The sequence below is a fragment of the Medicago sativa genome, chromosome 2 (genome assembly GCF_051527215.1).
Source record: "Medicago sativa cultivar Bolivia chromosome 2, Bolivia_mono, whole genome shotgun sequence".
Classification (NCBI taxonomy): domain Eukaryota; kingdom Viridiplantae; phylum Streptophyta; class Magnoliopsida; order Fabales; family Fabaceae; genus Medicago; species Medicago sativa.
Window position 1 is genome coordinate 70,926,670 of NC_140750.1, and position 144,179 is coordinate 71,070,848.

The 144,179-nt window shown below is 32.0% G+C and overlaps 11 protein-coding genes, 3 long non-coding RNA genes, 1 other non-coding gene and 1 pseudogene across 27 annotated transcripts in view; 11 read left to right on the top strand and 5 right to left on the bottom strand.

Moving 5' to 3' along the window:
* Nucleotides 1–12,240: 12,240 nt before the first annotated feature.
* Nucleotides 12,241–13,624, top strand: LOC146950295 (protein FAF-like, chloroplastic; annotated as a pseudogene). The gene is made up of 2 exons (XR_015025471.1): nt 12,241–12,356; nt 12,594–13,624. The product of XR_015025471.1 is annotated as a protein FAF-like, chloroplastic (transcript).
* Nucleotides 13,625–20,041: 6,417 nt separating this feature from the next.
* LOC146950296 (uncharacterized) lies at nt 20,042–21,110 on the top strand. Its single transcript, XR_015027483.1, has 3 exons — nt 20,042–20,152; nt 20,524–20,544; nt 20,779–21,110. It is a non-coding gene; the product is annotated as an uncharacterized LOC146950296 (long non-coding RNA).
* Nucleotides 21,111–24,523: 3,413 nt separating this feature from the next.
* LOC146950297 (uncharacterized) lies at nt 24,524–39,455 on the top strand. 11 transcript variants are annotated; one of them, XR_015027485.1, is made up of 12 exons: nt 24,524–25,189; nt 26,056–26,477; nt 27,323–27,466; nt 28,360–28,431; nt 30,131–30,208; nt 30,533–30,594; nt 31,213–31,367; nt 36,296–36,357; nt 37,093–37,223; nt 37,824–37,878; nt 38,265–38,347; nt 39,166–39,455. It is a non-coding gene; the product is annotated as an uncharacterized LOC146950297 (long non-coding RNA). The 11 variants fall into 11 exon arrangements; XR_015027489.1 differs by having other exon boundaries at nt 24,525–25,189; nt 26,056–26,411; nt 30,504–30,594; XR_015027486.1 differs by having other exon boundaries at nt 24,527–25,189; nt 26,056–26,411; nt 36,281–36,357.
* LOC146950298 (uncharacterized) lies at nt 35,858–37,094 on the bottom strand. Its single transcript, XR_015027495.1, has 2 exons — nt 36,496–37,094; nt 35,858–36,289 (listed from the first exon to the last, which is right to left on the bottom strand). It is a non-coding gene; the product is annotated as an uncharacterized LOC146950298 (long non-coding RNA).
* Nucleotides 39,456–56,049: 16,594 nt separating the features above from the next.
* On the bottom strand, nt 56,050–56,122 carry TRNAA-AGC (transfer RNA alanine (anticodon AGC)). The gene has a single exon. It is a non-coding gene; the product is annotated as a tRNA-Ala (tRNA).
* A 1,299-nt stretch (nt 56,123–57,421) lies between these two features.
* Nucleotides 57,422–58,996, top strand: LOC146950300 (uncharacterized). Its single transcript, XM_085746234.1, has 2 exons — nt 57,422–57,540; nt 57,842–58,996. Exon 2 carries the CDS (start codon nt 57,870–57,872, stop codon nt 58,851–58,853), a length of 984 nt encoding a protein of 327 aa, XP_085602360.1. The 5' UTR covers nt 57,422–57,540; nt 57,842–57,869; the 3' UTR covers nt 58,854–58,996.
* An 8,560-nt stretch (nt 58,997–67,556) lies between these two features.
* Nucleotides 67,557–68,562, top strand: LOC146950301 (protein FAF-like, chloroplastic). Its single transcript, XM_085746236.1, has one exon. The coding sequence runs from the start codon at nt 67,580–67,582 to the stop codon at nt 68,282–68,284; it is 705 nt and encodes a 234-aa protein (XP_085602362.1). The 5' UTR covers nt 67,557–67,579; the 3' UTR covers nt 68,285–68,562.
* An 8,828-nt stretch (nt 68,563–77,390) lies between these two features.
* On the top strand, nt 77,391–83,353 carry LOC146950302 (Chaperone DnaJ-domain superfamily protein). The gene is made up of 9 exons (XM_085746240.1): nt 77,391–77,582; nt 77,772–77,862; nt 78,544–78,604; nt 79,591–79,668; nt 80,196–80,269; nt 80,511–80,624; nt 81,051–81,158; nt 82,712–82,750; nt 82,864–83,353. Exons 1-9 carry the CDS (start codon nt 77,482–77,484, stop codon nt 82,948–82,950), a joined length of 753 nt encoding a protein of 250 aa, XP_085602366.1. The 5' UTR covers nt 77,391–77,481; the 3' UTR covers nt 82,951–83,353.
* Nucleotides 83,354–83,660: 307 nt separating this feature from the next.
* LOC146950303 (serine/threonine-protein phosphatase BSL3-like) lies at nt 83,661–95,067 on the bottom strand. 2 transcript variants are annotated; one of them, XM_085746239.1, is made up of 21 exons: nt 94,287–95,067; nt 92,101–92,161; nt 91,916–91,994; nt 91,732–91,811; nt 91,537–91,631; nt 91,341–91,440; nt 90,496–90,565; nt 89,488–89,589; nt 89,322–89,403; nt 88,824–89,003; nt 87,936–88,203; nt 87,622–87,853; nt 87,358–87,528; nt 86,805–87,043; nt 86,201–86,285; nt 86,020–86,118; nt 85,740–85,939; nt 85,583–85,658; nt 84,738–84,873; nt 84,514–84,653; nt 83,661–84,321 (listed from the first exon to the last, which is right to left on the bottom strand). In XM_085746239.1, exons 1-21 carry the CDS (start codon nt 94,690–94,692, stop codon nt 84,238–84,240), a joined length of 2,985 nt encoding a protein of 994 aa, XP_085602365.1. In that variant the 5' UTR covers nt 94,693–95,067; the 3' UTR covers nt 83,661–84,237. The 2 variants fall into 2 exon arrangements, with proteins under 2 accessions (XP_085602365.1, XP_085602364.1); XM_085746238.1 differs by having other exon boundaries at nt 87,622–87,856.
* Nucleotides 95,068–100,789: 5,722 nt separating this feature from the next.
* LOC146950304 (Outer membrane OMP85 family protein) lies at nt 100,790–106,635 on the top strand. The gene is made up of 11 exons (XM_085746237.1): nt 100,790–101,002; nt 101,087–101,153; nt 101,235–101,270; nt 101,500–101,644; nt 101,877–102,035; nt 102,170–102,240; nt 102,321–102,399; nt 102,522–102,637; nt 102,881–103,028; nt 103,335–103,404; nt 106,204–106,635. The coding sequence occupies exons 1-11, from the start codon at nt 100,969–100,971 to the stop codon at nt 106,359–106,361; spliced, it is 1,083 nt and encodes a 360-aa protein (XP_085602363.1). The 5' UTR covers nt 100,790–100,968; the 3' UTR covers nt 106,362–106,635.
* A 3,571-nt stretch (nt 106,636–110,206) lies between these two features.
* Nucleotides 110,207–113,537, bottom strand: LOC146950305 (Core-2/I-branching beta-1,6-N-acetylglucosaminyltransferase family protein). The gene is made up of 2 exons (XM_085746241.1): nt 112,143–113,537; nt 110,207–110,627 (listed from the first exon to the last, which is right to left on the bottom strand). The coding sequence occupies exon 1, from the start codon at nt 113,280–113,282 to the stop codon at nt 112,176–112,178; it is 1,107 nt and encodes a 368-aa protein (XP_085602367.1). The 5' UTR covers nt 113,283–113,537; the 3' UTR covers nt 110,207–110,627; nt 112,143–112,175.
* Nucleotides 113,538–125,662: 12,125 nt separating this feature from the next.
* Nucleotides 125,663–129,785, top strand: LOC146950306 (uncharacterized). Its single transcript, XM_085748624.1, has 2 exons — nt 125,663–127,495; nt 127,812–129,785. The coding sequence occupies exons 1-2, from the start codon at nt 125,663–125,665 to the stop codon at nt 129,783–129,785; spliced, it is 3,807 nt and encodes a 1,268-aa protein (XP_085604750.1).
* Nucleotides 129,786–129,830: 45 nt separating this feature from the next.
* LOC146950307 (eukaryotic translation initiation factor 3 subunit I-like) lies at nt 129,831–134,081 on the top strand. The gene is made up of 8 exons (XM_085746244.1): nt 129,831–129,982; nt 130,090–130,512; nt 130,623–130,750; nt 131,965–132,084; nt 132,189–132,278; nt 132,688–132,774; nt 132,863–132,942; nt 133,838–134,081. The coding sequence occupies exons 2-8, from the start codon at nt 130,113–130,115 to the stop codon at nt 133,911–133,913; spliced, it is 981 nt and encodes a 326-aa protein (XP_085602370.1). The 5' UTR covers nt 129,831–129,982; nt 130,090–130,112; the 3' UTR covers nt 133,914–134,081.
* Nucleotides 134,082–137,394: 3,313 nt separating this feature from the next.
* On the top strand, nt 137,395–137,745 carry LOC146950308 (uncharacterized). The gene has a single exon (XM_085748625.1). The coding sequence runs from the start codon at nt 137,395–137,397 to the stop codon at nt 137,743–137,745; it is 351 nt and encodes a 116-aa protein (XP_085604751.1).
* Nucleotides 137,746–138,638: 893 nt separating this feature from the next.
* LOC146950309 (uncharacterized) lies at nt 138,639–140,722 on the bottom strand. The gene is made up of 2 exons (XM_085748626.1): nt 140,655–140,722; nt 138,639–139,425 (listed from the first exon to the last, which is right to left on the bottom strand). Exons 1-2 carry the CDS (start codon nt 140,720–140,722, stop codon nt 138,639–138,641), a joined length of 855 nt encoding a protein of 284 aa, XP_085604752.1.
* Nucleotides 140,723–143,387: 2,665 nt separating this feature from the next.
* Nucleotides 143,388–144,179, top strand: part of LOC146950310 (dnaJ protein homolog 2) — a 2,531-nt gene continuing 1,739 nt past the window's right edge. The window contains exon 1 of the mRNA XM_085746245.1: nt 143,388–143,652. Coding sequence (XP_085602371.1) covers nt 143,503–143,652 — 150 coding nt within the window. The 5' untranslated portion in view covers nt 143,388–143,502. The remainder of the gene's footprint in view (nt 143,653–144,179) is intronic.

A 144,179-nucleotide genomic window follows, 5' to 3' on the forward strand; every position in this document is an offset into this window, starting at 1 on the left:
AACAACACTTGTGACATTGTGGTTAGTCAATGTCTCATAAGTGTTATCCCTGAAGCAGCAGAGTGAAGAGTGCAACACTCTTAGACCCCAAAAAAATAAGTCTAAAATTTGAGCCTTAAAAATAATATAAAAAGTCCATTAAACTCAAAACAAAAAAACAATACTTGAATTTTAAAAGGAGGTGTCGGATGTTGATGCAAATCTTTGTTTTTTTTAATTGAAAGTGTTGCAATTATTATTGATGAAAAAGACGATTATAGTGAAGATGATGAGCACACGATGAAGAGGAATATATTAATATTTGTTTGAGTTTTTTTAACGATGAAAATTATTTTTAATTAAATATATTACTAATAATCATATGTACCAAACCACCTCATTTGTACACATTTTAAAATATAAAGGATTTGAACGGAAAAAAAAAATAAAGGCTCAGGTATTACAAATAAATAAAATAAATTATTTAAACGGGGTAAAAAAAGATAATAAAAACTCAATTGTTATAAATAAATAAGATAAAGTCCTATTTTAGTTTGTTCAAAAAAGATAAGGCAACCCTACATAATTTTGCCTAAAATTTTCTATTGAAGATTGAACGAAATTCAGCAAAAAGAAAGCAATGGAACAATAGAACATTTCAAACTTGTCCTATTCGGAGGCTACGTGTGAAGATAGGAATGCCTTGTCATGCATAAGCTTGTGGTGGCTTTAAGTTTATGGGTTACCTTTTATGTAAAATACACATAAAAAAAGACGAGCAAATTGAAACAGAAAATTTGAGAAAGGTACTGAAAATAGATTCTGATGTTAGGACAAATAGATTAGATAGTGAATGTTGTCCACTCGATGTCTCTATCTTTCTATGAAAAATGTGTTACTATTGGGAAATAGGGAGGGCACGATATACTATCTCATACAAATTTTCCTTGAGAATTGGTCTCCCTTAACTATGTCAATTGTTTAGTGAGGAGCCAAAGTAGTGACCTCTGTTCATTATGTGGCCCTTTCATGTTGGTCACTTGCTTCAATTGTCTTTCAACACAATAGATTTTCACCAAGACAAATTTTGAAATTAGACCTTTTAATAATTCAAAATTTTATCATAATTAGTCTTGTTAACTATGCCTATAGACATTAATTAAAGAATCCATAAATAAAAAATTTGTCTTAAAAATATAGTAAGTTATTACTTTTGATCAAGTAATATTGCACCACTTTTTTTTATAAAAAAAAAAAAAAAAAAACTTATTTATTGATCCTCTTCGAGAAGTAGGTATAAATTATAATTGATCAATTTTCTAATCAATTTGTGTGTCTTGTTAATTTATAGTGGCATTTATCAAATTATCTTTAATTTTCGGATTTTCTATTTCTCAACTATTGGTATCAATGTCAATTACTCCAACGATGTGAAATTTGAAGTGGGAATGGTTGACTAGTGAAATATATGTTAGGTCAACAGAAGCATCAAAATACGTTGCATGAGAGCAAACATGATTACATGGATAAATTGTATTGGAGGAGTTAATGGAGAGGGTTGCATGAATCATATGTATTTATTGGACAACAATGTGATATATCATGTCATGGACTTGACATCTCTGAGAAACTATGGAAAAACTGGAGGTCAATATTAATCGAAGTCATTGATAAACAAGTCCTAGGTGAATCAAAAGTTGTACATGCTACAAATTTCAATCAAGTAATCAATTACAAAATACTCTATTTGGAAAACATCAAAATTTCAAAACTTTCTTAAGCTACACATTAGAGCTTCTAAAAATTAGGGTGAGAGAACTTGATACTTAAGGTAGAAGTTGACCACACTCAATCAAACACTCACTAGTGAAACTTTTTTATGCAAACATGGGTCTCATGTACGCACAACTGCGGAGACTGATATTGGTGCATTGATTTCTCTACTCTCTTGTTTGAGAATTATGATGACGATGATAAATCATGATTTTAATTGTTCTCTTTGTTTTATTTGTCTTGTACATTAACACAGAGAAAAATGGGAAGGAATCTCGTCACTAAGCCATATAAATGTGTTGATTTTAAATGTGTCGTATACAATATGATTTATATACTTTAATTTATTTTGATGGCGGTCACCCCGAACTTTTTTGTTTGGCTCCGCCATTGGCCTCTGCAAAATGCTATGTTTCTTGTAGTGTGATTTCTCAAAAGAGTAAGGCTGCATGGTCAATGAAGCTCTTTTTCAATAGGTTTTATTTTTTTTTTTTAATAGTTTTAATGTTGGTATTGTTGAATAAAGAGGAGATGTATGTAACTTAGAGGAGATCAATTACACAGGAAAAATAAAGGGAAGGGATTGACGACGATAAATTATACATAGAATTCAACCGTTAAATTAAAAGTTTTATTAAAATATGTAGCTGATTGTTTTAGGCCAAGAATGATACAAATGGATCTTCTCAATTAGAATTCTCTCTTCTTCTTTTTTTCTCAATTGTTGCATCCCAACCATTAAATATAAGAGAGGAAATGAGAAATAAAATTATTAAAAATAACGAGGGCTTGAATTTTATGGTTAAGGTACCATAATTAAAAAAACTAAGAAAATTCTAATCAAGAAAATTCATTTCTCAAGAATGATAGTAACCGATTTTGAGTCTCCTATTATGAAACTGAAGAAATGTGAAAAATGAATCTTATTACTTGAGAATGAAGTAAGTACAAGCATATATATACATGTAGAAACTGTACTACACTTAAGCTAAATGTACTACACTTAAGCTAATTGTACTATAGCCAGTAACTTGTACTACAAGGAATCTCAGCTTTCACTCTTATTTTGTTCCTTTTGCTCATGGTGTAATAGCCCCCCACAAGTTGGAGGTTGGTATATATTGACCATCCCCAACTTGGACAATAAACTGCTGAAAGGTTGAGGAAGTAGAGATTTTGTAAAGAAATATGCTACTTGTTCTTTTGAAGAAACTGGCAAGAGTTTCAGTATGCCTGCTTGCACCTTTTCCCTGACAATATGGCAGTCTATCTCTAAATGCTTGGTTCTTTCATGAAATACAGGGTTGGCTGCTATATGTAGAGCACTCAAGTTGTCACAGTAAATCACAGGAGTCTTTTTACATTGAACTTGAAGATCTTTCATCAAATACAATAACCATTGCATCTCACAGGCTGCTGAAGCTAGTGCTCTATATTCAGCTTCTGAAGAAGATCTTGACACTATAAGCTGCTTCTTGGTTCTCCAAGAAATCAATGATTTTCCTATGAAAAACATTGTCCTGAAATAGATCTCCTGGTGTCTCTGCAACCTTCCCAGTCAGCATCAGAAAATCCTTGAATATGCAACTCTGAATCTCTGGGGAAGAATATGCCAGAACCTGGACAACCTTTGAGGTATTTAAGAACCCTCATACCAGCATTGTAATGAATTTGAGAAGGATTGGAGAGAAATTGGCTCAACTGCTGTGTGATGTATGTTATGTCTGGCCTTGTTGTATTTAGATACAACAATCTTCCTACAAGCCTTCTGTATGAAGGTATATCATGATAAGGAGAGCTAGAATCATAGTGTAATTTGATGGTGGGATCAGATGGTGTAGAGACTGGTTTGGCACCCAAAAGACCAGTATCATCTAGCAAATCAAGATAATATTTTCTCTGGCATAGAAAAATGCCTTTTGCAGAATGAGCAACTTCAAGGCCCAAAAAATATTTAAGTTGACCTAAATCCTTGATTTTGAACTGATCATGGAGTATAGTTTTGATGGATGTGAATTCAGTGAGAGAGTTGCTAGCAAGAATCACATCATCAACATATACTAAAATAATAGTGAAATCAGTATCTGTTTGCTTGGTGAATAAGGAATGGTCAGAAGCAGCTTGAACATAGTGAAGTTGCAGAAGGATAGAGGTCAGTTTCTCATACCATTTCCTGCTGGCCTGCTTGAGTCCATACAAGGATTTGTGGAGTTTGCAAACTTGATTGGGATGAGAATGAGGCACACCTGGAGGAATGTTCATATAGACATCTTCTTGAAGGTCACCATGCAGAAAAGCATTGTTGACATCAAGTTGATGAAGATGCCAATTATTGACTGAAGCTAAAGCAATGACAACTCTGACAGTGGTCATTTTAGCAACTGGTGAATAGGTGTCAAAGTAATCAAGCCCTTCAACTTGAGTGTAACCCTTAGCCACCAATCTAGCCTTATACCTTTCCACAGAACCATCAGCATGATGCTTGATTTTGTATATCCATCTGCAACCAATAGGTTTGACCTGAGCAGGAAGGTCAACAATCTCCCAAGTACCAGTTTTCTCAAGTGCAGATAGTTCATCTTGCATAGCCTGCCTCCAACATTCATGTTGACTGGCCTCAACATAGGTTTTGGGCTCAATGTGATGTAAAATGGACAAAGTAAATGCAGAGTGTGAGTGAGACAAATTATTGTGATGCAAGTAATTTGAAATAGGATAAGTATTAAAAGAAGAAACAGAAGCATTGCAAACAAAGTCTTTAAGGTAGGTGGGGGCATGTTTGTCTCTGGAGGAAACCCTAAGAGGAGCAGGTGATGGTGAAGGGATGACAGGAGTAGGTAAAGAAGTGTCATCATCAAGAAACTGTGAACTGTCAACAGGAGAAGAATGTTCAGGTGAAGGAAAATAGGTCCAAGATGATGTGGGAGAAGGTTGGGATGGAATGTATGGTAAAATATGTTCATGGAAAGTAACATGTCTAGAGATAAAGATGGTATGATTATGGAGATCAAGTAAAACAAAACCTTTGTAGCCAGACTTGTAACCCAAGAAACGTGATTTCCTGGCTCTAGGATGAAGTTTAGATCTTTGAGCTTGTAAAGTAGAAGCAAAACAAAGGGAACCAAACACTTTGAAAAGAGTAGAGTCAGGAATGGAATGATAAAGTAACTGATATGGTGATTGGTTTTTGAGGAGTGGAGTGGTGACTCTATTAATGAGGAAAACAGCATGTAAAACTGCATATGACCAATAGGTTTTAGGTAGTTTAGATTGAAAAAGCAATGCTCTTCCCACATTGAGAATATGTTGATGTTTTCTCTCTACTCTCCCATTTTGTTGGGGTGTTTCAACACATGATTTTTGATGCAATATCCCTTTTGAAGCATAAAAAGTAGGAAGGTTAAATTCTGGTCCATTATCAGATCTAACAATTTTGGGAATGGTATGAAACTGGTTTTCAATCATGGTTATAAAAGTTTGCACATGGTTTGATACTTCTGCTTTGGATTTAAGCAGGATGATCCAGACATATCTACTGTGATCATCAACAATAGTAAGAAAATATTTGTGATTATGAATAGATGGAGTAGATAGAGGACCCCAAATATCCATATGTAACAGATCAAAGTTAGCAGAAGCATAAGATGAACTAGAAGAAAAGGGCAATTTCTTGTGTTTTGCATAATGGCAAACATCACAAGTAGCTGTATTATCAATGTTAATATCAGGATACAATGAGTGCATATGGGACAATCTCTTATGAGAGAGATGACCTAATTTGAAATGCCACAAGGCAGATAAAGGAATAGAAGAACTAGAGTAATGCATACAAGAAACTTTATTGATGGGTTTATTACAATGAGGAAGCTTAGATTGAAAAACATTAGAAGGAAAGCAAGTATCAGTAAACTTCAGTCTGTAGAGACCATCATGAAGTTCACCCAAACCAATCATCCTCTTGGAGCTCAAGTCCTGTATAAAACAATGTTTAGATTGAAAATGGACAAAACAAGATAATGAATCACAAAGTTTAAAAATGGAAATGAGGTTAATATTGAATTGAGGTGAATATAGAACATGAGAAAGATAAAGTTGTGGAGAAAAATGGACAGTACCAGCTTGTTTAACAATAACAGATTGGCCATTTGGGAGATTAACATATGTGGGAGATATAGGATAAATTGTGCTAAAATATTGCAATGATGAACAAATGTGCTCATTAGCACCAGAATCAAGTAACCAAATAGGAGTTTGAGCATTTAAAGAGTTTGAAGAAATGGTATTTATACCTGCAGAAGAGGATTGTTGAGAAATGACATGATTGGAACTAGCTGGGGAAGGAGCTGGAGGAGTCAAACTTGAATGTTGAAGCAGAGATACAAGATGAAGGTACTGCTCTTGAGTGATACTGGCACTTGTACTGGGAGCAGATGAAGAAGCCTCAGCAACAACATTTACAGGCTTATCTTCACAAGCTTCACGAGAAGAAGCATTAATAGAGGACTTGGACTTCATAAATGGAGGAAAGCCATGCTTTTGGTAACATGTTTCCACTGTATGATTGGTGCGGTTGCAAAAGGTGCAATATCTAGAACCTTTACCACCATAATTGTTCTTACCACGCCCATAACATCTGTTAGAATCAGTAGCATTCACAAGGATATTAGAATCATCCAAAGGAACTGGTGCAGAAACTTGCACATTGTTGCTCTCTTCCTGTACAACGAGTGAATACACCTTATTTATGGAAGGAAGAGGATCCATCAACAGCACTTGAGTTTTTACAACAGAAAACTGCTCATTTAAGCCAGTGAGGAATTGTATAACTTGATCCTCTAAACGATAATAACGTGCAGAGCGCATAGCTTCGCATCTACAAGTATGAACACAGGTGCATGCTGGCATAGGTCTATGGGAATTAAGCTCTTCCCAAAGCGTCTTCATCTCAGTGAAGTAATCAAGAACAGATTTTGAACCTTGCTTAAGGTTATTGATAGAAGATCTTAACATAGAAACACGAATACGATCAGCTTTTGAAAACCTTTCTTTCAGTTCTTCCCAAACGTCAATAGCACGCACATGAAAAACAATCGTTTGTGCAATTTGAGGGGAAACTGAATTGAGAATCCATGAATGTATGAGATAATTGCATCGTTCCCACGCTACTCTGTTCAAATCATCATCATCAGGAACAGGAGTGGATCCATCAATGAATGCAAGCTTGTTCTTGGCGCCAAGTGCTCGTTGCATGGATCTGCTCCATGAAAGATAATTGGAACCGGTGAGAAGTGGTGTAACAACCACAGTATTAGGACCTTCACTGGGATGAACGTAGAAGATAGAAGTAGTATCAACTTGATTTTGTTGACGAACCATGATTGAATGAAGGAAAAATGCAGAAAACAAAGATTGCTCGAAACTATGAATTCACAACGAATTCAACCAAGAAAACTATGAATTCACAACGAATTCAACAAAGAAACAACGAATTCACAACGAATTCAACAAAGAAACGGTGAATTCACAACGAATTCAACAAGAAAGAAGAAGAAATTTGCGCGAAAACTCAAGGAAAAACGCGCGAAAAATGCAGCGGAGTTAGTTACGGATCGTAACAAACTCTCTCTTCAAAGAGAGCTCTTGATACCATATTATGAAACTGAAGAAATGTGAAAAATGAATCTTATTACTTGAGAATGAAGTAAGTACAAGCATATATATACATGTAGAAACTGTACTACACTTAAGCTAAAGGTACTACACTTAAGCTAATTGTACTATAGCCAGTAACTTGTACTACAAGGAATCTCAGCTTTCACTCTTATTTTGTTCCTTTTGCTCATGGTGTAATATCTCCCACAAGCCAAAAGAAACAAACTATTAGTGTTTTTGTGAAGGATAGAAAAAATGATTTGGTGACTTTTTGGGGTCCCATGTAATGAACAGAAAGATTGTCTATAGAATAAATGAATAAATTAAATATATGGTTGAGGGCATGCTGAGAGAAAGTTCTTTCACAATATCTACATTATAAACCACTAGAAATGGGAAACTCCTAAGGAAAAAAATTCTTATGTTTCTTCTTTTAACTTTGTAGGTAATATTTTTAGAATAAGCTCTACATTGTCAAGGATTCCCATTCCGACACAAAATTCACTCAAACATTGCACCCTCTCACGTCATGTTCCACAATGCTTACTTTAGTCTACTTATATCCCTATAGTTTTTCTTCAAACAAAAAAAATTGGACCAGTTCGTGCATTTTTTTTATTAATTAGACCGTTGAACCTAGCATTAAAATCATAGATGAAAGTATTTAAAAATAATAATTGGAGAAAATTTTCAAGAGGTCAATTAGGGTTAATTTAATTTGTAGCTTAGGTCCACAATTGATGCAAGCTAATCCAATAGTAACTATGAGGTTGAGAAACATATAGGGTTGCTGGAATCCAAAAAGTGAAATAATTCAGTTGTTGACAATGATGTTTATTTTACTAAATACATGGTCATTGGTCAGTGATTAGTTAATAAGATCAAGTGAGCACAAAATTTTCGTATGGTTGTGAGTAAAATAGAGAATACTGTATTATAGTATATGCTTAATAAGCAAGAATGATAGCTGAGTTGTTATCCAATTCATTTTTGTTATAATAATATTGTTATAAAGTGAATAACTTGAAAAGCGAAATTCAGATTCCCATAATGTAAAATTTTATGACGAGGCAACTCCAAATCCATCCATTGCATTGTGTACAAACTACAAAGTACTTTTTGTATAAAAGAATATAAAATTAATTAAATTAAATTTTGTTATCTATGACTTACATTATTTTATCACATTTATCGGGTTCTCTTTAAATTTTTGGTTTGCGATTTATGAACTATTAATATCACATGACAGTGATCAATTCATATGGTGTGAAATTCATTCAAGGTGGACGCTTCACGGAAGTGGTAATATTTTTCATCGTTACAATGAAGAGTGAAATATAGTTAGGTCAGCAAGAACTTTTGAAGACGTTACATGCATGAGAACAAACATGATAAAATGGATTAGACATTGAAGATGACCTCCAAGAAGGAGACATTGGAGATGACCTCCAAGAAGCAAGGAAAACATTGGAGTTCAGTAAGCAGCTAAGTTTATATTCGGAGATGGAGAAGGAGAACCACACAAATGATGCTTTCCAACTTATATCTACACTAATTAGTTTTAGTTTTGGTGCCATTACTGTAAGATGTCAAAAGACATGTCTTTTATCGGCCTATCGGGTGCATGGAGTGCTTCGGATCAGTCTAGGGGGCGATGCAAGCGATTGCATCTATGATTATGTATGACCCTTCGTATTTTGTATCAAAGTGGTTTCAATATATGGTGTGATTATTTTTATCTCATTTGAAGTTGGTTTATCTTTTTAGAGTCGGTTAGAATTAGGCGTGTATAAATCTTAGAGTAGTATCATTGTGTCCGCTTCTAGGAGTAGCCGGTGTTATAGTTGTGATCATAGATTACATATCCCTTTGTATTTGATCTATGGAGCTAGACCATATTAATAAACTTTTCATTACCAAAAGGAAAAAAAACATGTCATCGCTAAGAGTGGTATGAGAAAATTGGAGAGTCGAAGGCCCTAATGAACAAGTAAGGAAAAAAAGATGTGTCTAATTTTAGAAATTGACAAAATTAGAGGATTTAAATCGCTTATTTAGAAATATGATGACCAAAATCTAGAATTTTTAAAAGAGACCAAAATCTAAAAAGGTGTAACAAAAATGATTTTTATGGAGATGCAGGGTATCGATCCCCATACCTCTCGCATGCTAAGCGAGCGCTCTACCATCTGAGCTACATCCCCATGTTATACAAATTTAAATGTAAAACAATTTTTTACACTTATTCCGAATTAATTTACATGCCATATGTTTGAAGTAATCCAATATTAGTAATTTTCCTATCAAAAATTTAAATTATAATATGCTAAATTGTGGAAAAACTAATCTCTTCTATTATACATTGGACACGGTTGGATATACAGTTAAAACTCTATAAATTAATAATGTCAGGACCGGAGAAATTTATTAATTTAGAGAATTATTAATTTATCGATAAATTAATAATTATTAATTTAAAGAGTTTTTAAGTAATTATACTGTACATACCAAACAAAAAGACAAATTAGTCTATGCCTCTTAGAATTACGTTGCAGCGAACTTTGGGACTCAACGTAAATTAGTAACTACTGTGTTCATATGCATTGAAAATCAATAATGACTTTTGAAGTACAGTAAATGTAAACAAGAGGAACAAATGTGTTCAATGTATTCTTAATATATATTTTTTTCAGTTTCTATGAATTATTAATTTATGATTTTCATGGGACCGAAAATTATAAAGGGATCTCCCGAAAAATTATTATCTTATTATTTTATCAAGTTTTTCAATTTTTTACATTGGCCCAAGTCGGGACCGGACAAATTTATTATTTTAGAGAGTTTATTAATTTACCGAGTATTAAATTAAAGAGTTTCTACTGTAGGCTTTTTTAACAGTTCAACAATTTTGTTTAGTTATATCCGCTTGGTCAATATTTCCTGTTACATTTTAACTAAACATGTTTTTTATTGGTGCCGGCTTAAAGGAGATGTCACTAACGTAAGGGTTTTATGACTCTAAATTTTTTAGGCCTCATGTCTCCCAAATTTTTTTTTTTGCTTTAAATATATTTTTGCTAGTCAAATTTTTTAAATGTTTTTGCGCCGAGCTCGATTAGTGGTTAAATGAAGAGTTGTAGACTTTCAGTCATGTTGCAAGTTCGATCCTAAATGTTTATTGGTTATATGTATCTTAAATTCTCTTATTCCTTTAGATTTCTATGAATATGATGTTATTTATTGGAAATATATTAAGATAGGTTGTGTGCAACCAAAATATGCAAAAGTAATAAAGTAATTTATATTTGTGTTAGGGACTCCGTATTATACTTTGCTATTTTAAGGTTTAAGAATAGATAATTATTGTTTATATTAAATATTATTTGCAACAGATACCATTAATTAAACTAAAGTCGTGTTTTCAAAAAGTTCTTGTTCGAATAGGGTTAAGTCTAGTGGAAGGAGTTAAACTCTCATAACCCGATGAAATTACACATTTAGTGTTCAAGATATTTACGTGTATCTATAACACACTGAAAAAGCTTCAATTGAAAAATTGATTTTAGGCCTACAAATACATTGGGTTGATCATGTTTTTTTACATATCGACCAATAGATGGATTTATGTTGTGATTGATACTTCTTTACTTACGACTAGCATTCAGTTTATATCACAATTAAATGATATACTACTAGTAGTCCATATATAAATTTGGGTTAAATATGTTTTTGGTCCCTATAAATATGTCAGCTTTTCATTTTAGTCCCTCTAAAATTTTCCTTCAACTTTTAGTCCCTATAGAATTTTCAGTCTTCACTTTTAGTCCCTCATTTAAAGTAAACTCATATGTAAAATTCATACTTTTTTAATAAAATTTTCCAAAAAAATTCAAAATATTATAAGAATCACTCCAAAAAAAATTAGAATTTTTTACCATAACATGAATTTAATATGAATTTTTATATTTTTTACGGTTAAAAATTCATATTTAATTTGTGTTTTGTTAAAAAATTCTAATTTTTTTAGAATATTTTACACATTTCTGCACAATTTGATTAAAAAATACAAAAATTAAATTAAAAATAGGGACCAAAAGTAATGATTGAAAATTTTATAGGGACTAAAAGTTGAAGGAAAATTTTAGAGGGACTAAAACGAAAATTTGACATATTTATAGAGACCAAAAACATATTTAACCCGATAAACTTTCTACGTATAAGGAGTGAAGAGCATCAATTCCTAGTTTCCTACACATATTACACTCAATTTACGATTATTGATTCCAAAAGTAACTCTATATATCTTGACCATTGATTTTAAAAATTACAATTTTTTTAGGAAAGTATACTAATTTTATAAGTAGTTAAAAGATAACTAATGTTACTTGCATAAGTATGATAGTATAGTATCATGCCCATCTTTTTTTACTATTAAATCAATTAGTCTCGTCATATTTCACATGATCTAACGATGAAAATTCAATTGTGAAAACAAATATGTGCATGGTACAACACATGTGTCACTTGTACTCGGTAAAACTAGATTAAAATTTAATGTAAAGTGTCACTTATACTCGGTAAAACTAGATTAAAATTTAATGTAAAAATTGCAATTTTTCAAAATTGTGTATAAAACCTCATGTGGACATTGAACCAATAACAGCCCTCCTTTTAGCCATAATATTAAAACATTATATGATTGTGGCACCTTTTTGAAATGGGAAAATTATAGCATACTAGAAACCAATAAAACCATAATGGGGATCTTGATACAGGTCAAGTAGCTTTTTGGCACCTTATAAATACCCCTCATTTCTCCTACTTTCACTACCATCAATCAACCACAACCATTCCTCTAATATTTTTCATTATAATTTATAACACTCCTAACCCTTTTTTCCAACTCCTAGAATTCTATACCTCTACTCTTGAATACTATTTTGTTGCTTCAGGTAATTCATTCAAATTCTTTTACAAGCTTTATGTGTATATTTTTTTTTCTAAACCCACATTACTAGCCCAACCATATATCCTTTAATTTGTAATAACTTGAAATTTCTATAAAAATTAGTAGCACTAATCCATGATGTAACATGTCTAAAACAATAGATTAATTAAATAAAGTGTGATAACACCCTTTTTTTTATTTTCATTAATTTCTAATTATAGTGTTATTTGCATGTATGCAGCTAACAGAAAATATGGTGATACTTTTCGGGTCTGAAAGTGATAGAAACGGTTCTCAAAATGGGTTATCTTCATCTCCAATGAAAAAATACGATTCCTCCAAAGACACTAGTGAATTGGATATATGGAGTTCAATCTTGACCCAAAAAAACAAAGATGAAGCTTCACAATCAAAACTTCCTCCTTATATTCACCCACTTGTGAAAAATTCAAAAAATTATTTAAGTGAAAATAGTCTTGAAATGTGCACTGAGATTCTTGGATCAGAAAATGGATCAGATGGGTTCTGTTCTTCTTACACATCATTTGAAGATAATAATTTCAAGGATGGTGAAAAAATGAAAGAAAAAGTGAACATGGTGAAGAAACCACGTTGTTTTCCTCCTCCACTTCCTTCACTCTTTAGTCAAAGTCAACCACTCAAAATGAGACCCCACCGTGACAATGGAAGATTGTTTTTGTTCCTAGAAGTAGTGTCGGTTCCTTCACATAACTTCTTGGCTAAGCGACAAAATGGTCGCCTTATACTCACATTTGCTAATGATGAAGAGGAAATTGTTTATGACTATGAGCAACATGGTTCATTGCCAAAATGTTCAAAGTTCAACCAAGTGACCAATTTTGAGGATGCTAAGGTTGTGCAACATGGTTCATTGCCACGGTCATTGCCTTTGATCAATGTTGTTCCTTTGATTCCTAATGATCAACAAAATAGTATTAGCAACAAGGTTATTGTCTATAGGAACATGAACATATATCAAGGTTCAGATGAAGCATCACAAGATTTACAACAATCATTTGTTTTGGGGGGAAAAATAAGGATTACTTGGTTCACAATTTTGGGTTTTGCAAAGATTCTAGAGCTACAAGGTCTTTTCTGTTAAGGGACCCTTGCTACATTGCTACCTGACCACTCTTTTTAAAAAAAAAAAAATGGAAAGGGAGAGAAAATTATCACATTTGTATATTATTGTTGTATTATATTCCTTTTATGTCTATGGTATTATTGATCTTTTTAAAACAAAAACAAAAAGTCTATGGTATTGCCAATTACACAACTAACATATAATTTAAGGTGTTCATCTATACGACTCACTTTGACTATTTTCTCATCATGCTTAAATTATAACCATTATATTTGAACACTTCATATCCTTCTACATTTATTTAACATTTTATTTTCTCTTTATCTCTCTTCCTATAAAAATTGTAATTTATCACATCATTTTCTCTAATCTTTCTCCCCAAGGAGCATACACTCATATGGGTGTGCATTAAACATTTTTCTTTAAATAATCTTGTTTTTTTTTCCAAGTTTATTGATGGTGTATCTAAGCCAATGGGGTTTCAAGTGGTGTCCTTCCTAATTGGCCTTATTTTTGGGAACAGTACAATGTTTAATTATTTAATTAACCGATTATCAATTGACATATTCAATTATTTATAATTATTATTAAAATAATTATAATTAATTATTATCAAGCACTAATTATTATATTGATGAATTGTTTGATGTGTTCGTGATGGGTTGAACTATTAAGTTAAACCCAACGAGAGGCCAATTACCTCATGCATTTAGCTATTTAAATGTTATCTCATCAAATGGTTAAGCATACGGTGAAAATTTAATTTAAATTTTTAGACGGTATGAGGGTAGTCAACCCTCTCATACTTGTTATATGATCCACTATCTTCAAAGTATTAAAGGTACGCATATTCTTGATCTATCTCTATTATGAATATGCTATGATTTGCATCTTTGATTTGTGTCTATACTTTTAAATTCCAACAGATGATCCATCCATCCCAGACATGTTGCATCTCATGAAAAACTCAAAACGGTTTTTATTACATACGAGTAATGATAGGTGGACATCCATTTGACACACCATTGGTGGTGGTTGATGGTGGTAGGCTGACAACGGAGCTCCAGTGGCCCCACAGTCGTCAGTGGTGGAGCTCGAGTGGCCTCACAGTGGTCGGCCACTTCCCACCACCAATAGTATAACAGAGAACAAGATCAAGAGAAATATGCAATTAAGAGGAGGCAAAACGTTCTCTATTTATTGGATATTTTTATTTGAAGAACCATAATTTATATCTATATGTGGTGCGTAAGCGTTATGAGTGAGAATAGGTCGAGTCGATCTTTGTTTAAATAGGTCAGGCCTAGTTTAAAAAACTAAAGCCTAAGCGTAACATATTAGCCTTTCAAAAAAGATCTGGCCTATTTTTAAAAGTCTAGCATGTCCTATTAACATGTTTAAAACCCTATTTTGTGCTAAGATTTTAGATAGAACATTTGACATATTTATAAAAAAAAAAAAAAAAAAAACGGGGGGCTAATAAACATATATTTCTTAAAAGGCTAATAAGTCAATAAAATTTGTAGAGTCTGTACATCCACTTTTTACACTTTATAAGCATGTATTGCCTTTCTATCCAATAAAATTTTGTAGAGCATGTACATCCATTTTGTAGAGGCTAATAAGCATATATTGCATATATTTGACCAATTGTCTTTTTTAATATAAGCCTAAGCCTAGCCTATTTAAATTAATGAGCTTTTAAAAATCCTAAGCCTAACATATTTACTAAACGAGCAGTTAGGTCTAGTCAGACTTTAGATAATCCAGGTTATAGGCTCTTGACGAGCAGACTGGCCTATTCCCACCCTTAAACGTACCTATGGTGCATGACATTAGACCATGATTCCAAACATATAAGTGTGTGTTTGATTGTAGTGATGAAAACTGATTTTGATTAAATTAATTTTTTAAATTAATATCAGTTAAAAGTTATTTTTTAAAAAGAATGTCAGTTAAAAGTTGAATATAAGATGTTTGTGTTTGAATATATATTCATAAAAATTAGTTGAATAATAAAGTTGAGCATAAAAATGACGTTTTAAGGTCAAAAACTACAATGATTTCAAGTCGAAATCAATTAGAGTCAAATCAATTCTTGTGAATAAAACATCCAAACATGTCATAATAAATTCTTCATAATTCGGATAAATTTTGTCACCTCTAAAATGAAACCAAACGTATACATTCTCTTCAGTATATTTCATTTTGAAAATTTTATCTTCGTGTAATTTCTCTGTCACGATAAAATTTTCAATTGAAAAAGAGAGCAACGTGTGAAGATAGGAATGCCTTGTCATGCATGAGCTTGTGGTGGCAATGGCCTTAAGTTACCTTTTATGGAAAGTACACATAAAAAAGGATGAGCAAATAGACCAAGAAAACTTGAAAAAAAGATACTGAAAATAGCTAGGTTCTCATCTCATGTTAGGACAAATAGACTTGGTGAATTAATGTTGTCCACTCGATGTCATTGTCTTTCTGTGTATATGGGATTTGCAAATAGGGACAGAATCATATGCTGATCTCCCATACGAACTTTCCACTAAAATTGGTCTCTCTTATTATGTCATCTGTTTATTGTTTGGTACGGAACCAAAGTAGCGACCTCTTTATTATGTGTCTCTTTCCTGTTGGTCAATTTGTCTTTTATTTAATTTTTAGGAGAATAAGTTGTGAAACAAACTATTTATAAAACATTTTGAAAAATGATAAAGTAAGTATTAATGTTTTGTAATAAATATTTACCATTTATGGAATCCTAACACGTGTTGTACGGACACAAGTTAGCATGACCCTAAAGGCAAAAAGTATATAGAGAAAGGAAAAATGGAAGAGTTATGTGATTGGGATAGGAAAAATAGTTGTTTTAACTATATTTTACTAAAAAGAAAAAAAGAGTTATGTGATTCGGACAAATGAACTGAACCTAACGAGCCGAACCGAACTGTTCGTGAATTTTAAATGAGCTGAGTTCGAGCTGAAAAAAGAGTTTGTGTCAAACTCAAACTAAATTTTGAACTGAACCAATTTTTATCGAGTCAAGTTGATTTCAAACGAGTTCGATTTGACTCGACTCATTTCCAACCCAGTAAGCATGGGAAGAAATACATAGCCTATTTGTTTTTGTTTTTTTATCAAGTAGCCTAGTGGCTAGATTCACACACATTATGTGTGGACAAATTATCTCTGGTAGCTACCAACTGAGTTAACTTGTTTGTTTTAAGTTAGGAATACTACCAGCAATGATAAGTGAACACAAAATAATCAACACAATACAGACACCATCGTATATTTATATGGTATTTTCTACTTTTTTTGTCCTTTCCCTGTTACTGTATCTTCTCTCACTCCCTCCAATGTTGCTTCTCCCTCATAGCTCACACCACCACCACCATTACACACACTCACCCCTCTTCAACTGTCTAGCCACCAGCGACCACCGCCGTTCTCCTTGCCAATTTATCCTCTGCAAAAGTGACTGCAAAAAACATATATGAAACCATAGAAGCAAAACAATGCAGCGGCGGGAGAGAGAGAGAGAGAGAGAGAGAGAGAGAGAGAGGCGACGACTAGTGAGATGAAGGTCGTGGTTGGCGCGAGGGAAAAGAGGAGGTCGCGATGTATAATGTTATATCTGAAAGGTCAGCGGTGGTTGCACTTGCACCTCTTCGCCGGAATTCTTTCTGGCCTGGTCTCTCTCACCGGTGGTGGTGATTGACGAGCTGGAGAAGAGGGGTTGGGATTCGATGGTGGATTAGGACGGCGGGGTGGTGACTGATGTCGACGGCCGGCGATGGTGGTGGTGGTCTGAACCGTGTTTACTGTTTAGAGATGAAAGGGAGAAAGAAAGAGGATGGACGATGAGAGAGAGAGAGAGAGAGAGAGAGAGAGAGAGAGAGAGAGGGGTTGCAGCTGTAAATTCAATTATACCCCTAGATTTTATTGGAAATTACGAGATTGCCCCTGGTGTCGTATTTGTGTCTTAAAATGTGTGTTTATATATCATTTCTGAATACTATTAGACGATTTTGACCACAAGCCAAAAGAAAAAAGAACTATACTGATGTGTCGGTGAAGGATTGAAAAAAATGATTTGGTGTCTTTTTTGGGGTCCCATGTATACTAATGAACAGAAAGGAATGTCTATAGAATAAAATGAATAAATTAAATATATGGTTGAGCGCATAGGGAGAGAAAGTTCTTTCACAAAATCTATATTCTAGACCACTAGAAATTAAGAACAAAATTCTTATGTTTCTTCTTTTAACATCTCTTATAATATAAGATAGGAGTGCACGCTGCACAAGAGCGTGACATCTGGCAGCGTGGTTGTGTGCCATTTGGCTGCTGCTTTGCTTGACAAGTGGGGAGCTCCTTTAATTGACATGTGTGCAGTTTAGTTTTTCAAATTGGATTCCAAAGGGAAAGTCTTTCTGTCACGTGAGAAAAGAAAGCATAATTGGAAAAGTCATTTTGAAAAAAAGCAAAACTTTATCTTCCCTAAAAAATTTCCCACACTTTCTTCTCTCTTCTAAATTTGAATTTCAAATTTCAAACATAAAATATTAAATCATATTACCACAAAATAAAGTCAGAATTTTTTCAATCAAAAATCACACTTCTCTACTCCAAACTTTTGGCTCTTAAATTTGAAATTCAAATTCAAACTCATTTTATTCTCAACACACTTTTATATACAAGATTCAATAGTCCATTTAACACATTGATCTTCTTTCTCTCTCACCATTTCTTATTTTTATTTGGGTTAATAGGCTTTTACCCCCCTGTAATATAAGTGACTTTTGGTTTTGCCCCCTAGGAAATTTTTTTTTTAGATTCCGTCCTCGTAAAATGAAGATTCTTTGGTTTTGCCCCCTGACCCCAATGAGTCAGCAGAATCTCCTATGTGGCACGCTGCGTCAGCAGATTCTGCTGACGTGGCGCGCTGACTGTATAATTATTTTTAATTTTTATTTTTTTATTAGGGTACACGTGGCATTTTTTATTTTTTTTTAAAAAAATATTTAAAAAATTGAAAAATTAATAAAAAAATTTAAAAAAATATAAAAAATTGAAAAATTAATAAAAAAATAAAAAAATTCTGGAAAAATGAAAAATTAATAAAAAATTGAAAAAAAAATTAAAAAATTCTGGAAAAATAAAAAATTAATAAAAAAATATTAAAAAATTCTGGAAAATTGAAAAATTAATAAAAAAATTGAAAAAAATATTAAAAAATTCTGGAAAATTGAAAAATTAATAAAAAAATTAAAAATTCTTGAAAATCGAAAAATTAATAAAAAATCTGGAAAAAATGAAAAATTAATAAAAAAACTGTAAAAAATATAAAAAAATGAAAAATAATCTAATAAAATGAAAAATAATGAAAAAATTCTGGAAAATAAAAAAATTCTGGAAAAAATTCTTGAAAATATTTAAAAAAATTCGAAATTTTCAAAAAAAATTAAAAAGATTAATCATTTTTAAAAAAATGAAATTTTTGAATTTTTCATTCGTATTTTTCGAAATTTTGTTTTCAATAATGTCTACTACATTCGTTGATTCATGTGTTCTATTATCGCCCATTATTTCCCCTTTTCTCGACCATTTAAAAATTACAACTTATTAGTATTTCCTGGAATTTTGCCGGTTGTTCTTCTATCGGGTGCAATATCGAACTCTATTAATCTAGCTTTCTCATTCACTAATGTTATGACATGTTGGTTCGTTTTATTTCAATTGCATGTCTTCAAATTTAAACTGGACCTAATACAACCATACAAAACTAAATTTTAAAGTGATGAATGCATATATACTAATCAAAATTTCGAAAAATACGAATGAAAATTTAAAAATTTTCATTTTTTTAAAAATGATTAATCTTTTTAATTTTTTTTGAAAATTTCGAATTTTTTTAAATATTTTCCAGAAATTTTAAATTTTTTCTGATACTTTTTTATTTTGATTAATTTTTCCAGATTTCTTTAATTTCTTTAAAAAAAAATTCCAGAATTTTTTAATATTTTTTACAGTTTTTTTATTAATTTTTCATTTTTCCAGATTTTTTATTAATTTTTCGATTTTCAAGAATTTTTAATTTTTTTAATTTTTTTATTAATTTTTCAATTTTCCAGAATTTTTTATTATTTTTTTTCAATTTTTTTATTAATTTTTCATTTTTCCAGAATTTTTTAATTAATTTTTCGATTTTCCAGAATTTTTTAATATTTTTTTTCAATTTTTTTATTAATTTTTAATTTTTCCAGAATTTTTTAAATTTTTTTTATTAATTTTTCAATTTTCCAGAATTTTTTATTTATTTTTTAATATTTTTTTTAAAAAAAATAAAAATGCCACGTGTACCCCAATAAAAAAAATAAAAAAAATTATACAGTCAGCGCGCCACGTCAGCAGAATCTGCTGACGTCACGTGCCACATAGGAGATTCTGCTGACTCATTGGGGTCAGGGGGCAAAACCAAAGAATCTTCATTTTACGAGGACGGAATCTAAAAAAAAAATTTCCTAGGGGGCAAAACCAAAAGTCACCTATATTACAGGGGGGTAAAAGCCTATTAACCCTTTTTATTTCAATCTTTTCCCTGATTCTAATCTTCATTTTCTTCTTATTATGCAGGTAGATTTCCTCTTTTGATTGACGAAGGTGTAAAAGAAAAGTAGATCACAATAAGGGTAACAATATCTCTTCTTTTTCTTTGATAAATAATATTTTTCATAATTTTTTCTTCATATCAACATGTAAATAAAACTGACTACAACTTTTTGCTAAATCAATATCACATGATCTACATCAAGGTATAAAAAACACCATTCCTAATGTGTTTTTCTTTTCTATTACTTTTTCCTTATTTTTACTGGAAGAAAAAAAGAAAGACAGCTAAAATACTTAGAATGTTTTCCTTCTATTTTTGTTTTGAAAAGAAAAAGGAAATACAGAGCCATTAAATTGCAATAGAAAGAAGTAGATACAATTTATATGTATATCATGTATATCTATGTTTCATCATCTACTCCATCTTTTTAATCATTTTTTTTTTTTGCAGGAAATGTAAAGAAAATGTAAGGTAACAAGAACAATTCTTCTTTCTTCTTTATGTCCTTCACTATACAAACTAAACTTCTTCCTTCTTTATGTCCTTCATATCATCATCTTAAACTATATAAAGATCACTTTATTTTTTTCAATTGCACAGACATAACAAACTCTACCTCAAAGTATACCAAACAACATTCATATCCAAACTATAATAAAGTTATGTCTTTATATTTTTGCAAACTTTACCCTTCGTTTTTTACAGGAAAAAACAAGAAACAAGAAAGAAACAGAGAGGGTGCGTATAACTATAAAAGAGTAAGAACAACAAGAGAAGGAAGATGAGTACAAATACCAAAAGAAGTAGCAATCTTATTTGTTGTGATTATATGAATGTATCATTGAAGTTGCAAGATAAAAGGGAGAAAAGAAAACAAAGATGGAGAACAACAAACTTAAATGAATGTGTAAGTAACAAAGATGGAGAACAACAAACTTAAATGTGTAAGTATGGATAGGAAAGGTGATTCAATGGATGTATCACCTAAAACGAATGTATCAATGATTCAATGGTGTTTGTTCAATCTTTTTCAAATACTTATAAACTTGCATAATCTTCCTTTAGTTTATTATTATTTTTGAAAGAAAAAAAATTGAGTAAAAATAAAGTTTATACTATTTTGTATCAATGGTGTTTGTTCAATCTTTTTCAAATACTTCTAAACTTACACAATCTTCCTTTAGTTTATTATTATTTTTGAAAGAAAAAAAATTGAGTAAAAATAAAGTTTATACTATTTTGTATAAGAAAAAAATAGCTTAAAAATAAAAAGGAAAAACAACCATGAAGGATTAAGAACAAGAAAAAGAAAATAAAGATGAGTACAAACATCAAAATAGATAACAATTTTGTCTGATGTAAACTGTGTCTACAATTTTCACTTCCATTAATTTGTTTCTACAACCTGTTGCTATTAAGCTATTAAAATACACAGATCTGTGATTTTTTATTATTCAACATGTGAGTTTTTGTATTATTCAACTGTGAAAGAGAAAATTCTTTACATATTCTAAAAAGAACAGTCCTCATTTAGACTTAGAAAAAAAAAACAGAGAAAGAAAGAGAATTCTTCTGTTTACATCATTCTGTAACAACGTCAAAAAAACAAAATTTGCAGAAAAAATGGTTTTCTATTGATATTATGGAAGAAAAAAAAAGTCTTCATTTTTGCTGGAAACAAAATTCGGGATTTTCAGAAAAAAAATATATTTTTTTATCAAAATCCAATAGAAGGATTGTCAAAAAATATCAATAGAAAAAGATTATTTGATCTACATAAGAAATTCTTACATCTTTTCAAAATACAAGAGAATCAGATCCAATTTCATCTTTTAACTGTTGTTGTTGTTGCATGTAATGGAAACATAAGATGTAAAGAACTTGACCTTGATGAAGACACCAACCCAGTTTCATACCATAACAGCGGCGGTTGCAATTTCAGGCGCGGAGGTCGCAATTTCTGGTGTGAAAGTCGACGGGAAAGTGTTTCAAATTATGATCTTTTTTGTGGGTTTTGTAGAGGAGTTGGAGAAGAGTCTTTTTATGGTATTGATTTTTCAAAAGGTTGTCTATGTTGGCCGAGATCTAGCCAAGAAGGTGGTGGTTGAGAAGTTCACAAATCTATTTGATCTGAATGATAGATGATAAGGAATAGGTCAAGATTATGAGTGTGGTTCAGCCAAAGGCAGCCGGAAATTAATCATGGAGGTTGTGAACAGTAATCCGGCGGCTAGGGTTTGTTAGAAGAGGAGAGCTTCTCAAATTCCTTTGATGAAGAGAGAGAATAAAATTAACAAATGAGCATTTGTCTAAAAATAATAATAATAAAGGGTGGGAGAGATAAATTATAAAACTTAAAAGTTGGATTACCGAAAAGAAAAAAAAAATGAAAACTGGTAGCCTATGCTGTACAATACATTCAATTGTTGTACAACTAGGATACCATTACCCGTGCGTTGCACGGCTTTTGTCCCTATTGATTCGATTACACGAACCAACACCAATATCAAAAAAAAAATATTTAATATTTTAGTTTATTAATACAAGAATAAGAAAAAGATTATGATGCATCAAGGTTTCGGAAATAAAATAGAGGTATATCACGTGATGAAATTATAGAACGAATGGAAATCAATATTTAAAAAATGTTAAACTTCGAGTGATTGGACAAAAGATGAAAAAGATGCAAAGTAACTATTAAATTTAAAAAAGACGACCTCTAAAGTCTTGATTACAGAAAATTCATAAGAATAACATGGAACAGAGCGTTGATCCATCTAATGAGCAGAAGCGGATCACATAATCTAAAATGACAGATCCAAAATCAAAAATACTGAATAGATGACTAACTTATAACATTACAAGGTCAGAAACGACACCAAGGTACAGTACAAAATATTTATTTGATTGAATTATACAAAATATTGCTATGATCAAATATATTTATGTAATATTTATTTTTGTTAAACAGTCCCACATCGGATAAGAGATGGCATGACAATGTGTTTATAAGTGGGACAATCCTCACCTCAAAAGCCGATTTTGTAGATTGTGTTAGGCTTAACCACGATTTCTAAGATGATATCAAATAGAGCTTTCAAAACGGGATGGACCTACCGGGCCGGCCCGCAAAAGTCCGAAAAAATGTAGCGCTTGAACGTAAAAATTTGGGGCCTTTTAAAACTGGGCCTTTTTTAGCCCCAGTTCATTGAGGCCCGGTCCCGTCGCGAGCTAGCTTGACTGGGCCGCGGGTAGCCCGTTAATTTATAATTATTTTTTGACATTATTATTTATAATTTTTTGAACAAATTTAAAGTATAATGACATTAACTGAAGAATGCTTTGCAAGAACGAAAATTGTTACCACGTGATTGACCCGAATAAAACGTAGAGCTTGGGCCTAAAAATTGTAACCCAAATTTTTGCAGGGCTTTTTAGCTCAACCTGTAAAAGCCTACAACCTGTTTGGGCTAACCCATACGGGCTACGGGCAACCCCGGCAACCCAAGTAAAGAAAATTACAGCTCTCTAGAGCGGGGTGTGTGTAGCCCAATTTCTGATTTCTCATAAGAACATCAGCTCAATCCAACAAAGCCTAAATTATTTGTGTTGTTTGTGTATGTTTTAATTATGTACTATAATGTTTGTGTTGTTTGTATAAGCCTTGTTATACCAACTCTTTTCTATCTTTCTATTTGGTTCTGTCGTTTTGCATTTCATTTTAAGAAGGCTTCATCTTAAAACAACATAGGAAAGGTATCATTAGATAACATAGACTAAGATGTTTTATCTGATGTCAAGCTTCAATTTCAAACATGTATCTATGTTCTTCTTTTTGTTCATGGCTTTCATTTGATTTTAAATGTTTGGATCTAACACTCAATTATTACCACAAGATGAAGGTACCCTTCATTTCTTTTTCAAATGCCTCTAAAGGTCAATAGATGCAAAGTAGCAACATTGAGGAAAAATGCACGGAAAAAAATTCGACTTCACTACTTGGTTTAAGCACAAAGAATGAGGTTTAACTTGTATGAAGAACAAAAGTTATCCTATATAAATAAGAAACTCACAATTTTTGCATTGAAATTACTCTATACAATTTAATGAAACGAATAAACCAACTTTTTAGTGTTTAAAAAAATAACAATAAGTTAGGCAGGCTGACTTGTTAGCCCGGGAGCCCGTATAGAGCCGGGCTCAGGCTCTATTCTTCCAGTCCATATTTAAATAGGGCTTTTTAGCCCCGCCCTAAAAAGCATGTTACCCGATTGGCTGGCTCGAAACGGGTCAAATAGCCTGTTTTGAAAACTCCAAGATAATTCTAAATATGCGGAACAGTTTTTCTAAAATTCCTGGCTAGTTGAGGTTCCTTGATTGTTATTTTACCAAATTATCCTTGTTAACTATATGTTTGTTTTCCACCAAAGTAAAATAAAACTTTGAGAATAGCATACGTAATATTTATTGGAGGGTATAATTGGACAGAAAAATTATTCCATCGGAAACTGAAAATGACATCTATTTTAAAACAATTTTTTTACTAAAATGACACTCATTTTAAAACGAAGGGAGCACATCGCAATTTTGGCTTGTTATGCTTCTTCTCTTTCTCAATTTTCAGTCACCTTTTTATTTCTATTTTCAACTTGAAAAAAAAAACTTGTATGCTTTAGACCATCCGAGTTGCAAAAACCTCGGCTCAACGATTTTTTTTTCCAATTTTGTCCATTTGCGCCGGTTAAATAACAAACCTGATCCAATTACCAGACCGAACCGAACACCTTTCAAGTGTTCGGCTCGACCAGCTGATCCGTACCAATTTTTAAAACATTGGTATGAATACTCCAATTATTCATGTTAGATGTGGATTTCTAATCACTGAAGTCACAAATTTTGAAGAATTTTTTAATATAAGACTTGATTAAAAATATCAAAAAATTAGGAGCCACACATATTCCTTTTTCCTTCACTTGTCACGTGACTCTATGAGATCCCTTATTTGTTTCTCTTCTTCCTACATCAAACCAGATACGTTTTCTTCTCAGTCGTAGCCTTTGCATGCCGACCATTCGACCACTATTTACAGCGCACAACCTCTCAAACACTTCTTCAGGTATTCCACCTTTCCTTTCTCTATTCATTTTCTCTTTCGATCGTTCCATTTTTTCCTAATATAAACTGCATTCAATGTAAATGAATTGAATTGAATTGATCGAGTGTGAAATGATAATTATGTGTGTTTTCACAGTACTCGAGAATTTCTTCAATAGATTTATTTTTATAATGTAATGCTAGATGAATCTCAATTAATTGTACTTGCAGATTCTACTATTTCTGAGAAACAGGTTTATTGAAAACACATGGAAGTTTGAAGTTTTAAGCATAATTTTTTTTACCGGAGATTCGACCCTCTCCGGTCAGATTTCGACTCCCACCTTACACCTTTTAAAAAAAACTATCACCATAGAAATAGCCCCCTCTATCTATTCTACAAATCCCTCCAATATCGTTATCAGACCACTTTTTTTTTTCCTGTTATCACCAGTCTGGAAATTGTCACCACCGCGCTGACAAGGAAACTTACTCTATTAGTATTTTCCAACTGCGGAGGACGACAAACATGCTACACCTCCGAGAATTGAGATGAAATAAGCATATAATTGGTTAAAATTCACTCAAAGTTATTGATGGGGAAAATGAGAAACGTGAATTTTTATTTAAATTTTTGTAGTTTACAATTTTTTTTATATGAATTTGGATGGATTTAGTTTCTTATTTAGAGTTAGGGTATTGACTAACATTTATATATGTTCGAGTTAGGGTTTGGGAAATCACGCTGCATCTTCCATATCTGTTGTGTTGTTAACAGTAACATTTTTTTTTTTCTTGTTATGAACTTATGATTTCATAAAGGTTTTTATGTTAATGTTTTTCAGAGTTTGATTTCCAATTTAAATTTTTGTTATGTTTCTACAAAAGACGGAGCAAGGTCAAGGAGGATGACCATTGCACAAGAGGAACAACTCTGCAAGTGTACTCAAATTAAATTATTTTATTTTCTCACTCACATAAAACAATCTTTATTTTGTTTTCACCCACACTCCATTACACATTGTACTATGAAGAGCTAATAAGTTTAAGTAAAAAGCTCCAGTTTTTTTCTTCTAATTGTTGGTTCTTTCTTTGTTTCTTTTTGTACCTCTGTACATTTGGTAGCTGATTTAGCATTCTAATTAGTTACCTTTAAAGCTTCAAAAGATATTATTGAAGAAGGACAAGGAGCCTTGAAGGAGACGGATTTGAGCATTTTGCATCATGCGAAATTACTCTTTCAGGTGGGTTTCTTGAACTAAGCTTGAATTCGAATTGTTATGAATGGATTGATTGAATAGAGAAAGTGGGTATGTGAATAGATGAGAGATATAAGTTTTCTTTTTATAAATATTATTATTTGTCTGATTTTAGTAGAAGTTGGAATTAGAGAAACAACTTAGACATGAGAAATTGCATGTGCTGGAATTCTAGGAAATTCTACCCAAAATTGCTAAAGAATTCTAATTAAAAACTTTAGAGTATAAATTAGGGTATATTAGAATTATATCTCATAATTAATTTTATAGATTAGTTGAGATTCCCATATCAATTGAATTTGGATTGTTTCGAGACTTGAATAAATCCTAGAAAGATAAATAAAATATAACTGTTTAGAAAATGCTAAGATTTCTACATGTACAGAGGCTGTCCCCAAGGCTAGATGTCTTAGACGGAGGCGGTCAGCCTTATGGTTCATTCAACTTTATTTTACTAAAGAGCAATGCTAAAGCACACGACAGTTTATGCAGCACGAACCACACGACAGTATACGTGGCACTCTTCCGTTGTTTAAATAAATTTTAATTAAAATAAATGGAAAAAAAAAATCAGAAATTGTGTCTTGGTGGAAAGCAAGGTCGTGCGGGTAGCACGACAAATGCATGTTGTGTACTTTAGCAATTTTCTTTACTAAAAGGACAAAAGCTAAGAGCACTATGAAAGGGATTCGATGTCTCTATTGTTGTGGGGACAGGACCATGCAGATTATAATAAATTTAATACAAACGATTCAACACGTCTTTATTCATAACCAATGTTCCAAACTGGTGAATATTTTGTAAACTAAATTAAATTTATAATGATTTGTTTGAAGATTTAGTCTTGTTTAGAGTTAATCTGCACACTAATAAACATGAATATAATTCATTTGCAGGTTAACAGTTAAGATTACTTTTATGAGAAGAAGATTGATCATGTTTACAAAGCTTTCAAACTTTTGAAGCCTACATGTGTAGTTTGACCTTGTATTGCTTCTGAAGTATCTTTAGTAGGATCATTTGATGGCTGGTCCTTCCAGGTCTAATCTCTTTTTGAAAACTTTTATGTTATTTTTAGGAGGTCAAATTATTTTCAGTTTTCTTCCAATAAATGGTTTGGCATGTCTTCTATTTTTATTATGTGATTTGTTTGTTGCTATGATTTCATTTTTTTCTTCCCTTTTTCAGTTTTTAGAAATTTCTGAAACAAACTTTTTGAAATATAGTCTGAATTATTTTACCTTTGACTATGTGGTGGGACCCTGCTTATGCGGGAGCTTTAGTTCACCGGGTTGCCCTTTTTTTTAAACTATGTGTTTCCTTTCTCATACACTTTTAGGTGATAATGGGTATAACCTACAACATCAACATTGTATTTGGGATTCTAAATTCTTGTAATAATTTTGTAAAAACAATAGTTTTATTTGGATTTTATATAAAGAACGAATAAAACATGTTTTGAAGGCAGAGTCGAGTATTATAAGGTGGGATGTTGGGTCAAAGCTTCAGCTTGTATCTACATATAGCATAGTAATGGTAGGTTGTGATGTTTGTCAATGATGCAATCTGTTTGTTCCCTGCCAGTCTTGAGGGTGGTGTTTACGCTCAGAATCGGTGATCTTTGTATTTAGTTCAAGGATAGTTCTTTATAATAAGTATCATTGGAGTAATGTTTTAATGTAATTTTGCCTTTTAAAAAAGTATATGATATTTAGTTTCACCAAATTTATCAAGATTTGGGTACTTAGTGTATGCCTTGTTCCATGGCCATTTTACATGAAGGATAGTTTTTTTTTTTTTTTGTTTCAATTTGCTTCCGTTATTATCTATTCTTGTGGTGGCATTTAAAAGTTCTCTCCTAGGTTACTTGATAATTATTAGTCATATTAAATCATAATGCTTTATTAAGCCAGAATTTGATGTGATATTTCAGTGACGTTGTATCAAATGGACGGATGGCTACGATGGGCGTATATTATACATCTATGATTTCCTCTTTAGACAGGTCCGTTATCTATTTCAAGCCTAATAAATCATATGTTTGACCATATATATAGTAAACTTAGAGAATTTTGTTCATGACTAAATGTTTTAGTTATTAGTAGCCAAAATAGGATAAACGGCAATTTTTAAATAATTTTCTGATCATTCTCAATAAAGACAAGCATTATCAATAAAGACAAGCAGCAAGGAAGGGAAATTAAAATCACTTCATGGATTTACTAATCTTGGAGGTTAACCAAAGCCCTCCATTCTCCTTACTACATATATACTTGTTTGGGAAATTTAAAGGACTCAGGTATTTGGCCTAAAGAATCCAAGACTCGGACTGTTAATATTTTAAAAAATTGCATACATCCCTCTCATTTATATCTATTAATGATTTTTTTTTTGAATAAGCTAAATTAGCCCACCTAAATTGGTATAACTATTAATCATTATTTTAGAACCATCTTGATGGAGCCATGGACAATTTTAAAATATTCATAATTTTAAAGACTTATTTGAGAGTGTCTTACAAAATTAGAGACACATTAAGAGGTTTACTCTAACATTAACTAAATACACTTCTACATCGATCCCACTAGATTTATATGCACTCAAGTGAGATTCATGTATATTTTAATCAATAAAATAATAAAGAGTTTGTTGAAAAGTGTGATAAATAACATTTGCTAATACTTTTATCTATTTAGAATTAAAAATTGATCCTGTTCTCATAATTTTATCAAACAAAACTCTTTGTTTAAACTAATACAATTTACTACAAATTATTTTCAAGGCTATGTTGTTATTTATGTTGCTATTTGAAAAGGAAATCAAATAAATAATTACAGCCAATACAATTATTTCTAAGTAGCTAAATAAATTTACTTCTTTGATTATATTATTAAGAAATATTTTTAAATCAACAAAAAAAAAGATATATTTGATTCAAATTTTAGATTAAGTATATCAACTTTTATTTTATTGAATCAAATATTTTTTATAAATAGGATCAGAGCGAATAATTATTATGACTCGAGTTTTACAAAATTTTCAATAAAATAAGGCCACATTTTTACTCATAATAATAAATAGGATGAGAGCGAATAGTTATTATGACTCGAGTTTTACAAAATTTTCAATAAAATAAGGTCACATTTTTACTCATAATAATTTTAGCTTACCCTTGTGTATTTTTTTAGGGGTAGCGATGAATTATTATTTCTCGGGTTAATAGTGCTTTACCCCCTGTATTAAAGGTCATTTCCGATTTTACACCCTGTTAAATATTTTTTTTGATTTACCCTTGTAAAATATTTTTGTTTTGATTTTACCATTTTATTTATTTCATTGTAAAAAAGTAGCCATTTTTAAAATACCTTTTATTTATTATTGTTTTTTTAGAAGCTTCCAAATTCAAACATAAAATAAAAAGTCATAGATATGATGGAATAAAATGCTAATTAGCATAGTAGTAAGAATGTTGTAATTTGGATAACTTTTGTACCTTGTGAAGAACATAAAGTAAAAAGGTTGTAATTATAAATAAGATTTTTAATTAGGACATTCAAGTAATCATGTCCCGTATGGAATTCATCATAGGATTTATGTCCATACGGTAACATCACTTCAAAAATCTTATTTGTCTAATATGTTAATAAGATTTATGTTTTCTTTTTTATATCTAATATGTTTTTGTTTATTTGTCTGTTTGCTAGCAATGGATATGATTTTGAGTTTAGAGGGCTAGAAGAAGCAATTGTTATGCAAGGATTGAAATGATGAAACAAAAACATGTGGGTTTTCCTCTTCTATCTATTACCTCTTTTTATTTTTTTCTTGTAAGATAAGTATAACTAACTCTTGCTAAAAAGATTTAAAAAGACAAAATGTAATAGTTTGAGTGAACATGTTCAAAGAAGGATGCCACTTCCGTGAAATTGACATATCTGGATTATTTCTCTTAAATCACTTAATACTTATCCATCAAGAAATTGACATATTTTAATAACTTAAGGAAACTTGTTGATCTTTTCAAAGTAGCTGAAGTAGATAATATGAGCATGTTGGTTCATTGTTGTTATTTCCCAGGTAAAGATACATTTTTTCTTCCATTTCAGCTATGGTGTATGGGTTACATCTCCGCTGCTTCAAGCCATTGTCAATTTATATTGCATCCATGGTACCTTTTCTTGTTTGTTTATAGAAACCATAACCCAAATTGTTTTTTTTTTTTAAGGAAATTATAGTATTTGGTTATGTTTGATTTAAAGAGTTAGTTATGCCAAATTGGTTATGTTTTAATTTTTGAAGTGATGTTACCGCATTAAATGATTTGGTTATGTTTACAAAATAATTGTCTTTTATTAACCGTATTAAAAAAAAAAAATTCACAATTTGGCAAACTGGTGTTTTTTATTAAAAATGATATTCTGGTATACATAAATTGCAGGTCCACATTTTTAACACATGGCATTTAAATTTATTTGCTTTAATAATCAACCCTATTTTTCATAAATATAACTAAATACAATAACTAAGTTAATGACCTATCATTAGTAGCCATGAGAAGCTTCTTTGACTTTTTTTCACTTTCTTATGTTTCTTCACAAAATTGAATCTTGTAAGTCCTTGTCATGTGCTTACTTTATCCATTTCATGGTTTCATCCCAAAAACATTTGAATTTCTGAATGTATAATTATTGTTGATTGGGAGCATTGTGGTTCTAATTTGAAGTTGTTATAGTGAAGATTTAAGAACCTTTAGTAATATAAAATCATTAACCTTTTTCTGTTGTAGTTGTGAACGGTGTCTTAATTTCAATTCCGATCAAGGCTCATCCCTTTGGTGTGATGGTAGATGTTGTACTGTCCTTTCATCAGACAAAATTGCCTTCAACATCAGAGACTAACCGCAGCAGAAAAATTGCCTTCAACATTAGAGACTAACTACAGGTATTAAACTTTTTTCTGTGAAGGTATTAATTTAGCAATTTATGGATAAAAAAAATTAAACTTTAAACTTTTAATTTCCTGAGTTTGAATTTCAGTCTAAGTTGTGTATGATTTAGTGAAAAAAATCCAACTTTATATATGATTTACTGAATACCTTAGAATGATGTATAGCAGAAATTTGATGAATACCTTTGCATATATGAAAATAAAAGAATGTAGGGGTTAAATATTGCAGTTGGCAGTAGTGAACAATCTCTCCGATTCCTTCCCATTTGTTGTTTCCCTTTAATCACCTTTATCTTGCAATAGCTTTTCTAATAACCCCAAGTATATCAGTTGCTTTCATTATAAAGGATTTCATCAACAAAAATTAAGAGGATGTTAAAAAATAATGAAAACCACAAAAGGATTAGAAATATAAGGAATATCTTTGTATAACTAAAAGGCAAAAAAATGAAGATGTCAAACACAATGGTTTGCTGCAGTACACAATTTCTCCCACATTCCTTCATATTTGTTGTTTCTCATTCATCACCTTTCTCATGCAAAGTACAGTCATGTATGAGAATAGACTATACACTAAATCATGACTTTCAATCTAAAACATTAAATGCCTTAATCAATGGGTTAGTAGAAAGGAAAAAAGGTATTATTATTATTAGTAAGAAAAAGTAATGATGTCAAATTTTGGTTTGTTATTGACTTTATACATAACCCATTAAGGCTAAAGCTCTATCTATTTAACTCTAAATGTCTATTTTAAAGGAGAACCATTGGATTACGCAGGTTTATTCTATCTTACGGTGAATCAACAACATCTAATTAATTTTTTCTTTCTTCATCTTCTTTCATGTACTTCTGCATCATCAAATTCATCAACACCATCATCATCTTCAACAACATAACCAGAAAAAAAAAATTCCAAAAAAAACCTTCCTCTAATCGCCAAAAATATCTGCGTTTCTTTCTTCTATTCCCTTCCTCTCTTCATCCTCGATTCCACCTTCTTCAACATCAAAAACACACAACAACCCCAAATTCTTCACATTCAATAAAAAAAACACAAAGAACCTCAAATCCATAACCTTCAGACTCAAACATTCATCCAAATCCATCAACATGACAACCCCAAATCCATCAACTCTATATTTTTCAAAGCTTTTCTTCAGAAAACAACTCTTGCAAATCGATCTAATCCCCATCAACATGGATCTAAACAAAAAACGAGTTTTGAAAAGGAGAACGAGATCTAAAACAACAGATCTGATAAACATAGAAGTGGGTCTCATGTGGTCAAATGGGTAGTGAAAAAAAAAACTGAATGAGATAACAACATATGAGTTCTTTGTGTCCGTGTTGCATTGGATCTGCTTGGCGGAAGTTATTGTTTCGGTTTCTGTTGCTGTTATTTGGCAGGGTGTTGTTTGTGTCATTCAGTGTTGGGGAGGGTTTGTGTATAGCTCAACAGTGGTGTTGTTTTTGTTCTTTCCCTTGTACTGTTCACGTTTGCTGCCTTTCCCTTTGCTATTCTGGTATATCAGTTAGCAGGGAATTTTTTTGTAATGGCTTGCCTAATTGCACGGCTTGGTGCTGTTGTTTTTGTGTTTGTTGCAAATGAAAATGAAATAGATGAATGTGATGGTGTTGATTAAGATGATTTTTGGATTTTTTTTCTTCCTAGATATGTTGATAAAGATGATGATAGTTTATATGAATGTGATGATGAAGAAGTATGGGAAAGAAGATGAAGAGAGAAAAAACTAATTAGATGTTGTTGACTCACCGTAAGATAGAATAAACCTGCGTAATCCAATGGTTCTCATTTAAAATAGGCATTTAGAGTTTAAGTTAACAGTTTGGGATTTATTTGGCAAACGGAGGAAAACTTGAGGGACCAAAATGAACGTTTTATTAATTATGGGACCAAAATGAAAACTTAAAATTATTTAGGGGACTAAGTGATCTATTAAGCCTTTTATAAATGACAAATTTTCACGTCAATCAAGGTTAGTTTAGTCAAAGACAAATTATCTTGGGCATTTGATTTAATTATGAGATATTAGTCAATTCAGCTTCTCCATGACTTTTAGTAATTTCTTAAATTTTATTCAATGTCCACTTATCCCGTGCATTTTAGTTGCCGAGGGTTCAATATTATGTACAATTGAAGTGAGGCGATATTCTAAATAGTAGAATCATTTTAACGGGAACAATTTTTTTTTATTTTTTATTTTTTTTATAAATGACAACTTGTCCCGTGTATCAAACTTAGTTTAAGTGACAACCTTCTCTTGTGTATTTTAACCATGTTTGAAATTTTAGTGAATGTCAACCTCTCCAACGCTTTTCAGTCAAAAGGGTTCAATATTTTTGTAAAACTGAAACAATGCGATAGTCTAATAGTACAACATTTTAGTAGGAACAAATTTTCCCATGTATAATAGCTTTTTACATTGTTTTCCAAAAGTATAATAGTTTTTGGCCCTCCTCCGGCCGCCTCACACACTATTCCACTATCACCATTTTCATCCAAAGAAGCTTTTTTTACGTATATTGAGTAGAGTTTTTGAATATAGATAGATTTTTTAATATTATAATAAGTATTTTAAATATTTTATAGATAGATTGCTCTAAAAAAAATATTTGAGAGAAAAATATGAACATTTTGGTTTCCACTTTTTAAAAATTATTTTTTAAATTTGTTTTAAAAGATAATTATATTTTAAATATATTTAAACCCATTTTATTGTAAGCTTAACTGTACGCCACACACATATATCAATGACATTTTTTCGGTTGAAGTAGTATAACTTACGTGATGCTAGTTAGCAATCCATATTATGTTTCATGTATAAAAAAAATCTATATTTTTTCCTTCAAATTTTAAGTTCTTATATAAAGTTAAATTAAAATGAAATAAATTCTTAAATTCAATTTTATATGTGACTTTATAATGCATTAGTGACAATTTATTTTTTTAAACTTTTCTTTCAAAAAATATATTTTTCTAAATTTTAGTGTTAGTGAAAAATATTTAGCTATTTATTTTATTTTATATTCTTCACTAACAAATCAGTTAAAAACATCCCCTAATTTTTTTTCTCTATATATTTTTTATCAGTGAAATATATTGTCCCTAATTTTCATAGATTATTAAAAAAATTCAAGTGCACCAATCGAAAAATATATTCCATTTTTAAAAATTGAACAGAATTTTTCTCAAAAAAAAATTCAAGAAAGATTTTATTATTCATTTATTAATAGAGAAAAATGTTAACGGGCTCAAAACCCAACCAGTAACCCAGAACCCAAAAATGCCCGACCCAGTAACCCAATAACCAACACATAAAAATATATCAGCAACACACTTCTTCTAACCCTAGCCGCCACCCCCTCTCTCTCACCCTCTCATGCGTTTTTCCTCCTTTCTCTAACAACCATCACCCTCTCTCTAATTTTGAACAAAAACCAACCACCACCTTCAAAAAATAAAGCCACCATTATTTTCCTCTCATTCTCCTCATGAAAACCCATAAATTTATCTTAATTTTTGAGGAGATAAAATTTTGAGTGTGCATATTTTCCGGCCACCGTGAGCCACATGTCCAAAAATGAAGTTCGTCATCTGCTTACTCCGTGCATCAACAACGAAATCCACAAACTTTGCCGGAGACAACAGCAACGACAATTGCCTCTGTCTTGCCATCATACATGCAACAACAACAATCAAAAGATGAGATTGGATGTGATTTTGTTGTATTTTCAAGAAATGTAAGATTTTTTTTGTAGACCAGTGAATCTGTTTTAAGCTTTTTTTGATTTGATACTAATGATATTCTCTGGTAATCCTTTTATATCTTATAAAAAAAAGTTCCTTTTCATTTTTTGGTCATGCAAAAATCATTTTAGAAAATGAAGATCTGGTACCATTAAAAAATTAAAACTTTTCTTCTTATGATATAAGAAGATTTTTTTTTATCTCTGATAGTGATATTTTGTTGGCAAATCAATTTTATTTTTCCTTGCAATATTCACTGTTTGGTTGTTTGTGGTTGAGTAGGGATATTGTCCTGTTTTGATTGACATACATCCTGATTCTATTTCTCTGCTAATTTCATGATGCATAACAGGCCTCAAAATAGGAAAAATGGCCTAATATGTTTGAGGATTTTGGAGTGGAAAAAAATGGCTTAATGTTTTTTCTACGAAATTTTTTCATACGGTTCTTTCTTTGGGAGATTATTTTCTTTTTTTCCATTTAAAGGCTGCGGTTTTTTTGTATTGGCAAGCATGCTATCCTATTTTGTTCTTATTTTTGTATGGATCTTTTTTGCTTGGCTTGTGATTTTGGTGTTTGTAGCTTTGTATTATAACTAAGTTGCATCCAAATAAACTAAAGTGATCATCAACTTTGTATTCATTATTTGTTAGTTTTGAATGCGAAATTTAGAGGCTGAGAAAGTATTACTTATAATTGGGACCCAAGCTAATTATAAAAGAAAATAGAGAGCAAATTAATTAGTATAAAAAGTATCAAGTGCCTTAGGTAAGTACCAAGTATCCTGGTGAAGTCTAAATGTAAAAAATATGAAGATACTCCAAAATATAGAAATATACATATTAGTGTAAGTAAAAATATGATGCTACTTTCTTAATGCTACAACACAAGTCCTTGATCTTCTCAATAGGTTTCTAATGGCATGTTAATGAAATGAATTATCAGATTTTGTCACCTTAGCCAATTGAGTCACTTTGGTGCACTCTGCCACTATCCCAATCACTAAAACTGGTATCAACTCCGCAAGGAGTCTTGATATATATGCACTGATCTGTGTCTAGGCTTTCATATTTTTTAGTGTGTTTCCTTTGTCTTCACATTGATTTTTGTAATTTATTGTGCATTCACCCGACAGATTACATGTCTGCAGAAAATATTCAAAAGGAGTTGGAAATAATAATAAGATGATATTCTAATGACATGTTAATGAAGGTATGAGTTTTATCCTTTGAGTGTTAATTTTGTTTTCTACAACTTGCATTTGTTGTGTCCATATTGTCTTTGTTGATACTCATATCCCGATTCAAATGGAAATAATAATAAGATGATACTCTGATCTAAAGGTCTTACTCATCCAATTTCCCATGTTATGATGAGAGCCATTACACCTCGGCCAAATTTGATAAGAATTAAAACTTTAAGGATACACCTTATGCATTTGATTATTATGTGGAACATGCTTTCAAGTACCTTTCTTGGACTTTTGGTGTTGTAAATCAACGATTCTTGAATGGAATGCAAGCACTGCTCATAAAATGTGTTAGTTTTCTTTCTAAATGTATGTTTAGAAAAGTTGCATTTTTGGATATAACTTACTGGTGTGGGTGCTTCAAGCACTGTTTAGAATATAAATCAACAACTTGAATATAACAAGCAAGCACTGCTCAATAATAGATAAACTGCATTCTTTAATATAACATGAGAACCTTTTTGTTAAATTATATTAACACCTTGGCCTTATTGCATAAAAAATAATCATATGTGCTTCAAAAATTTAAAATAATTTGTGTTAGATTCGAACATACTTTATGGATTCTTGTATATGTTGAAAGAGAAATAACAATCTATGACACTGCACTCTAACATATTGTCTTATGTTCCTGCACTTTCTATTAACATTTTTATTTCGTGCACTGATAACTTTGTTTCTTCTTGGTTTTGGATTAGGGGGGAGATGAACCTGACATCATTGCAACTTTCAAAGTCATTGATGGTGCCTGAAACATCAACGGTCTATGAAGTTTTTCGTCGAATGGCTGTTTGCAGAGTAGATGCTCAATTTCTAACTGATTCAAATGGTAATTTATGAACTTCTTCACTATGGAATGGATTATTTAATTATGATTTGGTGATATAGTGATCATTTGAAGAAAAAACAACTTTGCTCGCTAATATCTTGGGTTTGAGTTAAAGTTTAACTTGTATGATTCAGTAAAAATCATCTTCGCATGATACAGTCATCTTGAATCATACATTTGAACACTATCATAATTATTTCATACATTCAAACAAAGCAAGTATATAATGTTAGCATCCTGAATTTAGCACCAATATCAAATAAACAAACAAACAAACAAATGAAATCAAAAACAACCAAATTTCCCTTTGTTGTCTTTTAAATTAACAAATAACTAAAGCAATTAATGATGATTAATTCGATCAGTTTGGTAATATCTGTTGGGAATCTTTCAAGCAAAAGCTGTATTATTTCCTGCTTTATGTTCATGATAAGTTCTATTATATTGCAGTGTTGCATAACCCAATTATACTCATAGACTAATTTATGGTTGTTTAGCCTCTTAAAAGGAATGCTTACATGAAAAGAAACAAATTAAATTTAAACTTGTGAATTGAGTGTGTCTCTTATGCGTTCAACTGATTGCTCTTGTTTTTTGCAGTTAATATCCTTGAGGGTGATGAGACAACCACTTCCCTCGCCTAGATGCACCTACTGTACGTTTTTTTCTCTCCATTTTAATTATGTTTCTTCGCTAATCAATCTACACTGTTTTGTATTTATAGCCCAAGCATTTCGAATAGATGTGATGGGACAAAAGGCTTATTAAGTTATTAGCATAGTAGAATGACAATTTTTGTATCATCTGGACAACACTAAAATAAAAAGTTCCTAATTTTAAATAATTTTTTTAATTAGGACGTTAAAGTAATCTTGTCCCTTATGCCAATTGTCATAGAATAAGCTATCATTTATCAAGCTTGATGCGTAGTTCTTCAATAATTAATTTCTCCTTTTACTGTTTTATTGTATCTTGCTTGTTTAATTTCATTTTTGTTTTGTTTTAATATTTAACATGTTTTGTTTCTTGTTTCTTTGTTAGTATCTGATGTGGTTTAGTTTGGGGAGCTGCTAGAAGCAACAGTTTTAGGAGTCAATAGTTAGACATGATGAAAACAAAGGCATGTAAGTTTTCCTTTTTCTACCGAATTTCTAAATGAAAAACATGAAGTCCTAATGTGATTACTAATAATATGACAAATTTTGGTTTCTCGGTAAAAGTAATATGAAAAATATGACACTTTGAAAAAGCTGCAATTCAAAGTATTTACTTCAAAACCTGAATTTAATCTTTTAACTCTACATGAGATAATTCAACAAAGAAGCCTTTAACTCTAAATTACATGTACCTTTTTTGGACTCTTGGTGTGTTGTAAATCTTTAGTGATTCTTGAATATTATGCAAGCATCCCTTAGAAAATATGTTACTTTCTTTTTAAATGTGGTTAGACAGATGTCATTTTATAATAAAAATTGGAATTTAAACTTAAACAATAAACTTTTCCTGGTGTGGTTGCTTCAGGATGTTCAGAATTTAAATCATCAACTTAAATATAACATTTAAGCCCAGCTGAATACAAAAAAAACTTATAGATTGCTTCAGGATGTTGAGAATTTAAATCATCAACTTACAATTAGAGCCTTCAAAACTTTTTTGATGAACAAACATTATCTTCACAATTTCTGCCTGCAAAGTACACCTAAAAAGGATGTATATTAGAATTAACATACATTAAAATGGTCCTAATTAGAAGGATGTATATTAGAAATATAAGGAATACCCTTGTATATCTGAGAAGCAAGAAATGAAGAGGTCAACCACTATGGTTTGGAGTAGTACACAATTTCTCTCGTATTCCTTCATATTTGTTGTTGTCTCATTCATCAACTTTCTCATGTAATAGCTTTTTTAATAATTTTATCCATCTTCAAATTTTCTGCAGGGAATACAAAAGAAAAGGAAACAAATGAAAACTGATGAAGATTTCAATGACAAAGCTATATAGAGGTGGAAGGAAATGGAAATTGAAAAGGAGTGCATAACACTGCAGATCTGCAACGAAGGCATTGTGTATATAGAAAAATAAAATCAAAACTTTCAACTTGTGTAGTGTTTAAAATAATGTTTTTTTGGCCCTATAGGTGGAGCGGCTGTATTGTTTGTAATATTAAACCAATAAACCAATTAGATGTACATTTTATATTAAGATATAATCAAACCATCACTTCCTAACAGCAGAAAATGCACGTATTGGGGAGCGTGTTAATATGGAATGCAGATCACATGGTCTTAAAGAGCCAAAATCAGGAATTAAATATGTTAATAGGTGTACTTGCCTATTCTTAGCAATAATGATGGGTTATTAAGCGGGCCACTCCCTATTAAAAACTTAAAACAAGAAAATTAACTCTAAATTACCCAGAAATTGCCAAATCAGCAGAACAGTTCCCTTGAAATAGCTCCATTTATATAAGGGTTTTGATACATTCAATTGTTATTAAATTCTAAAATTAAATGGCTGACATTCAATTGTTGTACAATACATTCAATTGTTATTAAATTCTAAAATTAAATGGCTGATCTTTGAGAAAAAAATGTGAAAAAATTGATATGAGTATTTACAATTAGATGTAAGTTACTTAATTGGTTCTCTTAAAAAAATGTTTTAATTGGTTGTACGTGTAAAATTATTTTTCGACCGTCAACTCATTACCATTAAACTTTAAATATTATTGGTACTCTTAATCAATGGTTGTGATGTCTGTGTTTCCTCTTGATGCGTGTCCTCTCTACTTGCTTAGCAAAAAAAAAAAATCAATGGTTGTGATCACTTAGTCAAAATTAAAAAGGGAGATGTATTTCAAAAATTAATTGTATATTTTTAACCGATCCAACTCTAAAAAATGTGGATCCTTAATCAATTTATTAAAAAAATTATTTGCAATGGGTGTCATTATTTGAGATTTATACAATTAAACTATCATGAACTTGCATGTTTTCACTAATACAATTCGTCACTAATGAAATCAATTCTGATAAATGAGACAAGTTCTCATCGATAAAATAATTTTTATTGAGAGGTCATTGATAAAATAATATTTATATTTGATATATTTCACTGATATGTATAAAAATATGATATCACTATAATGGTGTTCCTATTTTTAGACCATAACTTTGATTACACAATGTCATTAAACCATCGTTAACTAAAATGTATGAAAGAAATTGACATTGATTAAAATTTAAAAAATAATTAAAATGGACGGAAAAAGTTTACATTGATTAATTGAACTATTAAGCACGAAAGAATTTGTCACTGATAAAAATTATAAAAATAACTCAAATGCAAGTGGTAAGCTGTCACTGATAAAATTAAATCCGATACATAAGACAAGTTGTTTTTGGTGAAATACACGAGACAAGTTATCATTTATAATTTTTTTTAAAAACTCAAATGAACCAGAAAGTTGCTACTAATGAAATTCACTCTAATTCACGAGATAAGTTGTTATTGATAAAATAATATTTTTAGGAGAACATTGATAAAATAATATTTGTCACTGATATATTAAATTATATTTAAGCAGAGAATCTTTTTTTTTTTTGTTTTTTTTAACAAGCAAAAATGGATTTTATGAAGTAGATGTAATAGTCACAAGAAAATTTATGTAACACAAGGCAGAATTTCATATAACTCTCCAATTATTGATTAATACATTAAAGGCAATTTATTAATGAATATCAAATTTATGTACGCTGGAAACTACTCATTTAAGTTGGAGAAATATCAATAGAGCAACTCATGAGCAGAAGCGTGTGACCAACATAAAAACTAATAGACCAACTCACTACCCTTAAGAAACCATAGGCTGTTAACTAAGGAAATTAACTATGTCAACTGGGTTGTAACTATGTATTCAAAAATGAAAGTCAAAACATGTGTTAGACAAATGATGACATTGGACAATGTAATAAACAGTACCTGTAACGATTATACTCCCTCCGTCCCTTAATGTAACCACCCATTTGATTTTATTTTTGTCCCTAAATGTAACCCCCTTTTCAAATTACTAGATGCATTTATTACTTTTTTCCTAAACATACCCATAATTAATACTACTAACTTATCTTGAAATATGAAAAGTCAAATTTAATACACATACAAACAAAGGACAATTTGGTAATATTAATACACAAAACAGACACATTAATTACACTGACAACTTTTCTTAAGAAATGTGAAAAATGCAAAGGGGGGTTACATTAAGGGACGGAGGGAGTATTAATAAAAAGGCAAATGTTAACTTATGCCCTTAAGGCACAAGTTAAGAGATTAAATATAGAAACATTTTATTGGAAATTGGGCATTCTATGTTTTAGAAATTTAAAATCTTATGTTTTCAAGACAGAAATTATGTTTTACTTCCATTTTTAGCTTCTTAACTTGTGCCCTTAGGGCACAAGTTAACACAACCCTAATAAAAATAGCATTATCAATTGACCAAATTGAATAGTTCTGTCTAATCAAAGTCTATCGTATACTACCTAATCTAGAATAGTAATGAGTACCATTTTATGGGAACCAATGAAAATTATTTGTCTCACCTAAATTTCGATTACAAACAAATGGTGTTAGAAACTCAAAACAACACACTGTTATAAACACACAAATTCTGCCATCAACCAATCTAATGGATCACCTTCAGCTTACTCAACAACATATTAAGATTAAGAGACAAAAGAAAACAAGTATTAGAAGAGAAAAACATTGGTGGTACATCTAACATTAGTAGAGATACTTCAACTAAGAAATTTACTCCCAAATCCAGTAAACCTCTTATTTGAGGAGCAAATACGCTAGACAGGTTGTCACTTATAAAATTTTAAAAATCACTTAAATACTCGGGATAAGTCGTCACAAATGAAATTAACTCTGATAAAAGAGACAGACTGTCATTGATAAAATAATTTTTATTGAGTGATCAATAAAAAAATAAAGTTTTTAATCGATACATTATATAATATTCAACATAGAGTCTCCTCTTTAACTGATATCACTAAAACGAAGTTCCTATTATTTACACAATAACTTTTATGGTACAACGATATTAAACTCTTTAACTAAAATACATGAAAAAGTGATAAATTGTCACTAATAAAGTTAAATTTCATTCAGAAGACAAGTTTATTTTCAGAGCAATACGCTAGATAAGTTGTTACTTATAAAATTCTAGAAATAACTAAAATGTATAGGATAAGTTGTCACAAATTAATTAACTCTAATAAAAGAGACAAGATGTTATTGATAAAATTATTTTTGTTGAATGTTCATTGATAAAACAATATTTTTTATCGATATATTAAATAATATTTAATGTAACGTATCTTCTTTACTGATATATAAAAAAAACATGAAATCACTATAATGATGTTTCTATTATTTATACCATAACTTCTATTATACAACGATATTAAACTCTCTTTAACTAAAATACATAAAAAAAAAAAGTAATTAGTTATCACTAATAAAGTTAAATTTCATACATAAAACAAGTTTTTTTTGAGGAGAAATACGCTAGACAAGTTGTCAGTTATAAAATCTTACTAATAACACAAATGCACGGGGATAAGTTTTCACAAATGAAATTAACTCCGATAAAATAGACAAGTTGTCACTGATAAAATAATTTTTGTTGAGTGGTCATTGATAAAAATATTTTTCATCGATATATTATATAATATTCAATATAGAGTATCTTCTTTTATTGATATATAAAAAAGTGATACACTAAAACGAAGCTCCTATTATTTATACCATCACTTTTATTATACAACGATATTAAACTCCCTTTATCATTTATTCATGCAAAAAATGATAAGTTGTCACAAAAAAAGTTAAATTTCATACAAAAGACAAGTTTTTTCGAGGAGCAAATACCCTAAACAAATTGTCACTTATAAAATCTTAGAAATAACTCAAATGCATGGGATAAGTTGTCACAAATGAAAATAACTCTGACAAAAAAGACAAGTTGTCACTGATAAAATAATTTTTGTTGAGTGGTCATTGATAAAATAATATTCTTCATTGATACATTCAATAAGATTCAATGTAGAGTATCTTCTTTCGCTGATATATAAAAAACATGATGTCGCTATAATGATGTTCCTATTATTTATACCATCACTTTTTTTGTACAACGATATTAAACTCTCTTTAACTAAAATGCATGAAAAAAGTGATAAGTTGTCAATAATAAAGTTAAATTTCATACATAAGACAAGTTTTTTTGAGGAGCAAATACGTTAGACAAGTTGTCATTAATAAAAATTTATAAATAACTCAAATGCACAGGATAAGTTGTCACAAATGAAATTAACTCCGATAAAATAGACAAGTTTTCACGGATAAAATAATTTTTGTTGAGTGGTCATTGATAAAATCTTATTTTTCATAGATATATTACATAATATTCAATGTAGAGTATCTTCTTTCACTGATATATAAAAAAAATTATATCACTATAACAATGTTCCTACTATTTAGACCATAACTTTTTTTATACAACGATATTGAACTCTCTTTGTAATTTATGCATGAAAAAAATGATAAGTTGTCACTAATAAAGTTAAATTTCATAAAGAAGATAAGTTTTTTTAAGGAGCAAATACGCTAAACAAATTGTCACGTATAAAATAAATAAATCAAATGAAAGGGATAAGTTGTCACAAATGAAATTAACTCTGTTAAAAAGACAAGTTGTCACTGATAAAATAATTTATGTTGAGTGGCCATTGATTAAATAATCTTTTTTATCGATATATAATAAAAAATCCAATGTACTTTTATTGATATATAAAAAAATGTGATATCACTATAACGAAGTTCCTGTTATTTATACCATAATTTTATTATACACCGATATTAAGCTCTCTTTAACTAAAATGCATTAAAAAAGTGATAAGTTGTTGGTTGTCACTAATAAATATAAATTTCATACATAAGACAAGTTATTTTTAGGAGCAAATACGCTAGACAAGAGGTCACTTATAAAATCTTAGAAATAAATCAAATGTCCGGGATAAGTTTTCACAAATAAATTTAACTCTGATAAAAGAGACAAGTTGTCGCACATATGTTTATATAAAAAAAATTATATCAGTATAACAATGTTCCTAATATTTAGACAATAACTTTTATTATACAACGATATTAAACTCTCTTTATAATTTATGCATGAAAAAAGTGATAAGTTGTCACTAATAAAGTTAAATTTTATACATAAGACAAGTTTTTTTTATGAGCAAATACGCTAGACAAGTTGTCATTAATAAAAATTTATAAATAACTCAAATGCATGGGATAAGTCGTTATAAATTAAATTAAATCCGATAAAATAGACAAGTTTTCACGGATAAAATAATTTTTGTTGAGTGGTCATTGATAAAATCTTATTTTTCATAGATATATTATATAATATTCAATGTAGAGTATCTTCTTTCACTGATATATAATAAAAAAAATTATATCACTATAACAATGTTTGTATTATTTAGACCATAACTTTTTTTATACAACGATATTAAACCCTCTTTGTAATTTATGCATGAAAAATTTGATAAGTTGTCACTAATAAAGTTAAATTTCATAAAGAAGTTAAGTTTTTTTTAGGAGCAAATACGGTAAACAAATTGTCACTTATAAAATAAATAACTCAAATGAACGAGATAAGTTGTCAGAAATGAAATTAACTCTGTTAAAAAGACAAGTTGTCACTGATAAAATAATTTATGTTGAGTGGTCATTGATTAAATAATATTTTATATCGATATATTATATAATATTCAATGTAGAGTATCTTCTTTTATTGATATATAAAAAAATGTGATATCACTATAACAAAGTTCCTATTATTTATACCATAATTTTATTATACAACGATATTAAGCTCTGTTTAACTAAAATGAATTAAAAAAGTGATAAGTTGTCAGTTGTCACTAATAAATATAAATTTCATACACAATACAAGTTATTTTTAGGAGCAAATACGATACACAAGTCGTCACTTATAAAATCTTAGAAATAAATCAAATGCTCGGGATAAGTTTTCACAGATAAATTTAACTCTGATAAAAAAGACAATTTGGATCTTATAAAATCTTAGAAATAACTCAAAAGTACGGGATAAGTTTTCACAAATGAAATTATCTCTGATAAACTTTTATTATACAACGATGTTAAATTCCCTTTAACTAACATGCATGAAAAATTGATAAGTTGTCACTGATAAAGTTAAGTTTTATACCTAAAACAACTTTAGTTTAGGAGCAAATACACTATACAAGTTGTCACTTATAAAATCTTAGAAATAACTCAAATAGACGCGATAAGTTGTCACAAATGGAATTAACTTTGATAAAAGAGACAAGTTTCGCTGATAAAATAATTTTTGTTGAGTGATCATTATAAGGACGTTATTTTTTATCGACATATTAAATAAGATTCAATGTAGAGTATCTTCTTTCAATGATGTATAAAAAAATAAACATGATATCACTATAACTATATTCGTATTATTTTTACCATAATTTTTATCGTACAAAGATATTAAACTCTCTTTAACTAAATGCATGAAAAAAGTGATAAGTTGTCACTAATAAAGTTAAACATCATACGGCAGACAAGTTTTTTTAGTAGCAAATACGCTAAGCGAGTTGTCACTTATAAAATCTTAGAAATAACTCAAATGTACGAGATCAGTTGTCACAAATGAAATTAACTCTGATAAAAAAGACAGGTTGTCACTTATAAAATTTTCGAAATAACACAAATGTACGGGATAAGTTTTCACAAATGAATTGTTCAAAAAAAAAGTTTTCACAAATGAAATTAACTCTAATAAACTTTTATTATATAACGATATAAAACTCTTTTTAACTTAAATGCATGAAAAAAGTGATAAGTTTTCATTAATAAAGTTAAGTTTCATACAGTAGACAAGTTTTTTTTAGGAGCAAATACACTAAACAAGTTGTCACTTATAAAATCTTATAAATATCTCTAATGTATAATATAAGTTGTCACAAATGAAATTAACTCTGATAAAAAAGACAAGTTGGCACTTATAAAATCTTTGAAATAACTCAAATGTACGGGATAAGTTGTCACAAATAAAATTAACTCACATAAACTTTTATTATATAACGATATTAAACTCTCTTTTACTAAAATGCATGAAAAAATAAATGATAAGTTGTCACTAATAAAGTTAAACTTCATACGACAGACAAGTTTTTTTTAGGAGCAAATACGCTAAACGAGTTTTCACTTATAAAATCTAAAAAATAACTCAATTGCACGGGATAAGTTGTCACAAAATGAATTAACTTTGATAAAAAAGATAAGTTGTCACTTATAAAATCTTAGAAATAGCTCAAAGGTACGGGATAATTTGTCACAAATAAAATTAACTCTAATAAACTTTGATCATACAACAATATTAAACTCTCTTTAACTAAAATGCAAGTAAAAATTGATAGGTTATCATCACTAAAATTAAATTTCATAAGATTAGAACTTTTTTTTAGGAGCAAACACGCTAAACAAGTTGTCACTTATAAAACCTTATAAATAACTCAAATGTACGGGATAATTGTCACAAATGGAATTAACTCTAATAAAAGAGACAAGCTGTCATCGATAACATAATTTTTGTTAAGTTGTCATTGATAAAATAATATTTTTCATCAATATGATATATTAAATTCAATATAGAGTATCTTATTTCACTGATATATATATAAAAAAAACATATCACGCCCTTTAGTTGTTCCTTTTATTTAGACCATTACTTTTATTATACAACGATGTTAAACTCTGTTTAACTAAAATGCGTGAAAAAAGTTATAAGTTTTCATTGATAAAGTTGAATTTCATACATAAAACAAGTTTTTTTTAGTAGCAAATACGCTAGGCAAGTAGTCACCTATAAAATCTTAGAAATAACTCAAATGCACGGGATAAGTTGTCATAAATGAAATTAACTCCGACAAAAGAGACAAATTGTCATTGATAAAATAATATTTGTTGTGTGGTCATTAATAAAATAATATTTTTCATCGATAAATTATATAATATTCAATGCAAAATATCTTCTTTTATTGATATATATATAAAAAAGATGATATCACTGTAACGAAGTTCCTATTATTTAGACCATAATTGTTATTATACAACGAAATTAAACTCTCATTAACTAAAATGCAAGACAAAATTTATAAGTTGTAACTGATAAAGTTAAATTTCATACAGAAGACAAGTTTTTTTTAGGAACAAATACGTTAGGCAAGTTGTCACTTATAAAATCATAGAAATAGCTCAAATGCACGGGATAAGTTGTCACAAATTAAATTAACTTCGATAAAAGAGACAAGTTGTCACGGATAAAATAATTTTTATTGATTGGTCATTGATAAAATGATATTTTTCATCGATATATTAAATACAATTCAATGTAAAGTATCTTCTTCACTGATATATAAAACAAAACAAACATGATATCACCATAACAATGTTCCTATTATTTAGACCATAACTTTTATTTTACAATGATATTATTAAACTCCAATAAAAGAGACAAACTATCATTGATAAAATAACATTTGTTGAGTGATCATTGATAAAATATTATTTTTCATCGATATATTAAATAATAGTCAATGTATAGTATCTTTTTTCACTGATATATAAAAAAACACATCACTATAACGATGTTCCTATGATTTAGACCATTACTTTATTATACAACGATATTAAACTCTCTTTAAATAAAATACATGAAAAAAGTGAAAGAAGTCACTAATAAAGTTAAATTTGATACATAAGACAAATTTTTGTGAGGAACAAATACGCTAGACACGTTGTCACTTATAAAATCTTAGAAATAACTTTGATAAAAGAGACAAGCTTCGCCGATAAAATCATTTTTGTTGAGTGGTCATTGATAAGGACGTTATTTTTTATCGACATATTTAATAAGATTCAATGTAGGGTATCTTATTTCAATGATGTATAAAAAAAATAAACATGATATCACTATAACTATATTCGTATTATTTATACCATAATTTTTATCATACAAAGATATTAAACTCTCTTTAACTAAATGCATGAAAAAAGTGATAAGTTGTCAATAATAAAGTTAAACATCATACAACAGACAAGTTTTTTTTAGGAGCAAATACGCTAAGCGAGCTGTCACTTATAAAATCTTAGAAATAACACAAATCTACGAGATCAGTTGTCACAAATGGAATTAACTCTGATAAAAAAGACAAGTTGTCACTTATAAAATCTTCGAAATAAATTAAATGTACGGGATAAGTTGTCACAAATGAAATTAACTCTGATAAGCTTTTATTATACAACGATATAAAACTCTTTTTAACTTAAATGCATTAAAAAAGTGATAAGTTTTCACTAATAAAGTTAAATTTCATACAGTAGACAAGTTTTTTTTAGGAGCAAATACACTAAACGAGTTGTCACTTATAAAATCTTGTATATATCTCAAATGTATAATATAAGTTGTCACAAATGAAATTAATTTTGATAAAAAAGACAAGTTGTCACTTATAAAATTTTAGAAATAACTCAAATGTACGGGATAAGTTGTCACAAATAAAATTGACTCTCATAAACTTTTCTTATACAACAATATTAAACTCTCTTTTACTAAAATGCATGAAAAAATAAATGATAAGTTGTCACTAATAAAGTTAAACTTCATACGACAGACAAGTTTTTTTTAGGAGCAAATACGCTAAACGAGTTGTCACTTATAAAATCTAAGAAATAACTCAAATGTACGGGATAAGTTGTCACAAAAGGAATTAACTTTGATAAAAAAGATAAGTTGTCACTTATAAAATCTTAGAAATAGCTCAAATGTACGGGATAAGTTGTCACAAATAAAATTAACTCTCATAAACTTTTCTTATACAACGATATTAAACTCTCTTTTACTAAAATGCAAGTAAAAAGTGATAGGTTATCATTACTAAAATTAAATTTCATAAGATTAGAACCTTTTTTTAGGAGCAAATACGCTAAACAAGTTGTCACTTATAAAATCTTAGAAATTAACTCAAATGTACGGGATAATTGTCACAAATGGAATTAACTCTAATAAAAGAGACAAGCTGTCACTGATAACATAATTTTTTTTGAGTTGTCATTGATAAATAATAATTTTTTTCGATATATTAAATAAGATTCAATGTAAAGTATCTTCTTTCACTAATTATTTATACCAAAACGTTTATTATACAACACGATAATAAACACTCTTTAACTAAAATGCATGAAAAAAGTGATAAGTTGTCACTAATAAAGTTAAACTTCATACCGCAAGCAAGTTTTTTTTAGGAGCAAATACGCTAAACGAGTTGTAACTTATAAAATCTTAGAAATAACTCAAATGTACGGGATCAGTTGTCGCAAATGGAATTAACTCTAATAAAAAAGACAATTTGGATCTAATAAAATATTAGAAATAACTCAAATGTACGGGATAAGTTTTTACAAATGAAATTATCTCTGATAAACTTTTATCATACAACGATATTAAATTCTATTTAACTAAAATGCATGAAAAAAGTGATATGTTGTCACTAATAAAGTTAAATTTCATACAGAAGACAAGTTTATTTTAAGCGCAAATACGCTATTCAAGTTGTCACTTATAAAATCTTAGAAATAACTCAAATATACGCGATAAGTTTTCACAAATGGAATTAACTTTGATAAAAGAGACAAGCTTCACTGATAAAATAATTTTTGTTGAGTGGTCATTGATAAGTGCGTTATTTTTATCGACATATTAAATAAGATTCATTTTTTTTAGAGACATTTTATACCATAATTAAATAAGATTCAACGTAAAGTATCTTCTTTCAATGATGTATAAAAAAATAAACATGATATCACTATAACTATATTCGTATTATTTGTACTATAATTTTTATCATACAAAAATATTAAACTCTCTTTAACTAAATGCATGAAAAAAGTGATAAGTTGTCACTAATAAAGTTAAACATCATACGGCAGACAAGTTTTTTTTAAGAGAAAATACGCTAAGCGAGTTGTCACTTATAAAATCTTAGAAATAACTCAAATGTACGAGATCAGTTGTCACAAATGGAATTAACTCTGTTAAAAAAGACAGGTTGTCACTTATAAAATCTTCGAAATAACTCAAATGTACGGGATAAGTTTTGACAAATGAAATTAACTTTGCTAAACTTTTATTATACAAGTATATAAAACTCTTTTTAACTTACAAGCATAAAAAAAGTGATATGTTTTCAATAATAAAGTTAAATTTGATACAGTAGACAAGTTATTTTTAGGAGCAAATACAGTAAACGAGTTGTCATTTATAAAATCTTATAAATAACTCAAATGTATAATATAAGTTGTCACAAATGAAATTAACTATGATAAAAAAGACAAGTTGTCACTTATAAAATCGTAGAAATAACTCAAATGTACGGGATAAGTTGTCACAAATAAAATGAACTCTCATAAATTTTATTATACAATGATATTAAACTCTCTTTAACTAAAATGCATGAAAAAAGTGATAAGTTGTCACTAATAATGTTAAATTGCATACAGAAGACAAGTTTATTTTAGGAGCAAATACGTTAAACAAGTTGTCACCTATAAAATCTTAGAAATAACTCAAATATAAGTTGTCACAAATGAAATTAACTTTGATAAAAGAGACAAGTTGTCGCCGATAAAATAATTTTGTTGAGTGGTCATTGATAAAATTATTTTCCACAAAAGAGTCATTGATCTTAAGCTCTCTTTTGCTACAAAGCACAAAAGAAGTTGACATTGACTAAAATTTGAAAAAGAATTAAAATACCTGGGAGAAGTTGTTACTGATTAAATTAAATCTAATACAGAAAACAAGTTTTTTTTGGGGGGACAAATACATAAGACAAGACATCACTTATAATATTTTAGAAATAACTCAAATGCATGAGATAAGTTGTCATCAAAAAAACTTTAACAATGTTTAAGATTTTTTGTTGAGAAGTCATTGATAAAGTAATATTTGTCATCAATATATTAAATAATAATGATATTACTATATCAATGTTTAATATTAGACAAATATTAAACCCTCTTTAACTAAAATGCATGTAGAGTATCTTCTTTCGTTGATATATATAAAAAATAAGATATTCGCTTTAAATTTTCAACAATGAATATAGTTGTAGGATCCATGCTTTTAAGAGGATCCATGTCCTACATTTATATACTCAATTTCCAAAAAGTTCATCTTCTATGTTCTTAATCTATAATAAAAATTAAACAGATAGTCCAAAGTCCCTTTTTTTAAGGTGATAGTCCAAAGTCCTTATACATTCTTATTTACCCAAATTATTATTCCATTAATCTAATTTATACAATGATGAAAAAAAATGCGCTAACGGTACAACCCGTGCGTCCGCAAGTGGTGTAATCCACATTTGAATATGTTCATTAATGAAGTTGCATTTTACTCTGTGTTACCATAAATCTATCAATACTACTAATCTTGCTTATTGCTAATTACCATGTTGACTCGGAAATATATTTTATAATACCTCCCATTTACTTTGTCAAACCTTACGATGTTCATTAATGAAGTTGCTTCCTATTACTTCCTCATCAAGCTACCATTTATATGAATTTAAGATAATTATACGTTATCCAAATCTTACTTATTCCAAAACAAAATAGAATTACTGCCAAAGAAAAATATATTTAAAAAATTTTGCTTTTTTTAAAAAACTCCCAAATTAAATTATAAACATTGGCAAAAAAAACATGCGCCAACGGCGCAACCCGTGCGTATGCACGGGTACAGCACTAGTTTATAGGTAATATTCCAAGAATAAGCTCTACATTGTCAAGGATCCCATTCCGACACAAAATTTAACTCAAACAATGCACCCTCACGTAATCTTCCACTATATATTTTGTCGTTTTGGACGGTGAAAAATATTCAAATGATTCATAAGATGGTTAATTATTACATGAAGGAAACTATGAAAATATTAATTATTAAATACCAAAGAGCCACTATGCATGGCATCACGTACACTTTCATGAATGAACGTAACTAATATACTAATATAATATATAGGTGCACTCAATTGAAATATATAGGTCAAATCCTACGCTTTATTTTCAACCTTTATATGTCATCATAGAATTCATGGAAAGTAATACCCAAAAAATTGGTTAAAAAGTTTTAGAGGTCAATTAAGCTTCCAGTACTAGGTCCACAATTGATGCAAGCTAATCCAATAACTATATATGAGGTTTGAGAAACATTGGCTTGATGGAATCCAACAGAAAGTTAAATGATTCAATTGTTGACAATGATGTATATATATAATGCTAAATACATGGTCACTGATTTGTTTATCAGATCAAGTGATTAGTTACCACAAATTTTCCATATGCTTGTTAGTATAATAATAGAGAATATGACATGCAAAAAGGGAAATGCTAACCGGTACCCCGGGGTACTGGTTAAAGATACCAAAAAAGAAAATTATATATTAATTATTGCATTGAAAATTGTTTAATTAATCCATAATTAAGTCAACAAAGCTTCTTTTATGATAAGAATTTCCTTTTTTTGTATGCTTAACCAGTGCCCCGGGGGCACCGGTTAGCATGACCCATGCAAAAATGATACCTGAGTTGTCTTGTCTCATCCAATTCATTTCTATATTTATATATACAAAGAAGAACTTGCATAGCGAAAACTCAGATTCCCGGAATGTAAATATCAAATCCATCCGTTGCATATTGTGTACAATTTATTTTTTTTATGGAAGAATGTACAAACTAATTAAATTGGCGGAGGATAGATACGACCATTGGCGGAGGCACTGCATCCCCTCAAAATTCAAAATCCACACTAATTTTTTTCATATTTTATGCACTATGGCTCTGTTTGGTAAGCCCACCAAATGAGCTTATAGCTTATAGCTTATAGCTTATAAGCTCGTTTGACAAAATAAGCTCTGTTTGGTAACATTTTTTTACAACGAGCTTATAGCTTATTTCACGAATTTCCACGAGCTTATAAGCTATTTTTCAAAAGCTATTCCAAGTAGCGTTTGAGCTTATAGCTTATAGCTTATTATCATTTATTCCATTTTTACCCTTATTATTTTAACTAAAATCCATATTTACCCTTTATAATTTATTATACTTGAAAACTAATAATATAACGTTATTGTGCGACGTATTTTTTATACTACAAAGTATGCATGCTTTTATTTAGCACTCTTTCAATGTATTACAATGCAAATGACACCATTTCGTTTCATGTAATGACACATGCAATTTTTTATATTTCCCAACTAATAAAAAAAAGTTTAATTTTCCTGGGTATATACTGACTACCAATTTTTTTTTTTTTGTGTTATTCTTTTAACACTTTTTTCTTCTAATCTTATCGATGATTATTTTTAACTTTGTTTATAGGATAAAATTTTATACTTTAATCATTCATAAAGTATAAAAATTGAATGAAATAAACTTAAAATAATTTCTTAATGAAAAATATATGTTGATTATATTAATAAATTTAAATGACTAAACATCTTAAATAAATTAATTGGTATAGATTGTATTATAAACTCTTAAAAATATTATTATGAATAAAACATGCCCTTTTATGTCAATTTACAACTATCAGCTAGTTGAACCGCTAATTTTACCAAACACTTTAATTAGCTTATCAGCTATAAGCTATCAGCTAAAAGCTATCAGCTAGCTTATCAGCTAGCTTATAAGCTATCCGCTATTTTTACCAAACAGAGCCTATGAACCCCCTGAAAAATAAGTGTTGCACCTTCTTAATTTTAAAATCCAATATTAGTGTTGCGCCTGCTTTCACACACACCCCAATAGCCTTTCAAATCAGTTTTTTCTTTCGTGCCTAATTTAGTTAGCTACTACCGGTATAGTATAGTATTATATTGTAGAGAAAGTCTTAGATGGACACAATCCTAAATCAAAATGATTTGGGTACACTCACAAAACATAGAAAAATTTGAATGAGAATAAAGTTAAATAATATTAATTGATGTGACTGATTTATTTTTGTTTTAGTTTTTTCGTCTTATGTGAATGTGCCTAAATCTTTATGATTTAAGATTTTGACTATATTAGACTTTCTCTATATTATAATTTGCTAAAGATATAATATTATATTATATTTATTCAATAGATGTAAGAATATTACCATGTAGTACTCACTTTGGTCTTTATTATAAGAAAAAAAATATCAAAATCAATGCAATTATTAATAATTGTAACTTTTTAAATATGTTTATAAATATATTGTAAAAAAAAATCGTAAAGCATTAAATACACTCACTAATATTAAAAATAAATAAATGAGAGTTGGAAAAGTGTTATAATTAATAACTATAAATTACAAAATTGTGACATTTTCTTATAAATAGTACTAAAAAGTTGTTTACTTAGCTCTGGGATTTGTATTTTTTTTCGCACCGACATATAAATTGTGACATTTTCTACATTTTTTTCTTATAAATGTTTACTAAAAAGTTGTTAAAAAATTTTCACTCATTGCTAAGGGCATAGACTCGTCCCTATGTAAAGGAAAATTGTAGAATATGTATATACTTTTTTCAATACAATATAAATAAAACATAATATAATTTTTAGACACGCGCATATATATTAAAGTTCATAAGTTTGAACCCCTGATTTATAGTCCTGACAACGCCACTGGATACGACCCCTACTCTCTCTTTTTTTTACAAAAGACCCCTACTTGAAGTGTCAATGTTTTAACATTAAGTCCAAGACACCCCATTAATTTTTGAGATATTGTCTAACTTGGATCTTGTGTGTGAGACATCATGATGGATAAAGTGTGAGTGTTTCATATAAGCTACTACTAGTAGCTTCGATTTTCAAATAACAATTAACGTAGAACTTGTTTTAGTGTACCGAAACAATTAGCTCCTTAAAAATTTTGTTATTTGATATTTCTCAACCATTTGTCTCTCATGGCAATCAACACCAATTGTGTAATATGGTGACCACGTCCTTCCTTGTACAGAATAGGAAGCAAAAAAGCTAGGTGTGACGCGCATTCTTCGTTTCCACATAAATTATACCTTACGATTAAAACTGCTATATAATTAAAAATTAATATAGAAGTGTATGATTCTCCTTCAAGCAAATGGGGAGTATGATTCCTTATGATTAAACCTCACCTTTCTTTTATTATTATAGTTTCATTGGTGCGTGCTTGCTCTGTTAATAAATTCTTTTTGCTTTCAGGTACATGTCAACAACAACAAAAAAAAATTGCTTCTCTTTTCATCATTTTTGGTGGCTAGGAGTACGAGTGATGGTTTGTTCATTCTTGTATGGAAGATCATCCTTATTTCACCTCTATTCCTAATTCAGATTATTTAAAAGTATGTGTGTGACACAAAACAAGCAAATTAAATCATTAGCTAAGCTTTGTAAATTATAATATCATCAAATGTACTAGTGTGCAAAATGTTAAAAGTGGGGTTTTTATTTTATTACATACTTTGAGTTTAAACAAACTTTTCAAAAAACATGCATAGAAAAATAAAATTGAAATAATCATGCAATGATTATGAATCCTTAAACTAAGATGAAATAGGAAATGTATAAGCTATTTTTTAATAAAATAATAAAAAGCACTGAGTTAAAATAAATGGTGCAAAAAAATGGAGATGCGGGGTATCGATCCCCGTACCTCTCGCATGCTAAGCGAGCGCTCTACCATCTGAGCTACATCCCCATATAGCTCAAAGTTGAATGGCTAATCGTTTATGAACTTACATGTCATACGTTCATGTCTGAAGTAATCTAACATCAAATATTAGTGATTGTCCTATCAAAGATTTAATTATGTTCAGGACCGGGTTATGGCTCATCACCTCAATGGATTGGGTCGCCTCTTGCTTATAACTTATGCGTGGATCATAGTGTCATATTTTCGCCCTAAATTCACCAATCAAGATTGTGTAAGCTAATATGAACCGTTCAAACCATATTCAAGACTAGATTTTCACGATCTACTCATAGTTATCCCTTGTGGTCAGCTGTCCAAATAAGGGTTTTGAGGGCCTAAAACCCTGATTCCTCACTATAAAGGTTGACACATAGTCTTTTCACATGTACGCATATTTTCTATCCTTCACTTGTTCAGTGCATTCTTTGGTTGGCGTATATTGTTCGAAAGTCGATGGATCAAGGTCATCACCATCTCCTGCAACTGGTAGATTTATGGTCCTGATGGATCAAAATCTTACTATTCTAAATTGTGTGGAAAATAATCTCTTCTATTATACTTGAGCCAACATTTGGTTATATGTTCTGTTAACGGTCCAACCATTTTTTATTAGTTATATCCGTTTGACTTTTTACACGTAGTTAAAGAGTGAAGAGCATCAATTTTTATTTCATGTTTATACACTCATAATTATATACTCTTCCTTTTTATAAGACCGCTTTATAAAAGTTACAGGTATTCAAAAAAGTTGTCGGCATAATTGGGGTCAAACATTTTTTTTAAAATTGTCTTATAATTAGGGAGGGATAGAGTATAACACTTTTCATACAAAACAATCCTCTTACAAAAATATACTAATTTTATAAGTAGTTAAAAAGATAACTAACTCTATATGATGCACAAGATTGAGTTGTATCATGCACATTTTTTTCACTATTGAATTAATAACTCTCGTCTTATCTCATTTAATTTAATAGTAGAACTTGTTTATCCAATTGTGAAAACTAACTTATGTATTGTATAACACTAACCTCATTTGTGCACATAGAAATAACTTTAAAAGATAATGTAAAAATGTAAAAAAAAAAAAAAAAAAATCATTATTGTGTGTTAAAGCTCGTATGTCCATTGAACCAATATTAGCCCTCCCTTTAGCCGTAATATTAAAACATTATTTGATTTTGTGGTACCTTTCTAAAAGGAGAATATAACACACTGAAAACCAATAAAACCATAATGGGGATCTTGATACAGGTCAATTAGCTTTTGGCACCTTATAAATAATCCCTCATTTCTCTTACCTTCACTACCATCAATCAACCACCACCATTCTCTAACATCAGCAACCATCCTTACCCTCCTTCTTTTACAATTAGCACTCCCAATAGTCTGTACCTTTGTTGAATGCCGTTTTGTTGCCTAAGGTAATTCATTAAAATTCTTTTTCAAGCTTTATGTGTTTTTTTTTTCTCTCTAAACCCACATGCATGTAGCATCCCAATCATCCTTTGTAATAATAACTTTAAATTCAATTAAAACTAGGTAGCACTAATCCATGTTGTGATATGTCTAAAAAAAGTACTATGTTTTAATTAAATAAGAAGGCTATAACATGTGAAAAATAAAACACAACTCCCTTATTAGTAGATAGATACTTAGATTGACAATATTATTACCCTTTTTCTAATTAACATTGTTCTAATAGTCTTACTAACATGTATGCAGCTAAAGAGAAGATTCAAAGCAAAGAAATATGGTGATGCAAAAGCAGGACTTGGTTACCATTTTGGGGTCTGAAATCAATAGAAACGGTTCTCAAAACTCACACTCAAAAGTCACTAGTGAATTGTATATATGGAGTTCAATCTTGAACCAAAAGAACAAAGATGAAGATTCTCAATTAAAAACTCCTCCTTATGTTCACCCACTTGTGAAAAATTCAAAAAATTATTTAAGTGAAAAGAGTCTCAAAATCTGCACTGAGAGTCTTGGATCAGAAACCGGATCAGAGGGTTTCTCTTCTTGCACATCATTTGAAGATAATAATTCCAAGGATGATGAAAGAGTGAAAGAAAAAGTGAACATGGTGAAGAAACCACGTTGTTATCCTCCTCCACTTCCTTCACTCTCTAGTCATAGCCAACCACTTCAAATGATGCCCCGGCGTGACAATGGAAGGTTGTCTTTGTTCCTACAAGTTGTGCAAGTTCCTTCACAGAATAACTTCTTTGCTAAGCGACAAAATGGTCACCTTATCCTCACGTTTGCTACTAATGATGAAGAAGAAATTGATGAGGACTTTGAGGAAGATAAGAGTGTGATAGAGAAAACACAGATTTTGTCTAGTGAAATAACAAGTGTTCATAGTTTGGAACTAACGTTGGTGAATAAGACAACTGGGTTAGTTAACAAGAGACCAAAATGTTCAAAGTTCAACCAAATGTCCAATTTGGATGATGTTAATATTGTGCAACATGGTTCATTGCCACAGTCATTGCCTTTGATCAATTGTTATGAATATTACTGGCGAAACAAGGCTACTGGAAATGTTGTTCCTCAAATTCCTAGGAACATGAACAAATATCAAGGTTCAAATGAAGCATCCCAAGATTTACAACAATTGTTTGTTTTGAATGGGCAAAGTAAGGATAAGTTGGTTCACAATTTGAGGTTTTGCAAAGATTCTAGAGCTACAAGGTCTTTTCTGTTAAGGGACCCTTGTTACATTGCTACCTGACCACTCTATTTTTATTTTTTAATAATTATTCATCCATGTCATGTTATTTTATCTCCTTAAAAGAAAATGGAAAGAAAGAGGAAAATATCATATTTGTAAATTATTGTTGTATTAATATATTTCTTTTATGTCTATGGTATTAATTATTGATCATTTTAAAACAAAAGAAAAAAGTCTAAGGTATCAGCAATTACACAACTAACATATGGTCTAAAGTTCTACTGTTTTGTCATCATGCTTAAATTACAAAAAAAATATTTGAACATTTCGTATTCTCTTACATTCATTCAACATCTCATTTTATCCATCTCTCTTCTTATCACAACTCTAACCTATCACATCATTTTCTCTAATTTTTCTCTATCGAGGAGTATATACTTATATGGTGTACACCAAACATTTTCCTTTAAACTATTAATCATGTTTTCATTCCAATTTTATTGTTGTTGTATCTAAGCCTATGGGGTTTCAAGTGGTGTCCTTCCTAATTGGCCTTAATTTGGAGAAATACACCACAATGTTAGATTGATTGTTTAGTTAATCAATTATGAATTGACTTAACCAATTATTTATAAATTATTATTATTAACATAATTATAGTCAATTATTGTTAACCATTAATTATTGATGAATTGTTTAATTGGGATGTGTACTTGAATGGATTGCGATGGGTTCAACCATTAAAGAGGTGTATATATTACTTCATGTATTTAGCTATTTAAACGTTATCTCATCAAACTGTTAAGCATACGGTAAAAACCTAATTTAAAAATCTAGACGGTAATGAAGATAATCAACCCTCTCATACTTGTTATATTATACGCCGCTATCTCCAAAATCTTAAAGGTGTACATATTTTTTATCAATCCCTATTATGATTATAGTATGATTCGTATCTATGATCTATGACTACACTCTTAAATTGCAACACATGATATTCAATCCATCCTCAATATGTTGCATCTCATGGTAAACTCAAATCGGCTGTTATTACATACGAGTAATGATAGGTGGACATCCATTTGATACCCCACCATTGGTGGTGGTTGATGGTGATAAGCCGAGGGCGGATCTCCAACGGCTCCACAGTTGTCGACGGCAAAGCTCCAGCGGCCACGTTGTGGTCGGCCACCTCCCTCCACAAGTGTTTATGAGGGGGAAAGGTCGTAAAATACATTCCTAAAAAAATCTTAAAGCAACCAAATTAACCAAAGTTTTGCAGTTGCTGCCGCGGTCGATAAACAATGTACCTGTTGACATGCTCATATTGAAGATACATCCCAACATATTGAATAGATTAGAGGCCCGATAATTTAAGGGGTGCATGCAGGGCCGTTCCCGATAATTTAGAGGCCCAGTTGTAATTTTGACAATTTTTGTTTAAAAAAATTGAAAAAATAATCCAGCACCATTTATAGTGATAAATAATTAAGTTGTAGTTAAATATATGAACATATGTTCAAACATGACTTTTAACTACACAATTAAACACTTACATATGGACAGTGAATAATTGACGGTAAAATTGTTGTCTTCCATACTTTCATCTAGGAAAAAATGACATTTATTGATTGATTTTATCCTTATGTAAAAGTGTTACTTTTTTATTTTACACCCCTGACAATTATACCCTTATCCCTACAAATATTTGAGACCTCCGTAAATTAGAGGCCCGGCTCCATAGAGCTCCTAGCATGAACAGTGTACATGACCACCTCATCTTCAACAATACTACAAATCCTTTGCTCAATTTCAATCACGAAATTTCTTATTTATCTTAGATGACTAGTTCCTCTATTGATCATTAAGAGCCCATAAATCTTGATTATCTACAACAACATGTGGTAAGCGCTGCAACCAAGCCTATGACTTCAACTCCCACTCATGCTAAAACTCAAATCGCAATATAATTTATGATATGAAAAATATTTGCCAATTTTTTTGAAAATACTCTCTTAATATTTGCCAAAGCCTACGAGTTCAGTGTGGTTATATTGAATCACAAAGATATAAGTAGTTTAACACTTTAACTAAAGGAAAAACATTACAACTCTCGAGTAGAGGTGGCTTAAAAATTGTTTCTGGTCATTTCTTTTATTTTCATCAATATTGCTTTTTGCTTAAAAAAAAAAAATAAAGTTAACCCATTGGTGATTTGTTACTTGCTAGGGGAAATGAATTGTCACCTCCAAAATGGAATCAAGCATATACTAAATGTATTTCTCTTGAATATATTTTATTTTTAAAATTCTATCTTCCTGTAGTTTCCCTTTCACGACAAAATATTCAATTGAAAATTGAACGAAACTAACCAGCAAAAGAGAGCAATGGAACAGTTCAAACTTGTCCTACTCGCAGACACAAAGTACGTGTGAAGATAGGAATGCCTTTTCATGCATGAGCTTGTGGTGGAAATGGCCTTATAAATTACCTTTTATGGAAAGTACACATAAAAAAGAAGAGCAAATAGACAAAGAAAATTTGAAAAAAGATAGTGAAAATAGCTTGGTTCTCATTTCATGTAATTAGAACAAATAGACTTGCAAATAGGGACAGAATCATATTCTGATCTCCCATACGAATTTCCCACTAGTTGGTCTTCCTTGTTATGTCATTTCATGCTCTTTATTATGTGGCTCTTTCCTATTGGTCAATTGTCTTTTATTTTAGTTTTATTTTAGTTTTTAGGAGAAAAAGTTGAGAAACAAACTGTTTGCAAAACATTTTGAAATATGTTAAGGTAAATATTAAAAGCATATAGAGAAAGGAAAAGATGAATGCAAAGGTATTTTGTTATATTTAATTTTCTCTTTAAAAATATATTTTGTCTTTCTTACTCTATACCTAGTGAAAACCGAGTATTAATCTTTACTCTACATCTCTAGGTTATACGATTATTCTTTGTCCTAGTCTTTCTATTGTGCCGCTAGAAAGGAATGTCTATAGAATTAATTAGGACTCCTAAAAAATTGTCTATAGAATAAAATAAATAAGTTAATTAAATATATGGTTGAGCGTATGGGGAGAGAAAGTTCTTTCACAACATCTATATTCTAAACCACTAGAAATGGGAAATTCCTAAGAACAAAACAAATTCTTATGTTTCTTTTTTAGAGAGGAAATTCTTTTGTTTCTTCTCTTAACATTTATAGGTAATATTCTTTAGAATAAGGTCGATATTGTCAAGGATCCCTATTCCGACACAAAAGTTAACTCAAACAATGCACCCTCTTATGTTTCTTTTTCACTTGTTTAATCGCACAAATTGTAAGACAACTATGAAAACAAGTCTAAACAAATATAACATCTTAATGATTAAATACGGAATAAAGTCACTATGGCTTTCTCACTTTCATGAATTAATGGACTAGTATCTAGTTGCACTCAATTGAAGTTAGTATATATGTCTAATAATGCTACGCTTTATTTTCAACCTTTATATGTTATCAAAGAATTCATGGAAAGTAATACCCCAAAAAATTGGTGAAAAAGTATTAGAGATCAATTGAGCATAATTTAATTTCCAGTACTAGGTCCACAATTGATGCTAGCTAATCCAGTAACTATATATGAGGTTTGAGAAACATAGGCTTGATGGAATCCAACAGAAAGTTAAGTGATTCAGTTGTTGACAATGATGTTTTATTATGCTGAATACATGGTCACTGATTTGTTTATCATATCAAGTGATTAGTTACCACAAATTTTTAGAGAATATGATATATGCTTAATTAAGCAACAATGACAACTGAGTTGTCATCCAATTCATTTATGTATTTATATATAAAGAAAAGAACTTGAATTCGAAAACTCATATTCTCAGAATGTAAAATTTTATGACGAGGCAGCTACAAATCCATCCGTTGCATATTGTGTACAAATTATATGTTTCTATGGAAGAATGTACAAATTAACTAAATTAATAAATTGGTTGTGTGTGACACATTAACACTTATACATATTTACAGCTATCAGAGACATAGTTATTGTTTTCGGAGACGTAGGCATAATTGGTCGAACACAGTGATTAATTTGTGTCTTCTTTATCAGTTTTATTAATGTTCGAACCTTATGTCCATGACATCAAGTTATCAAGGTATTGTCCGTTTTGTGCCTCATATGTAATCTCCCCTAATTTGGTCATTTTTAAAAGGTACTTTGATGGATAACGGAGCGAGTGTCTATAAACTACCATCAACCTCGATTCTCAAATAATGTAAGACTTTTTCGGTGTTTCCAAATAGTAGCTCTTGAGTCAAAGATAAAGGAATATAGAGTAAGTCATCCCATAATCGAGTGTGGGATAGGTACGACCCCTACCTAAAGTGCCAATGTTTCGACATTAAGTTAAAGATACCATGTTTTTGAGATATTACCTTATTTGGATCTTGTGTGTAAGACGTCACTGTAAATAAAGTGAGAGTGTTTCACATAAACTACTCATAGCTTCTATTCTCAAATAACAATGTAAGATTTTTTTAGTGTACCGAAATAATCTGTTTCTCTTTAGTTTTCTCATTTGATATTTCCCAACCATTTGTCTCTCATGGCAATCAACACAAATTGTGTAATGTCGTGACCATGTCCTTGTACGGAACAGGAGGCAAAAAAGCATGGTGTGACGCGCATTCTTCGTTTCCACGTAAATTATTCCTTCTGATTAAACTACACTATATAGTTTGTACCCAAAAAATAAAAATACTATATAGTTTTTAGACTACTCTTTAATTAATTAAAAATTAACATAGGTGTGAGTGTATGATTCTTCAAGAAGTGGGATTGTAGGTTTTATTTTATAGCCGCCCAAACATATTAGGCACTCCCAAAGGCGATTCCTTTGCTTCTTCTTAAGCCATTTTCATCCAACAAATGTCACGTTCTGTCTCATGTATGAGTAATAATACTACTTATGTTATGTGCAAGGAATCCATGCTTTTTTTTTTTTACCTCACCTTTCTTTTATTATAGTTTTATTTTTGCGTGCTTGCTCTATGGGAAGAGAATGATGATCTGTTGTCCTCATGAGCTTAGCTCGGTTGGTTGGGACAATGCATAAAATATGCAAGGTCCGGGGTTCAAACCCCGGCCACTACCAAAAAAAAGAGTGATGATCTGTTCATTAGTAGATGCAAGATCATCGTTATTTCTCCTCTATTCCTTTTTTTTTTTTTTAAGAAGGTAAATTAGCACACCCAAATTGGATTTCTCCTCTATTCCTAGTTCAATTTATTTAAAAGGATGTGTGTGACACAAAACTAGCAAATCAATATAGCTAAGCTTCGAAAATCATTATATCATCAAATGTACAGCATTTTTTTTAAGGGATTGTGTACAATGTTAAAAGTGGGTTTTTCTATGGTTACATACTTTGAGTTTAAACAAACTTTTCAAAAAACATGCCTAGAAAAATAAAATTGAGATAACCACGCAATGATTATTGTGAATATATGCATTGACAGGAATACATTAGTTTTGATGATTGACAAAAGAAGTCCTAGAAGAGCAACTATGCAAAAAGCGGAAAGCTTTCAAGTTGGATTTTATTTTTATTTTTAGTAGGACTATTTTTAAGTAGTAGAAAAAGCTCTCATGAAAATAAATCACACACTCACAGATGATTTTCATAAAGTGATTTTACATGAAACTATTTTTACATGAAAAACTATAATTTACTATAGAAATTTTACAATAATTTTTTAGCATAAAAATAATATTTAGCATGCATTGAGAATTAAAATGGCATAATCAATTCTGTTTTAAAATTCATTTAATGTCATTATCTTTGCCATAATATTTTGACCTTCGTGCATTAATAGTTTTGTTACCGTTCGCATTAAAACTCTTTTTGGTCACCATTTGCATTTTACGTTTTCTTCATTTATAAAAGAGATATTGTGTTGCCTTAATTAACCATATATTTTCCAACGGCTATTTTTGTATGTTAATTGGCAGCGACTCATTTTCTTTCAATTTGCAAGTTGACCAGGAATGAATATTTGTGTTGCAACGGCTATGATTTTTTAATTGCATTTCATTTCCATTTGGACTATAAATATGAGTATTTGGTAGCTCATTTGATACAACACAGATTTGCACTCAATCATTGTCAAAAAGATTTTTCATCACTCTCATTCTATTTACCCTTGCTAATTTATTTTATTGAGAGATGTTTTATACTACATAGTTAAGTTGTAGTACTTGTGCTTCAATTTGTTATATCTACATATTTGGTGTATTATTTAATTGTTATAATTTCTTTTGTATTGGGTGCGATCCCAAGGTTTTAAGAGAGATGATATCTCTTGGTTTAGAGACTCTTCTGCAAAGGATTGTTTTGTTTGGAGCGTGCTCGTTATTTGTAAAGGTTACCAACTTATCCTAATTAAAAGCTTGAGCAGTGAAAATCTCAAGGGGTTTTTCCTTGGGGACTAGACTAGGTCTTGTTGTTTTAGGCCGAACTAGTATAAACTTCTTGTGTCTTTTCTCTCATCCCTTTATCTCTTTTACTTTACTTGTCATTTATTTTATCTCACCATATCTATTTTTATATTCATTTAAACCTTTTATAAGCACTTTATTTTAATTGGTTAAAACATTTTTTAAGTGCTTATTTTAAATCGTTTTGTAAAGAACACAATTCACCCCCCCCCCCCCCCCCCCCCGCCCTCTCTTGTGTGTTTGAAGTCGCTTGTTCAACAATTATGAATCCTTAAACTAAGATGAAATCAAAGTCTACATAAAAGGAAATGTACATGCTATTTTTTAATAAAATAAAAAAAACACCATTAAAATAAATGGTGCAAAAAAATAATTATTATGGAGATGCGGGGTATCGATCCCCGCACCTCTCGAATGCTAAGCGGGCGCTCTACTATCTGAGTTACATCCCCATATAACAAAATATTGAATGCCTAAACTATTTTAAATTTATTTTGAATGAACTTACATGTCATATGTTCATGTTCGAAGTAATCTATCATCACATATTAATGATTCTCCTACCAAATGTTTAAATATGTTTTGGATTGGTTTAAGGCCCTTAACCTCAACGGACCCGGTCGCCTCTTGCTTATAACTCATTTGTGGATATCATTGTGGACTCACCCTAAATCCATTGGATCAAGGTCGTGTAAGCTAATATGGACCGTTCAAACCGGATCCAACACTAGCTTGTCACAATTTGCTCATATTGTCCCTTGAGGAAAGTTTTTCAAATAAGAGTTTTTAGTGCTTGAAACCCTAATTCCACGTTATAAAGTTTAACTCATAGTCTCCTCACAATACACGTGTTTTCTATCTTAAAAACCACACACATCTTACGCATTCTTACTTGATCGTCAAAGTGTTTGCAGATACACCACCCCCTCCAAAAAAGAAAGATGTTACTAAATGAAAGTCGACGACTCAAAGTCATCACCATCCCACAACTCGTATGTTTCAGGTCTTGGCGAATCAAAATATTAGTATACTAAATTGTGTGGAAGCAAATCTCTTCTATTATACTTGAGGACACATTGGTTATATGTTTTTTTAACGGTCCAACAATTTCTTTGAGGGAATAGTCCAACAATTTTTATTAATTATACCCGCCTGGCTAATATTTCCTTATACATTTTCACTAAACATGTTTCTCACATATTCGACCAATAGTTGGACTAAATACAGTGACTAATCCTATAACTTTACTTACAATGTACATTCAATTCAATTCATATCACAATTAAATGATGTAGCAGTTCGCTTATATACTTTTTACATGTAATTAAAGAGTGAAGAGCATCTATTCCTAGTTCATGTTTACACACTCAATTTACAATCTCAATTATTTATGACAATTTTCATACAAAGCAATTCTCTTAAAAAAATGAGCAATGCTATTTATCAAGAAAGATTTTATCAAGAAATTGTCCCGAAATTAATGTTAGCCAATAAAATCTCAGCCTGGCCGGAAATCATGGGGTGGTGGGTGTTATATATATTTTTTTTATGAAACTTTAATGAATAAGATTAAAATCTAAGTGTGATTATTCTGCCATGTCATTCTTGAATTCATCAAGGAAATCCATTCTTGATATCTAGCATTTTCCTAAAAAAATATACTAATTTTATAAGTAGTTAAAAGATTGCTAATTATATATGATTCACAAGGAAGATTGTGTTCTACCATGCACATTATTTTCCAATACTGTATCAACTCACTGAAAATAACACACTGAAAACCAATAAAACCATAGTGGGGATCTTGATACAGGTCAAGTAGATTTTTGGCACCTTATAAATACTCATCATTTCTCCTACTTTCACTACCATCAATCAACCACAACCATTCCTCTAACATCAGCATCATAATATCCTTACACCATTTCCTCTTCTTTTGCAACTAGCACTCTCAATTGTTGTTGAACATTGTTTTGTTTCCTCAGGTAATTCATCAGAATTCTTTTTCAAGTTTTATGTGTTTTTTTTTCTCTCTAAACCCACATGCATGTACTAGCCTAATCATCCTTTCTAATAACTTGAAATTCTATTAAAACTAGCAGCACTAATCCATAATGTAATATGTCTAAAAAAAGTACTATGTGTTAATTAAATAAAGAAGGTGAAATATAACACATGACAGAACAAAACACAATAGATAGATAGATTCATCCTTTTTAATTTTCATTTTCCTAATTAGTGTTACTTACATTTATGCAGCTAACAACAAGATTCAAAGCAAAGAAAATATGGTGATGAAAGTCACTAGTGAATTGGATATATGGAGTTCAATCTTGAACCAAAACAACAAAGATGAAGCTTCACAATCAAAACCGCCTCCTTATATTCACCCACTTGTGAAAATTTCACAAAATTATTTAAGTGAAAAGAGTCTCAAACTCTGCACTAAGAGTCTTGGATCTGAAACTGGTTCAGATGGATTCTCTTCTTATGCATCATTTGAAGATAACAACTCCAAGGACTATGAAAAAATGAAAGAAAAGGTGAACATGGTGAAGAAACCACGTTGTTATCCTCCTCCACTTCCTTCACTCTCTAGTCATAGCCAACCACTTCAAATGATGCCCCGGCGTGACAATGGAAGGTTGTCTTTGTTCCTACAAGTTGTGCAAGTTCCTTCACAGAATAACTTCTTTGCTAAGCGACAAAATGGTCACCTTATCCTCACGTTTGCTACTAATGATGAAGAAGAAATTGATGAGGACTTTGAGGAAGATAAGAGTGTGATAGAGAAAACACAGATTTTGTCTAGTGAAATAACAAGTGTTCATAGTTTGGAACTAACGTTGGTGAATAAGACAACTGGGTTAGTTAACAAGAGACCAAAATGTTCAAAGTTCAACCAAATGTCCAATTTGGATGATGTTAATATTGTGCAACATGGTTCATTGCCACAGTCATTGCCTTTGATCAATTGTTATGAATATTACTAGCTAAACAAGGCTACTGGAAATGTTGTTCCTCAAATTCCTAGGAACATGAACAAATATCAAGGTTCAAATGAAGCATCCCAAGATTTACAGCAATTGTTTGTTTTGAATGGGCAAGGTAAGGATAAGTTGGTTCACAATTTGAGGTTTTGCAAAGATTCTAGAGCTACAAGGTCTTTTCTGTTAAGGGACCCTTGTTACATTGCTACCTGACCACTCTATTTTTATTTTTTAATAATTATTCATCCATGTCATGTTATTTTATCTCCTTAAAAGAAAATGGAAAGAAAAAGGAAAATATCATATTTGTAAATTATTGTTGTATTAATATATTTCTTTTATGTCTATGGTATTAATTATTGATCATTTAAAACAAAAGAAAAAAGTCTAAGGTATCAACAATTACACAACTAACATATGGTCTAAAGTTCTACTGTTTTGTCATCATGCTTAAATTACAAAAAAAATATTTGAACATTTCGTATTCTCTTACATTCATTCAACATCTCATTTTATCCATCTCTCTTCTTATCACAACTCTAACCTATCACATCATTTTCTCTAATTTTTCTCTATCGAGAAGTATATACTTATATGGTGTACACCAAACATTTTCCTTTAAACTATTAATCATGTTTTCATTCCAATTTTATTGTTGTTGTATCTAAGCCTATGGGGTTTCAAGTGGTGTCCTTCCTAATTGGCCTTAATTTGGAGAAGTACACCACAATGTTAGATTGATTGTTTAGTTAATCAATTATGAATTGACTTAACCAATTATTTATAAATTATTATTATTAACATAATTATAGTCAATTATTGTTAACCGTTAATTATTGATGAATTGTTTAATTGGGATGTGTACTTGAATGGATTGCGATGGGTTCAACCATTAAAGAGGTGTATATATATTACTTCGAGAAAAAATATTGTTCGCGTATAACAAATATGGGTTCGTATGTGTGATGTAACTTCGAGAAAAAATCCTTCAGAAGTTACCTATTTGAATATGTTGTTTGTTGATGAAAATGTACTGCAATGATATTTACACATCTTTCTAATTTGCCTTTACTTTTATGTACTATATTTTTTGTTATTTGCTAACATTTTCTTTCTTTCTTTCTTTACGTATAACAGTCTGACAGGATTCATGCTGCTATGAGAAAGCATTTTATGATCCTAAGATTACAACAATTGCTATAAATATTTGTTATAGTTGTTGGTCATGAATTCAAAAACATTTTTTAGTTTATAAGTTTTTATAAAGTTTACATGCGGTTATTTCAAATTGAGACATGAAAATGCTTATTTTAGAAAAGTTCTTGAAATTTAAAAATATAAATTAAAATTACATATTATGAATATACAATTGTTTCATGTTTGTATATAGACGATAGATTTATTTTTGTGATCATAAAATATTTAAGAGTTGTATATATGATCATACAATAGTTTCACTTTTGTATATAGATAATAGTTTCATTTTTGGGATCATACAATATTGATGAAATGTATACAAGATCAAACAATTCCAACACAGTTTAATTCATATAATATTTATTTCTTTCAAAAAAGTTCATATAATATTTGTGTCTTTAACAATCATGTGACAAAAAAAATATCATTTTATTTATTAAGTTACAACAACAATTGTTATAAATATTTGTTATAGTTGTTGGTCATGAATTCAATATATTTTTTTGTTTATAAATTTTTATATGAGATAATTGTTATAGATTCACATCGAATAACATAACATAATTGTTATATGTTGGTAAAATATTTTACGAAGAATAACATTCATGTTGATATTGTTTTACACTATTAACTTAACAGTGTATAGGCCAGCATGCAATATGTTTAACCAAGATAATCCGGACATACCTTATTTCAGCGAGCATTTGATCACAAAAGAAATTAAATGTGATTATGAGCTTAGATGTAAAAAAATTTCATAGTATAATAATGATCCAGCAGCAGCAAGCGGTGATGGATTGATTTAGGAAAAGTGAATGTACAGTAATGCATCCGTGAGATAATTTTTGTCTTCAACGGTCATTAATGTCCAGCTGTAGGAAACAATCTTTAATAAAACAACAATAAAACATTTGTTGGGCCTAACCATAATCAAAGGCGAATCAGTTCCAACATTTGTTTTCTGTGAGTTCTATCATAATACCTTCTACATTTTTTAGGTAATTCGTCAGTTGTTGGGAAAAATTCGAGTCCCTACATTTTCCAGACGCAATATAATGTGATTTGGCAAAATATTGTTTTGGCATCACCCTCTTTAACCTGAAAGGTATATTTATAGGGATTTATTTTACCCATAAGAAAAGGTTGCGAAGTCGTACCGTAATAAGGCAAAATAATCAACATATATCACATACTTATAATCGTTCTCTCGTTTTAATAGGAAAGTACACATCTACGTTGCGGTCTGCAATTAAAATTCTATGAGAATGATCGGTAAAATAATATTAAATGTATATTGAATAATCAAAAATTAAATGAAAAAGCTTTCATTGTCATTGAAAGGAGAGCCCGTAAAAAAAGTTAAAGTTGAACAAAGAAGTGATATCATAATCTATATCAGCAGACTTTGCCTTCTTCAATAATATATAAACTCATTTAGTTATGCCATCTAATAAAACTTTCACTCATTCTTTCTCTGTCCTACCTAAGTTGTAGGAGATAGAGTGTGACACTCAGGTTTGCAAAACTGAATAATCTTTGTTAAAACAAAGTGGCTAATATATAGCTTTTACAAATATCACTGACTGCAATCTATAATTCAGCACACAATAAATAATAAAGCCAAGACTAATTCAAAAACAAACAAATTCTCCTATAGATAATGGCTTATTAAAACTAACAAATGTAACGTCATATTTGTTATTCATACATAAAAACAAAATATCAAGGGAGATAAATAAATGTAAGCTGCCTGAAAATTGATTTGCAAACTTCACAAAAGGAAGGAGGTCTGTGAGATATATATCATCATCTGTGTTTGATTTTCAAGATTCACCATGACTGAGTAGATTGATGTCAGGTGGACATGTAAATGAGAGTCGGTTAATAGTTTATCTTTCACAATAGTATTCAACAAATGTATCCCCATATCTTTGACATTTTCAAGAAATCTCTTAGCTTCATAACATCTTAGAAGAGAAGCTTGTATCTCGAACAATGTCAGTTTGGAACCATCAAAATGATTGGGATTTAGACGTCCAAATTCACCCTGGCATTCGACCAAGACCTCAAATAATTTGAACATTGCCACAAGCTTCTTAGCGAAGAAGTTGAGTTCTTGATCAACGAAATGATCACCAGATTTCTGAGAAAAATAAAAGATTAAAGATACCGAATGTTCAGAGTCGGAAGATTTCAAGCCCTCACGGAGGTGTGCGGAAATGCTTTCTGTCACTACTTTGAAATATGAAACTTCTAGCTTCGATAACTTTGAGTATTTGAACTGCAATTTAAGTTCATTGCAGTAGTTGCATTTATACTCATCCTCATCCATTGCCAAATTATCCTCATCTATTGACAAATTATCCTCCAAAGTATCATCATCTATTGATGGATGAAATTAGTAATTTATTGATTTAAGGTTTAATGATTTGTGTTAATAAATGATATGGAGAGAAATACGGTTGAAACTTTAAGCGCTCAAAATGAAGGGGAGGTGAATGTAAATCATTCAATTATTTCACATGAATCAAATAAAAAAACTAAAATATCACACACACACACACACACACACACACACACACACACACACACACACATATATATATATATATATATGATTGTTTCATATTTGTATATGAACAATAGTTTCATTTATGTGATCATATGTTATTTAAGAGTTGTATATATGATCATATGATAGTTTAATTTTTGTTTATAAACAACTATTTTAGTTTTGCGATCATACAATACTTATGAATTATATATATGATCATACAATTTCTACACAATTTAATTCATATAATATTTACTTCTTCTAAAAAATTCATATAATATTTATGTGTTTAAAAACTACATGATACAAAAATTATTGTATTATCATATGATTCATTAAGTTCATTTTATTATCATATGATTCGTTTTACAACAACAATTGCTATAAATATTTGTCATAGTTGTAAATCATGAATTTAAAGATATTTGTTGGCAAGATACAATTATAAGATTTTATAAAGTTTACCGGTGCTTATTTCAAATTAAGACAAAAAAGTGCCTATTTTTTAAAAGAGTATTTCGAGTTTCAAAATATATCTATCGATAAAATTGAAATAAGCACTTGTAATTTTTTTCTAACTTCTTCATCTCGTAATTTTTTTTAAAGATTGTTTACTGCATAAATATTCATACTTGTTAAATATTCATACATAGATCAAGCTTCAGTGTAATAGAACGATTGCCACAAAACTTTGTTAATAAATTATCGTTATCTACTATAGTAAACTATAAATATCCAAAAACATACAAGTTGTCTTTTCGCCAATAGCATATCCGTCTTACAACCAGGACACTTTCAAACAACTTGCCTACACCTGCAATAGTGGTAGAAGACCGATGAACATTTTACTTAAGGACAAGAAAAAGAAGAAGGTGCAGGATAGCTACCTAAGGAAATCTTTTGACATTGCTTCAATAAGTTGCTTTTTGTGGTTTATTACTTGAATACATTTACAAGTTATAAATTATTGGTCACATAATCCAAATACACTAATAACTAATAATCCAAATACTCTAATAACTAATTACCAAAAAAACGAGTTAAATGCATACATTTCTGTAACGTTCCGTCATTTTTTCCTTAGAGAGAAGTAAAATATCCTCTACCACAGCTCCTTTCATGATAGAAACGGCATACTTATTTGTTACATATAAAATCAATAAATAAAACTTAAGGTTCGTCATTAAACAACTTGAGATTTTATATATCTTCAAAATACAATTTTTTGACATTAACAACAATATATTGTGTTACTCTAAAAAAAAATACAATATATTGTGTTATAAATAGTTTTCTTACCAAATGATTTGAGAACTCGTATTATTAAAGTAGATGACAAATATACATAGTATAATATTAACTGAAAACTAATTATTATTATTTTTTTAAAGGAAGAACTAATTATTATTTGTCTATCTAAAAAAATAAAATAATGAAAAAATTGAAGTGTTTAAAAGATTTTTTCTTCTTCAATATTTTACATTGTCTTTGAATGTCATACATATATTAAAAAAATCTAATAATAACGAAAAGTAATATATTTATGTAGTATATAAACACATGTGTGCATCACACGAAAACATCTCTAGTTGTAAAGTTGTAGTATAACAACTCAAAGTTTTTGTCATTAGGAGTTAAATAAATGAAAATATGGTATGCTGATTTTTTTGTTTATGTGCACAAGACTACAAACAAAGTGATATAGAGTGTATTTTTGACTAACTTTAAGCAATATCCTACCACATAATTAAACACAAAATTGACACTATATGCGTCGATCTAAAAGTCAGCGGCAGTTGTAAAATTTGGAAGTTATGAGAAAAGAAAATGTTCCATCATATATGAATGTTGTTGAATTTAAATGTTTTTAAACAACGAGTCGAAGCAAAAAATTGACCAATAAGATATAATATATACAAAGTTGGAAGTCATATCACACAATTTACCATAAAATTTTACAAGTTGGTTACTCATTTCTCTCAAAATCCAACTAACTTCAGCCAAGTAATATAGTAGTGTATGATCTACATTACTCTGAATCTTCTGTTTTCCTTCTCAAACTTTCTTCTTTTGATCTAACATAAGGTTGGTATGGTTGTGTGGACACAATCAAAGTATTATGAGTTATGAGATTACAAATTCAATGTTAAACCGAAACAATATTTATTTTCTAGAATAATAGTTAAAACATTTCATAGTGTGATGAGATTAATTAAACAACGAGTAGCAAGTGTTTTTATTTTTTATTTTTTAAGGAGATAAGTATAGCCAGGGAAAGAGTCCCCTCTTCAAAAAACAACGTAATAAATGTCTAAGTAGGTTAAGTGGTGTGACGATTCATTTTTTGTAACGTTGTAACAAATAAACAATAAATAAAATAATTAAACTAGATCGTGATTTGATTTATCGAAAATTGTGTATTCAATGTATCAGAAAATTGAAGTGTTAAATCTTTTCAAAGAATAATTTCTCAATTGAGAAACCTTGAAGAGTGTCCAAGACGTTAATTTATTGGGATAATGAAATACTAAGTATAAATATATTCATCAAGCTTGCTACACTTTTGACTTTGATATTTAAATTTATTGTAATCTATTTTTTTTTTGAAAGGATTGTAATCTATTTGTTATATGTGATATTTGTATTAAAAGTTGTGGGGTGATTTTGAAAAGAGAAAAAGTCAGCCAAAAGAGGCAAAACATGTTATTTTTTATATAGAGATTAATTAGAATAGACTGATAGTGTAAAACAACTTTACACCATCAACCAATTAAATGCATCTAATTAGACACATCATCTTAAGTGTTATGAGTGTTAAAAATGGAAAAAAAATCAAATAAAATCTTTGCTAATAATTGTCTTCTACCCGTGTTTTTTAATTTGGACATTTGATTTAGCCATTTTTAATCTTCATTATGATTTTGCATTCTTTCACCCTGGCAAACCTTGTCTTCATATTCTAATTTTGCAGACCTTTGTTCATGTATGATCAGTGAAGTCTTCTGAAGTTGCAAAACTCAACAAGTAACTTTTTGGTTTTTAGAACCATCAAGAAATCCTTTAACATAGCACAAATTAAACACATGAATGTCATTGAAGCGGTTATGAAGGTTGAAGATTTCGAGCAATTTATTTTAGTACATTTACTTATGAGGTTGTTTATTTTACAATGGATTGATATACGTTGATTAAGTTTTGATATGTGGATCATTTGGTTAATGTTATGTTTTTTCAGGGACGGACCCACGTATACCACACTGTGGGCCAAGGCCCTCACTTCTATTTTATTTTTTTCTATTATATATATGTTTCTTCCTTGCCTGAGTACTGGTATTTTACTCTTCAATGACCTATAACTACCATAAGTATAATAATAATAATAATGTATGCAACTATTAAAGTTGTCCATTTCTCCTCTTTATATTTTTGTCTTTATTTAATTTTAAGTTTAGAAAAATATATCATAAATAATACTCTATTTAATCTTTAATATAAGAGATAAATGAGTCAACAAAAGTTGATATATCTCATTCATAATATAAACTAAATATACAAAATTTTGTCAACTCATTTATCTTTTATAAAAAGGATTCTGAGAAGCAATTCTAGCCCAAAATCAATTCTCTACAGTGCCAAAAGCAATTCTAGCCAAAAACAACGTGTTTGGTTCAGCTTTTCAGAATTGCTTTTATCCTCCAAAAGCAATTCTCCATGAAGCTACAAATCCTAGCTTCTAGCTTTTCTAGAATCAATTCTCCTTGAACAACGTGTATAGGTTTGTATATTTTATTATTACAACATGTTATTTTACTTTATTGCCCTTTATCAATTCTCATTCTTTATCAATTCTCCTTTAGCTATGTCTATTTTAGTAATTATACATTCAAAAGCAATTCTACATAATTGCATCCAAACATAAATCATTTTGTTTAATCAATTCTACATAATTGTATCCAAACATAAATCAATTCTCTCAAAATCAATTCTGTCAGAATCAATTCTATCAGAATCAATTCTCTCAGAATCAATTATATTCAAAGCTGAACCAAACGAGCACTAAGTTTAGCTAGTATGATTTGTCAATGTACAATTATTTTGCATATGCATCTAATGATGTGTTCCACATCTATTAATGAATATGACAACTCACGTGTTTTATTTATATACATTAACTCATATGACAACACCTTATTAGATACAAGTGTCAAAAAAAGTATATTGACAGAATATACTAAAAAAATTCATATTTTATTTTTCGTTTCATTTTTTAAAACATGCTTTATCTAATATTTGTTTATTCATTGATTTAAATACGACCCCCATCCCTCAAATTTTCTGGGTCCGTCACTGTGTTTTTTGCTTCCTTTTATTCGTCAGTAGCTATTTTTCCATTTTGTGAAAAATTGTTGACAGGAAATAGAAAAAGGTAGGACAAAGTTAGAGAAAGTAAGAGAGACTTAGGTTGATGTTGTAATTTTGTAACCCCCTTGTTCTAGGCTAATAATAAATGTGGGATATGGTATTTATTATCCATATTTTATTTCATTTTTCCTTTTTATAACATTTAAGGTGATGTGTCTAAATGAATAAATATCATTGGTTGATGGTGTAAAATTGTTTTACACTGTCAGTCTATTCTAATTAATCTCTTTTATATATATATATAGTATAGATATACGAACATAAATAGTTGGCGTTAGATGGTTTTTTTTTTATTTCTAAAAAAAATCTCTAGAAATTCATAATATAAAATCTATATATTTTTTTTGGGTTAAATATGTTTTTGTCTCTGTAAATATGTTAACTTTTCGTTTTAGTCCCTCTAAAAAATTTCTTCAACTTTTAGTCATCCAAAAGTTTTTCATCTTCATCTTTGGTCCCTCATTTAAATTAAACTCATATGTAGAATTCATATTTTTTAATAAAATTAATAGTATTATAAGAATCTCTCAAAAAAAATAGATTTTTTTTAACAAAACATGAATTAAATATCAATTATCTTTACAAAAAATGAATTAAAGATCAATTAATATATTTTTGCAATTAAAAATTCATATTTAATTTATGTTTTGTTAAAAAATTCTAATTTTTTAAAGTGATTTTTACAATATTCTATGCATTTCTGCATAATTTCATTAAAAAAAACAAAAATTAACTTAAAAATAGAGACAAAAAATAGTGATCGAAAATTTCATAGAAACTAACCGTTGAAAGGAAAATTTTAGAGAAATTAAAATGAAAAATTTGTACATTTTGTGGATCAAAAACACATTTAAAACTAATAAGTTGATAAAAACGCGATCTGCCAAAAACAAAAAAAAAAAGTTGATAAAAACACGTCTGTAATGACTGTCGTTCAAAGGTAGAGATTGTCGTTTAACCGTATTCTCAGAAATTCAAAAGTACTATAATCGAATCAAAATCAATTCCTGAAAGAAAACCCTAAAAAATGGGAGAATCAAACCCATCCACCATCATCGAAGATGATTTACTTCTCAAAAATTTCTTCGCTGAAGTCAGCGAAGTTGAAAGAGACAATGAAGTCCTCAGGTATCTTTGTTTTTCGCTTTCTGATTAGGGATTTTGTTTTTGGAGTATTTGATTTTGGAAATTTTTTATGTTTGGTTTTAATTTCGAAATGTTTACGCCGAAAATAAAGAAATTAGGTTATTGGGTTATTGTATTAAGTTACTTTATGCATTATGCTGATTAAAATTCGCGTTTTTTTTTTGTTGACAGGATTCTGGGTTGTTTTAAGTTGAATCCGTTTGAGCATTTAAACCTATCGTTTGATTCATCTATTGATGAAGTGAAAAAGCAGTACAGAAAGGTAATTTCTTGCTCTACAGTTGAGAGTTGTTTGTTGTTTTTGTAGCACCGAAACTTTTGATGGAAGACGTGTCTGGTGTGCGGCAGGTTTTAGTGTTGGACACCGACACAATTCTGACATGTGTGATTACATTTAGTTAATTCATTTTTCCAATTTGTAGCGGTGTTGACGTGTCGGTGTCGATGAGTGGTAAGACTAGATACGATAGAATTACGATTGCCAATATTAGAGAAATCTGGAAAAGATGGTAGAAGGAGTTATCGTAGAATACGATTGCCAATATTAGCGGTGTTGACCTATCGTATAAAAGATGGTAGAAACTAGGCTTAAGTGGTTTGGACATATAGAGAGAAGGCCTGTAGATTTTGAAGTCAGGAGAGTAGATCAAATGCAGAGTAGTCAACTCACTAGAGACAGAGGAAGACTTAGAAAAACTTTAAGAGAAACTAGTAAGAAGGAGTTATGTATTAGTAAGTTGGATAGGGATACGATATATGACAGGACATCATGGTGGTGGCGTTTGATCCATATAGCCGGCCCACTTAGTGGGATAAAGCTTGGTTGTTGTTGTTGACGTGTCGGTGTTGTGTTCGGTGTTCGTGTCAATGCTTTAGAGTTGATTGTTTACGTTAAATGTTCTGTTGGCCTCTTATAAAATTCTCTTTGGGTAATCTTTTGTAGATATCGTTGATGGTCCATCCTGACAAATGTAAACATCCACAGGCAAAGGAGGCTTTTGGAGGTACTACGTTAAGACATGCTTTATAACTATTCAAAGTGGAATTGAACATGTTGTTTTTGTTTTCCTCATTGTTTATTTCTTGTTTCCTTGGACGATATTTAGTTACATGCTTTATGTTATTCAAAGTGGAATTGAACATGTTATTGTTTTTGTCATTGTTCATTTCTTGCTTCTTTGAATGATATTTAGTTACAATGTTGTTTAGGGAATTAGTTTTTAGACGAACTAGCTCGAATCCTGAAACTTACTACTATAGTATAATATATATTGGAATTTGCAAATTTCCCAACAGTGAGAAAATACGTGCATAAATTGATATTTATAATATGATAAACTTTACAACCAAAGCGAGGATTGGGGCATGGATGAATTGCTTTTATAATATTATTAGACTGGAAAATTTGGTAGATTGGGAGAGGTTTCTTCTTTCTTCCGCATCAATAGTGGAAGATAACTTTGAAAGGTTCAACTAGTTGTGTATAGTTACCTCACATTTCCTCACAGATAGTTTAAAAACAGTTCCATCTCATAGTTTTACACTAAATTGTATGCCCAGTATTACATATTGTCTCAATTACTTCTTCATACTGTCATCTTTATTGGACTTCAGCTTGACCAATACAACGATATGTTGGTTACATATATGATGCCTAAGAAGGAAATTTATAGAATCTACCTTAGGTATTTTTTATTCCATTCAAGTGTTATTTTGGTTGATATGTACATTACTGTGTGTGACTGCAATCTCAAGAGTGTCAGGACGTAGGATCCCATTTTTAACTCTTAGCATGATTATATTGATTCTGTTGTTGTACAGAATGCTCTCTGACATTATACTGTTATAAAGTAGCATGCTCTTTTTTAACATATTGAAGAATGGATCAGTTATGAATTATGATAAAATTTGATAATTTCTGCAACATGATGGCTCACATGAAAATTTGTAATTCTTTTTAATGTGTGTTGTGCTATTTGCTTGAATGCAGCACTAGCAAAAGCACAACAATTATTACTCGATCCAAATGAAAGAGATTATCTTCTTAGCCAAGTTAATTCAGCAAAAGGTTAGTGCAAGTCTGTCTTTAATGCTTGTCTAGTCGTTACATGTCTTAAAAGTGCAAATTATTTCTACTAAGGGTTGCATTCATCTCATAGAGAGAAGATGTCACACAACTACTGTGATTTGCAACACCTGGTTTACTATTTTTATCTATCTAATGGTAAAAAAAAAAATCCTCATTATTTTTTCCCAAATTCTAGAAGATCATTAACGATGTTTGTCTCACATCTGAGGTTGAGTTTTGTGACTTGATCTTGAGGTTGAAAGTTTTTGTTGGGCCATGTCTATGCACTTACCCTTACAGTTCTGTATACTCCCTGTGGGGTAGTTCATCAATGTGTTTTAAACATGAAAACCTAAAACCTTTTAATTTGGGTCTATTTTTTCTGTTATTGCAACGTTTTCCCCCCTTTTTTTTATCCCACCCCTGTTTTGTTTTTTTATCTCCATTGTATAGAAGAAATGTCTGTGTAGAAGCAAGGGCATATATTATATAAAAGAACTAATTTGTTTCATTGATGTGAGTTGCAGAAGAACTTAGAGTAAAGAGAAAGAAACATCTGAAGAAGGATACAGCCTCAAAAATGAAGTCCTTAGTTGACGAGGTATATATAGTTTTGTTGGGGTTCTCTTGGTCAATATATGAAGTCCTTAGAATACTCCCCCTTCTCGTGTGAGTATATTTCATTTTTGGTTGTGTGTCTGTCTTGCACCATCCTTGTGGTCTAATTACACTCAAGAGGTGGTGGCATTACCAGAATTTGATCATGTAAGCTTAGTATATTACTATTCAAGAAATTAATATATCCTTGCTTATTAAAAAGTACTACTTTATTTCTTTATCAGGGAAAATATGATAAGCAATATGAACAGTCGGAAGAATTCAAGCAGGAGCTCAAACTTAAAGTTCGTGAACTATTAACAGAAAAAGAATGGAGGAGAAGAAAAATGCAAATGAGGGTATGTTCTTATTACTTCTCACCATGCACTCACTCACACATTAAATCATTGTTTTATACTTAGACTGAACTCAGAATCGTATGAGTTTTAAGTGTGTCTGAACCAATTGGATGAGTCTACGACATGATGATCATTTTTACTAGGCATTCCTAAAATGACAGTGATTAGGTGCTTTTTAAAAGGTCTAGCTTTGGTCATTTACAAAGCATTAAAAATTCTGTTATTGTGGTTTGCTTTATTATTTAGAACGTTTGTTTTCGGGCACGTGATGTTTTTCCCAAATTTTGGTATGGCATCAGAAAGTGCTAGTGATAAGAAAATGAGATCATTAGAAGTCTGTTTATCTATGTAAATTTGGCCTGAGAAATTATGTAGGCGACAATATTTGTTGTCTTGTGACCTTTTAGCTTATTAAATATTATGTAGATATCCGAGGAGGAAGGCAGATTAAAAAAGGATGAGGAGGAACAGAAAGAAATATGGAAAAGAAAGCGTGAACATGAAGAGGAATGGGAAGGAACAAGAGAAAAGAGGGTTAGTTTTCAGTTCCATATTTAAACTTCATTTTATACGTCAAACTGCAAGCTGTGTTTATGGGTCTTTGATTAAAAGTGAATATTAATTTTGGAATTGTGCCTATGAAATCTATAACTAAGCTGTGAAGTGTTCTAGAATATGGCCAAATGATATTTGTGTTCTGTGTACTTTCTGACTATCTGTGATAAAGTTTAGTATCGATGTGAAAGTACATGAGCGTTACTTGTGATTGTGATGAGATTATTTATTCAGAAAAATATTTGAATTGAAGGTGCACCATATCAGTCTCACAAGAGTCCTTGCAAACTAAAATGCTCTTTGTACAATTTGTCAAGGCTGATTTCAATTCTATGATTTTCTTATGAATCATAGGTACTAATCATGGTGGTAATACATCAGGGTCTTTGGATAATTTTTTTTTTTTTGTGACAAAAGTTGGATCATAACCTTAATAACCCATTTTTGTAGGTTAATTGAATTTGTAACAATAAACTATTTTTATAACAAAATCTCAAATGACTTAAACGTAGCAATTATACGTTTTAAAATTTTAGAGGGTGGGTGTTGTTATCTGGTAGTCACCATCTATCACAAGCCTACATGATCAGTTTTCTAAAATTCATTATCATAGACAATCATGTATCAATATCACTACTTTGCATAGTGGTAAAAATTAACATGACCACTTATGTCAACGACCAATTGCCTGAAAAAAGGAATCTCTTTATCTCTTAATTAACACTTCCTCTCACATGAAGGCATTTAGCCTAGTTTTTTTTTTTTTTTTTTTTGTGAAGGAATTTAGTCTAGTGTATTTGTTGCGAGAAATCTAAACACATTTCTAGGAATAATTTTGGGCAATGTATATTTTGTTTGTTACTTGGTTACAAATTTTATTCCCAACTGTAAAACATTCCTAGGAAAAAAATATTGTTTGCATCAAGGAAGGGTTCAACAAACTTGCCCATGAAGCGTGAATGAACTTTTGTATTTATTTTTTATTCTTATAAGTACCTTAATCCCCACCATGAATGATTTTAGATAACTTGAAACGAATGTTCCCAATTGTTGGCATTTGACAAGGCTTACACCAACTTTATTTAGTACTGAAATTTCATTCCATTATTAGAAGAATTGGAGGAGGCAGTTTCACCATCTAAGGAGCTCTTAGGTTGTTTGTTACATGCATGCGAATAGTTTTTATGTAATCATCAATAGGAAACTACAAGATTTTTATTTGAATAGCTAGTACTACCAATAAATTTCATAAAATGAGTCTAGCTTGTAAACCTTTGGTTTGGAATATTATTGGTTTTTGTCTGTTCAATCTTCTTTGAATTCATTTAGCATTATCAATTGTTCTTTATCTCATCCTTTCATCAGCAGTCTAAAAGTAATCAAAAATACATTCTTATATGTATCATATATTCCCTATAAAAATATGTTCTAAATTCTGTTAGTGTGGAGTATCTTTTTCCTTGTCAGAAAAATTTCATGCCGTCAAAATATATGGATGAATTGACTCAATCATTTCATTATCACTTCATCAGGTATCCAGCTGGAGAGATTTTATGAAGGGTGGAAAGAAGGTAAGATATTAAGCTTGTTGGGTTTATCATCAACTACTACTACTTGACGCATGCATACTCCTTCGAACACATTGATTTGCTTAACTAACATTACATTTTTGTTATGGCTGTAGAACAAAAAGGGAGAAATTCGTCCCCCTAAGCTCAAGACAGAAGATCCTAACAAATCCTACGTTCAGAGGCCTGTAAAAAAAGGCTAGGGTGTTTGGTCACAGGCGATCTATCCAACAGGAGTCCAAGAAAACCTAGCCATGCGCCCTTTGCGTCAGTTTGATATTGTAATGATATTTATCTCTAGGGTCATGAGAGGCATCTCAATGGAATGTAGACCTCCAAATGAATACTGATTTGACATTTTGCCCTAGTACTGATTGATACATAGGAGGAATTATCAAAGTTGTATTGCCTTTACAAAGGGTTTTTTTAGAAATTGTGTAAGCTATTTATATACCAGTCATCTGCCTGCAGAGAGCCAGATTTTAGGTTAGACACTGATGGAAGAAAAAAAAAAATCGTTCTGATATAGTTACCGCTTAGTGTTAAATACCCAGGAAACCTATATCCATGATTTTAAAACGTCATTGCAATTATTTTACTTTTCAATTTTTATTTGTGCCGTGGAGTTATTTGTGCCGTAGAGATTTATACATGCTTCGAAAGTCAAAACTTCTATTTCGTTCCAGCTTCAATGTCATGTTGAAATCTTATCAAAATACACACTCGTCAGAAAATCTTGATTCACACAACAAAAATTGATTGTACAAAGACAAAAAATTACAAATCAACAATTGACTGTACAGTAATGAAAAATTATAAATCAAATATGATGATCTATATCCGTGGTTTTAAAACGTCATGGCAATTATTTAACTTTTCTCTTTTAATTTGTGACGTAGTGATTTATACATGATTTGAGAGTCAGAACTTCTATTTCGATCCAGCTTCAATGTCAAGTTGAAATTTGTATCAAAATTCACACTCGTCAGAGAATATTGATTCACACAAAAATTGATTGTACAAAGACGAAAAATTACAAATCAACAACTATGATACAGGGACCTATACGACTTCTGATTTATATATATCTCACCATCACGTAAAAACCCAACAAATAATAATAGCCTAAGGGCAAGAAGTGAAAAATGTATTAAGAATGAGAAAAATGGCAATCCATGATACAGAACCACAACCTTGACTTCATAACCTATGCTCAATTTACAATGGGTGGGTGGACTCATAGTGCAACTTCTACCTTTGTCAAAGTAAACCTAGCAGTGGCAACCAACCTTGCGTGTCGAACGTGTATCTTCATCAATGCATGCTGATTGAGGGGTGGGAGCCAGAACTAAGAAAGCCAAGCTTTCTGCAGGGATTAAGATCATAGGTCTGGAGACTCCCGTAAATGGCATCCTGCTATATACAAAACACAAACAAGGCGATAGCACGAGCCAGTAAAGTGCGAAGATTAGGAGCATCCTCAATAATCACTATATCCAAGCGAGTGAACCTCGGTCGTTTGTAACTGGGGGCCGACCTCTAGTTGGTGTTGGTGGTCTGTTGGCATTCAACTCCTGCACGTAAAATTTTAACTTTTGTAAGCAACATAATAATGAGGTTACACCAACTATTCACGTAGATGTGGTTTGTATATATTTGATATCCTATAACAAACTATGTTGTATAATGATTTTGATAAACACGATTTTGTTGTTTAAACAGTGGTACTATGTTTTTTTTTTAATGAAAAATATCTGAAGGAGTACCTGCATCCATGTATCTTCAATATGCCGTTCTGGTGACGTTTCTGGTGAAGAAATTGCAGGAGGTAGAGGATGAATCAATTTAGGAACTACAACAAGGTCTCTACCCAAAACCAATATTGCTCCAGCATTATTTGCAGTACCTATGGGAACAACTGGAAGAGTCAAAATTTGAAAGAAAATGTGATCTAAGGACAATGTGTAATGCAGAAGTCAGCAACATATACCGCAATAATTTGTAGCCGAGAAAAGTGTGATCAAATGTCCCTGGGCAAAACGCTCAAACCCATCCATCACACATTCATGTGCACGGACAATTAGCTGGAGATCGTTGTTGTTGCAAAATTCCATGACTCGATCAGGCTGAAGTACAGAACCCCATTTAAATGAGCATGATACCATGTATAAAAAACTATCAAATAGCATAGGTTAAAACATTATTTAAAGTACGCACACCATCCAACAAGGGAACTTCTACAATTCAAATAACACCGATCACAGACAGATTGCAAATTGGAGCAAATCCGGAGTGCCCGCAGTCGTGCATTCATGATAACACTTCCACCAGCATATGGATGGTGGTAAATAAGAAACTACAGCCATTTATCAATTTCATGATCTTTCAAATTTAAATTATATATAAAGCCTAGCTTACAATTTACAAATATAGTAGCAACACCCTTCAATTTTCAAGCTTCAACGAATGCTTAAAACCAGTTGCCTTGACGGCCTTAGATTACCTCCCAAGAAATCTTTACTCGAACTGTTATTTTACTCAAGACCAAACCTAGCAAATCCTTCCAAAGATCTTATATTGTGTTCCTCTAACCATACTTGTGCACATGAACTAATAGCACACACAGTATCTCGTTCCATAACCTCAGAATGACAGGTAAAAATTAATGCATCAAACACAGTTTTCCCTATTATCTCATCTAATCTCAACTTGGTCCATATTATATCTCCATAATGTGTGTGAGATCTTAACATCAGCATATTGATATGCATTGCCATATTATCATCTAGAAACGCTGGGACTACCAAATTACTACATATTTATAGGAGCACTCACCCCAAACGTAACTAACCCTGGACCTCTAGCATTTGGCCGCAATCCTTCCACGCTGTCATTCTCTGTAGGATCAGACCTGGAGAGGAACATTTCATGCTGTTATTATCCAGGACACGAAGTACAGATATAAACAGCAATCATACACAAATGCACTAACCACAACAGATCCATAAGCACAATTGACCCCGCTTCCATTGGAATTGGTCGTTGAATATTCTCAATCTGTTCTATATGATTTATTGAACGACCAATACCCCCATGCATGCAAATAATCTTCTTCTCGATTAAAGCAGCTAGAGGAAGCCAATTAAATAGACGGTTAATCCGATGCCACGCCCAAATTCCGTCTCTCTCCCCCTGATCAAGAACTTACACGGTAAGTTGGTTGGTTACTCAACATAAATAAGAAACAATATCAGGTTGCAGGGATTCCTTACCATCCTCTCAATGCACTCTATTCGAAAACCAAAAAGGGCATTAATATCTGCAGCTTCATGGTTTCCACGTATCAAATGTACATTAGTGGGATACTCAACCTGCAATATTCACAAAACAATGCATAAATTTGGGGCCATCAAACCTGCGATGCAGAAAGACAACTTAAACAATCGAGAGTACCTTCAGAGCAAGAAGAAGGGTTATAGTTTCCAAGCTGTGCTGTCCCCGATCAACATAGTCTCCAAGGAATAGATAATCGATATATCTGAAAGTCATTTATACAAAATTAATAAAAGAAAAAAAATCAAATGCATCATTTATACAAAATTAATAAAGAAAAAAAATCAAATGCATAAATCACCAGTGTTATAATAGTCTTAATATATGGATCAAGCCTAACCTAACCCTTCAAAGACGAGATCATTTACTTAAAAGTAGATTAGACTGAGGTAATTGAGTGAAGAAACAGAGCCATGAAAAATAAATTGAAAACAAAACGGGTCATCTATAACATGCACATGTGGGGTAATCAATTAAAACTTCGCGGTAATCAATTAAAACTTCGCTCAGGGATGAGAACTCAACAATATAACAAGGGTATGAAAACTAATAAAGAAAAACAATTGACCTAAATATAAAAAGTTGGTCGTGATTTTGATTTGGCAACTTATACATCAATAACCATGATTAAATACCCTGAAAAATAACTAAACAAGAAGCTTGCACCATTTTAAAATATCTGTTGTTCACAAATAAAACCATCAATGGGATATACAGAACTTACGCAATGTCACCAGCAGTTGATGGTGCACCATACTCGTCAAAAAGGCGCATGAGATCCCCAAACTGCCCATGTAAATCACCAAATATTTTAATTGGTGCACTAAGTTGTAAGACACTTGGTTCACTTGAAAATATCCGCTCAGCACTGTCACAAAGATCAGCAATTTCATTACAGTCTAAGAAAAATTGCCGGCGTACTGGTGGTTTCCATCCACGGGGCTTTAAGAGGTGTGCTATGACCTATAAAGATGGTAAGAGAACGCCATAAGAAACAAATCTAATTATAAGACAAAACAAGCATGCTTTATTAAAGTTATCTTAAACAAACATGGGTATGTGTATGTGTATTATAAATGTACAGAGTCAACAGGATACAGACAGAAACCCCAAAAATATCAGAAAATGTTAATGCAAGATAGAGTAAGTAGTGGCAATAAAATGGTCAATAAACATTACCAATAATAATATTAAGTTTTTGTCTAATATAATCAGTGACTTATTATTATGCTTTCATGTTTGATAAGTGATAACTAGTTGTAAAGATAAATCTGTACCTTTTTTGGCACACTATTGATGGACATCTGCCGATCTAATAATTTTCTAGCAGCAGTTGCATTTTCTGGAGTCCCGTAACTGACGCGCCTGCCTTCATTTTCAAATTGATCAATTGAAAGCTGTCTAACCATGCCACCTAATGCTCCACCAGTTTCTGCAGCAATAACTACCTGTAGAAAATTGAACATTTATTTCTTGCGCTTAAATATTTTATAGATACTTATACACAACATGATTTTTAGTAATTAGAATGTATCACCCACAGCTCTGTGATGCAGCCGAACTCCACCAGAAGAGATGTTATTTGCTACAGGATCAGGCTTAATCAAGGAGGATGTGTGTTTCCCACTTGGGGTGGCCTCAGCCCCACGGTCTCTGTCAGGTAATTCCACTTCTCCATTTTCTTGTCGCGCCTTTGCAGCAGCCAGTGCAGCACTAATAGCTTCGGCTTCTGCAGCAGATGCTTCAACCAGATACTCAACTCCTTTGGCAGTTCTACTGTTAAAACTAATTTGAATGAATGAATCCAAAGTAGCAACATAAAATACATTGCACAATGAGAATGAGTCTTTCTTACCGAGGTCCCTGAAGTATGGCATTTTCAGTGCTGATGTCAGTATAAATGTCACCATTCATAGGGGGTGCAACTGGATTTCCCAATACAACAGAACCATCAGCAGCCACTTCAGTCATTGTTTGCCTTGGCCTATCATCAAACCCATATCGTCCAGGCAAGCGCCCTGCTTGTACATTAGATGCAGCTGCTGCAGCAGCATGTGAAGCAGCAGATGTTGTTTCAGCAGCAGCAAGATCTTCAGCAACAAGCAGGTCATCCAGCAAGACTCCTGAGGCATAAACACAATACATTCATGTCAGTCAAACTGTTGAGGAGACGAAATGATTAAATCACAACACGAAATCCCAAATTAAATATTTACAAAGAATCTACAACAGAAAACTATTAACATATAGGAAACCAGAAGATGTGTCAAAAGAAATTCTGGCATGATATGATGCCTTCTTTGATTCTCTATTCCACCACGATCAATAGAGTAATGTTATTGAGTGTGTTCATGCCACTGCTTTGCAGTTAATACTTTATCTTTCAGTTAGCAGTTATAAGTGCTTGACCAGTTAGTTAACCACTCAGGTGTTACCCCTCCCCACTATATAAGTGCGTGCTCTTGTATTCTGTAAAACAAGTTTCAATCATTCAATAAGAAGTATTCGTTTTCTTTTTACTTTTATCTGTCTTCCATTATTCTTTACACTCCATAGATAGTACAGACTCAGTTACTACCTGTTAATTACATACAAATTGATTCTAGTTGATTTTTAAATATATAGAATTAGTAACTTGCTAATTTATAAAAAATATAATATAAGAAACTAATAACGGCAAAGTAATAATCCAGTCACCCCCGAAAATAAGATGAACCTGCAAATAGTTATAATTATGACTTACCTCCACGTAAACCACCGTAAATAAAAATTAGGTCACCAACAGCTGCAGCTGCATGTCTACAACGTCGAGTCAACTCAACTGCGGCGTCTCCACCAGCTGCATCAGCACTGTATCTACCAGTCCTTGGAGTGGTAACAACAGATTTTGTATCACACCAAACACCAGCAGCAGTGTCCAATACTACAAAAGGGGGAAAAAAGTCAGATATACAGCACCATTTGGAATATCCATAAATATTGCATCCACAGAAATAAATAAATAAATAGAAGTGGCCATAGGTAAAAATTAGTTAGGGCACCAAAAGAATGGACTGAAACAAGAATGATTTCTCCAATATTTGAGAATAAAAAACCATTTGAATGTCAAATTGTAAACAGTATAAAAACATATTGATAATTTTATAGATAAATACAACAGATTTTTTATATCATATGCACTCCAAATTGTACTCAGAGAACCAGTTAACAAAAACAAATGACACAACACCGATTGAGTTACCTGCAACACTTGATGAGTCTTCAACCATCCGTCCTCCACCAAGAGCCCCACCAGACACATGCAGCCTTGCATTAACAAATACCTAGAATCATTAAATTAAGCATGATCCTTGAACATATAGCCAACGAAAAAAAATGAGAAAAATATATAAGAAACTGAATCTAACCGCTGCATGCTGATATCTTGGAGATGGTGAGACACCTGGGGCGATTGCCCATTCCCAACGACCATCTCTATGCTTAGCAAGTCCATATGCACTAGCCAATGGCTGCAATGATAATTTCCGTAATGCTTAGGATAAAACACATTGCAAATAACCACCCAAAAAATGTCCAACAGAAGTTAAACAGGTTTATTCATTAGAGTAAAGGTTGAGTAAGAAGCCTTAAAATATAAAGCAGACATTGATAAGAGCATCTGCCCATACACATCTTACTCAACCTAAAATAATCACAACTATAAATGCCACCAGTAAATATTTGATAAAGCCCGCTTGAGCATTTTGATCAAGCTGCTGGAACTTCGACGCAAGATAAAAGTACTCCAGTAGTTTCTGAATAGTACTGATTTAAATTTAAATTTCAATATGAAAAACTTTCAATTAGCCGTTCTTAGCTTGCTCTACAACTCAAACCAGGATATCTCAAGGTGTTTCCTTCTCTAATTGGCAAAGAGATAGCATTGTTCAGTTGCACTCCTAGTTTCCTGAAATGTTTTGTTTTAGTTTTTTCCAGCTCTTGATACTCTTAGAATTTCGGCTAGGACTAACTCAACCCAACAGCTAGCTCAAGTGGTGAGGATTGCCCAAACCTTTATAATGACTACTTTGGGCATGCCTCTAGTCAATGTGGCATCTCAAGTCTGAATACTCTCTTTAACGTCCAAGACTGGACATCTGGAGCATGGAAAAATCCAGGTGGCCCAATTACAACACCCTTCTGCCCAGGTCTAGACATCTATATTTGACCAGAAAGAAAAAAAAGGACTAAAAATATAAAGGGTTGAAGACTATGAGTGGCCCAAGAACAGATCTAGAATAATTTCTGAAACCATCGTAAAAATTGAAAATACGGCCACCTAACTCAGCCCAAGAGCTAGCACCGGAGGTGAAGATAAGACAAAAATTACAAGCTTCCTCGGAAAATCAAATAAACATAATGAATAGATAACTTACGACACTATTGGCATCCCTTCCTCCACAAAGAAGAAGAAGCCCATCAGAGCGTGCACTTGCAGTTGCATACCTAGTAAAACAAGTGAAAAATTTGACAAATCAACCCCACATGATGATAAATTGTACAAAAAGATAGCCAGCTTCATAAATATAATAAGGTAGGTCTACACTCTAGAGTTATTTGTTTACACCTTCAAAGGTGAAACAAATTAATCTCTTGCACTGAAAACAAACACAGCAATAATAACACAAATTCATTGCATATAACAAAATATTAATGCCAATAAAAATTGTCAAATGAAATTAAGCTTCAATTCAAATCTTACGCAAGTCTGCAGTCTAACTCTTTCATTTTTCCACACATATAAACAACAAGAAAATGAAGGTGAGCCTATTCTACAATCATAATTCTCGTAAAAAGTAAAGCAATTACAAATATGGTCAATTTAAAAAAATATGATAGAAAACAGAGCACAGAGAAAAAAAAAGAACAATAAAAAAATATGGTCACAAATATGATAGAAAACAGAGCACACAGAAAAAAGAACAATAAAAACATATGAAGATTTGAAAAAAGTTTACAAAATATAAACAATATGAAACATGTCAATTCAATCAATTAGAGTTACTACATAAGTCAAACTGGAATTTGTGTTTAATATAACCACTCTTTCATTTAGTTTGTGCAATAACATGATCACAATCTTTAGAACCTAATTCAAGAGGTCAAAGGCTAAAATGTAAACAAACACTATCTCATGTTCTTGAGAATTAAATCTGATATGTATAAAGTGAAGCCAAAATATCAGTCTAGAAAAGCAGAATTTAAGGAGATCGAAGCATACATGCATGGAGGTGGACCCTCTCCTTCTGGCTCTAACTTGCGCCATTCATATGGCTTGGCAGCAGTGTCCAAGGCCCATACATCAGCCAAAGGTCTCTTTCCTGGAAAGAAAAGATGAAAGACATCCATTAAATTTCCAGAGACACAAACAAGGCAAAAAATATAAATGGGGTAGCATTCGAGAGTTCCTGACTTACCATCATTGCCTCCAATTGCCATAAGATACCTCTGGCCCACCAAAGCCATTACATGTCCATAGCGTGACCCTGGTCCGGGGCCTTGAACAGACACTCTACATATAATTCAGAACCGTTTAGATTATATAAAGTTTCATTGGAATTTGGAAACATTAAGTCATCAAGGAATAAAAACGCATAGGTTATGTGTCTAACCTATGCCATCGGGGCCATTGCTGAGTGAGATCAAGCACATGAAGGTCTTCTGCTGACAAACCAGCAGGACCAATGCCACCCTAGGTAACAAGGCAACATTCCACAAAGAATTAAGCTTATCATTTACAGAAAGGAAATAAATCCACCAACATTAAGATAACCTCAGATATCCCCTCAGTGTTACCTGAATAACCACCATGGTTCCCACGGCAGTTGCCACATGGGCAGCCCTTGGTGTTGGAGGTTCTCCAAAGGGAGTTAGCCTGCATTATATTTCCATTATAAGCACTGTGCAGAGCATCTAAGACTATAAAAGTATTAATCATGGCTGAACAGAGGTGGGAAAGAATAACCTAAGTCTAAACTCACCTAGACCATTTATTAGTCAAGACATCATAACAGTGGACATCAGCTGTAGCACCAGCTAAACCTGCAGCACAAATGGTATATTAGCGGTCGTGATAAATTTCACTGTAATTACTAAACACTTATACCTCAATTACTAAAACTATACAATATACATTTCATTCTTTTTTACAAGAGAAGCTCCCTTCAATCCAATCAATATTGACTCTTCTTCCAAAGAAGAACGTATAAAATGTTGATAATTGTTCAATTGGTACTAACTAAAGCAGCAAGATATGCAGATGAATACAATTCTGAAATAACCTAGAAAGTTTACAGCAGTAATTTATGACATACCCGTAAGTTATTTTCAATTAATTTCAATAATCCCTCCAAAATAGCTTACGAATAAGTTCTTAATCAACTCCCAAAAATAACTTAATGTATAAGCATAACTTAATGAATAAGCATTTAGTTAAGCTATATACTCGACCGTGTCCTTGTTAACTATTACTAAGATTGCTGTGCATCAAAATTAATAGACAGCCAAGGGTGCTACTCTGTCTGGATGACTTTGAGTTTAAGAATGAGAATAAAACCATTTGGGGATCCTACTGAACATAAACAACAATTTCTTACCATTTTCAACAAATGCTGCTTATTGTCAACTGTACTTAAAATGGATACTCTTCACAACATAAACTAAAACCATTCTTTATAAAGTAAAAACCAGGGTTGCTAGAGTTCATATACCACTGAACCAAAGATGACATGTTGTCAACTGGAAAATTGTCCGTGAAAAGGAACGTCGGTCCAACCTCATCGTTACATTCTAGGACCTTCACCTACAAAGTTTATCGTGTAGAAGAGTTTACTGTTGACACACGGTATCAACTATCAAGACTTTATGGCCAAGGGGTCAAGATTCGGTCCTTGCCAGCTGCCACCCCTTCCACCCAATTCTTCATAATTAAAGTAAATTTCAGCTCAAGGAAATGTACGCCTGTGCATTATCTGCTTCAAACCTAAAGAACTCTTCCTCAAAGGGTGTTTAAAGATGTAAAAGCATTTTGAGGCCTTTAACCTAAGTTGTTACATTCTAGGACCTTCACCTAAAGATGTTATCTTGTAGAAGAGTTGACTGTTGCCAATTAACATGGTATCAAGGCTTTGTCTGCTTCAAGTCTAAAAGCCTCTTCCTCAAAAGTATTTAGAAATGTAAAAGCATTTTAAGGCCTTTAATGAGATAAACTAGTTTAAGGTGGTTCGACGCATTGGCGAAAGAACAACAAAGGACCAATGTGACAAGTAATCTTACAGAATATAGTTTTATTGAAAGGAGTAAAAGAATACCAGGGAAAACTATAAAAGAGAACATTTAAAAGGCTTTAGTCTAATGAATTACATTACATGGATCAAATTTAAGAGTCATGTGATCCATGTAGCAGATTCAGTCAAGGGAATTCGATTTGATTATTAAACTATCCAATAAATGAATGATCATAAATACCATTTCCACTCATTACCGTTCAAATCCTCCCCATCCATCCAAGTTAAACTATTATAGATCTTAGCAATCAACAAAGCAAGATTTTATCCCAATTAAAGATCAAAAGCACCTAGATACTGTGAAAATAAACCCTAAATATCACCAATCCATTGCAATCGATGCATTTTCATGACCTAAAACAATAACCCAATTAGGGTTATTTGCATTCAAACAGCCCTAGTAACTAATAAAGCCCTAAACATCACCAATCCATAGCAATCAATGCATCCATGACCTAAAACAACAACCCAATTAGGGTTATTTGCATTCAAACAACCCTTGTAACTAATAAACCCTAAATATCACCAATCCATTGCAATCAATGCATTTCCATAACCTAAAACAACAATGCAACTTAGGGTTCTTTGCATTCAAACACCCCAAGTAACTAACAACTAAACATTATCATAAAAATCCAAACCCCACCCACATGTGCAGCTAAATTCAACTCAATCTCAAAATACCAATTATGCAATGAGTATAGATATCAAACTAACATTCCCTTTTATTCCTAGAAGGAGCAATTCTTGACCAGGTTTTACTTACCAAACCTCCCGACCAAACTTCAAATTACCAGAGCCCCTTACCCGAACCAAAAAAACAAACTAACATTGACCAAAACTCAACACCAACAAATATAAATTCAAAGTTAAATACATACGAATTCCAGCATTTCCAGCCGAGGACGGAGTTCCAGAAGCCGCGGAATTCCCTTCAAGAGCAGTAGCACCACCAAACAAAATCAACCTCGGACCAATATACCCCGGCGTCCCTTCCTCCCCAACCGCCGCCACCGCTGTCAACGTATGTCCACACCTCGGCCCAGGTCCATCCTCCTTCTTCTCCAAAATCGCATTTACAACCGTATAATTGGGTGCCAACCTAGGTCCAACCACAGCACTCTGCTGCACCTCCTCCACCGGAGATCCACCACCAACCACAACCGCCGGAGCTTCCGTCACCTCACCTCCCTCCACCGCAGCCTCCACCGTAGCAGCACCAGCTTGATCGTGATCGTGACCGTGATTGTGACCAGGTTCCGATAGCATCGATGAATCAACCTCCATTTTTGTTGAACCCTAAGTTTGAATCAATTTCGTTAAAATCGAAGGTGAAATTAGAACGAATTCGCGCTTAACCGCATTTGAATGAATTCGCGTAATGAAACGAATTTGAATGTTCGTGATGAAATTGAAAAATCTTAGCTGAAAATTCAGATCGTTGATTCTTTCTTCAATTTCTAAGAAGAAAAAATTGAAATAGATGAAAAAATTTCACAATTTATAGATATAGAGAGAAGAGAAAAAGAAAAGAAAAAAAGTTATTAGGTTTTTTTTTCCTCTTTTTTTCTATTTGGTGTTTAAAGTTGAAACCTGAAAAGGAAAGGAAAAGAAAAAAAGCAGAAGAAAGAAATGAGAACGAAGACAAGCTTCTGTTAGCATAATTCGGTTGACATAAACATTCTATTATATATGCAGGTACCGGATTAAAACTCTAACTTTTTCACCTATTCACTTTAAAATTGTGGAATTATAGTCGTTTCCACCAACAACAAAAAAAACAGTGATGATGGCGGAGAACGATAATGGGGTAGAGATTTGGTATAATATCTTTTTTAAAGAAGAAAAATATGTTGATCGAGATTGCATAAAGTCATAAACAATTTTAATTTAGGGTTGTGTTATTTTGATATAAAACTTTGACATCAAAATTAAACAAAGTAGTAGATGATTAACCCGTTTAGAAAAACAAGCATGAACAACTTTGGCCATATTTTACTTACCTCGTGTCAAACTTTAGATTACGAGGGTTATTTTTCCTTAAGAATCAAAGGATTAGTACATTTAAAAGTCGTGTTCTAACACATCAAATGTCACACTATGGATGAAAAAACGAACCAACTCGTCACACCCATTTCATTAACCCATCTAAAAAGAGATGAGGTCGGGTGAATCAACTAGAGACGTAGGGTTGAAAACTCACCCCCACCCTTTTTGTGATGAGTCAAAGGGTTGACAGGTTGACATGTTAGTGTCTTTTAAAAAAATATTTACAAAAATAATGTAAAAAATAACATAAAAACAGTTTAAGGAAATCAAAATGTTGTGTAACTAATGAGTTCAATAAAAACTAGAAAACCATATTTGAAACATTTACTCCTTAAAAAAAAAAAAATTGACACATTTATATTTCGTCATCTAAAAATTTATAATAAGTCAATTGGACATCTAAAATATATCACGATTTCACAATTAACAATTTTACAACACCCAATCTCACTTCGTTTTTTTTAACAAATCAAAATGAAATATATTGCTCAAACCAAAAGTGATTCACCCTGCACAAGGTGTGCTAAAAGTGGTGAATCATACAATATTTGATACAAAGTCATCGCACCTAACAAGAGGTCGCCGCCAACCAAAAAGAATTAAAAAGATTACATGACACACATACAAAGGAGTGGGTGTCGCCACCAATCATGATAACAAAAAGCAATTGGAACATGATTCCAAGATAACCATAAAAAGGAATTCAGCTTAACTTTTTCAAGAATATTGTAAGGATCGGTTGCCGCAATTTTTAAGACACAATTGTTCCTTTCATTCCATATTGCCCAAGCACAAGCAAGCCAAATGACCTTAAAGTATGAATGTGAAGATCACGGCATACATGTCAAGTGAATAAACTGGAAGAAGTGATCAGTAATCGATCTTGGGAAGACAAAAGAGATGTCGAGCCAATGACAGACTAAGTACAAAACACTCCCAAATAAATAGCAGCCAATGAATAGATGATATGTCATCTCAATGTTGTCGCACCCTCCGACACACATGTTATCGTTAGGTGGAAGGACATGTCGTCTCACCAAGTTTGTTTTTATTTGAATTCTGTCTTGAAGTAGACGCCATGCAAAAAGTGAAGTTTTGGAAGGAACTAGCTTATGCTAAAAATTGTGATTAGCGCACCTAACCACCGGTTCGTCGGCGGATGTAAGAAATCGATAAGTCTCGCTAACCGAGTAACACCCACTCTCACTTTGTACCACACACTTATTTTTCAGACATCCAATTTTTATTTTTAGAGATTAAAACTAAAATATGTTATATTTTTAGAATCGAAAAAACTTATCTAACCTGTATTTTTATAGAATCAGTTTCGGTATCAAGAAGTTTACAAACACTCAATGGCGAAGACACCATCCAACGACCTCGAGCACTCATCTGGGTTTAATGGATATTTTATTTATACTAGGTCAAACCCAATAGTCCATTAACCCACTTAAAAAAATCTGGCAAACTTTAATATTTTTTCATTACGGCGCGCATAACACAACAAAAGCCCAAAAAATGTCAAGGCTTTATAAAATTCCTGGCTCCGCCACTGCAAACACCCACTCACACTTCGTACCAAACACTCGTGTCACTAAACTATCGTTTATTTTAAGTCATTTAACACAAAATTTGTGTTTGACGTTTTTGTCAACAATAAAAAAATGTTTGGCGTACTAGGATGTCGGGACAGATTCAGGATTAGACTGTTGGTGTGGCAAAATAATAGTGTTAAACAATTTATCCACTGAAATTAAATATTATGTACTATTTCGCCAATAATAATAATTTTAATAGTTTCATTTGAGCTAGTTTTATTAACCCAAATTCATTTGCAACTATAAAAATTGCTAATTAGAACAAAATAAATTGTCAATTTTCTAACATTTTATTCTTATAGACATTCTTTATGTACTTACAAAAAGTGCAATAATCGTATTAGGGTTTGTATCATATTGGTCATGTCATGAGAAGGCTCTCAAGGGTTGTATTTATAGTCCTCTATGGGTCTGATTTGTGGTTACTTAGGCGGTAAGTAACAAAGGTATTTAGGTATTTAGGCATGTTCTAGAGGTTTCTAGAAGCAAGTAGAGGCGGCGTCCTGGGAGGACGCGCCTTGGTCCTCAGGTACCTTCTTGAGGGAGCTGAGGCCTCTGAGAGGGCCTAAATGCCCTTCTGAAAGTCTTCTAGATCTCTAGGAATATATCGACGGTCCACTTTATATGTAAAAATAATTGAAAAAAATTGAAGTGGCTATAGCCACACCAAGTTACATGTCGATCCGCCCATGTTAGGATGGGAGATTGGGAGGCAAACGGTGACCTTCTATTTTTATTTTTTTTAGCAAGTCCTTCTATTTTATATATCTACTAGTTTATTTTTATTTTTTTTGACAAAAATAAACGATATTCATTCATTCAAATTGATAGAGTACATCGATACAATATAGATCCAAATTCGCTAAAAATAAAAAGGATGAATATGTGAACAAACTCACATCATCCATGTTAATAGCATAAAACGGCAAAGTACCTATGCCTACAAATATGACTAATATGACTATATTCAAGTCTCCGGAATACTCATGTTTTTAGATCTGGAACGTTGACGACGCCAAAATCATTGTCATTGATCGGATCTGCACTTGCTCAAAGCTAATCTTTCAACCTGAATCAAATAAATACCGCACTAAGACGAGAAATCAAAAACACACCGCATAAAGACGGAAATCAAAACAAACAGAGTCGTGCAGAGACGACGAAATCATAAAAACAAATGAAAGAAAACAGAAATATGTGAAATCACTTATTCAATTAGGATAGAAGGAAAAACAACTCGAAGGGGTGATTTTTGGGTCAAAATTGACCCTAAATCAGCCCTCTGACAACAAAAAGAAGAAGAAAGGGGTGACGGCTAGGGTTTGAGAAGGAGAGAAGAGAGAGAAAGTTTTGAGAAGAGAAGGGGTCTAAACTGCATTAAGGTTAATCTATATCTACTAGATTATTATTTCTCATTCTGTTGGTAATACTGTTATTAATATTATTATTGTTGTTGTTATTATTATTATTAGAGAATTATTATCAATATTAGTGTTCAAAACGTACATGTTATTTCACTCTTTCTACTGTATTAATGCGTATAAATTTTGAATTTAGTTTTTATAAAATTTTTATTTTCATTAAAATTGTATATATATAGATATTTTTCTTTTATAGATTAGGTATATATACTTTACACTTTTATATTGTAACAAACTATATTCATCTATATCAATAAACGTCAATAATATAGCAAATCTTAATTGTTTTTTGGTCAAATATAACAAATCTTTCAATTCCTCAAGAAGAAAAAAACAAACAAATCTTTCAAAAAAAATAATATAGCAAATATAATATAAACCCACACCCCTTAACCAAGGTACTGAGTTTGAATCCGACTTTGAGCATGCAACATGCAACATCGTTAAAACTTTAAGAGCAAGTTTACTGTTCATTTGGATTCCACAATACTCGAGAAATTAGTCTTCGCAGTTACGCGCACAGTCGGCACCTGATTTACACAAAAAACAATAAACATTTTTTTTATAGGAATACTTGTTGAGAGATATGATTGAAAATGAAACAAACAAGAAAACGCTTCAAAACCATATAAAAAAATAGATATGACATAGATAGATTATATAATTCAAAAGGTAATGGAATCTTATAGACAAGTACACGAGGACCAATTACATGCCAGATCAACATGGTATCTTATTATCTTCAAAATCTTTTATTTTAATCCCTTGGATTTGATCAATCATCACCAGTATCATTATTTAAATGCAACATACAAAGGATAAATTTTCTAAATTGAAAAGTATGTCATGTGTGTTTAGGGAGAAATGGTTTCCGATCGAGTTTTTAAACTACCATATGTGCACGTTAAATATACAAAGGATAAATTTTCTAAATTGAAAAGTATGTCATGTGTGTTTAGGGAGAAATGGTTTCCGATCGAGTTTTTAAACTACCATATGTGCACGTTAAATTCATGTAAAATTTAAACTATATAATATAATACAAAAAAGTGTGAGTAATTTATCTCAAATTGATTATGGTTGAGCTAGTCTTGAATATATAAGAGATGTGACTCGTATATTCAATGTTTTAAGACTTTGTGTAAGATGTGGTGACAAATATTTTAGTAATCTTAGATCATTGGTCTATTGTTGCACTTTACGCTCCTCTCAAACATCCAACAAATGTTACCTGAGCCTAGTTCAATTTAGTGGAAGGAGAGGCATCAAATCCTGGTGTGTGGTTCCTTGTATCAAAAAACTTTTTGGCGATTGAGTCAACACCCAACATACGTGTTATGGCGGTTTAACAACAATGCAAGTAAACGAGACGAGAGACTCACACTTAAGGGGTAGATTGTTGCGCCAAGTGTGAATTGTTAGTTGCACATCGATTGTAAGTTTGTTTAATCCTGAATGTATGAGAAAGAAAACTCAAATACCAATATTTTAAGATTTTGAGTGGAGATGTGATATTCTACCGTGGCAAGTGTGAGGTGAGTTTGAAGTCTCAAATTGTTTGAAAAAGTGAGATCAAGCAATATATGAGTAAACGAACCCTTAAATTCAATGTTTTAATATTTTAGGTATGACGTAATTTACAAATCATTTGTGGTTACTCTTTGGCCCAATGTTGACAATCCATCAAATTTCCCTCACGACTCAACATGTTGTGATCTCTTAGGGGTCTTGACTATGATCCAAATTGTTGGGAAAAAACACATTAAAAAAACAAAGGAACATAATCATAACACACAAATATAACGTGGAAAAAACCACAAAACATGTTAAAAATCCACAATTGTTGTCTAGTGAGACCAAGATAACAACATTATGCAAGTTAGAAAACTACCTTTCACACTTCACACAATGCTAATAAACACCATGAAATGACAAATTTAACTTTAAATTCCATCGGTAGTTTCGCTAGTTAAAATCAATCGACAGTTAACCACCGATAAGGTTATATTGGTAATTTCGTGGTGTTTGCAAACATTGACTACAGTTTTTCAGTAACTCCCCTATTTTTTTGTGTCCGATCAATTTGTAATTCTCGAATCTCGATCGACTTTTTCAACCAAGTGAGCAATTTTGAAGTGCCTATTCAACAACCGTCTTATCTTATATCCTTGTAGGCATAGCAATTAGCAAACACCGAATGAGATTTGGGCCGACATGATAACATCAACAAGGCCCAATAAGTACCAACTGTTACATCACGTGCAATACGACAAGTGTACTGTTGTATGGAGTACGAAGAAACGAAAGGGATAACAGAACTCGAAAGCTAAGAACAGAATAATCACACGCACGCACGCACAAAAACACCACTTTAAGATTGTTTTGTTTTCCCCTAACGTTACGAAACACAACACACACTATATATATAATCTATCAAAGGTTCCAAACCTCTTACGAAATTGTTTTTATTTAATGGTTGATGCGTTTTTAATTGAATGGGAGCTCAAAAGAGCATCCATGCTGGCAAAGGTTACAATTTCATTCAACATTTCATATTAATCTTTCATTTTTCTTTGTTTTACTATTGATGATGATTGTGTTTTTGTTTTTCAGCAAAGATTGATGTTAATGTTGATTTTACTCACAAGCTTTGTACTTATTTGATGCTCAATACCTTCAGGTTTCACCTCTATTCATTTTTCTCAGCTCAATTCAATATTTTTATAATAACGGATTATTAATTTGAATTTTTCTTTAACAGGAGTGATGACAATCCTCTTTCACTAGTAATTGGGAGGTAAGATTTTCAGTTTGATCAGTAGTGCATTGGATTGTTGCGGCTATAAAGCACGGACATCAAACACGACAATAATTTGTCGAAATTAAATAATTGATAATAGCCGCATGTGTTTTTGTCGGACACTGGACACGTCTTCAATATAAAGTATTGGTGCTGCATATGTTGAAGATATTGGTTTTCCCATGATTTTGTAAATGAATGACTGATAAACTTTTTTTTTTATTAGTCTCTGTATCAAACATCCAAATTTATTTGGTGGAAGTGAGAAGCTTGATGTTTCATGGGACAAGGGTTTGTATGATTCAAATATTTTAATTGCTTATAGAAGGCCACGGGAAGAATGTCTTGCTCATCAGTCTTTCGTGGTGCAGGTTGGTTTTGCTCGTTTTTTGTTTATGTTTTTGTTTTATGGTAAGAGAGGTTCTGCTAGGCAATGGCGATAAATAAACTTTTGTTTCAATGGATTTTTCTGTGGCAATTAGAGGATTTCAAGCAATGTTATTTTAAGACGTCTAATATGTGAAACGCACAAATTTGAGTGAAATTTTGTAGTGAAAGCAAGCTATTAAGTTCTACTTGTGATCATTGTTTTCCCCTTTGCAGCATTCTCTTTCACCAGAGATCGGAATCCATGGTATCCCTATAAACAATTTCTCCCGCTCGGGAAGTGGAGGTGTAAATTTATCTAGATTAACAGTTGGGATGGATCTGAAGGAACCTGTGAGTTCAAAGTGGAGCAGCACAACCAGCATAAAATTTGAGGTTCGGATGCGTCTTTTCGTGAATCAAGGATAATATCGAAGACTAGTTTGCATGAGTTTCTTTGATTTTCTTTATATTACTATTTGTTTTGGTTATACACGAAGTAGAAACTAACTCGTTAAACCATCATGCAGCATGTTCGTCCATTGAACGATGATGGTCGCAATATAAGCAGGGATCGTGACGGGTTTGCTTTGACTTGCAGGTAACCAAGGATTTTAGTATTCCGGTTTTCAAAATGTCGAACTGATTTTGATAATGTGATATGTACATTGCTTATTGCAGTGGCAGTCCACATGACAGTATGGTAGTCTTAAAGCAAGAGTCTCAACACACAAAGGCAAACGATCGTAGCTTTTTTCATGTAATGAATTACATTCTTATTTCCAGTTTGATTCCTAGTTCCTATTTATATGGCTATTAACCAATAAGTCGTGTATCTGAATTGTGCATCTATTCCACTAACTGAGCGCACAACCTTTTCAGTTTAATCTTCAAATAGAACAAGGTATTCCTGTTCTTTCTAAGTGGATAATTTTCAACCGATTTAAATTTGTTGCTACGAAAGGAATCAAACTTGGACCAACACTTCTCCTGACAAGGTTGGTAATTTCTGATATTTCAAATACATAATACTTTTCTATTTGACATATTGCAATTAGAGAAGCAACAATCTGGAGCTATAAATTAAAATAGAATACATTAATGCTTGGGTTCACTAATAGGACATATTGACACAAACTTAATACTTCGCGAGTCCTAATTTCAACCTGAAATAGAGTTACCCTATTTTCTATGTGATTATATAATTTTCTTATTATAGTCCATGCCTTTTCGTCTGACAGACTTACAGGTGGTTCAATCGTTGGGGACATGGCTCCTTACCAAGCATTTTCCATTGGGGGGCTCGGAAGTGTCCGAGGGTATGGTGAAGGAGCAGTTGGTTCTGGGAGATCATGCCTGGTGGCTAATAGCGAACTGACTCTCCCTTTGGTACGCAATATTTACAAATAACAATCATATAATGAAAATTGCATAAGAGATCATGTCTGACCGTGAATTTTCAGCACATATCTTGATAAATTATGAATTTTAAGGTTATCGTTTCTGTTAAAATTTTCATGATTCACCCTGTGCATGACTGATTTGAAAGCGATCAATTTTGTTGTTGCGAGCCTCCAAAAATGAAAGCAGATGACCACAATTAAACATATACACATTCATCTTTTTAATTTTATTACATTCATCGTCGAATCAAAATGTGCTGTGCTAAATTAACTGATGTCTTTTTCACTACAGACTAAGATGTTGGAAGGTGCGGTTTTTATGGATTGCGGAACAGATTTGCGGACTGGTTATCTTGTACCTGGTGAGTAATATCATTTTGCTCAAGTTGCTTTCAACTTTTCTTTATACTATCTATTCATTTGAAATGTTCTTTGTTTATTGCTAACATTTACATCCAACGATTTTTAGCACGGTCAAATATGTTTATGTTTGGTTCTGCTGAGTAACTGAAACTACCTAAACCTATTGGCATCTTTAAATAGCTAAATTGAGCACCACAGATGAAATCCCCGTGAATATCTCTATGTAGCCTATTGTTTTTAGTCTTGAATCATGATTGATATAATCCCTAATAAAGGAATGAGAAATCTATATATTTCTGTCAAAATGTGAGAATGGTTGATTGGAATAGGGAGGGATATGGACTGTTTTGTGTTGGGAATACCGTGTTAGCAAAAACACTGCAAGCATAAATTAAGTCATCCAAAATTTGACATGTGAACCTAAAGTCATTACAACGACTTCTGCTTGAGTTTAAATTACATTTTTCTTTCTATGTAAAAAACATTCATTTGAGGCCTTACAGATATGGTTATACTCTGTGTTTTCGTGTCTAGTACTAACTTATGCAAACGCATGCGTAAAATCTCTATTATATGGATTTGATGGAATAAGGGAGCTTCAGTGTCGACGCAGGCTTACTCTATCACTCTAGTAGTAATAGTAGTTGGTCTCTAGGAACCATTTTATTTAAGGGTTTGTCTAACATGTGCAATATTGCACATTTTAAAGCAACTAAAAGTAGCAACTTTTTATTGAAAACAACAATTATTTATTAAAAGTTTATATATTTAATATGATTATGAAATACACAAATTCCATACAAATTTGCTATTTAAACTTCTTAACATGTGCAAACTTGCACATGATAGAAAAATCCTTTAAATAAGAGCTATATGTTCCTCATTAGATATTGGTATAAACTTTATAAATGGGGTGGAGGCATATGCTTGATTTCAACAAATGAACCGACATTGGCTAGTTTATATCAGTTATACTTTAGGCACTGTTTTGATAAACAGTTTAATTAAGTGTTTGTAGCATAAACACTTGGAGAAATGCTATGGTCACTCTCTCTAACACACTCTTCTAACACACACCACTAATATTTGGCCACATCATCCCACCTTTTTAGCATTTCACCCATAAACCGATTGAACAGGTTGCTAAAGGACAAAAAAAAAGACTCGCGTTGTTGATTTTTTTGGTGTACGTCGTCTTTCTTGCCTGAGTGATAAAAAACTGCATCTAAAATAAAACCCAATTAGAAAAACCTAAGAACCCAAAAATGGAACCAAACTAAGGCATGAACAGATTGGAAGGTGCCACTTGAAATTCCGATCTCAATTGTTGGTGTCTCTATAGCTTCTTCTGGTTCATGTTAAAACAAAAAATACCAAAAACTCCAAACCCTTTTTTTCACGAGCAGACATCCCTTTTGGTTTTCCAGCTACTAGTCAACAACAACCTTTGATTTCCTGTTTCTTATTGTTGTTGTTAACATATACTATAGAAAATTGGGGTTGATTTCATCGATGAATGTAAAGTTTTGTTCCAATTTGTTGTTAAAAAAATTGGAATGAAAACAAAGAAAAGTGAAATCCAGAAAAATATTGTGTACAAAACTATTAGAAACTTGATTGTTAGTGTTGGAAATTAAAATAATTAAAGAACAACTTGAATGTTGATAGGAAGCAGGGATGAATTGGTGGAAAGACGGTGAAACAAAAACCAGAAGAGAAAGCCAGCGAAAATGAAACCTGCACAACCGGTTGCTGGGAAAAGTTTTAAAAAGATAGGATGATGTGGCGATTTATTATTGGTGTGTGTTAATAGAGAGTGTTAGAGAGTGTGTCCCTAGCATTTCTCTAAACACTTGTCATATAAGTGCTTATGTATAAGCTATTTCTCTATTAGAAGATAAAATAAAGTCAAACTGTTTTTATATATAAGTTATAAACTGTTTTCATAAGCTATCTTGGAGAGCTTATGGAAATAATCTGAAAATAGTTTATAGACATGTCATAAGTTATATCCAATTTTTCATAAGCTCTCCCAAACAATCTCGCAAGAGCTTATTGACTGTCAAATAAGCCAATTCAAAATCAGAGTCTCAAAACAAATGCTTGACAGCTATGTTCTTAATCCCAGATAGTGTCTCGTTGACAGCTACCTTGTTAATCCCAGATAGCGTCGCGTAGCGCCAACCTATAGCGATGCAGCAGATGGCGGGATAGCCGCTATTGCAATGACTAAAAATCGGCATACAAAGTAAACATAAATACTGAAATAGACAAAAATACACAAAATTAAAGAGACCATCATACTTAATAATTAAAGAACCTAAAGTACAAAGCAATAAAACTTAAAAAATATGACAGAACTGAACTAAAAGTAGAAAGATGAACATAACGATTGTTTGTGAGCAAGAACAGAACATTACCCTTAAAAGGTCTCGAATTGACATTTATACTCTTAAAAAATTGAGTTTTTTTTAAAAAGAAGGTTTGAGGAATTTCGCCCTGAAACTGTAATAGCGGACGCGGCAGCGGTTTGTGGCTCCAAAAGTGTTGCGCCGAACCCTACCACTGCTACGCTATTCCTCTATATCGTGCTATTGACAACATAGCTTGACAGTTTCTTTTCTTTTCTTTTGAGCAAGGGTGTTTAATTGTCACAACTTCTGTTTTTTGTAATGATTTTTACTCTTAAACTGATCTACATGATCATGCTTATTTGTTCTATACACATTATTGTTTTAGTGTTTATTCCAGAGCCATTTCAAATGTACTCTCATACTCTTAATCTCTTGAAAATTCAGGTAACCCAGCTTTAAGGCATGGTAAACCAGGATCTGGTGTTGGATTGGGATATGGACTTAGATTTAAATCACAATTTGGTCATTTTCAAGTTGATTATGCTATTAATGCATTTAAGCAAAGGACTCTCTATTTTGGCCTCAGCAACATTGCTTCATGAAATCCTTAAACGCAGAAGAAGGTTGCAGAACTCTTACTTTTCTTTGTAGTTTATCATCCCACGACAAAGTTCTATAGAAGATGGAATGATAAAGCTACAGATGCTACAATATTTTATCATCAATCCATATAGGAAAATAAAACGCGTTCTCATTTATTTCTAACTCCGCACTATATTTTGCATGTGGAGTGAGAAAGTTACTGTATTCTTTTTATTACAATTCATAGATGGAAAATTTCTTGGCATTTTTTAAAGGCTTTTTGTTTATGGTAAATGAGTGCAAGTGGATTGGTTTATTGAAACTTCTTTATAATCAAGCTAGGAAGGAAAACAGACTATGATCAAGTGAAAATGACAAGTACAAAAACTAGCAGACACAAATCACAAGACCAATACACAATGTTGGAAACTTTGTTGAAGTAATATGTTATGCAGCAGGTTTTCCGCTACATACCACAAATTAAGTGTTGGGATATGCTTGCTGCGATGCCAGGGGCGTCCAAGGGTAGTCCGAATTTGTTTCATTTATCTTATTAAAATGGATTTTATTAATCTATCATTTGTGTCTCTTTTGAACGACCATTAAATGAAATCGATAAATGGAGTAAATTCGGACTCGTCCAAGGGACTGGTTGAAACAAGTTAGGTTTGTTCTTGACCTTGGATTTGGATAGGGTCGAAATTGAAATTGTGGTCCTAGACCTGATTAAATATGATAGTGTTGATTCAATTAAGATAGAGTCCAAGTGAGACATGACCTAATTGATATCAGACTTTTCTATAAAACTATTCGAATAAGTCTTTTCTTTGACTGATAGTATTTCTACCTGTGTGCTAGTTCATTTTGTTTTTAGCACATTTTGTTTTTAGCACAAGGTGGCATTGCCTGCATTCACAGCAATTAGACAACCATATAAGGTCCAATTTTAAAACTGCAACTTGGAATGAATGCCAAAATTTGGTACGTATCAACAACTTCGCAAACATAATTTATTATGCTATTATTATATTAATTAATCCAAAAAAAAGAATCATAAGAGGGTCCGCCGATTAAACTAATCCACTATAATAATTTTATAATTTTTACAGGATTTTTTTTTTTTTTTATACCAATATGCTATTGAAAACTAGCATCTGTTTAGATTAACTTCTCTAAAAAAAATATTCCTCTTTAAATGTTATGTTGATAGTTTTTTAATCAAACTATCAGATAAATCAAACTAACCATATAATTAGAAGTTTTTAAAGAAAGAAACCTCGATCAAAAATAGGTTGGTGAAGGCTACGTTAAAATAGACCAATGTAGACTGTCATTTTTGAACGCTTATTATAGGTTATTTTGATTTTACATTATTAGTAACACGTAATTGAAGAAAACTACAAATCCACATCCACCTAATTGTTGGTCTCACCTTTATGCTGAAAAAACACATAATGGTGGTGGCCTTGCAAACCTTAATCAACTTGGTTGGTAGTTGGCACTAAACAAGCTAAAATGCTAGTTACGTTGCTTAAACCTGGACCAGAATTTGCATACACCCATTAAAGTATGATACTTTTCCATATGAAAGGTTTCATAATTTTTAAGTAGATTTAGAACAAATACTTTGCTCATATTTTCACTAAGTGATTCGTTAAGAAACGTATCAAACCCTAATTGATTGGTTACGTAAAATTATATACGAAATGAGATTTAAAACAAATAAGCGCGAAAATTGATTTTTAGTGAAAAGCGATTTTGAATCGGGTCTGAACAGGTTAGAAACCATTTCACAAAGATAAACCGGTTTAGGACAAAAATAGGTTTGGTTTATAAACCTAAACCAGAAAGTGAATCGGTTCACATTGTTTGGTTAGCCCGGCACAACTCTACTTGTGACGTCTCATACGGAGCTCATGCTTGGTAACACATAGTGATTGCTCTTGAGCCCCATCAATTGCTCACAATTTCTAAAAATTAACAATCAGGAATTATCTACCGATGCGCTTCTAAACAAAAAAAATGTTGATCAAAAGTTACAACACGATGGAGTGAGCAAATAAGAAGACCAATTGATCAAGATTTCTGCTCTTCCCCCAGCGCAAAACACTCGCGCCCTGCAGCCATGCCTAAAATGCCCATGCGCTAGTTAACTAGCGCAGGTGTAAAATAATGCGCAAGTTAAGTTAAGTTAAGTAGCGTGAGTTAAGTGGCGCATAGTGGCTACTTTTTTTTTTTAAATTTATTTACTATTTTCAAATTATTTTATTTACTTTATTCTAAAATATTTTATTTACTTTATTCTAAATTATTTGTTCACTTTATTCTAAATTATTTATTTGTTATATTCTAATTTATTTATGCACTTAAAATAAATTCGAAATCAGAAAATAAATTCGATTTTATTTATTCAATACATAATCATAAACATAAAATAAATGCAAATATAAATACAAATAAAAAACAAAATTAATAAATATAACTCTCGTTTTATTAATATCATTCAAACATTACAATAATTAATACATATATTTTATTTGAATTCACTAATCTACTTATTATCTTTTTACCCTCTTGGGGTAAAAAGTTATTTTTACCCTCTTCGGTATATAGCAATAGCTCTTGGGAAAAATAGTGATCAGTCTTGTTGGGGAAAATACATCAAGATTCCTTGAGGTAAATTTAAATTTGGTTCCTTTTATACCCCCCATGATGATTCTTTTTACCCACGGTAAAAAGATTTTGGGAGTAAAAGGAAGCAAACCTAATTTTACCTCAAAGGATGATGTCTTTTTCCCCAACCCGACTGACAACTATTTTCCCCAAGAGCTACTACTATATACCTAAAGGGGTGTAAAGAGCCTAGAGACTATAGAACCAAAAAAGAAGAAGAGAAAGAGGGGGAGAGAGTGGGAGGAGATAATGTGAGGAAAAGAGAAAGTTTGTGAGGGTATTTATAGGTAGGAATGATAACCTAGTTTGTATCTACCATAAATGTGGTAAAAAAAAACGTGTAAAAGTAGTTAAAAACGGGTAAATTGAATGTTGAAAACCTGACCAAAGTGAAAAAAAACGTTGTTTTTCAGTTCTGACCACCGGCCAACTTACGTGAGTTAACTCGCGCAAAGGCTCAGTGGTGCGTGACTTAAGTCACGCAGAGCTTATATGGTGCGTGAGTCAAGTTACGCAGTGTGACTTAACTCACGCATGGGTATATTTAAAAATTATGTTGGACGCGAGCAAAATGTGCTGGGGGAAGAGCAGAAATCATTGATCAGTAGGTGGAAGTCCACTCTTGAACAAATGTGTGACAGTAGATAACAACAATAAATCGAGAACAAGAAACATTAAAGAATAAACTAAGTTGGTGCTGGCCTGTGTGGTCCCCCTTTGTGTTGTTAGCGACTGAAGCAAAGTGGTACGATTTTATTTGTCCTTAACACAACACAATAATAAACACATAACAGTGTCACATTGTAGATCCTACTGTGGGCCCCACTCTCTTGTTGAGATAGAAAACAACTTGGATCACCGACAACTTCAATTTTTGTCGACACTTACACTGCAACCAAAGCTTATCCGTGACAATTCTCGATCGTTGCTTTTTTTTTGACACAAACTCTCGATCGTTGCTTAAAAAACACTTTTATCACCTTTTCAAATTTATTATTTTCTCCCTAATTTTCTATTTCTTTTAATATCTTTCTAATTTTCACCACATTTAAACAACAAAGCATGAATTATAATACTTCCCTCCTGTCATTATTATAATAAATAAAAAACAAGTATCCAGTTTATATTATAGACTAAATACATCTGACTGAACTTTAAAAGTGATGTTTGCTTATAATAGTGACTGAAGGAAACATCGTCAATGCTACCTCATGTTCAGGCAACATCTCATGTTTTTTGACCAAAAGAAGTACACTTTTGGAACTTCTTAGTAGTGTGTTTACACGCTTCCTATGTACAAAAATCAGAGAAGACAAAATTACCTAAACAATCTTCTATGGCAATTTACTTAACCAACTTGCATTGCACCAACTGAATATAGAAGAGCACCTGCCTCTCTTTTTTTTACTCATCATCTACCTATCTCTCTGTTTTTTTGAATTTGATTCATCATTAATGAAATAGAGTCGGTCCATCAGAGAGTTTCCGGTATATAGGTCGTGACCCGTACATTGCTTCTTCAAACTATATACCGCCATCAAGCTATAGCCACAATATCATCAAGCAATATCATCTCAGCCATAAATATCTTCACATTCACTGAACTTTTTCATCTGGAAGAAAAGAATAAAATTTGATCAAAAAATGTTATCTCAACTATAGAATCTGATTAAGATACTAATGGAAACAAAATCTAACACAAGGACTGGCAAGTTCTGTAATCAGTTTGGACTTAGCACACAAGAACAAACAAAAATCTAGAATAATATTCTGATAGGGAGATAGAAAATTCCACTGTCCATAAGCATAATACTTCAGATTATGCTAACCCAATATCCACCATCCACTCTAGTTTTTTCTATTTGGTATCCAAAAATTTAGGTGAGTAGGTCCTAGAACCTCACCAAGATCAAGACATGTCACACCTTAAAAAGCGCTGTCATAGGTAGTTGCAGATTACCCACTAATCAGGTCTTCATATCTATATCAGGATTTGGACGCACATCCTCAGCATCTAGTACTCTAGTTTTCACCAAAAAGAAGATAAACCAACTACAATTCTAGCCATTTCATATCAACACACAGTACATCCTAAACCATTTCTTCACCACAAAGCATGAAGACCACATACACAAACAACAATTATACTCTTCATAATCAGCAACAGAACCCCATTCCTAATTTCTAAGTAAGCACAAGTGCACTTTACACACACCACCACCACACAATAAGAAGCAACTCGAAGTCCCTTCAAAATTCTAATCCTCAAATGTCAAAATCTCAAATTGGCTTTGATTCCCAACTAGAAAAAAGTAAATGCACAAAACAGTAAACAAGATAAACCACCTAAGATTCTAGCACCAGAGATAGTTGCAAATTAACTGCTAATGAGGTCTAGACATCAACATCAGAATTTAAACTCACATCGTGGAATATGAGCCGTATCCTTACCAATCGGACCAACTGTAGTTAGCATCTACTCTAGTTTTCACAAAAAAGATAAACCACGTAAAAGATTCTAGCACCATGTTTTGACATTCAGAACACGATACATCCTAAACCATTTTCTCACCACAAATACAAACAGCAATTATACCCTCTGTAATCAGCAACAGACCCCCATTCCAAATTTCTAAGTAAAGCACAAATGCACTTCGCACGCCCACACCACCAAAGCCGGATTCTGCAGTCACTCAATCAATGCATAGCAAGATCGGAGGGTACGGATTTAACACTAACAAGTCTATTAAAAATTACTGATAAAAAACAGCCGAGATTCACCTACACTCACTAGTTGACCATAGGGAATCCATTTCCCACACCTCCACACATTAAGAAGCAGCTCCAAGTCCCTTCAAAATTCTAAACCTCAAATGTCAAAATCTCAAATTTCCTTTGATTCCAACAAACAAAAAGTAATTTGAACAAACCCCTAAAAACATCAAGGAGTGTTTAAAACACAAATACAACACAAGCATCAAACCCAGATTCTAATTTCTAACATAAAAACCTGATAAATAATTCCCATCAAATAAAGTTCCAAACTTTTCTCATAACTAACTGAACCCATCAATAACAAAAAGGAAAATAATAATATCAATATCAACAGTTTCACAATAGCAACATACCATATCAAGATCTTGAAATTTCCCCCCAAAGTTTCAATCTTTGAAAATAACAGATTTGGCAATACCCATCAATGGTTCCAAGCAATCAGGAACAAATTTCCTGGCAAACAAAAAACTCTCCGAATTATTCGACTTTCTCAAACGGAGAATAAGCTCCGGTGACACTTCCTCCGGCTGATACGTATGAGGATGGCCATTAACAGTCCCAGTCCAATTCACATTGGTAAGTGTATAGCCAGTAACACCATCAGAATCCTCCATAGACAACAACGTAGGAAAATAATGTTCCTCAGGATAACACTCATCATCACGGTAACAAGGAACCTTAAACTTCCTCCACAATGTCCTATCCTTAACAACAACCAAAGCATGTTTTCTTGTCAAAGTAAAAAACTGCGACCCAACACGAAATTTCTCAAACGGAACTTCCGGCATCATCGCGTAACGTCCACGCGCTGTGTAACGCTTCCATAACCTAGGTCCATTGTTGATAATTTCAATAAAGCTTTTATATTTCAACCGAACACCGAATTGGGTCGATTCCGAATCGGTTAAATCAAACGTAGGTGAAAGAAAAAGTGATTTATAGATATAATCAAATGAATGAAGAGGGATACAATATTGCGAAAGAACGATGAAATAAGCATTGGAAGCATCGTCGAGAATCGCAGAAGCAAGTAAACGGCGCGTGGCGGAGATTAAAGTGGGGGAAGCACGGTAGGTTTTCTTGGACGGTACAAATTTGAAGATGGGGTTGTAACTGTTGCTTAAACGAAGGCGCGTGAGGTTCACGCGCGGGTCGGAATGGACATAAACATTGAATAATTTAGATGGGGTTGTTTGAAAGAAGAGATTCCAGAGAGGGGTGAAATGGAGATCGGTGTTTGTGAGGAAAAGGAAAGCAATTTTGAAGGTAGGGTTTTTGGAAGAGAGATGAAAGAATTTGGAGGGGTGTGAAGAGGAAGAAGGGGGTGTAGAATGTGAAATAGCGGTGTTGAAGAGGTTGATGTCATCGAGTTCATCTGTTGGGGAGATTGGGATGGGGGTAGGATGAGGTGGGAGAATAGCAGGAGCGAGAAAGAAGAGAATTGGAAGAGAGAGAAGGAGAGAGAAAGTTAGAAGATATGGGTTTGAGAACATTGAGTTTGATATTAGGGTTATTATTCTCCAGTGTGGAAGTTGTAACACTCTTGGAGAAGAATGAGGGTCTGGAATTGTGAATGTGAATCTTGAATCTTAGATAGAATTTCTTGTTCTTGGGTTTGGGTTTTGGGGGGTGAGAATAGAAAAGTGAATGATTGAATTGAATGATTGGTGAGGGTAGAGAAGAGAGAATAGAAGAAATTTGGGGGTTTTGTTTATTGTATTGATGATGTTAGGTTTGACGTTGAAGATGGTAAAACTACTAGCTGTTGCAAAGAAGTAAGGTTTGTTTGGTGGTTGTTGATAACTTTTTCTGTTTTTGTTTTAGACTAAACGCGTGCTTAAAAAAGAAAACAAGACTGAAAAAAACTGAATTATAATATTTGAATCAAAATGTAACGGTATATACCCAAAAATAAACGGAGAATTATATTTAAATCAAGAAATTCAGTAAAAAGGGACACCCAAAATTCATCATTTTTAAATTAAATAAAGATAACTCAATTTGGCATATATCATTGTGTGGGTTCAAACTTTAAACTTCTCACTCATTTACTGTAAGAACTAGATTTTTAACCTCTAGCTACTTATTTGCATTGTATGGAGTTCGAACCTCATACAGTGTGTGTTTGTTGAAGCGGTAGAAAGCAAAGAAAATCACGTTTTGTGTGAAGCTGCCTTTTGTAGCTTCTTTATTTTCACTTTAAAGTTGCCTCGAGACGCGAGAAATAGCCCTTAAACGCTGTACCAAACAGCCTCACAATGTTGATGGAGAATCAATTCAACTCACAAATAATTAAATATGTCATGATCATTTGTATATCTCTAAAATTAAATTTGATCCATGTAGAAGTAGAACCAAACATGCACCAAATCCTTATTTATTAATTTTGTTACGTCTGCAGCAACTTAACCTAATTTTTTTCCGCTCATTTGCTTTATTAGGTTTGCAATTATTTAACCTAACAAATTTCATCTAAAAAAATGCATTGCACACCAATTTCATTCCTATCCGCTTGCCTTTTTTTTTGAAGAAAATATTTTCTACCATATCAATGATCACGTATGATCCTTCTGTTTTATACGTCTTTTTTTCAAGAATTTTACACTTTTTTTTGGATTTTTTTATAAATTTCATGCCTTTTTTTTACATCCTTATTTATTAATTTTGTTACGTCTGCAGCAACTTAACCTAATTTTTTTCCGCTCATTTGCTTTATTAGGTTTGCAATTATTTAACCTAACAAATTTCATCTAAAAAAATGCATCGCACCAATTTCATTCATATCCTCTTGCCTTTTTTTGTACAGTTATTTAATACTAAAAAAATGCATTGCACTAGTTTCGTTTCTATCATGTTGGTTATATTCTTATTCGTATGACAATCCCTTTACAATAAACATGTGCGGAGCACGGGTCAAATATCTAGTTTTTATTAAAAGTTGGTTAAACCTACTTTATATCAAGAAAAAAGTTAAAGACACTCTCTTTTTGATCTCCAACACTCATTCTTATCTTTTCTTTTTTTTTTATCTCTAACACTCACTCTTAAATAAATTACTTAAATTAATATGGATCCTATCACTACGAATTAAATCTAGGGTTTTGCTAGAAGCCACCCATGAATGTGCCTTTTTTCAATCCACACCTCAAGGTGTGATTTCCACTTTTTAGTTATAGCTTTGCTAAAAGACACCTTCATAAAAATTAGTTAGTGTCTTTTAACAAATGTTCATAGAATAACTTGCTAAAAGACACTTTCATAAAATGTGTCTTCTAGCAAAACCCTTAACTCTATATCCAATCTTATCTTATTAGTCATAAAACCCATCATGCAGCAGAATCGAGACAAAAACCGAAAAATCAAACATTATTCCATGAAATTGAGTGTGTCAAAGAGTACATCTATTACATTTTTTCAGTAGAAAGCAAGTTTATGTGAGTTGAACTATAGAGTCTCGTCATCAACAGGGTAGACCCTAAGACAAGCTTCATTGATTGTATCGCTATCACATTAATGATTGCTATGAAATACTGATAATATAAAAATTAAATTGCAACCTTGATCTTCTATTTTGATCAACTTTTATGCTTTGATCCCCTAATTTTGAAAGGGTTAAATATGTTTTTGGTCCCTACAAATATACCAACTTTTCGTTTTAGTCCCTCTAAAATTTTCCTTCAACTTTTAGTCTTTATAAAATTTTCCATCTTCACTTTTGGTCCCTCTTTTAAAGTAAACTCATATGTAGAATACATATTTTTGAATAAAATTTTGCTAGAAAAATTCATAATATTATAAGAATCTCTCCCAAAAAAAATTAGAATTTTTTAACAAAACATAAATTTAATATGAATTTTTATATGTTTGACGGTTAAAAATTCATAATTAATTTATGTTTTGTTAAAAAATTCTAATTTTTTGGGGGATTTTTTTTTTACAATATTCTACTCATTTCTGCACAATTTCATTTAAAAATAGGGACCAAAAGTAGTGATTGAAAATTTTATAAGGACTAAAAGTTGAAGAAAATTTTTAGAGGGACTAAAACGAAAAGTTTGTATATTTATAGGGACCAAACACATATTTAACCCATTTTGAAATCTTCATATTTGATCCTTAAATTATTTTTTCAATTTTCAAAAATTGGACCCAACATTTCCAACTACGGCAATGTGGCACAATATAAATGATGTCTCACTTAACATCATGCACATATGGATTTTGTGCGTTTCACATTCCAATGTATTTCTTTACCATTTTCCCCTTAGTATATGAAGTGGTCTGGATTATAGAGGATTCACAAAACAATTGCAAGGAGAATCACAATGAAGAATCGTAGGTTTGGGTTCGCAAATGTTGGAAGAGGATAAAAGAAAGGTTTGATCTTTGTTTGACAAATGTTGATGGAGATGAAATGTGTTCAGGGTTCCTTCCATTTTTTTTGTTCTGTCAAATATTTTAGTGGTTAGAAATTCACCCCTTAAGATGAATTAGCGGGAAATTCTGAATTCGAACTCCGGCCTCGGCATATCGCAATTTCCCTGCCAACTGAACTATACTTTCATTTTCTATTTGCGAAAAGATTCAATTTCAATTTCTCTTGCCATAGTCAAGTATGTACATACATTGGCGCGGTAGAAAATGCAGACAGACGAGCACGGAAGTGCCTGTCTACACGCTAGTTAAAAATAAAAGGAATACAAGCATTTAGCATGACCTTTTTCTTTTCAAATTGATCTTTTAGGTAAACTATTTTATTTAAAATTTATTCCTTATTTATTTAATTAAATTATCAAATAATGAATTTTGCATGTAAAAAGGTACTAAGTTTTGTTGGAACATTTTTTTTTTATGGATGAAAATGGAAAAATGCACACATTAATACCATCTCCACTCTAGATTAATTATAAAGTTACCAATATACTTCCGGCTTATCTTTGGATCGACCGTCTACAAGTTCAATTTTGTTCCTACTTTCATTCTCCTACAACTTCAAAATACATTATCAGAAGCTAGCTCTCAATAATGAAAGATAGCTTCCAATATGATCATGCATTTTCGGTGGGTTGGATGAGCAATCATCATATACTTTTGCGCAAATTCTAATACAGACCATTACAACAAATGGTCTGTGTCTAAGGATTTCATTGAAGCAAGGTTGCTGAGGCCAAAATAGAGAGCCCTTTGCTCAAATGCATTAATAGCATAATCAACGTGAAAATGACCAAATTGTGATTTAAATCTAAATCCATATCCCAATCCAACACCAGATCCTGGTTTACCATGCCTTAAAGCTAGATTACCTGAATTTTCAAGAGATTAACAGTATGAGAGTACATTTCAAATGGTTCTGGAATAAACACTAAAACAATAATGTGTATAGAATAAAATAAGCATGATCATGTAGATCAGTTTAAGAGTAAAAATCATTACAAAAAACAGAAGTTGTGACAATCAAACACTCCTTCTCCAAAGAAAAGAAACTGCCAAGCACTTGTGAGACTCTGATTTTGAATTGGCTTATTTGAGTTAATGGAATGTCATAAGCACATGTGAGAATGTTTGGGAGAGCTTATGAAAAATTGCATATAGCTTACGACATGTCCATAAACTGTTTTCAACTTATTTTCATAAGCTCTCCAAGATAGCTTATGAAAACAATTTATAACTTACATAAAAATTGTTTCTTATTTTAACTTTTATTACAGAAATAGCTTATAATAAAAAACTTATATGACATAGCTTATTAAGAAGAAGTTGCTGCGATGACTTTAGGTTGAGACATGTCAAATTTTGGATGACTTAACAAATGCTTGCAGAGTTTTTGTTAACACAGTATTCCCAACACTAAACAGTCCCTCTCCCTACTCCAAACAGCCATTTTCACTTGGTTCTTTGAATAACTATTTCTTAAAGGTTAATGCTTTTGACAGAAATAGATAGATTTCCTTGGGGATTATGTTAATCAAGATTCAAGACTAAAAACAATAAGCTACATAAAGAACTTGAAGAAATAATAGTATAGAACTTGCATGACTGAACAAATAATTTAAATAGAGGTGGCATATGTTTAGGACTTTAGGTGGTGGCGTATTTTCAAAATACCTATATCTAAAGCTGTGGCAATAGGCGCATGATTTTTTAATACCCCAATTTGTCCACTATTAGTAGATAAAATAATTTCCTTCACTTCTGAACAGATAAAGGCAATGAAATTGCAAAAGGATCCGCAATGGCTTGCTAGCGAGCTTGCTTCCGTGACAGACTTGCCTTCCTATTCTGCCGGGCTGATCTCCTTCGATTCCTATTTTATCTAGTGATAGGGAATTAGGGATCACTTCACCTTCCTTGCTCCCGAATATGATTTAAGGATCCACCTTTGGCACCGCTCGCTGTTCCATTTGGAACAACTTCATTGACTAACGAAGGGAGTTAGGCTATCACCAGGTTAACTCCCGACATAAGGTCGACTAATATTTAAGTCTCACCAAAGATTGAACTCAATGGAGTGTTATTGCAACATGTTTTCTCACTGCATGGCCTCTTACAAGGGTCTGAAGCACAAAACTTCCAAGTTTGGTCGAAGTCATTGACAGTAAAGCTCTTGAAACTGATCACATGCCTCAAAATAAACACAGGAGTAAAAAGAAAAATTAAAAGAGAAAATGGAAGACCCTCGAAATAGATATAAAGTGAATCTTTAAGAAAATAAACTAAATTACATAAACATAACATCCTATTGGCTGATTAATAACTTTTGCTGACCACAGTACAGTACTTGAATCATCAATGCAAGAGGTACTTTAGAAGAATAAGATACACTGATGAAGTATACATAGCAAAAAAAGAACTAAATAGCAGTATACCTACCAAGTACCAACAGTATCTTATAGCCTCAATGAGATAGAAGAATAAAACACATAACAAACATATATTTGTGATCTTAACAAAAAAGGTAGAGTTGCACCTAAACCAAATATATTTTAACATCACTGTTGAAACAAAATCTCCAACAACAAAGAAGAGTCGAAATTTTTGGTCTTCTCTTTGTTTACAGGGGAGAGAGGGTTTATTTTCTTTCAACGAAGACACATCCATCCATGTTGCACCTTATCCACAGTGTATCTCAATTCTCAAATGTATCTGCTAACATTTCTTTTTGAAAAGTATAATAAATTATTTTTGGATACTTACTGGAATACTTATCTGGGAGTATCCTAGAAGTATCGGTGTGTCCAATATCTGTCCGACATGGACACATCTCCTATTTTTGAATATCCAGGTTTTATGCTTTTTATACATTAAAATGGACCGAATTGTGGTAAATTTTACAACGGGGATGTGTAGTATGCTAGAGAGAAGTGGTTTACAAGAATCAATAATGTGAGAGGAGTGTGATTTGTTCATTGAAAACCACTTCAACATTTGAAAAAACAAAAGAACTTCGCACAAAACTAGCAAAAGAAGTATATGACCAAATAAGTGCAAAAAATGAAAGAAGATGACTATAGACAGTCTTCAACTAACAATTGAACTATGATATACTGAAATTTAGATGATGAAGCAGGTAGGCAGCGGTCAGTATATCAGTTGGCAACCAAGTTTCCCAAAGGTAGAATAAAAAAGCTTTGTTGTGCACGGTCAGATAAGCTATATTTATCGGTCAATATTATGATTAAGTGGTCGAGGCTACAAGTAAATTTGCATTTGCATCACTCAACAGCCAAACGAAATTAAGTTAGTTTTGACTGACAAAATTAGCAACAATCAAATCATAATTACGATCAGGAGTTAAAAACAAGTAAAATTTTCAAAGATAAGGAAAATAATTGTTCAAAATACAGCAAAAGCGTTTAACAAAAGTATAATGGCAGATAAGATAAAATATTACATTGGTTTTGGGTGAAATAAGGATTGGATAGTTGTCCAAGACTCTGTCAAGGAGCTCTTTTTCTCGACAGCTATCCTATAGTTTTCCTCATGAGACTTTAGCTTTGTCCGAATTTCTGTTCCCTTAGGACATTCATCAAAAAAATTGGACCAAGCTTTGTCCCTCAAATTTATAATTTCTTTAAAATCTGTCATAGTCTTCTCCCTTCCTTCCTTTGCAAGTTGAAGTTCCTTCTCCAAATGGTCAATTTTAATGTCAAAATCCTGTCTGTCTTTCAAGAGTTCCTCGCAGCGTTTTTCAGCAGCTTTCTTCTCATCAATGAGTGATCTGAGCATTTGAAAAATTGTGTTGTGCTCTTGTTGGGTTTGTGCATAGGAGGACAAATTATTGGTGATAAAAGGGATGTCAATAGGAAGGCTATTGACAATAATCTGTACTGCAGTGAAAATACCAAGGTTGACACCATTCAAGTACATTTTGAAGTCCTGAAGATCCTTAACCACTTGGAGAAGTTCGTTATAGAGGGCAACGTCAGAATAAATTATCTCAAAGTTGTGACTAAACAAGACCTTTAGTTTTTCCAAATGCTCTACTACCTTGGAATTACAAGAGTCTTGAGAAAAGGTAATAGAAGAAAGCTCTTTAGTCTCGACAATATCCGAATTGGTAATCTGATCTCCTTTGGGAGAAAAATCCAATTTTTCCTCGTTGGTTCTCTCTTGAGATGCATCAACATTGTGCAGTTCATCAGCAGTAATTTCCAAAATAGGTTGGATATTCGTGGCATCCTTTGGTTCAGAAATTTTGTCTGCATTCGGTTGTGAAGAATTTGGCAAAGGTAAAAATGTTGAAGTAGGCATCACTTGAATAACAGTAGGTGGAGACATTGTTGAAGTAGGTGCACTGGTGACAATTGGTTGAAAAGAGCGCAAGCGCGTTTTCTGTAGAAATAACCACGAGTAAAATGTGTAAGTACATATATATTGACAAAGTTGTGGAGTTCACATATAAGATTTGCACATTGTCAGTATTTTCCCTCCTCAATTAAGGTTCGCCACTGGTTTTAATTTTCCAAATTTATTACGGTCACTTTATATCATTAAAAGCTGAAAAAGTTCAACAAATGCAGACTTCTAGGATATGTATTCTAGGAAAGAGATACTTATCCTATTTTGGAAAATCCATGTTTCATTAAGTATTTATACTTCAACATTAAAATGGACTAAAGTGTATAACATTTCCCAAGAGGGATGTAGTTTAATCACTTTTCATGTGAGAGAATGGTTTGTTCACAAAAAACCATTTTATTACTTAAAAAAGTAAAAGGACTCCAGCTTTACTCACTTTTCCATACAATAATGCTCTAATCCCCCTTCCTGATTCAGCCATAGTCGATGTAAATTCACTTTGCCTCAATCTACCACAAACCTAGCAAAGGAGTTATATGACCAAGTAAGTGCAAAAATAAAAAAACAGCTGCGTATACAGTCTAAACTAACAATTGAACTATGAACTCCTGGATGTTGGAAATTTAGGTCTTAATAAAAACAAATTTCATAAAACATGTTCAACGAATATGAATCAATAGCGGAAGCAAACAAAACATTGAACATGAATACGAACGGATTTACGACATGTTTGATTTATCAAGGATATTAAGAATTAGGGTATCAGGAATACCTCGATGAAGCTTTGATAACAACTCTCTCAACAATAACGATAAATGGAGAGAGGATGTGATGATCTGAAACACACAAAACAGGGTTAGCGGCGGCTGATTTGGTTCTTCCTAAACCGGTACCTTTATGCCTCTAGTTCGTATCGGGGACCATAACCTCTTTTATATTGGATGACCATCAGCGTTTCCCATTATTCCGTTAATGGACCATCCGGACATCCACTCATTGAGCCCGTATCAACTAATTAAATGTTTAATTAATTATCCAATTAGAAATCTAATAGCCTTAATAATTAATTTGATCACTAATTAATTAAGGCTCACAATTGATAAATAGCTAATATAATTATTATTACGATATTTGCCCACATAATGATATTGGAATATAATAAAATAATAAAATATTCCAACACTGTAATGTAGAAGATAAAGCACGTAGCAAATAAAGTAATAAAAAATTTAAAACTATTTGCAAATATTTCAACATGTCTCAGTAATACATCTCTTTGAGACCGTCATAGCCTATATTGATTACAATTTCTTGGTTAATTTCCATCAATGAAGAATGTGCACAATACGAGAATCGGATACAATATGTATGAGTGATAGATCATTCAATAAAAAATATAACATACGATACACGTGTGTGTGATACATCGTTCATTAAAAACATAGCTCTTAGTTTACTTATTTACTACTGACATGGCCTAAAGAGGAGTATGATCAACCTGTAAAACATTTTCAGAAGAAAGAAACCTACTTGGAATAAGAAGGTATTGCTTATGGTTGGCTTCTACTTCTGAAGGACTGGATGTATCTGTCTAGATTACTCTGGTGGTAGTGCAGTCTCTAGAATAAAGAATGAATAGGGAAATTGGACTGAGAATTGGGTGATAATATATTAATAGGTGGAATGAATATGAATGGTTTACTTGAGAGAGAGGAAGCATAACACAGTCAACACACATTGGAATCATGAGAAAATATTAAAACCAATGTTGGTGGCAGCAATTGGTAACCGTGAAAAACTGAAGGGGTGCATGGAGAGAGGGAATGTAAGATTGTATGAAAATATCTTAATGCATTGAAATTTATACTAATAAAGTTTGTGCACATGTAGGTTGATGGAATAACTTTTTGAATGAATCATTTCTAAATGTAGCCATGTAGGTTCCTTAAAAAGTGTCTCAAGACAATAAATTTGTGCTTTATTAAAAGTTGATTTCATATGTACTCATATTTTACAAAATAAATGAGTAATGAATTGCATTTTTACACTTTTGTTTTGCATGAATCTTGTCATGTTTGAATTTGTATGGAGGTTGTGGAAAGGATCAAGGCCATCAATAAGGGGCCTAAATTCCTTACTATTTGGACTAATCTATTGTTGGAATTGTGGATGCAAACCAAGCAAAAAGACAAAAAACATTGTCATGAACAATATGAAAAAGTGGGGAAAATCTTTTTGTCCCCGATCTGGCCTCTTGTTTTAGAAATACTTTTGAGTATTTGTGACTACCAATATTTGTCATTAAAAAAAAGTTCAAATATGTACGAGGAAGAAAAAACTAACACAACAACTAATTAGTAATATTTGCGTCTGAATTTTTTTGATTGAAATAGGAGAATCTATTTTGCGTGCTCCAAATATTTTTCGACAGAGATTCACGGTTAAAAGGATATAAACTTCCTACATTTTTTTTGTAGAGATTCAATGTTATAGTTGGAGGGTTAGGATCATCTCCATTTGATAAAATAAATGGAAGTACACAATTTGGAGAGAGATAGACACATAAAATAGGCAGTGGGTCCTACCACTAAGTGGGTCCCACCATCATTAATTATTTTTTACTTTTTCCAATTTTTTTTGAGTCTATATCTCTCTAAATGGAGAAATGGAGAGGATACAAAATGGAGAAGATCTTGACTCTAGTTGGATATAACATTGTATTAAAAACAAAAAGTTTTAATTTTAACTATAAGATAAGATACCAACTCTTTTATTGAAAAACATGGAGTTTGATTTATAAACATTCTGAGTGTAAAAAAATTACACACACATCATTTCTATGAAGTATGATAGCTCAACTGGTTTAAAGTAAAAAAGACAAGGCTTAATTAGTCCCCGAGTCCCTTAACTTAATTGTTTGTACCAAATTGGTCCCTTAAATTTAATTTGTACCAAATTGGTCCTCTACGTTTTGCCCCATAACCACTTTAGGTCCTTTCTGTTAGTTTTGCTCAAAAAACTTTAACTCATGTATATGAAATACCCAAAATACCCTTAATGCCAAATTAAAAATCCCAATTTATTTTCAAAAATAAAAAAAAATCTAAAAAATTATAAAATTAATTTTCAAAAATAAAAAAATCTAAAAAATTGTAAAATTAATTTTCAGAAATAAAAAAAAATTCTAAAAAATTGTAAAATTAATTTTCAAAAATAAAAAAAATTCTAAAAAATTTGAAAAAAAATCAGGAATTTTTTTAAAAAAATCTGGAAATGTTTTTTTACGGATTTAGTCAAAATGGATTTTTGTTAATATAATTCAGATTTTTTTTCGAAAAAAAGTTTTTTAAATTCCTGAATTTTTCGAAAAAATTTAATATTCCTGAATTTTTTTCAAAAAAGGTCAGATTTTACAAAAAAGTTTTTTAAATTCCAGAAGTTTTTATAAAAAAGTTTTTTAAAAAGGTCAGATTTAAAAAACTTTTTTTTCGAAAAAAAATCTGACCTTTTTTGTATTTTGAATATTAAATTCCTGAATTTTGTAAAATCCTTTTTGTTTTGAAAAAAATCTGACCTTAAATCTTTTTAAAAAACTGAATTATAATTCCTGAATTTAAAAAATCTGACCTTAAATCTTTTTAAAAAAATCTGAATTATAATTCCTGAATTTAAAAAACTTTTTTTCGAAAAAAAATCTGACCTTTTTTGTAAAATTTTGAATTTTTGAATATTAAATTCCTGAATTTTGTAAAATCTTTTTAATATTGAAAAAAATCTGAATTATAATTAACAAAAATCCATTTTGACTAAATCCGTAAAAAACATTTCCAGATTTTAAAAAAAAAATTCCTGATTTTTTTTCAAATTTTTTAGAATTTTTTTTATTATTGAAAATTAATTTTCCAATTTTTTAGATTTTTTAGAATTTTTTTATTTTTGAAAATTAATTTTACAATTTTTTAATTTTTTTTATTTTTGAAAATTAATTTTACAATTTTTTAGAATTTTTTTATTTTTGAAAATAAATTGGGATTTTTTTTTTTTGAAAAAATATAAATTGGGATTTTTAATTTGGCATTAAGGGTATTTTGGGTATTTCATATACATGAGTTAAAGTTTTTTGAGCAAAACTAACAGAAAGGACCTAAAGTGGTTACGGAGCAAAACTTAGAGGATCAATTTGGTACATATTAAATTTAAGGGACCAATTTGGTACAAACAATTAAGTTAAGGGACTCGGGGACTAATTAAGCCAAAAGATAAAAACTTGTGATCATGAGTGTTTTTTTTTAAGGAAGATCATGAGTTTAAAATCAGACAACATATTTTTCTATTTTTTGAAAGAATATAAAATAAATTTTGTTTTCTCAAAAATGAAAGCATGAATGTAACAATTGATTACAAATATGTAATGTCCGAGGTTCGAACCCCGACCACCACAAAAAAAAAAACAATTGATTACTAATATTTGAGTTCAGATATATTTATATATCGATTTAAAAAATTGCATGCAAATACATATTTTTTTTTGACAAAAAAATGTAAATATATTTATTTATCGATTTAAAAAATGTAAATTTTGTTTACACGGATAGTGTATAAATTAAAAAAAATAAAATAAACGCAAGCCCAATCTCTGAGCCCATTTTCACAACCCTACCTTGGAGCCAGGAAATGCTATACCTTTGGGACCCTGGATCAGATCAACACAGTATGGAAGAAGAGTTCTAGAAGCCAAGGATAAACAATACTACAGTAACCCCTCTCAAGCTAGGAACTATGGTAGAAACAGCCCTCCTGCGCCTGAGGCTCTCATTCAACAACTGGCTGACATGAGGATCAACCAGGCTACTCATATGGATGCTACTAAGGGTCACCAACAAACTGTGTTTCAAACAAACAGTAGGAATCACTTTATTCCAAAAGCTATCCAAGGGGTGTCCATGCAAATAACCACAGTTCAGACTAATTTCCAAGGAAGTTCCAGCTCATCATCTAAAAGACAAAGGACAGAGGACTCAGCTCCACTCCAATCTGAAATGGCAGGCCCTGCCCAGCAGGCCAGCCAACAACCATGAAGCTCCTTTCTTGGAACTGTCAAGGGCTTGGTAACCCCTTGACAGTCAGAGCTTTCAGAAAGCTTATCTCCCTTCACCATCCTGATTTTATCTTCCTTATGGAAACTAAGAAATTACGTAATAAATGTTCCTTTTTGAATTACTTAGGTGATCAGTATGAGTCTTTTATTGTTGATTGTTCCACTTCTGGTGGAGGTAAATCTGGTGGTCTTATTTTTCTTTGGAACCCTGTTTTCAATGTGGAAATAAAGATGTATGATTTGTTCTATATTGATGCTGTTATTTCCTCTTCCACTGATAAATCTTGTTGGAGATGCACTGGCATTTATGGTTACCCCCAACACCATAACAAGTTCCTTACTTGTGATACCATAACTAATCTATCTTCTAATAATTGGAATCCTAATTGGCTTATTTTTGGTGATTTTAATATGATTCTTAATAGTAATGAAAAATTGGGAGGTAACCCCCCTGATTTAAATATGCTTCAGATGTTCCGAGATACTATTAATGTTTGTAACTTAGATGATTTGGGCTTTACTGGTGACATTTTTACTTGGGCTAATAACCATGATCATGATAATTCCCATATTAAGTGTAGACTTGATAGATTTCTGGCCACTCAAGAGTGGATTTCTTTATTTCCTAGCTATTATAACACCCACTTGATTAAATTTGGATCTGACCATAACCCTTTATTACTTGAGTTTTCCAAGTTTAACCATGACAGATCTAAATACCACAAGGTTCAGAGGTTTGAACAAGTTTGGCTCAGCAATCAGGGGCATACAGGAGTTGTTCAACAGGCTTGGGCAAACTCTCATATTCCTATAGCTCAACGTCTCTCTCTTGCCTTAACCAACCTGTCCAAGTGGGGAAAGGAGACTTTTGGCAATATTCAGAAAAGAATTGGAACCACTCAGGTGGCTCTCCAGGATCTCTACAACATTAGTGAACAACAAGGCATAATGACCCAGATCAAGAACAAAGAGAAGGAGCTTGATGAGCTCTTAATCCAAGATGAAGTCTGGTGGCAACAAAGGTCCAGAGCCCTTTGGTTACAAAAGGGGGACAGAAATACTAAATTCTTCCATATGAAAGCCAACCAACGCAGCAGAAGAAATAATATTGCCAGGATTCAAGACAATGCAGGACATACTCATTATGATCCTAATAGAATTGAAGATGTGTTTGTGGACTACTTCAAGCATCTGTTCTCTAGTCAGAAACCCACTAATGTGGAGTCCACTACCCAAATTGTTAAGGATAAACTTAATGAGGATATGAAAAGGGCCCTCAGCACCCCCTTTACTAGTGAGGACATCCTTAATACTGTTCATGGCATGAAAAGCTTGGCTGCCCCTGGCCCTGATGGCCTCCCTGCTAAATTCTACCAACAATACTGGCCTACTATAGGATCTGACATTACAGCCATATGCCTCGACATCCTCAATAATGGTGGTGACCCTAGTCAATATAACCACACCAACATTTGCCTTATCCCCAAAAACAAAACTCCTACCTCTCCTAAAGACTTTAGACCCATCTCTCTCTGCAATGTCATTCTCAAACTCATCACTAAAACCATAACAAACAAGATCAAACCCCTACTACCTAATATCATTTGTGATAACCAAAGTGCCTTTATACCAGGAAGACTCATTACAGATAATACTCTCATTGCTTTTGACATATTCCACTATCTCAAACATACTAATAGGAAGAATGGCTTTGTGGCCATTAAAACGGATATGGCTAAGGCATATGACAGATTGGAATGGCCCTTCATTAAGTCTATCATGCTCAATATGGGATTCCCTCAGCATCTGGTATCTCTTATTATGAGATGTGTCTCTACGGTGTCCTACATCATTCTTATTAATGGCAGACCCTCTGCTAGATTCAGACCTCAGAGAGGGATTAGACAGGGAGATCCCTTGTCACCCTACCTCTTTATAATCTGTGCTAATGTTTTTTCCAATCTCATCTCAAAAGCTCAGCTGAATAATAAGATTCATGGAGTCAAAATAGCTCCAGAAGCTCCTGAAATAAGTCACCTATTTTTTTGCTGATGATAGCTTAGTTTTTTGTAGAGCAAACAAATCTGAAGCCACTCAGCTGAAACAGATTATAACTACTTACCAGGAGGCATCAGGCCAACTTGTCAATTTAGATAAATCTGAGATCCTCTTCAGCAAGAAGGTTGATATTCACAACAAAAATGAGGTGCTTAACTGCCTCCCAATGCAGCTGGTTACAACTTTCTCAAAATACCTGGGCATGCCAACCAACATTGGAAGGTCTAAGAGACAAATATTTGACTATGTGCAAGAAAGAATTTGGAAAAAGCTGAAGGGGTGGAAGGAGAAGCACCTGTCTTTTGCAGGAAGAAGCACTCTTATTCAGGCTGTTGCTCAAGCAATCCCCACCTACGTCATGAGCTGCTTCCATCTTCCAAAAACCTTCTGTCAATACATTGAAAAGATGATTTGTAGATTTTGGTGGGGTAGTTCTATGGACAAAAGGAAAATTCACTGGATTAAGTGGAGTACTCTTTGTAAAAACAAAAAACAAGGAGGACTAGGCTTCAGAGATCTCAGCCACTTTAATGAAGCCCTGCTGGCCAAACAGGGCTGGAGACTTATAACCAATAGCAACTCCCTTCTGGCCAGAATGTATAAAGCTAAGTACCACCCTAATTGCTCCTTCCTAGAAGCTAAACAAATTCACAACACCAGTTTCACATGGAGAAGTCTTCTAAAAGCCAGAAGCCTTATTCAGAAAGGCAGTTATTGGGTAGTGGGAAATGGCATCAAAATTAACATCTGGAAGGATCCTTGGTTGCCTAACCAGAATGGCTTCAAAGTCTGGACCCCAAAACCGTCCACATCCCATCTCAACCTAGTTCAGGATCTTATTGACCAAAATAGTCTGAATTGGAAAGCTGACATCATAAAGGGTCTCTTTCATCCGTTTGAAGCTGATCAAATCCTCCAATTGCCTCTAACCCCTCAGGCACAAGAGGATGAACTAGTTTGGTTGGGAACTAATGATGGAAATTACTCTGTGCGCTCTGGATATTACACTAGTATCCTCTGGGACCAAAGTCACACAAATGAACCTAACAATTCTCAGTCTAAGGACAATAAGCAATGGGACACATTATGGAGAATGAAGATTCCCCCCAAGTATACTCACCTAATCTGGCGTATTCTACATAAAGGGTTACCTGTTAAAAACAATCTTTTCAACAAAGGAATGCTCAGTGATCCACTCTGTCCTAGATGTACAGACTCTATAGAAGACATTAATCACACTTTCATGGGCTGTATATGGGTCAAACAGGTTTGGTTTGCGTCCCAATTCACCATCAATATGGACAACATCAATTTAAACTTCACAGATTGGTTAGAACAGATTATACAGGCTATGGACAAAGAGAGTTTATGCAACATTTTTACCATTATCTACCAGATTTGGCAAGCTAGAAATAATCTTATCTTCCATAACAAAAGTGTACCTGTCTTTGAAATCATCTCCAAAGCTGCAAATCTCGCTGAAGAGATCAAATCCCTTCATCAACAATCTTCATCTATAGCTCCATCTGGCAACCTTAGTGCGCAGCGCTGCAACATCAGCTGGAGTCCTCCTTCAAAGGGTTACCTCAAAATCAACGTGGATGCTCACCGTATAGGTGATGGCCGTTGGGGTTTGGGGTTAATTCTGCGACGGGAGGATGGGGGCACGGTTGTGGTGGCCACTAGGGAAGCTTGGAGCGGCGAAGATGTGAAGCTGGCAGAAGCGCTTGGAGTTCTCGAAGCTCTTCAGTTTATCAAGCAAAACGGGTTGAGCTCAGTTATTGTTGAAACAGATTCTCAGGTTTGTGTCAAAGCAATTGCCTCTAGATGTTGGTCTAGATCTTACTGGGGAAAAACGATAGAGGCTTGTGTTTTGTTATGTGATTCTCTGGATAAGATAGAGATCAAGTGGACCAATAGGAATAGTAATCATGTTGCACATGAGATAGCTTGTTGGGCTGCAAAAGAGCCAGATAGGTATTGGACTTCTAGATTTCCTAAGCCCATCTTTGCTCATATCCAAAAAGATATGAGTTTGTAATCTCTCCTTTTTTAATGCAAGTTTATATTAAAAAAAAAAAAAAATTCTCTGAGCCCATTTCATTAGAAGGTTTGCGATTCCAAAAAACAAACCCTAAAACAACATCTCAGCCGCTGTCGCACTGAAATCAATTTGTCACCGGAAAACAGAATCTAGAGAATTCCTCATCGTCCGTCGCAAGAAATCTCATCTTCCAGGTTAGTTTTCCTTTAATTTTCAATCCCTATATCGATTTCATAATCCAATCACAATAATCTCAACCTTTACACCATCACTTACAATCGTTTATTTTCCTTCTCTGTAGCTATCAATTAACAATTCACAACCATGAGACCAATTTTGATGAAAGGCCATGAGAGGCCATTAACATATCTCAAGTACAACCTTGACGGCGATCTTCTTTTCTCTTGTGCTAAAGATCACAATCCCACCGTTTGGTTTGCCGATAACGGCGAACGTCTCGGCACTTACCGTGGTCATAACGGTGCTGTTTGGTGTTGCGATGTTTCCCGTGATTCCAGTCGGCTTATTACTGGCAGTGCTGATCAGACTGTTAAGTTGTGGAATGTGCAGACTGGTCAGCAGTTGTTTACTTTTAATTTTGATTCTCCTGCTAGGTCTGTTGATTTCTCTGTTGGTGATAAGCTTGCTGTTATTACTACCGATCCGTTTATGGAACTTTCCTCGGCGATTCATGTTAAACGCATTGCCAAAGATCCCGCTGACCGTAAGCATCAAGCTTTTTCTGTGTCTGTGTTTGTGCTTTATTGATTTTATGCAAATTTGATGATTGTCAATGCTAATGCCAATGTTTGTTTGTTTGTTTGTTTTATTCAGAGACTGCGGAATCTTTGCTTGTAATTAAGGGACCTCAGGGAAGAATCAATAGAGCCATTTGGGGACCACTCAACAAGACCATTATCAGTGCCGGAGAAGATGCTGTCATTCGTATTTGGGATTCTGAGGTGAGGATTTGCTTCTTATTATCTATTTTTATTTATTTTGCAAACACTCACACATGCGCCATGTGATAGAGATTTGACGAAATTTTACATTTAGGGATAGAGCTGGGGTAGCATCTATTGTAGAAAAGATGGTAGAAATTCAGCTCATATACTTGACCACTTTTTTTAACTATTTAATTATACATGAGTGGAATTAGGTTTGTTCTTTTTCATTCTCAGATCATGTGAACGAAAACAACTGTAAATTGGGGATGTCTGGTATACTGGCTAGTAGTTTAGCCGAGAAAACTGTTTAGCTCCATCTTCCTATTGCCCACATTTTCTTACCACCAGTACAAGGTTACTTTGGATTAATTAATTTCAGAATTGCAATTCGTCTACTGGATTTGGATCATTATCTTGTTTGTAAGTGCTCATAAAAATTTGTGGTGGTCAATACTGAGTGATATGATTAGAATTGACAACATTAGAGAGAGAGTGAGAGATTAGAGAGAGAGTTGGGGTAGCACATATATTAGAAAAGATGGTAGAAACTAGACTTAGGTGGTTTGGGCATGTAAGAGAAGACATGTAGATTCTGTATTAAGGAGAGTAGATCTGATGGAGGGTAGTTAAATCACTAGAGGTAGATGCCAGGTGAGGACCTAGAATAACTATAAGGCTTTGTTTGTGCATTTGAGCGAGTAGTGCTTTGGTGGGTTCAGTTATCTTCATAATACGAAATACCCCTAATTTGGGCATTGGGAGGTTCAGTTATCTTCATAATATGAAATCCCCCTAATTTGGGGAAACTCCAAATTGTCTTGAGGAGGGTTTTGAAGGGTTTGTTTGAATTCATCAAATTCAATCTATGTGGTTATACAATTCTTAAAATTAGAAATATATTAATAATAAGAATTCGTGTATCATTCTCTAAAAAATACTTCGAAAAAATATGAAAAGTTTCTCCTTTTTTTGCTATATTTCTCACCCTCCAAAACCCTCCCCTCCAAACTCCCAAACAAAGTCTAAACTAACAAGAAGGATTTAGAGATTACTGGGTTGGATATGAATATGGTATATGATAGAACATTATGAAGTAATTTGATCCATGCAACCGATTCCACTTATTTGGATAAGGCTTGGTTGCTCTTATTGTTGCTAACACTCGGTAGTCACTAATACTATCTCCATCTACTACAATTACTCCATTCTATTCTCTTGCTGGCTTGCAGACTGGAAAACTACTAAAGGAGTCAGACAAGGAATTGGGCCACAAAAAGACAATAACATCACTCGCCAAATCGGCTGATGGTTCACATTTCTGCACTGGCTCCCTTGATAAGTCTGCTAAGGTATCATCATCATTTTAATTACTTTTTTTAATCTTCTGTAACATACCATGAAATTATTGCAGTTCACCTAACCAGTTTCCTTTCTTTTTTGCAATATTAACTAGATTTGGGATAGCAGAACGTTGTCTCTTGTCAAGACATATGTGACAGAACGTCCTGTCAATGCGGTTACAATGTCACCTCTTCTTGATCATGTATGTATCTGTGTATTGTTAATCATTTGATTTAAGTCATGTCACAATATTCATATTAATAATTTTGCTAATCTATTTAAGTAATAATGTTTCACCTTTAATTAACTAATGTCTTCCTCTTGCATAATAATGGTGTCCTATTTTTTTGAAGGAAGCTTGTTAAAAGTTTGCATAATATACACCAACCCCTTTCTTTCAGAAGTTTGCATAATGCCTCAACCCCTTTCTTTCTTATTCTCCCAGCTGCTTACTAGTTCATGATATAAATGCATTTTAAATAGTTCCTTGCTAATAGTTTTGCAATAAATTCTGATATCACTTCAGTTTTCAATTTTTAGTTATTTGGGACGTGTGTTACTCCAGTCATTGTATGGTTTTCTCTATTCCTTACCCTATGTTTTTTTTGTAGGTGGTACTTGGAGGTGGTCAGGATGCTTCAGCTGTCACAACAACTGATCATCGTGCTGGAAAATTTGAAGCCAAGTTCTTTGATAAGGTAGATTTGAGTTTTCTTTCTAATACCATTTCAAGTTCTCTCAGGTGTCTATTTTTCATATTTGTTATTTTTCCATTTATTTGTTTAGATTCTTCAAGAAGAAATTGGGGGTGTGAAAGGGCATTTTGGACCGATTAATGCACTGGCCTTCAACCCTGATGGAAAAAGGTACATCCTTTGTTTTTAATCTTCAAATCTTTCTGTGTTGCAACATAGCATATTTTTTTACTGTTGGTAATCTTCAATTTACGGATGAACTGGAAAAATGGGCTACCATGATTATGTTAACCTTTTACTATGCAGAATTTATATCCACCATCGATTCACATTTTTTCAAGAAACAAAACCATTAATTCGCATAATTGTTTGAAATTTCAATATTTTTCCTTATGCTATTTACTTGTATGATTGTCTAATAGGGCATATTGCATAATAAATATAAACAGATTGTAGATTGTTTGGCCGACCATGCCCAGTTTTTCTTCTTTATATTGCATTGATACGAAAATCCTTCCTTGCTGTTGTTTCTTTTCAAAATATGATTTTTCCGTAGTTTTGGGGCCCTCTTGTTCGCAACAAAGTAAAATCCATGGAAACCTTGAAATATTTCCTAAGGATATAGGAGAGATTGATTAATAATTGGAATATAGCCTGGTTCTAATTTAGCAGTTAATCATAAACAGGCGAAATAGTTTACTTGTCTGATACCATGTGGTGTCCCTATTTAACCTTCAAATTTGATGGATCCTTTAAACTTATGCTAAGCAGTGTAACTTACTCAAATGATTTATGCTAGACATTAGTTTCCTGTATTGTGTAATTACTAATTATCATGGAAAGGAGTGTGAATATTCCAACATTTTGGTAATCGAAGATGATCAATATAGTAGTAATCGACACATTTGTTGTGATTTTTTGCTTCAAATTATATGTTGTTGCAAACTAATACTATGGTTCTCCATTTGATTTATGAGGCATTATATTATAGATTTCTGAGTATAAGTTAGTTGTTGAACTGTTTCTTTTATTGTACAGAGTCTCACACATTCTTATTATTTTGTAGTTTTTCAAGTGGAGGAGAAGATGGATATGTACGTTTGCATCACTTTGACCCAGATTATTTCAATATCAAAATTTAGTGCCTAGAAGTTAGCTTTCAATTTCTTTCACATAATTTATTTGCTGACGCTGTTGTGTACTAAAGCTGTTCCTAGTAATCCTTTTGTAACAACATTATGAATGAATTTTGGTTGGTGTTAGACTCCCGTATTCAAGATTTTCATAGCACATCATTTGAATTTGGGACATATTTAGGAGCTTGGCATATCTGTTTGTTGTTAAAGCACATCACCTTTTAAATAAGGTGTCACCAAAATATATAACTCGTTAAGATTCTGTGGAAGATTATAGGAATGTGGAGAAAAAATGATGGGATATAAGTGTAAAATTCTGACATGGTATGTGAAAATCTTAGAATAAGATACTGTGACAAGTTTTGTTATGTTGATTTTTTCCCCTTCAGGTTCTAGTACTGGTATTTTGTTTAGAGCAGTGATATATGTAGAACTCTTTGGGACAACTTTAATGGCAACTTTCGTTTTCTCTCATTTGATTGGTCAAACACAATAGAGAGAGAAAAATGAAGAGAGAGAATAAGAAGATAATGTGAGTATGAGAGAGAAAGTTGTTAAAATTGTTAGAAAATGGATGTACAAATATCATTTCTCTTTTGTTTAAGAGTGATAATATATTTGTTTTCTTTTAAAAAATTAAAATAATATCTAACCCTTTCTTTATCACTATAATACTGCGTATACACGAGAACTTTATCTTGGTGGTTTCAACTCATTATGTGGTTCATACTTTAAATTAAAATTGGCATACTTGCCTACAAGACCTTGTATTTGGCATTTGAAGCCATACATTCATAAATAATTTTTAGGTATTGTTATCTTTTTCTTTTGTCTTTGGAAAAGTTGTTTTCCTTACACTAGTGAGAAGCCGTGCAAAAATATTAGGTCTTGTGATGTGCCCTTTAATTAACACCAGCATGACAAACATTGTTTGTCAAACAATACCTAAATTTGGAAAGAAGCTAACATAGAAAGTTAACTAGTGAGACTGAAACAAATCACAGGGTATAAAGTCACATATGTGGTTGGTTAACAGCATTAGAAAGTTCCTTAAAAAAAACATTAGAAAGTTGTCACATTCATTAACAACAACAATTATTTTTTTGTTAAAGATTACACGTAACAATTTTAATTAAACATCATTACCTAAACTTTTTAGATGTTCAAATATAAACGAAATCAATAATAACAATCTTAGTTATGTTCAAATATATGTAGTATATGCATTTTTGGGTACAAAAGACATATGTTGTCAAACAATCATTTTTTTTATTTAAAAAAGTGTTTTGAACGAGAAAGAGAGTCCCTCCTGTGACTTTACCTCCGGGGAAAATCTAAAACTTTGTAGAATATTTTCTCTCTTACTATTAATATTAAAAGATGTTTTTTCTTAAAACACACTAGATTTTTTTATAACGACGGCGGCTGACTTCAGACTGGTCACTGCATTTACCGGCGGCGACGGTGCAGAGAGACTGACCAGTCCACTCTGTTACTCTTCTTTTCTTCTATATTTTTGTTGAAAGCAGACGGGAAAATCGGTGTATATCCATTTTTTGATAATTTTTTCATTGAGTTCAATGCTATCAATTTTTACATGTTATATTAAATTTCTTCGATGATTCACTAAATTTACATAACAAATTTTCAATGGCTGAACATCATCGACAGAACATGGTTGAAAATATACACAACAGAAAATGAAGCTTAAATGATGATAATGGTGGGATGATGTAAAATGATTTTCAAAAGTAAACTAAAGAGGTTGCAACTTTCATGGAACCAAGCAGAGAGGGGTGAAGAAGTCCTTAGAAAATTGGAGAAGATGAATTAAGTTTCTCTCTCATTTCAAACTGCCCCTTCTTTCCCATTTTTTCACTTAACTCTTGGATGAATCTAACGGCTGAAAATAAGGCAGGAGAGACTGCTGGAGACAAACAGCTGGAGAGGATCCAGGTCCACAATTCTTTTCCTTTCATAGCTAAGGAGGAACATTAAAGACAAAGATAGAACTATTCACTCACATGCCGCTAAAAACACTATTGACATGCATTAAATTATGGCAGACACTTTTATGATACTTTTGACTAAAATGTCACATTATTTTGCATGTCAATAGTATTTTTAGCGGCATGTGAACGATAGTTTTATATTTATCTTTAGTGTTCCTCCTTTGCTATAAAAGGAGAAGAATTGCATCTTTCTCACAACTTGAATGGTTGAGGTTCTCATATTGAATTAGAAAGAATATGTCCTCATATTGAATTAGTCTGATTCATCAGATCAAACCGACTGAGTTACTAGTTAGTACTGGTTTTGTCAATGCATATACTCCCTATTTTCAGTTAGGTTAGTTAGTTGGAGCCAACTTTTAGAATACTGATTGATTGCATCTCCCTTTCTCAGCTCTGCCTCAAATTCCCTTCATATGCTGCTATCTACATTGATAAATTACTCGATACTCTTGTACCTCATCTTCTGAAAAATCTCATATACTTCCTTCATTACACTACCATTGTTATCTTTGCCTTTTAAAGAGAAAAAAAAAATAAAAAACATTGTTGCCTTTCTATTTCTATCTCAGGACCACAAAACATACAAAGTGACAAAAAACTTGATGATGCTCCGGAAATGACCTTCGGATGTCCTTGGATTGATCAATTCAACCACCCTCGACTCTTTGGAATTTGGAAATGAGCAAACAAATATTTTTGCTTTTAAAAGGCATAATAATATAATACTCAATACAATAATTTTAAAATTAATTGGGAAAGCGAAAATTATTATTGATAACGTGATATTAATGACAATATATTACACCCATTTAAGTTGTTTTAGTGGTGTTGGCTTGAAAGTTTTACAATATCAACCAATAAAAAACCGTCTTTTATATGACTTTTAATTATGATTAAAGTCAAATATTATTAATGGTTTTCATCATAATTTGGTCATTCTTATATGGCTTAATTGCACTTTTGGCCCCCTATCTTTCCAAAAGTTGCGGTTACAACCCCCTAACTAATTTAAATACAAAACAACACCCTAAGTATTGATTCTATGGCAGTTTTGGCCCCCCTGGTCCATTTTTGACTTGGTCTTTGATGACGTGGCACCCAAACCCCTTATGTTTGGTGCCACATGGATATTTGTTTATTTTTATTTTTTTTTAAATATTGCAGGCTTTTTTGGCTTTTTTAAATTGGAGGAAATTTAAAAAAAAAGGAAAAAGAAGATAGAAATCACGTGCCCCAATTTCCCAAAATCTTCAATGGTTAGAAATTAGGGTTTAAAAACCCCCAATTTCCCAAATCTGCAAATCGACCTCAATCCACCTTCTTCTTCAACCTCAAATCGATTTCCTCTTCTTCTTCTCCAATCGTTGTGCGTGTTTCTTTCTTCTTAAATCAATTTCGATTTCGATTTCGTTCTGGGCTTCTGTTTGTTCATCTGAATCACATAACTACACAGTTTTTGCTGGAAACCAAAAATGGTTGAATATTCATCTTCATCGGTTAGTGGCTCAACATTGAAGCACAGAACCAAATTGGTTTGTTATTGTGGTGTTGATTCACCATTGGTGACTGCTTGGACTGATGAGAATCCAGGGAGGAGGTTTCACGGCTGTGGAAGGTATTTTGTCAGAAGAAAATGCAATTTTTTTAGGTGGTATGATCCTGAGGTACCTGATTGGCAGAAGAAAATAATTCGAGCACTGTTGAGGAAGAATGATGAATTGAAGAAGAAAGAAAGAAGTTTTGTAATTGTCATAGTTGTGTTAGGAATGATGATGTTCATGTTTGGCCTTTTAGCTCTAGGGTTAGCTATGAAACAAGGTTGATTGTTGTTCTGATGTTGTTAAGTTTTAAGTTGTTTTTTATTGTAAAGAAGTTGAATGATGTTGAATGTTTGTAACCTTTGATTTCGGCAAGTTAATGAAAATGTTTGTAACCATTGATTTTGGCAAGTGAATGAAAAATGTTTGTGGTTATGAGCTTCTAACATATGCAAGATAATGACATGAAAATATGACATAGAGGACAGAGTAGAACACATAACAAAAAGTCTGATATTATGTCGCAAAATATCATATCCAAAGTAACAGAACTTAAACTAATGTGTTCCAAAATAACACATGACATCAAGTTTCAATACTTCACTATTACAACCCAAAATATAATGCCAACAAAAGAGTACTTAAATTGCATTACACCCCAAAATATAGAATAAGTCTCGACAGGCATATCAAATAGGTGGCACTACTTCTTGTTTACTGACTGCTGTGTTCCAATAGGCTCCATGCTCACTATCTTTACACTGAATCTTCACACTGCTACCAGGACTGCTCCTCAACAATTCCTCAGCATAGTTTCTCAGTTGCGCATATTGCTCATCTATGGCACCATGGATAAGTTCCAAAGACTTCTTCTTAGCCCCATATAACTGATAGCTACTTAACATCGTTCCCCACCTTTCTTTACAAGCGTCCTTCAATTTCTTTATCCTAATACGAGGTGTGAGTTTCAGGAGTGGTATCAACTTCTTAGCTAACAAAGAAGTTCTAATCAATCTAGATCTCCCACCGTAATGACACTTATGATCATCACAATAAGTTGTTAAAACAAAGTATGTTTTAGGTGGAGCCTTGCTAAACCTCATGTAAAATGGACAACCATCAGCACACTTAGCCACAACCCTCTTCCTATCACTTTTCTTAACATAAATATTTTTCCTTTATTGCAAAGCAAACTCTCTCACAGATGTCCTAATTTGTTCAGCACTTGAGAATACTTGTCCCTTCACAAAAATAATTTCTTCAGACAATTTGAACTTATGTAATTTTGGCTTACCACGGTCAGTATCCTCGTTAGAAGAACATATGCTATCTAAATCAGATGAATTTCCATTCTCATCATCAATATCTTCAAGTCTTGCTGCATCAGGATTCTTTGAACTTTGAAAAGCCACTAAAGATTGAACATTTGAAGTAACCACAGGTTTAGGATTTATCACTTGGTTAGGCAGCACATCTGTCCAGTCAAAGCCCTCATCATAGTCACTGTCATTTAGAGACCCCCCATCCTCACTATCTCTTTCAGACTCATCACCTTCAGCTGCTACAAACTCAGGATCCGTTCCACTTTCAGATTCAAAAGGGGAATATGAATGTTCCTCATTCTCATATCTTGCATCAAGATCGGCTAAATCAAGATGTTCCAAGTAAAAAGTCACACTATCCTCAGCCTTATACTCAGCTATGAACCTTACCACATCCTCATCATTTTTAATTGCTCTAAGACCATCTTTGAGTTCTCCTCCAGCCACAGCATACCGCACAGTATAGTCCCCCTTTACACCTAACTCTCTCACCAGCTTGTCCAAGTCAACTAGGTTAACTTCATCTAATACCCACGTGCCTCCATAGTGATAAGTATCACCCCTTTTGTATTCAAAGTTAGGATCCCCACAAAAGTAACCATTGTATCTATACCTTATCCTCACTGAGTGGTCCTTAGTAGCACTACAAGCAATATAATATTAGCTAAGTTAAAAAAGCCCTTAAATGACATTATTATTGTATTCAATACACTCATCAACCATACCAAAATCAGTGGTGTAACAGCAATAGTATGTGTACAAGAGTATTTCTACAAAGTGTGTGAGTTTATACAGTATAAGAGTATTTATACAATGACACAATATTTCTACAACACAAGAGTTATTATACAGTATAATGTACAAAGTATTTGTACAGTATTGCTAAAAGTATTTGTACAGTATTGCTACCCTAAATTCAAGCAACATACTTCACATAACACAACCAAAAAGGAAGACCCCAGTTACAATATTATATGCAGCAGACATCACACAACAACAAAAAAAGACAACCCAATATTCAACCAAATACAAAAACGAATCTTGCTTTGCACTTTTAGGCATCACACAACAACCAGAAAAAGACAACCCAATATTCAAGCAAAGATAAAAACGAATCTTACTTTGAGGCATTGTTGTCAGGAATCGTCTTCTCTTGTCGACGAGCAGAGCTTTCACCATTGTCCATTCGATTCAAGCCTTTATCCACCCACTTTATCTTCTCCGAAAATAGTAACACAAACCCTAGTTATCTGATTTTCACGGCAATCGTTTTCTGGAAATGGAGATTATGCGAACAATGGAGAAGAAAAGAGATTTTCGCCCTGAGACGTGAGAAATTGGAGAAGAATGCTGAGATGATGAAACAAAGGGGGCCAAACTTAACCCTAAGTTATCTAACAATGGTGAAAAGCAGGTCACGTGACCTGACTTTCTACTTTCTTTTTCCTTTTTTTTTAAAAATTTCCTCCAATTTAAGAAAGCCAAAAAAGCCTGCAATATTTAAAAAAAAAATTAACAAATATCCACGTGGCACCAAACATAAGGGGTTTGGGTGCCACGTCATCAAAGACCAAGTGAAAAATGGACCAGCGGGCCAAAACTGCCATAGAATCAATTCTTAGTGGGCTGTTTTGTATTTAAATTAGTTAGGGGGCTGTAACCGCAACTTTTGGAAAGATAGGGGGCCAAAAGTGCAATTAAGCCTTCTTATATACAAGAATATTACCCAACTTATGCGTGTAAGGATAAGGGATGAACTCATCCACGAACAACACCAATATAGTAAGAGGCATTAATTGACTAAAAAAAAATGCACTCTTTGGTTTTCTTGTCGAAATGATCATCCGTCCAACACAAAAGAAATTGGGAAACCTCTTCCAAAATCGAGTTCCATCGTTGTCAGCTAATGGATTCCCATTTTCATCACCCTTATCCTCCATTAGAGTTTAAGTTGCAGCAGGCGTCCTTGAAAGGTACAAAATAAAACTTGTTATTGAACCCCTAAAGAGATTAATTCCATAAAACCTTCAAAGACCTTGCAACGTTGCTTCACAGATACCCAACTAGAATTACCCCAAACATCAAGCATCCTAAAAAATTTGAAAAATTGGAAAGATACAGAGATAGTTGGACGCATCCCCATATGGCACCTTCTTTTCCCACTCGTGAGTTTCTCGCGCACTCTATACGATTCAGATTATCAAATCTGACTGGCATAAACAACCTATAAAATCCTCTAAAATACGTTGAAATATTTCATATAGTAGAACCTCGACAAGGCGCGTGAGAAACTCATAAGGTGGAAAAAGTAATTGCATCGCCATATAAACACGTGCTAACTCAATGTCCATTAGGTACTCCAATGAATTGGGCCGAAGCCTCAAACTTATCTAACCTAAAGTCACTACTTTGCCACCTCAAACTATCCACTTGGGGAAGAAAATTGCTCTTCTACCATCACGTTTTGCTCACTCCCAACTGAACTTCTGAAAATACCTCCAGCGACTTAAGTCACGCAGGTGTTAAACGCAATGTAACTTAAGTCACGCTGAAATACAACCCACATGACTTAAGTCACGCTGAAGGTCATCGTGAGTTAAGTCACGTTGTGTGTCCTTTTAAGATCATACAACAACTCAACAATTATGTCTTTCCTAATTTAATATGAATTAATGGTAGCCCAAAAATTAAAAGGAACGTTTGAGATGAAAATATGACTTAAGAGAGCCATGTGTTAGTTCTCACTTCATTCTTTATGCACCAATGCGTTGAGGTTTCACTTTCTTCTTCTTTGCGTGTTCAAAGCTAACTCTGTTTTCCTGCTTCAACATTTCTTCTTCCCCGCCAATTATTCATCTCAATGAAAGGATAAATCAATCTATTTATCTCCTCTAAAAGTTAATTTAGTCTCATCATCTTCTCCAACAAATTAAAAACAAAATTTGAGTAATAATCCAAGATTTCATATTTGTTACTCTCAAGAACAACAAGTTTAGCCATTATCTTTATTTATCTTTATTTAGAGAAGAAAATACCAAAAAAACTCAGCAAAACAAATTAAAAAATTGATGTATGAACGAATGCATATATAAAAAAGATTACAAATGAATTTCTATCCACTATTTGTTATTATTATTCAAGGGCGAGAGGGATGTTGTGAAAAAGAAGCATGGAGAAAGCAGAACCAGAAGGAGCGAAGAAGCGTTAACGCGTTGGTGCATGAGCAATGAAGTGAGAATGGGTGCATAATTTGCACATGTCTCTCTTAAGTCATGTTTTAATCGCAATCGTTCCTTTATATATATAAATGACATATCAATATTCATCCATATTTTCTCATTGAGATATCAACAAAATGGACGGGAGCGAGGATTACATTTTACTCCATGTCCGTGTCAGCTAATGTGTTCATTGTCTCTGTCTTCATTCTCCTCCTAACCAACTCCGAACCTAACCACCTATAAACATTATACTACACTTGGTAATCAAAGACACATGTGACAAATAAACGACTATCAAATTTGATTGGATCCCCACAAAACACAAACAATGAACCAATAAGATCAATGATGACTCTACTTCTTAAAAAATGGTTATGAATCTCACAATTTTTATTAACTATTATTCACCAAACTACATGTCAGTGTTGTATATGTCAAAATATGAGTAGTTATTGAGTTATTAAGAGCAATCCCGTGCTTCGCACGGGTCATACACTGGTAATATATAGTGCTATGATTTATCAAACTAAGGAAATCAAGAGAGAATGAAGTAGGATGATATGTTTAGATTTATCAAAATGGTGTTTATACTTGAACCAAAGTGTGATATTTATATTTATACTACTAAGTTTACCACTATTACATGTGTGAAATTATTTGCTTTACCATGATGCGTTAACATTTAGATAGGTAATTAACCATTACTATTATAAGTTGACGATATTTCAACATAAATTGTAGACCTATTACTCCCTCCGTCCCATAATACATGACACAGTTGACCATATTACGCATGTCAATGCATAATTTTGAGGTTATATATCTTGAATAATATATTAGAAAAAATTATGAAAATTTGATATTTTAAAAATACTCATCGAGACGAATCTAACGACATCTTATATAATTGTAAGCTAATTTAGGTTTTGTGATTTCTTATAACAATATTGTTGTTTTCTTTTCTTTAGTTGTTGAGGGGGTTTATATTGTTGTTATACATTAGATTAGATAATAATTCACACATGGTTAGGAGTGGAATTTTCAATGGAATACCGGAGAAGTCAAGGATAGACGAAATAGGTGGGAAAGAATTAAAAAAATAAAAATAAAGATTTCCCCAAAAAATAAAACCAATAAAGATATTGTCAAAAAATATAAATAAAAACAATAAAAATAAAAAACATGCGAAGAAAGATCTAGAATAAAAATCTAGATCCACTTGTAATGCAAATCCAACGGTTCACACTTTCTCACAAAATCACTTGGCTTAAAAATAATTCTAGATCCTTCTAGTATAACCTAAAAAAACACCCAAGATTAAATCCTAGCCGTCCATTAAATCAACACCTTCTATATAAACGCGTGACAAATACTTTCCCATGGCATCGCGTACTTCACAACTTCACAATTCCGTTGAGATCTAACAAAAGAATAATTCACAAAGCTTGAAATTAGGGTTAGGTTTTCGATTTCGATTGTGAAATTTGTGAAATTTGAAGATGTTTGGAAGAGCGCCTAAGAAGAGTGATAACACTAAATACTATGAGATTCTTGGTGTTTCGAAGAATGCTTCTCCTGATGATTTGAAGAAAGCGTATAAAAAAGCTGCGATTAAGAATCATCCTGATAAGGGTGGTGATCCTGAAAAGGTTGATTTTTTTATTTTTGAATTTGATTATTGGATTATCTGATTTGGTTTTTGATTGATCAATATATGTTGATGATTGGATTTGATAATTGTTGTGGTTTGAATAGTGATTAGAATTGAATTTAGGGTTAGTTTGATTGAATTAGGGTTGTGGGTAGAATGATATTTGTTAGGGTTTATTTGTCATGGATTATAAATTTGAGATTTTTAAATTAAGGGGAAGCTATTTTACTTTAAAAAAGTGATTTTTTTACTATAGGATCCCCGTAGCTAATGGGATTGATATTGATGTTTACCCAATTGATTGTTGTTAGGTGTATTGGTATTGATTATGCAATTAGGATTGGCGTTAATGCTAAAGATTGATAATTGATTGTTAGTTGTAATGATATTGATGATTGAATTATATAATTGTTGTGGTTTGAATTGTGATTAGATAGTTTTGATTGTTAGTTGTATTGATATTGGGTTATATAATTGTTGTGGTTTGAATTGTGATTAGTTAGTTTTAGGGTAGTGTGATTGAAT

Excerpts from the sequence above, each read along its gene's own strand:
- LOC146950300 (XM_085746234.1), top strand. The coding sequence starts at position 57,870 with ATGGTGATGCAAAAGCAGGACTTGGTTACCATTTTGGGGTCTGAAATC.
- LOC146950301 (XM_085746236.1), top strand. The coding sequence starts at position 67,580 with ATGGTGATGAAAGTCACTAGTGAATTGGATATATGGAGTTCAATCTTG.
- LOC146950302 (XM_085746240.1), top strand. The coding sequence starts at position 77,482 with ATGGGAGAATCAAACCCATCCACCATCATCGAAGATGATTTACTTCTC. Across the intron at positions 77,863-78,543 it reads TGAAAAAGCAGTACAGAAAG|ATATCGTTGATGGTCCATCC; the intron begins GTAATTTCTTGC and ends AATCTTTTGTAG. Across the intron at positions 79,669-80,195 it reads CCAAGTTAATTCAGCAAAAG|AAGAACTTAGAGTAAAGAGA; the intron begins GTTAGTGCAAGT and ends TGTGAGTTGCAG.
- LOC146950303 (XM_085746238.1), bottom strand. The coding sequence starts at position 94,692 with ATGGAGGTTGATTCATCGATGCTATCGGAACCTGGTCACAATCACGGT. Across the intron at positions 89,404-89,487 it reads CAAGATATCAGCATGCAGCG|GTATTTGTTAATGCAAGGCT; the intron begins GTTAGATTCAGT and ends TAATGATTCTAG. Across the intron at positions 86,119-86,200 it reads CCCTTCTTCTTGCTCTGAAG|GTTGAGTATCCCACTAATGT; the intron begins GTACTCTCGATT and ends TGAATATTGCAG.
- LOC146950304 (XM_085746237.1), top strand. The coding sequence starts at position 100,969 with ATGGGAGCTCAAAAGAGCATCCATGCTGGCAAAG. Across the intron at positions 101,271-101,499 it reads CTTTCACTAGTAATTGGGAG|TCTCTGTATCAAACATCCAA; the intron begins GTAAGATTTTCA and ends TTTTTTTATTAG. Across the intron at positions 101,645-101,876 it reads ATCAGTCTTTCGTGGTGCAG|CATTCTCTTTCACCAGAGAT; the intron begins GTTGGTTTTGCT and ends TCCCCTTTGCAG.
- LOC146950305 (XM_085746241.1), bottom strand. The coding sequence starts at position 113,282 with ATGTTCTCAAACCCATATCTTCTAACTTTCTCTCTCCTTCTCTCTCTT.
- LOC146950306 (XM_085748624.1), top strand. The coding sequence starts at position 125,663 with ATGAAGCTCCTTTCTTGGAACTGTCAAGGGCTTGGTAACCCCTTGACA. Across the intron at positions 127,496-127,811 it reads TGGGATTCCCTCAGCATCTG|GAGGCATCAGGCCAACTTGT; the intron begins GTATCTCTTATT and ends ACTACTTACCAG.
- LOC146950307 (XM_085746244.1), top strand. The coding sequence starts at position 130,113 with ATGAGACCAATTTTGATGAAAGGCCATGAGAGGCCATTAACATATCTC. Across the intron at positions 132,085-132,188 it reads CCCTTGATAAGTCTGCTAAG|ATTTGGGATAGCAGAACGTT; the intron begins GTATCATCATCA and ends AATATTAACTAG. Across the intron at positions 132,943-133,837 it reads TTCAACCCTGATGGAAAAAG|TTTTTCAAGTGGAGGAGAAG; the intron begins GTACATCCTTTG and ends ATTATTTTGTAG.
- LOC146950308 (XM_085748625.1), top strand. The coding sequence starts at position 137,395 with ATGGTTGAATATTCATCTTCATCGGTTAGTGGCTCAACATTGAAGCAC.
- LOC146950309 (XM_085748626.1), bottom strand. The coding sequence starts at position 140,722 with ATGGAGGATAAGGGTGATGAAAATGGGAATCCATTAGCTGACAACGAT. Across the intron at positions 139,426-140,654 it reads GGAACTCGATTTTGGAAGAG|TGCTACTAAGGACCACTCAG; the intron begins GTTTCCCAATTT and ends TATTGCTTGTAG.